The following is a 117924-nucleotide window of genomic DNA, read 5'->3' as shown; positions in this document are numbered from 1 at the left end:
ATCTGCTCTGCCTTGGGCGCGTTCTCCCGGGGGTGTGCGGCTTCGGCCTTCCGGTAGGCGGCCTGCATCTTCATCGTTCGCAAAGCCTGGAGGTCCACAGATGTCAGAATATACCAGAACCGCGTACAAGATCAACAGGACATTCGACTGCGTCTTGAATTGACGGGCAAGGTGCCATTGTGCAAGGGCGAAACCCTACCTCTTTTCTGTGGTGCAGGCACTCGTAGTAATCCTCCAAAGCGGGCATACACTTCTTCTTGCCGGTCTCACCATCGCCGGCGTTGACGACGTAGCAGCCTAGGACTTCCTGCCAAAAGTTGTAGCAGCGGGAAGGACCTGTAGGAGAACGCAAGTATTAGCCGGGGAGGTCCATCGAAGAAACGTATCGCGACCGAGCACCACGAAGCCATAGCCAATTGTGATAGCAATTCCCCCCTCAAGCACTAGACAAAGGACACATACCGCCATTGAGACCGAAACCCGAAGCCATTGTGTGTTTGGTGGTAGATTAGAGGAGGGGAAACGAGTGGGCACAGCGTGTAGGAGCGGAGGTCAGGATGCGATGAGGTTCTTCCGGTCGATTCGCCGCTTTCCGCCCAAGTTGGTCCGAGCGTCAGCGTTTGACGTCTTTAGTATTGCTCCCGACCACATCACCCTCTTTATTTTCCCTCATTCCCCGGCGAGAGTGCCGCTGATTGACACCATGGCGAATCCTGGTCGGCTATCCGGTGCTCATGCGATTCTTCTAGCCACCCACCTCTGTGTTACTGGGAATGTTTCCCGTTTACCACAGCTACAAGCCCAATTTCCAGGCTACCTTCCTTTTGAACGGGTACTTCGCATCATCTTGACCTTCCTGCCGGAAAGCACAGCGCCCCAGTCTTACACGTCAGTACTTCAAGAGCTCTTAGATGGCCCTCCATCGCAAACAGACGACGACGATATCGATGTTTCCCCAGTCGACAAGTTCTCTGAATCTGCTGCCAAGAAACGTGTACGGACGCTTCGTTTACTACCACTCAAGTACCACGACGACGAAGATAGTCAAGACCCAACCGACCTATTAACTCAATTCCTCATACATCGGGCATACCGTATAGATTTGGAGACTGCCCTCCAACCTCTTATACTTGAACTTCTTTTACCGTTCTACCAGCGCCTACCGACTGTGCGCACATGGTTAATCTCTAGCTTGCTACCGCTACTCCGACTCAACTACGAATACTATCCCAGTCAGGATGAGACATTCTCTCTGGATGTTCTAGAGTCGATGGACAGCCACACCGCGATCAATGTACTTCTTTCGATGACGGGCGCTCAGAAGAACAGCATGGATTTAGTGAACAACTTACGCGGTCTACTTGGCCCGTGGATGTACGGGAGCAACCGCTCGAAAAGACGTAGACTCAACAAGGCTGCGGAGGCCAATTCCATTTCTCTTCCTCAACTTAACACCCAACAGCAAAGTAATAATATCTCTGGATGGCAATACGTCAACGAATGGCTGCTGGCGCGAAGCCTGGTAGATTATGAGAGCACTGTGAATGCCTTCCTTAATTGGGATGGTCCAGAGGATGCGGACCTTGGGGGCTTTGAGGAAGGAAACCAAAAATATGATCACGATGTGTCGAAGGACCTGAATCTCCGATATGGTCAATCAGGACTTGCCGTTATATATACAACATCCGATACAAGCAAGTCTTGTTTGGAGGGCTCAATCAAGGTTCTTACGCGAGTTGCCAAGTTGTTGAGTCTTGAGGATCAGTTGTTCACCTCGCCTAACAGCTCAGTACTTCCTTCAGTGACGTTTGATGCATCTCAGATCTCTTCGTCATCGAGAGTGTCCCTTCTGCAGAACGCTTTGTTGGCGGCATCGAACCCACTAACATGCCCATCCGCTTCCTCTATATCGTTCCTCAGCACCATCCTCCTCTCCATCAAGACATTGGCCGAACTCGGACATTCTGTTACATGCAGAACAGCTGCCAACATCTGCCTTCATAGTAACCAGGATACGCAACTACATGAATTGCGAAACATTGTGTCTTCTATTGTAAGACAAACAAAATTAAGCCATGACTGGCGGGACGTTCGCGAGCAGATTCTCTGGCTGCAACATTGGGGCTCTGACAAAACGGAAGGGAATGAAAGTAATTCACCCTGTCATGGCCTTTTTTGGAGGATCTCACGAGATGTCGTGGAGGCAGAAATCTTGAAGGCATTGCTAGAGATCAAAGGTGAGCAAACACTATCCCAACTTTCATATTGTGGAGACTAATGAGTGTAGAATTCAACTTGGCTATTGATATCTATATAAATTCCAAAACTAGCCTTAGCTCAGCCCAAGTTGAAGAAGCCGTCAAAGAGGCCATCTTCACAACATATGACAACGCTAGCAATGGAAACAGAACTAGAGGAGGCATGAAGCAAGCATACGACATGTAAGTTGTGGTACAAATGAACATCAGATCGACCCAGGAGCTAACTATTATCCGTAGCTTGCAAGCCTTTCAACCACACTTCCCGGGATCTGTCTCCTTCAAAGAGATTCGTGCCCTCATATCAGCAACCCATGGTCTATCTTTCTACTCCCTCACTTTGCAACACGGTGTTCCTTTTCAACCCGTCAGTATCCGTGTGCATCCCGATCCCCTTTCCTTAATCGAGAAGGTACTTGATCAAAACTCAAAAGCCTACACGAGAGTGGATGATCTTCTCGCAATTGGAAGAAATTTGGTTGCGGCTGGTTTTTCTTCGCACCTTTCCGATAGCAACAACCTAGACCTTCCATCTACTTCCGAGGAGGATGCCGTTATCACAGCCGAGCGACGTATTATGTCGCTCGCAATTTCGTCGGCTCTCTCGTCCAACGATTTCGGCACCGCATATTCTTACATCCACACGCGTCTCACTCCTCCATCTCTCTTATCCACATCATCACCCCTTACAAACCCGGCCGTAAGGGATGACATCTCCTGGCGTGCTGTCTACAACGCCGGCCGGTACCGTGACCCTGCGCTGTCCTCATCTTCCAACCTCCAAGCCCAAATAACCCAACTTTCCCAACGAATGGAACTTCTTTCTCTTGCCTTGATCCTCGTCCCCTCTCCCGACCCACTCCCTGAGATCCTTGGCGCCTGGCGACGGTGCGACGAGGAGATGAACGGCCTTCGCACACGAGAAGCCGAAGAGGAAGAACTATGGGACACCAAAGGAGACAACCTCTCATCTGTCCCTGGCGGCTTTGGACCAACAGACAGCGAACAGGACGCATATGAAACAAAAAAACAACATGCCAGACGTGCTCGAGCCCATAACGACCGTCTTAACGCCGAAGAAGCCCCCATGGGCCTTTTCGAAGTTGCCCGAGGCGCCGCGCTAGCCCTCCACAAGAACGCCTTCCCACTCAGCGGCGGTACCGCTGCCACCGACCAACAACCGAAGCCTTCATCTCACGCTCGCGGACCCAGCGAGGACTCAGCAGAAGAGAGGGTGCGTAAGCGAGATGTGGTCAGTAATATGGTGACAGGCGGATTAGTCAGTGGTATCGGATGGGTGTTAGGTGCTCAACCGGTGAATCGCTAGACCGTACACACCCGGATTTTCATGATGAGTATGATGATGGTTTTTCTGGCGGATCTTTCAATAATGATTCCATTATGTGATATCCTGTACAAGCGGCTTTGCGCGGTGTTTCTAGCAATTTTGTCTTAATTAGCAAAATACATATCATCCATATAATACAAACACAAATCCATTAAGAAATGGCGCTTGAAAAGTGACGCGGTTGGCATGTGGTTTGGAGCCATATATATTTTATACTGGAACTGCTTACATTCTATATGTTCCCGCCAAAGTGACGAACCAAAACAACTTAGGAGTAGATCTTACGTCAGACTTAGTCTTGGAAATGCAGGTGATCATTGCCTCTCTTTTTTTTTTTTTTTTTTTTTTTTTTTTTTTTTTTTTTTTTTTTTTTCGGGAGTTATTATTGTATTATTCGTAATACGAGAGTTAGATATAAGCACTAAGCCCCATTCTGACTCGATTGTTCTGTGGAAATTATTGACCCTCTGTTCATAACAGACCTTGATTTTGGTGTATTCTTGGCTAGAATATCTGAGGCAAAGGAAGTCCCGGTATAGTATATATATATATATATATTAGGTGTCTACTTGGTGTGGCGTGTGGAAGCTTTACTGACATGACTCCTGAAAAGGAAATAAACAGTTAAAAAAAATGCTGATGATATTCTGCGCTACTTCCTGTATGCAGTGTGATCTGCCGATATACAGAGGATCTTTTCCATCTCACAGTTGCTATGCTCTTGGATGATAGAATCAAAACAAACCAATGACAAGCTTATACAATATGTATGTGCCGAAGAAGGGATGAGGCTCAGAGAAAATACGAGATGGTATGAAAATAAAGACGAAAACACCTAAATAACAAGTTCTCCCACTTGTGTCGCAAGCGAAGCAGCAATAAAACAAGGGATGAAACCGGGAAGCGTCAGCACCGCTGGCCGCTGACACTTTTTGTGCAAAGAAGACCTCGGCTGGCGACAAAAACCGAGATCGAGAGGGCGGATACAGCTGTCCGTGATGGATCAGCAACGATAAAGGAAAGACATGCATGATCAGATAAAAATCAATCCCAACTCCATGAGTCCAGTAACGATAGACGTTGCAATGCGGCAAATGAGCGTCGTCATAATCACAAATCGTATGCTTTTGACAACCTGGTCAACCAACGGCCAGCCACTGGTAAGCGTAAGAAGGGACCGTAAAGATGCGATATATTATGATGGAGAGTAGCAATTCGATGCATGGAGGGAGGGGTGTTGCAAAGGAATGAGTGGTGCTGCGGAGAGAAAGTCTAGTTGTCCCATCCCCACACCTGTCGCACGAAGTTCGCCATGTTGACTTTTTTGTTTTTCATGTCCAGCATCCACGGATGATCCAGCATCCGCCATGGAGTCGCTCTTCGTGGAGGCTCTTTCTCGAGACTAGGTAAAGTTAGGTCCGCCGCACAGCCAATGCTAACGCAAATGGGGTCACATACCAGCATTCTATAAAGTACTTGAAGCTATCAGACCAGCGAATACCATTACCCGGCTCATCCTTCAATTTAGGAATCGGTTGACGGACGATGTATGTAAGGAGGTCGATTAACCCAGCGCGGGGCTGCATTTCAGTTCCATCGGCCGGGAAAGGGAAGCGATGCTGGGCGACTTCAAGGAGCGTTACGCCTAGAGACCAGACGTCCGACGTAATCGTATAAGATTGACCAGTAATCCGTTCGGGTGCCATGTAGTAGGAAGTCCCAATGAACGTATTAGCATCGCCCTTGGTGCCGAACTCTCCACTAACGCCAAAATCACATAGCTTGACCTGTCCGTTGCGACACAAGAGAATATTAGACGGTTTGATGTCTGCATTCTGGTTAGTGCTTAAATTGATCATTGTGAGCAAACTGAACACACCTCGATGGATAATCTTTCTGCTGTGCAGATATGTTAAACCGTTCAATACCCCTTCTGCGACCTTACCCAGCACTTTCTCTCCTGTTCGACCCCCTAGCTTCTTCACTTCTTTGTAAATACTGTCTAGACTGCCCCCCTCGCAGAACTCCATCGCAATCGAAATCGTGCCGGTAGACTTGTCCATGAATGCACCGTAATATCGACAGATATGTTCCGAGGCACAGTCCTTGTTGAAGTTGAGTTCCCGAACAATCTGCTTCTTTACATCTGGGTTGGGGTCGGTTGTGATAATCTACAACAGCCGCACGATTAGTAACGAGGAGAAATAGAATATGAAGGTGGAACCCCTTCTGAAAGAGCAAGAAAAGGTATAATAAACCTACCTTCAACGCGAAGACGGTCTTTCCCTCCTTGAGCTTGCAACGAGTGACCGCACCTCCCGCTCCCTCACCCAAACTGCCTAACTCCACGATCTTCTTCTGTTCACTGGCCGCAAGCCAGCCTTCATCATCCAAATCGTCGACGTCTAGTGGCCTGCCCTTTTCTAAACTCAACTTGTCGAGATCTGGAATCAATCCGTTTACGCTGTTGTCCCGCTCCATCTGCACACCTCCTTCCCGATCGGAGTAAACCGAGCTAATAGCTGACGACGGATCCGGAGTGCTACCCTGTGGTTGACGAAGACCCATGGCGAACGACAAAGCCGAGTAATTTGACGATGAAGCCGATGCGGGGCCACTGGCCTTTCCATCCAAATAGTTGAAGCTACCTGACCGTGAGTGTCCGTTCGGTTCGTTCAACCCACTGGTAGCAAGAGGCGGGGGAGCTGGGCGACCGTTGACTTGTTGGATATTCTTACTGCTGCCCATTGGGGTCGCCAGTCGTAGTTGCGGGGGCGCCGGGCGGGTGGACGGGCGCTGGAGCTGTGGCACTTCGGGGGCTAAAGCGGGGGCTGGAACGGGCGCAGGAGCCGGTATACCATTACCGGTAACGGGACGAGCGTTGGGAGACGGGGGGATCCCCAAGGTGAGCTTTGGAGGTCGGGGACCATTGCTGTTGTTGCGATTACCCGGCACGGGCGGTTTGAGGAGGGGAACCGCGGGTGTTGACATGGCGAGATTGTCTTGCCTCTCCCCAGGCAAGAACAACTCGTTGGGGTCAGCCAAGGTAGCCAGATCGGCGGTATTTGATTTAGACACCTTGAAAAAAGAATGAAGGGTCACGGGATAGAGAGAGAGAAAGCAAGAGGAATATTGGTAGAATGAGAAGTGGACGCTCGGAAGAACGACGGCCGTGGGGCTGAACACGCGGCAAGGCGACTGTGATAAGAGGGGTTGGTTTCTTTTGATCGAGCGACAGAAGAGCGAGTGCGCGAGAGAAAAGAGGAGGGGAAATGTAAGCTTAAGCTCTTAAATAATGAGCATTGAGAAAAAGCAAACAAGCGAATGTTTGATAAGAGGGCGAGACAATAAAGGTCTCGAATCCCAGATGAAGAGAAGGTCGTTATGTAAGTAGTAGTACTTAGTTAAACGGGAGTACCGCAGTAGGAGTAAAGGGAGGAAAACAAGGGAAGAAAGGAAGAAAGAAAAGAAAAGACGAAGGGATGGAGGATGGATTGAAGATGATGACAGTCGGAAAGAGATTCAATTAATATGATTATGAGGAGAACAGCGAGTGAGAGAGAAAAAGCCGGATTGGATTGGATTCAAATGGGGCCCGTTTTTGTCAAGTCAAGTTGTCAGTCCGTCAGTCAATCACAAAGTGGCTAAAAAAGGCACGTCGGCGGTTGGACTCAAAGATTGTAACTCTTGACCTTTGGGACCTTCATTCAGCTAATAATATTCCACGGTTCATCCCTCTCTGGGATTAGTGCCAATCATAAGGCTCCGCCAGTGGACACTCGGACAGACGATGTTGACTTGACTCGGTGGAACCAGTCGGTTTCAAAAGGCGCCTAAAGACTGTTCTTTATTTGATACTTGGGTCTTGGTGCTCGTCCTGCGGCATTGCGTTCCCTCAGATGCTATTATTATATGCTATCAACCTCGTTAGTTCAGGGACCGACTCCATTTTGAGCATAGAAGCAATTTTTAGGTCCCAGAGTTCTGTCCGTTGGTTTCGTATCAGAGATCCGTCTGTCGGTTCCCCTTCGTAAGTGTGATCTGGTTCCTGAACCCTCAGGCATCTTTAGGCATCCGTGAAAAGGTTCACAGAGAGAAAAAAAAAAAAAAGGGAAAAATAGAATTTTTTTTTTTTTGGCTTCGTACATACCACGGAACCACATTCAATATCTGATCCGAATTATTCAATCGATTAGAAAATATCAAAATAAAAAACCAATTTAAAAATCTCCTAAATTAACCAACAAAATCGATGCTATTCTTGCAGGAAGGAATCTGTAGGTTTCTATTTCCGGTCGGCAACTAACTAAATTAAGAACCAATTGTTCATTTTAGTTTCAGTTTCAAACAACTGCGATGGTCAATGTTTTACATCATCCCCCACTTTTCTGATGAAATGCTTGTTAACTTGAAAGCGTAACCGAGCTTGATCAGGAATTATTATGATTATCCATCATTATCATTATTATTAGCTCTCAGAACAAGTGACACATTATTCGGTACCCAGGAACCGTCCACCATAGCTTTATGCCTATAGTGATATTAGATATTAGTAGTCATGACCTGGTAACAGGACAAATAGCATGACTAACAACAGTCTTACTACGGAGTACGCCGCAGTACTTTTGAATCGAAGACACCTTACAGGAGAAATCGAACGCGTCAGCCAACGTAGACGCATAGGCCTCTGTGAGCCAAGAGCACGTGCTTCATGTCGGCAGATGATCGATTTAATGCAGACTACTGCACATACATCAATATCAAAGCTTCAGCCCTGTGACGGCGAGCTTGTTCAAGACCAGCTCAACTCCAAAACTATCCACTCAATCTGACATCATATAGCTACCATTAGCTCATGCCCGAGCTCCCGTACGCCACAATGATCGAGGGAGACGGGAAAAGCACAGGAGCACTGGTCAACATGGTAACGGGATTGATTCGTCGTGCATCTCGAGCCCGACCCACAACCATACTTAAAATAGCCCTCCCCCATAAGTGCACCGCCATACACGATGGAGAAGCATCTTAATAATAGAAGTGACGTTGAATTGGAAGTCACTCATAGTATCCGTGCAGGCTCCGAGGGAAAACCAGGGCTCGGTGACGATTTAGAGGGGCTTATCGTAATCGTATTCTGGCCATGCCATCGGTCATAACATCCCCATTATCGTGGATTCTCATATGTTGCGTCGCTTGAGCAATTCACGCACTAACTCGATGCTTCTAGGCGGAATTTACTACGAGTATCGTCGTCTCTAATCTCTTACCCGAATCACTATACGTCTGTTGGAGTCAATTATCATCACACATCGTTAGATAGAAGACATCATGATTACGACAGGCACACACATGAAAAATGCGTACAGACTGGAGAGCAAAAGAACCCCTCTTGGTAGACGCGTGGCGATGGACGATCTTCAACAAGCAAACCCCACTGGATCAACCAGTTTCCTGCGATGATGAAAACAATGAGCGGGAAACGGTGACTCGGGCACCGACTTAGCACCGCTGTCTGTTCGTGCGTTTCTCTGTGCGCATTGTCTCGGGCACTGACTATGGGCGTTCCAATATGGTACATAATATTTGTTCAGATCTGCTCGTCATGTTCCACGTACCTTTCAGGTCGAAGGACGAGACTACTAGACATGAGACCCTCAACTTGAAAACCGGGGTAACGCCTTGGAAGCCATGGTTGTCCGAACTGTGTACGTCCGTCCACCGGGGTAGAAGGCGCATATCGAGAGTGCGGACTGCCGTGAATCATCGAGCCTTTCCCCTGTTGATCGGTGGAGCCCTGAACCCAATTAACAGCATTATATTATGCGAACGGCCGAACGCACCAATATGTTTTCTCCAAACCCATCCATAGAGTCTAATGCTGCGTAGTCTTTGAGGGTTGGGACTCTACTCGGCCACCTGGTCGCAACGGGATCATGCCAGATAATATCCAGATTTCGTTGAGGGATTAACCATCAATCAATCATTTACCCGGTCCTATCTATCCCCGATCCTAAATCCAAGCAGGTCCCCCTGAAGTGTGGACACTCTCTGCGGAAAGATGAACACCCCTTTCTTTATCAATTATCCGGTAGACAAGAGTCCTAAAAAAAGAAGCTCACGAACTCTCTGGGTGACTTGTCCCCACAGAATATTCCGGAGAAGGTTCAGGGTGCGATAGATTTTTCAATAGTTTGATAACTCTACCAGACTTCATTCCTCATGGACAATGATGTCTCAGCGTCTTCAGGCCTGGAAGACTTTACATAGCTCATGTCTAGGTTTTGATGGCGCAACCACTCCGAATCTAGGTACCGAGGGCAGACCGAATGGTTTCTCGCGTGAGCACACAGGATCCTGGCTAACCACGATCAATGGAGTCGGCACTTTACAAAAACGTTTCTATTATTCGCTATGACTGACACTATACCACGCAAATATCGACTAGCCAGGCTAGACCCGACCAGGGTTGTAAACGAATACTACAATTGTACTCCGGAGTACAACGCTCTTCTTCCTTCCTTGGCAGTCTTAGCGTTTAATAAGCAATTAATGACACTGACCAGGGTCTAGTCGAGCCCTAGTCTTGTCGAGTCAAGCAAAATCAGCCAAGCTTCCTTCACGTAATTAGCAGGGCTGATTAGATACATCGGCTGCGTTTCTAGACCGACGACAGGGACAGGGATGAGTTGAAGAGCTTCTACTCGGAGAAACACGATCGTGTGGCGCGAACAATGGATGTCAGGCCCCTGTTCGGAGATTTTACAAGTGTGTTATTCATGAAAATGAGGATTACCTACGGAACCGGCCGTCAGCACTTTGTACTCCGTATGTACACGCAGTCACACGTCCGACTAGTACTATCATAAGGAAACCGAATGACGCAGAGCACCATTGGGTCCAAAGATACTAAAAAATTGATTTGAACCACATTTCCGAGTCTTGTGACTTTGATGAATAATGGATACAGATCCCTTCCGTACTCTCTGGTTTTACAAAAGGAAGGAGAAAATTCTGTTGGACTCAAAAATCGATCAATTCTGTAGCAACTCTCCTCGCATTGAGAAAAATAATGGAGATAGTAATGGTAGCAGAGAGACAGGGGTTAGTGGGGCTGAATTGGGGATTCAAGCCATTGGCCCATGGGTGGAGCCCAAGAGCCACAGCGGGCTGTTGGCGACTTCAATGAGTGGAGCATGGCGTCAGGAACGGATCTGTGTTTATGACCCTGATTGGCTTGACCCGAAAACCTGAAACATCTATCGGGAGTTGCTCAACGTCCTTGTGGCTTGGCCGATGAAAAACACTTTCCCCTGAAATTGCCCCAGGATACATCGATGTATCACTCAATGATTGTTTGGGCGCAGGGCTAATTTCCGGACGGGGATTTTTTTTTTTTTGTTTCATGCCACTCGTAGTGGATGTTACAATGACAATTGTGAGTTACAGCAACATCAATTTTGGAATAGTATTCTATTATGCTCTGCTGCCTAGTACAATGCGTCTGGGATAAAAATACTCGGGGTTTATAGTGAAGAAAATAGTCTATGATGATCCTTTGCCATTCGTGATTATAACTGAATCAAGAAAGTGACCGACAGATCATCAGCGCGCGCTCAAGCAGTGTACGGAGTAAGCATTGACTGGGACCAGCTGTGGCAGCGAAGCTAACCAGGAAACTAGTAAATTAGTTCGCCGGTAGTCGTTCTTCGCGACGGTCACATCCGCCAACCATGACGCTTCAAGCCGCCATCCCACGAGCCCCATGAGGATGGCGGCCCCATTCAGTTGATGAAGCGCCCACCTATTGGGTTTAGTCGAGGTTGTCTTGTTTCTCCTGGAGAAACACACCGCATTACAGTTCACCAATTGATAGACTCAGAGTCTAGCAAAGCCAGTATCTGCAGCCCTCTCCACCCGCCTGCAGTCCCCTCTCTCCTTTTCGTCCCTGGGACGATCTCCAGGTTAATCTCCCGGTTCATACAAAGCCTCCAGACTCCCCCGTCCTTTCGTTCGTTTGTTTCAATCCGTTCCTTCTCTTAAGTCCAAACTTCCTGCTTGAAGCATACCAACTTTTTGACTTCGGTCAGCCATTCTTTTACCAAACCAACTACCCACGCTCTCTTTTAGCCAACCGCTAAACAACACCAAATAAATCAACCTTGACGGTTATATTATCTCGTGAAAAAAACACATCCTACAGTCAAAATGCGTTTCTCTGCCACCACCATTGCTCTCTTCGCCGGCCTTGCTGCCGCCATCCCCAACGGCGAGGTCCACACCGTCTACCAGACCGAGGATGTGACCATCACCTCTTGCGCTCCCACCGTCACCGACTGCCCCGGCCGTCAGACCTCCACTCCTGAGGGTGTTGAGCCTGTCACCACTGGCCCCGCTGTCACTGAGACTCCCATTGCTCAGACCTCCTCTGCTGAGGTTCCTCCTGTTGCCGAGACCTCCTCTGCTGAGGTCCCCCCCGCTGTCCCTACCAGCAGCTCTCCTGTTATCCCTGGAGTTCCCAGCAGCGGTGTTCCCCCTGTTCCCTCCAGCAGCAGCCCCGTCATCCCTCAGCCTCCTAAGCAGCCTAGCCAGGGCACCACTGTCATCGCTGTGACCACCTGCATCCCCACCGTCACCTACTCGACCATCACCGGCCCCGTTGGCACCCCCACCGGTGTCTCCCCTGGCAAGAGCTCTTCCGTCGCTGTGATCGGTACCCCTGCCCCTAGCGGCAGCGCTACGTAAGTTTCTCCAACCTCCAAACATGAGGAAAGCCAAATAAAGACTAACAACGATCCCAGCCCCTCTTCCTCCGGCCCCACCTCTCTCTTCACCGGTGCTGCCAACACCGTCGGCCAGTCCTTCGGCCTTGCCGGTGCCGCCGCCGCCGCCGCTTTCTTCCTGGCCTAAATTCCCTTCTTGTCAATAGTGTAGCCCCGATTCACTCGTGAGTCCGGCTCCGCTGCAGGCGGGGGAATCTAGTAATGGACGTTCTGTGTGAATGATACCAGAGTTGGACGGGGTTTGTCTTTAGCTTTTGTGTGGTTTTGGGGAGAGTTAATACCATTTGACTTCTTATGCTTCATATTTGACTACATACTCTTTATACCTCTTTTTTTTCCTTGATTATACTTCTTGGTTTGGCTTCTGGATTGCTTCGAAGTTGTGAAGCAGTTTGGTCGCTGTTTACGATTTAATGTAAACCATGACGCTTTCACCTTTATCAATCTAAGTATCCCAATTACCTAGTAGCCAAATCTAGTAGCCCAGCGCAACCACTATAGTACAAAACATACAATATACCTAGTTCACAGGAGAAGGATACTCAACACCCTCCATCCTACTCCATACACATAATTGTGATCCCACACAAACCACAAAAAGAATAGTAAAAGAATACATACCCCAAACCCGACCCATGATCCATCTCGAAAACCAACTCTTCCCCAGATTCAGCCCCCCAATCAGCCTCCCACCCGCCGCGTCTGATCGCATGAAAAGAGACCCGCTCGTCGTAGATCGGAATTTACCAAGGATGAGATTCGGATCTGGGAGGCGAGTTTCAGTTTGATGATTATGTGGGAACTTGACTTGGATGTCATAGATTGTGGTTTTTGGGGTGGAATCGGGAAGGTACAGTACTTGGGGAGGTATTTGGGGAGGTATTTGGGGATGTTTATGGGTGGTGTGAATGGTGTGATGGTCTGTGGGAGGTTCACACGGGATGGAATGGATTAGTATTACCTATTTGAGGAATTGTATTTAGGTACCTAAGTTTCGTGGGATTGAGGTGTTTTTACGAAGCATTTACTAGTATATTGTGGGCGAAATAGTGTTTGTCAGTACTCGATAACTCACGATAGATCAATTCCGATATTTTCTGAAACAATGAGAGTCAAAAAGAAAAAGAAAGAAAGTAAAAAAAAAATGTATATTTAGACATCATTGTTTAATGTTACATACCCATGTCCATATGCATGGAGTCTAATATTCATCAAACGCACCAATGCAAGGCAACATCATTGCGCGATGAAAGGGCCAAGTGAGGAAGTCGAATCGACGCGTACTCCGGTTCCCACTCGTCCGAGGTCAACTACTAGTGACAATACCAGACCAGGATTAGTGATCCATACATGGATAACTAACATAACATACCTTGTTCCAGGTGCTTATTGTACAGACTTATGCCGTGTAACCGCCAGCCTTACGGGCCAAGGCGGGAGGGAAAACAAAGGAAGGGAAAAAGAAAACTACGTGCCCGTCGAATAAAGGTATCGAGTCTGTTTGGATATACCTCAACACAATTTGTACTGCCGGCAACGTACTGTGTATTTTCTAGAAGGCATAGGAAGGTAATCCAGAATGATCTTCGTGGCCTCGCTAAGGACTTCCTGTTACAAGTACACTGCCCGATTTAGAGAACTTTAGTGCCCCGATTAGTGGACGATATGGGAATGCGCTATCTTGTCGGTATAAAAGCGCAGATATGCAATCTATCGAGTTCGGTTAAGATCTAATCGATGCAGACAACTAATCATAATAATCATACTCCGTGGCAGACACGAAATAAATTAATAAAGAGGGGACGAGAGAGGGACGGAAGAACTAGTGAAATTATTCTAAGTAATATCTGCGGTAATCCATTAGCGAACCATGGATGACGAGGCGATGACAAAGGGCGGCCAGTGGCAGTGTTGATGTTTTTGTTCTCCCCAAGGCTTTGCTCTTCCCTCTCCTGCTGACCGAGTGAACGAAGCTAATTCCCACCCAATTTTCTCCAGGTTATGGGATGTTCCCACTTGGACCCTTTCCCCCCTCTTGGAGGTGATTTTCTTTGCTCGGCGCGGCAAAAAGGGACGTGGTGGCGATAACTGAACCCTACCGGATCCAATTCCCACGATTTTCCAGGGACTGACTTTGATCCATTTATTTTGGAATCATTCTTACTGGCCAGTGCCTTTTGTTTACTTGCCGAAGTATACCGAATTATCGCCTGTGCTTGCGTCGGCCGCCCCAACAGTTCATGAAACTCGACCCCAAATTCCTATCCGTCGTACTAATCAGTTTGGGTATTTTGTAGAATCCTGCAGGGCATATTCAATGTGCAGGGGACGCCTTCTGCGGTGTCAACTTTACTTTTCCCACTCTGACATGTTTGATCGACTAGAATAGAAGTTCCGAGATGGAGAGTCCGGCATCTAGGGTGCCTTTAGTCTTAGGGCCCCCATGATCTATCACCAGATCCCCGAAGAGAGGGCTGAATCCACTTATGGATCCTTGATGCATGGGGCGGCGCAGAAGTGTTGGTTTTGTTGTGCTGTTCTCTCTGTTGGACGCGGCACACAAAGGACTCGAAGCTGCACCGAGCACCGCCTCAACGCATTGTCCGACGTTTGACCATGTGTGATCATATAAGTTGAATCGGGCAACCTATCTCGCGGGGGTTTGCTTGATTGAACTTAAATGCTCTCTAGGCATCTTTTGTTGCCAAATACGCATTTTGTGTGGCGATCCACTTGGCCCTTTCGTTAATCATCGTATTCATCGCTTTTTTTGGAATCTTGCCTCCACGACTTCGTACCCGGCCGTGCCACTTGTTCCTAGGCATGGGCCCTGGTATGATCTAGTATAATAATATAGTTACGAAAGCGGCCGGCCCTTACTCCTCAATCATTTCGCTTCTTTTTGCCTGTGACCGTTCCCCAGATCGACATCGGCTTGTACTCACCATCGCCGTCCAGATGAACCCAATAGACCTGTCGTCCTTGGAAGGCCCGCCTGTTATTCATCGGCCCCATTCCACGAATCCTTACTCGGGTGTCCCCAGCATACAGTTAGACTATTCAGCGTTACCACTGGAAGCATTCGATGGCCTGCCAACCCATCCTCCACGGCCAGCATCCGCTGACCCGGTGCCGTCGTCCCGACAGAAGTCGCCTAGTATAGCATCTGGCGTGAACTGGCATCGCCGTGAACGAGGCATGCAACATCCAGGAAATTTGACCCCCGGAAATGGCGTTCGCCATGTTCCCTCTGAACGAAGAGTCGATTACTCCGCTGCGCGACGCCCCATCTCTCATCCAGGTCACTCCTCTCCTCTGGGCTTATTCAACCCGCGTCCTAGAGGAGAAAGACCTTTTCGTGCGCAAAGCGCCTCGCCATCCCACCAACTTATCTGGCTTGAGGAACAAAATATCTGGGTGCGAGCAGATATCACCGTCTCAACGAATTTCCCTGCGCAAGTGCCAACACTGACTCACTCTCGCTCGATGGACACCTACTTTACGAATAATGGCGAGCGGGATGCAGACATACCCACCTCTCCTCCACCTCCATATGAACAGCATGTATTTGATCAGCCAATATTGTCGCCGCGGGTGAATCAGGGGCAGCCTTTGTCGCAAACGGGCGCGCATGATTCTGTGTGGACGGCTGTTGCGGGGAGGAGGGCACACCGAGTCCCTTTTGGCAACTGAGAAGCATTATATACAGTCTAACAAGTGTTTCAAAGTCTAGCCACCGGTGTCCTCATCGCATTATGGCTTATATCAACGAGCGTCAGTCAGTTGCAATTCCCAAACCCTGCGAAGCATGGCTTTGGTAGTCGGAAAGACAGGATTTGCGTTGGTATCAGGTATATTGATCACGCATTCGCGCTAGTCAATGATACTAGTGATTCGACCTGATTTGGCTCGAAAAGGAGCTTCGCTAGCGACAAATATCTTCGTCCCTACCTTCTTGAACCACATGAAGATAGCTCCTGTCACACTTAAGAGGCAGAGTGAATCGTATAAGCGGACGGCGACCGCCCGACCACGACTGTGACGAAAATGGCCCGTTGTGCCAAGATGAAGTTTACGGACCATTGTATATACCACACTTGTACTATAATCGACCGCACTTCCCCATTTGTACCTGTTCGGGGGCTTTACTGGCGAACAAGTGAGTCGACGGTGGACCAGATGGCACGCGACTACCACGTGGCGATCATTGCGTTCCGGCCCGCCAGTTCTCTGTCCAACAGGTAGAAGATTGGGAACCAAAGAGGCGGATCTGCAACATGACCAACGGACGAGACAGGGAAAAGGCGGCGAGTCGCTTGGAAATTTGCCTGCAACGTCAGAAGGCGCCGGAGAAGTGGACCTCATGTTAAAGCGAGACGAGTAACAAGAGAGGCAACACTAGAAGTCCGAGGGGGTGGGCCGCATTGGCTGGCACGGCTGATCGGGGAAGAAGTCGGCGGTACTTGTGTAAAAAAAAAAAAAAAAAAAAAAAAAAACCGTACTGAGGATAGGGAAGATAGTTTGCTATGGAAACGACAAAGCGTCATGCATAGGATTTGGTGTTATAATTGGTTTCTGGCGTACGGATTGGCGGAGTGGATCTGATCCTAGTTGTTGGCGGCTCGGGGGGGTAGTCATTCTTCCCTCGCTCTGGTTTCGTTTTTGTTGGATTAGGTAGCCATGAGATGGTCATTTATCTTTTGTAGTGCCTGCCGGAGAGAAGATCGTAAAGAATTGACTGGCCTGGAGTGAAGAGGAGTGGCCGTTACTGGCGACGCAGTAGTGAGACGTTTCTCTTCGACAGACGAAAGATCGATGGGATTCGACGACAAGCTGCACGCTAGGCGGAGTTCGTCACCTTCAAATCACCAGCCTCCATGATTTTTTTTCCCAAGTGGAGGGAGACAAATCCCCAAATAAATAAGTCTACACTAAGGAAAAGATATTATTACCTATATAGTTTGAATTGATCACTCAAGCGATCGCCAGCCTCGCTTTTCGCACCTTTTCCTTCTTCTTCTTCTTCTCTTCAACTCCTCGACTATTGTCAAGTTGAACCCTCGACGATTTCACTCCACGCCGACTATCCGACGAGACAACAACAACTATATTATGACTGCGCCATTGTCATCATGACCGATCTCTTTGTCTAGACCTGGGTTGATTTCTTTGTAAAAAAAAAAAAGATCTGTTGTGATTCAGCGAGTATTGATCTTTCTCTTGTGAATCTTTTTGCGACCGAAATCTATTTGAATCGTTGTCGTTTGATATACTTTTATTTAATTATTTTTTCCCATCTGTTTCTTCCGCCCGGAAATAGAGGGAAAAAAGAAAAAGAGAAAAAAAGAATTGATATCAAACTCTGAACTTCCACCGCCTTCGTTGCAATTCGATCGGCCACGACCAATCAGAGCGATGGTTCTTCCGCAACTTTTCTCTCGTCACAAATCCAAGAGATCCAAATCCAAGCAAATTCAGCATCCGGATCTCTCGACTTTGACTCCAAATCCGACGCCGGTCCCTTCTGCTTCTTCTCCTCCTCCTCCGCCACCTCCTAGATTTCCTCCGTCGTCGCCTTCAACCTCTTCTTCTCCCCGTCATTCTCAGAGTACCCGGAAAAATCCTCCACCCCCTCCACCTCCACCGTACCAACCCACTGCTGCGGCGACTGCTCCTCCTCCTCAGCCGAATCTTCCACGCAAATCCTCGACTCGTCCGGCCCACAGTCGGTCGTCGTCCATTCCTTCTCACTCCAAATCCTGTCACCGTCCGACACATTCCTCTGCTACCTCTAAGGGCAGTTTCTCTTCCTCCGCCTCTCGTCCTACCTTCTCCCGTGCTTCGACCGTTCACCGGTTCAAGAAGCACGACCCCGATCTTCATCCGTTAAATCTTCCTCCTGACGAACTACGTCGTCTATCAGCCATGGCCGCTGCTGCTGACCGGAGCTCGATGGACGTCGACAGCAATGACCCTCGTCTGTCGTCGTCCGCTAATGGTGTGAACGGAACACATGCCGAAAAGAGCCCTACCCCTCCTCCTCATAGATCAAATGGAACGACCGCTGAGGCGGATTCATTCAAGTTGGCGGGAAATAAATTCTTCAAGGATCGCAATTATGCTCGGGCTATTGAAGAGTTCAGCAAAGGTAGGCGCTCTGCTGCGACAGTCTCATGCGTGCTTCTGCTGACAAACTTTTAGCCGTTGAGATTAACCCTAATTCTTCCGTGTACCTGTCCAACCGGGCGGCGGCACACATGGCCGCCCATCAATATATCAATGCTCTTGAAGACTGCGAACGAGCTCTTGAGCTCGATCCGTCCAACGCTAAGATTCAGTACCGTCTGGCCCGTATCCTCACTAGTCTGGGCCGCCCGCAAGAGGCCCTTAATGTCCTCTCTCGCACGGACCCTCCCGCCTCGGCGACCGACCGTGCACCTGCTGAGAAGATGATTCGTTTCGTGACCCAAGCGGAAGAGACCCTGGCTCAGGAACGGGGGGTGTCGATGGCTCTGTTCTGTCTAGACCAGGCGAGAGCGCTCCTGGGAAATGGCGTTAAGGAGCCCCGCAAGTGGACCTTGATTACCGCGGAAGCACAGCTGAAGATGGCAAACGAGAATTCGTATGCAAAGGCACAGGATATTGCGATGAACATGCTTCGACAGAACAATCAAGATCCTGACGCTCTTATGATCCGTGCCCGTGCATTCTACGGCCTCGGAGAGACGGAACAGGCGCTGAAGACCCTTAAAATCTGTATCAGTTTGGATCCTGATATGAAGTCGGCTATTAAACTACTTCGTACCGTTCAGAAGTTGATGCGCACGAAGGAAGAGGGCAACAATGCTTTCAAGGCCAAGGATTACCGTAAGGCTATCGACCTCTGGTCGCAAGCTTTGGAGGTAGACCCGTCCAACAAGGACATGAACGCAAAGATCTTACAGAATCGTGCTCAGGCACACATTAACCTGAAGGAATACGATAACGCAGTCAAAGACTGCACCGAGGCTCTGCGGTTGGATCCGTCGTATGTCAAGGCACAGAAGATTCGTGCTAAGGCCCACGGTGCTGCTGGTAACTGGGAAGAAGCAGTGCGCGATTACAAGGCCGTGGCGGAGTCCAACCCCACCGAAAAGGGTATCCAGGAAGAGATTCGCAAGGCTGAATTTGAGCTCAAGAAGGCCCAGCGGAAGGACTACTACAAGATCTTGGGTGTGTCTAAGGATGCTTCCGAGCATGAGATCAAGAAGGCCTACCGCAAGCTGGCCATCCAGTACCACCCGGATAAGAACCGTGATGATCCTCAAGGTGATGAGAAGTTCAAGGAGATCGGAGAGGCTTATGAGACCCTGATCGATCCTCAGTATGTGCCCCTCTGTCTTTGGTCCTTTCCAATACTGGCTGTCTAACAAAGGTTTTAGGAAACGTGCTTCTTATGACAATGGTGATGACCTCATTGACCCATCCGACATGTTCGGTGGCCATGGTGGCTTCAGCGGCTTCGGCGGCATGGGAGGCATGGGAGGCATGGGTGGAATGGGCGGTATGGGTGGTATGGGTGGCATGGGCGGCACCCATATCAACATCGACCCCAAAATCCTCTTTAACATGATGAACGGCGGCGGTGGCGGTGGATTCGCCCAGGCCGGCGGAAACCCCTTCGGCGGCGGCCAGTCCCGCGGCGGATTCCCTGGCGGATTCCCCTTCTAATCCACGGACGGCACGTATTCAACGCGACAGGGATAACAGAACATATAAATCTTGAAAGGAAACCAGAAGGACGGAACCGAAAAAAGAAATCTTTAATGACTGACAAGTCTTGTCTGTGGCTGCATTTATCTGGGGAAAGGTCTCGTTCTTCACCCTTTTCTCTTTTCCTACCTTTCGCCGATCAATCCATCCTACGCTGTCTCATCTATACGCGGTCTTTGATATTCCCCCGGTGCATTGCATGATTTCAGACTGTTAAGCACGATGCGATAGACTTGATGCTTTGCCTTGTTTATTTACCATTTATCTTCTTTTCCAGTTTCACCCCCTTTTTTTTATTCATTCCCAACCTAGCATAGATGGGACGCTTGTTTTATTTGTGACTTTTCTCTTCCTCCATTTTCCTTTATTTTTTCGTTTCTCCTTCTGCTTTTCCAAAGACCACCCCCCTGCGATCTGTAAGCAGGGATGTGTTGAATATGGAAGACAAACAGTGAACATCCTAGTGGCTACATTCTGGCGTTATATACTCTTGGGTCTTATGCTTGCTCCCTATTGATACTATTTACTCATTTGCGTGTGATCTGCGATGCTGCCATGTTTATGTTGAGATTTATTTGCGAAATACCAGTGGCTTGGCCATTATCGGGTAGCTGATGAGATCAATGGATATGTTGATGATTTATTATATATGGTTCGCTTCGTAGAATGTGTTTATTTTTGATATCTATGGGTGTGGTTAGATGTTTATTGTTCTACTGTTCCAGGAACATAGCCAGTAATCACGTCAGAAGATGGATGCAATAGAAGACGAAATGAAAGGTCTATTTCCAGAATAATCCTATTCAAATCAGGGAAGAGATGTTCCAAAAGCCGCTAACAACAGCCATGTATCATCCTCCACGAACCTGTGATATCAAATCATTTAAGTTCTGTACTGAAAGATCCAGAAACAACAGCACCATCAATCCAATTTCGCACCTCATCTCGTGTCTCCCAGTAACATCGGGTCAAGCTTCAACCATCCGCCTTTAGTGTTCCAAAAATCCCAGAAACATGAAGTCCCAGATCATGCGAAGTTCGCATCGAAAAGTCTTAAGACAAAAACACCATCATCCCGACCGCGAACACCATTTCGTACTCCAGAGGCATCAAGTCAATGTTCATCTCGAAAAGACATCTATCATAGCTTGTATTCCATGTATGATTGCTCCCTTTGGTCTTGATGTCCGCTCTGCTCCTAGCACTGGCATCTTAGACAGAGAATCATAACCGAACATCATGCCTGCATATTCTCCTCCTTAATGTTCGCCACTCCCTCGTGCTTTAAGATCTCTGCAGATAATTCTTGATGATTACTTAGTCCAAGGTGCTGGTCCAAGTGTACCTCTGTTTCTGCAGTTTGAATGATATTGGTGATTTTGTTCTTGAGCTCAATTTGTTGCTGAGAGAGCTTGCGGACCCGAGGATCGATTATGGCGATGCGGTAGTCGCGCGACACCTGGTCCACTGTCGTGTCGATCAGGGCTTCAATATCTGCTCCTGTCGACTCCAGAAGGCTTGTCAGTCCCTTTGTTACTCGTCTAGCACTTGTCTGTAGCATGTTGACACTGTTCCTCGCGCCCTCCTGAGTCATCAGATTTCTCACGGGCGAGGGTGCCAGGACCTGTGGAATAAGGTCAGAAGAAAGTATTCGATGTATTGTTGGACTTAAGAAAAGTGAAAGGGAACTTTTCTTTCCATTTATTACTCCTTTATGAGAGAGGAACTGCAACGACTCACCTTTCTGCTCTGCACACTCTTCATAAGTCGGCATCAACTTTGTTCTGATGGTTTCTGCAAACATTCGATTGATTTCTTTTTGTTTCGAGATCATCGATTGCTCGAGACTCCCGAGCTGTTCTCCCATAGACTTACAACAGATGCTTAGTGCTTTGTCTAGCATATCTTTGCTTTCCTTGGTGACACTTCTTCTTTCTACTAGAGCGATTGCCCTTCTGTGATATTGCTCCAAGATTTCTGCTAAATCTCCCTTCAACTGAAAGAAATGTCCTGGTACCTTTTCATTGAACATGGTTGTCCAGCCTTGTATGACTCTTTTCAATAAAGGGTTGACTCTGCTATTGTGTTAGAGGTATTCGTGCCCGCGACTGCATGGTGGTGCATCACTTACAGTTGCTGGTTCCAGTCCAATTCGCGAAACATTCCCCGGCGACGGCAAGTAGCTCTGTAAGTTTGGATATGCAACCCTCCTTCGCTGCGGGGTGCATTCCAGCCGGAGATGATGCCAGGGATTTTCTCACTGGCATGTTTCACTGCTGGGTCTACAATATTAATGCCTGTCAGGTGCATTACTGAAAAAGAATGTACCGAATCTTCTTATGATGGTTTTTTCGAATTCATGCCGAAGGGAATCGATATGCTTCTCAACTTCGGCCACCATTGTCTAAGGCAGTTAGTCAATGTTGCTGATGCACCTCAATAAATGTGTATACCTCTTTCAATTCTACCATAGTGGAGTTGAACTCGGCTTCTAATTCTTGGATCTCCTCGGCGGACATGATATGCGCCTGGCCAGTTTCCAGTGACCAAAGAGATATCGATTGGAACAATTGCTTGAGCTGGGTCAAAAATCGCATCGCAGAAGCCTCTCTTGCCCTTTCTGTTAAGCTAATGCAATGACGCTGTAACTGAGGAATTTCAGTCTGCTCTAGCTGTGTGAACCCGGCTACAGCGCTTTCCTTCCGGAGCCTACCACGAAGTTTCTGGTAAGCTCTAGCGGATGCAGTGAACACAGGGAGTTCATCTTCTATTTTCTTGTAGTTTCGGGCCAGCTTAGACCTGTCACTGGGGGCCAATGTATCCTGATCCTCCTCGTCCAGATCACGAATGCCATTTGCATAATCTCTTTTAATCTCATGTTTTGAATACTCATTCCTGGCCTCGATGCACTCACTAAGAGTATCCGCCCTCATATTATCAGATTCTGCCTGTACTCGCTTCAATGCTGCTTTGTTGATTTGGATCTGCTGGTAGATTTCTCGTCGTTGGGTATCCAATACCTTCCGCTCAGATTTGAGAGACCGAAACTTCCTTAGTAGCTCATCAATTTCAGAATCTGCCGAGGGCTGCGTATCTGTGGCGGAGACATGCAGAATGGGCGTGCTTGGGACTTCTGCGTTAGGATTGGCGGTGACGTCCATTTCAAGATCACTATGTCTTTTTCTTTTTATGGGGGTTAGTTGAGACAGGTTCAAAGAACTTTCTTCGTTGAACAAACAAGACTCAAGTTCCTCGATCTCATCATCAAGTAAGCTCAACTCCTCCATAACACGCCCCTTCCCTTCTTGGAGCAGTTTCAGTTCAGCACCAAGTTGCGCACGTTTTCGATCTCGTTGCTCGCGCTCTTGCATTGACGGTAGTCTGAGTTTCAAAGAGTCCTGAACCTCACTGACGGTAATATGATCTGTCTTGGTGCAGACGAAGGTAATGTTGTTGAAGCTGCAGTCCATTTGCATTTGCATTATGAAACTCTGCCCTAGGAGATCGCGTGCAACTTTGTCGTCAACGGCGCGATTGATTGGAGTGATAATCCAATGGGCAGAGCAACGCTTCGAGTACTCCTTTGCTACTTCCACACGTGCAGCATTTGTATCGTGAAGGCCAGGCAAATCGACCAAGACAGCGCCTGTAATCAGCGCCGGGGCCTTAAGAAAAATTCGGACCACGCGAATTAGCGGCCAGTACTTCATATCCCGGCCTTTCTCCGGGCCCTTCTCAGACCTGCCCCTTCTCCCCCTGCTGTCTATGTAGGACTTGACCATCCGTGAAAAAACCTTGGGGTCGTTTTGTTCGAAGACATGGACACTCCCAAGCAGATCTGAGACATTTGAATGCTCCATAAGCGCTTCAACTGAAGTGTTCAGGATGTCTTTCACTTCCAGTAGTGGATATACGGCTTTGATTTTATCAAGAGCTACCGCAGCATCGGAGTTTTTCTGCAGGTCCCCTCGGATCACGTCCTCGTGACTGTCGAGAAGATCTTCAAACAGAATACGCAATTCTTGCTCCCAATCTCTGAGTTCAATGAATTCAATTTGCGCCTTATACCGTGATTCCCCATCATTGTATAACAATTCCGTTGCTACCGCTGTGGAAGCGCGCATGCAATTTGTCGCGACGATGTTCTCTTCATCGACAATGGCGTTGATAAGCGAAGACTTACCGGCGCCGGTGCTTCCGTTTAATCCAATAATCACCTTTTCAGTCTGCGAAATCGAAAGCGTTCTTTCGATTTGTGGTTTCCAGTCGATGTCGGCGTTCCGGACATCTGACCCTTCAAAAGCCTGTTGTAGCTTATTCAAGGCAAGCAATCCTTCTTTGAGAGCAGTTTCCAACGTAGAGATCTTGGGATCCTCATATTTCCTTGGATCATACTCCATGGGGATACTTGTATCAGCCATATCCATATCCTCATCTTGAGAGCATACAGTCCGGTCATCGTCGCTATTTTCATCATCCTGGATATCTAGAGACTGGTATGATTCAGACAAGACACGTGTCCCTAGTTGACCGATACTCTGCTCAAATTGACTTACTTGGAGTTGTTAGAAGCCACTCGATACACAAACACAGGGAGTACTTACGAGGAACAAACCATGTCTCCTCAGCAACAGACTGAGTCATCTCCGCATAACATTTTTCATACAATGTCTTCAAGATGTCTCTATACTGAGCCTGTGCTCCAGTCGGCGTCGCTGATGAAGCGAGGGCTCGAACGCGCTCTACGTATGGCTGACGAAGTGTTGGTGCTATAGACGACCAGATTTCTTTGAAATTAGGGCAGGGAGGGACTAGCAAGGCTGGCGTGAAGATGACTCTCTTATTGTATCATTTCAGACAGAAAAACTTACGTTGATCTTGGTTTCCCCAGATGCGAATATGTCGTGCTGTCTGCTCTGCTATGTAATGCTGTTCAGCAAATTGGATAACTTGATCATCCATCTTATCAATGAGGGTGGCGTTTGGACGAAAATTATGAGGAGAAAGAAGGAAGAAGTGACTATGAAGGTACGATGGATAAAACAAGAAGCGAGATATGAAACATGGTTTGAGATAAACATTAAGGAAAGCAAATGCAGGATGTTGTCTACATGCAAGTGACTGCGAGTGAATTGAGGAGGGTGTAACAAAAGCTAACACTGAGAGTGAATCCCCATAGCTGTTGCCTCAGGCGAGAGATTGTGATGCTGGTGTCATTTTCAGCGTTATCGAGTAAACTGGTGAATGAAACCGGGTGAATATAATTGATGTCACAGGTCTCGCATTGGGGACATGGGACAAGGCCACTGGTAGCTTGTTGCAGGCAAGTGAATTGCAGAACAGAAGAGTCTATAATCTTTAAGAAGTCTTGATTTTAGGTCTAGTTGTAAATAGCATCGGTGTTAGTAGTAGCAAAAGAAAGGAAGGCTAGGTCACGCGATATCAGTACTAATTTTGGCATGCAAGTCCAATGCCGGCGACAATGTTAAGCACACCTAAAGACTTCATCATGTTATACACATATCTTCAAAAGAATAGATACTGCAATTTCGTATTACGCAATATTACCGAGGAGGAAGAACCGATAATGTCTACTCCCATCCATTCTGCAATCTCTGCCGATACTCAGCAATCATCTCCGCGGTAATATTACTTCCTCCACAAACAACCACAACCACACGACTGTCCGGAGTAAGATCTGGAACAGCTTCCCTTAACCTCGGCCCTGCTGCTATGTCAACACTGATCCCGCATGCCAGCTCCACTTGCAACCGAAGGTCATCAGCCAAGTGAATGACTCCCTTCGCAGCCTCAGCGTCAGACCCAACAACACTGACAACGTCAACACCGGCCGGTGGTGACTGAGCATCCTTCAAAGTCTGAGGAGACACACAAAGCGCACCCAAAGAAGTCGCCAGGGAGGTGATCGCCGGTAGAGACTGTAGGCTTCCGCTCCGCAGCGAGAGGGCGAGAGAATCCGCTCCATTCGTCTCAGCAGCCAACACACGGACGTTCTTCAACGTCGTACCAGTTATTAAGTCTGGTGTCGGATGAGATCGCATGTAATCACCAAGTCCTTCCACAATCCCATTAAAGAGACCTCCGCCACCAACGCTACATATAATCGCATCAGCGGGGAAAGCGTAGCCCGCAGGAGTGTCTCTAGGTGGTAATTGGGCAGCAATCTCCGAAACCATTGTCCCAGCGCCTTTCCAGATATCTGGATGATCGAATGGGGGCACATAGATGTTCCGTTTCATGGCTGTATCAGCGCCCTTCTCGTTTGTGTTATTTTCGATGAAGTTTTGCCGAAGATAAGTGTCGGCTTCAAACCAGCTTGATCCATGCTGTATCACATCTGTAGCTCCGGCAGCACGTAGTTTGCTAATCATGAGAGGTTTGGTGCTATGTGGTACGACGACTGTACAGGAGCAGCCCAGGTCTCGGGCTGCGATGACGGCGGCGAGCCCTGCATTTCCCCCGGAAGAACTGTAAAAATGAAGTTCCTTGTCTTTGTTTGCAGGGTCCAGGAGAGTGCTGCGAATGAGATTTCCGATACCTCTGCAATGAATATAAGTTACATTCGTGCTTCTTGATAGTTCTTGAGTAAGTTTTGGACGATCTACCTCGACTTGAAGGACCCTGAGGGTTGAAGCAGTTCCAGCTTCAGAAAGACTCTACTGCGTAGAATTTAGTAATAGTACGTAAGCCGGTAATAAAATATACTCACCATCCTGCTGCCTTTGAAAGCGTCGCAGACTCTATCAACGGAGTCTCGATCCATGGCTTCCGCTGCGTGGGGTGAGTATCGCACATAGTCTTTTTTTCTATTAGAATGACAAGAACAGACGTAAAGAATGAATTATAGACGAAGGAATTATATATAAAAACAAGGGGTAATTATTGACAAGAACTCGAGGAGGTGCTAGAGTAGACAACATTGTCCTTTTGAGGTCACTGTGGGTACTACCTAAATCCGCGCCCTTCTAATGACATTCAATTGAACTTCAACAATTGGTCGAAGAATGATGGCCCTTCTCCACTATTTATTTATTGTAGTATGCAAAATTGCCTTCAGTTCTTGGCACCTTTTTTCGGTTTTGCGCGTGTATACGTCATGTGTATTAATCTATATAGATATAGATTTTAAAGGCTTGTAACTAAACCAATTTTTACTTTTTTAGACTTTGACTAAAGCACTGTAAGCAGAACCTTCAGAAATATAGAAAAGTCTGCTTTTTATTTAATCTTATAAAATATTTAATTATTCTTAGTTTTTAATAATGTAAGCACACCGAGTCCAACCGAGCACTCATCGAACTTCCTATTACGGAAATCAGCTGAGATACTGAGCTCCACGAGAAACCTATCCACAATTAATAGCTCTTGAAGCTCTCCTTAAATCTAGAATATCTGTCTTCGATGTAATGTTTCTCCCCAAATCTTTTTCAAATCATCAAGTGTTCCTCGACTCGAAGATGCAGCCCAAACAGACCTTAAGCGCCACAGCCATTTCTGGCCAAACATTTGACTACATCGTGTGTGGTGGAGGTACCTCTGGATGCGTCATTGCAGCGGGTCTTGCGTCGATTCCAGATGTATCTGTACTGCTGATAGAAGCGGGCAGAGATTCAGGCCTTGCACCCGATGTTCTAGTGCCAGGCAAATATGTCAAGCAGCTACAAGACAAAGATGGTTTATGAGAACTGGAGACTATCCCGCAGCCCCAACTAAACGCCAGAAAACTGGTCTTCCTTAGAGGGAAGCAGATTGGAGGGAGTTCGTGAGTACCTTCCGATTGATGAGCTATTGCGATAGAAGAATTAACGATTTGAATTCAGGGCTGTCAATTATATGGCGCTTGCTCGAGGCCCGGCGGCTGATTATGATGAATGGGCCAAGATGGTTGGCGATGACGGGTGGAAGTGGGAAAACATATTCCCCCTGATGAAGCAGGTCCGTATTTCCACTTGAAAAAGCTTGCCGGGGAAATGTGTTGATCGGTGATGACAGCTTAAGGATTTCGATCCGAAATTACCTGCCTATTTGGAAAGATTTGCTGCTCCACGAGCTGAAGATCATGGAGTTTTTGGGTGAGCTTAAAATTCCCATGTCCATACCTTTGAGGTATTCTAATATAATCACCATAGGCCGCTTAAGATCGGGTTTGGCGACGAAGTGGTTCCTAGAATCGAACCCTTCATTCAAGCATGTTTTGAAACAGGCATTCCATTGTGCCCAGATATCAATTCGGGAAACCCAGTGGGCGTTGGCTAGCCCAATTTAACGTTCGGAATGGGGAGAGATCTTATGCGGCGAATGCTTTCCTAGGAGAGTCAGCTCGGGCATCGCGAAAGAATTTGATAATCGTGACAAATACGGAGTGCGACCGAGTTCACTTTAGAGACGGAGTTGTCACTGGGGTAGAGTTGTATGACAGACTGACTGGAGCACTGTGTGAGTGCCAAAATGACCCTCACAACTCATAAATGACGTGGGAAAGGCTGATTGATGTGAGAAGTCCATGTCTACTGCCGTGAGCAGACTGTCCTGTGTGCTGGCACGTTTGGATCTCCTAGAATTCTCTTGTTGTCTGGTCTTGGTCCTAAGGATACCCTGGAGAGACTCAACATTCCAGTACAAGTTGACTTACTAGGTCTGTTACCGACCTCTGTCCCAAGGTCCTTATCCACACTTATTGACTTACGTCCCAATTCTAAGCCAAAAAGGAATTGCTCTGAGTTTTCCAATATAGGCTTGTGCAGCCATCGTTGAACATTCCGAATGCGATCTCGGTTCGAATATTGAGAGCCAATATGTCAACGAAGGGCAACCCAGCACCATCAGAGATTCCTTCATTGTTTCTAATATATAAGCGACATGAAACAACAAAGAACGCCTCGAGACCAACACGAGGACATGCCGTCTGACTTACCTTGTATCTCATGGTAGTATCTTGGCCACTTTTGCTCAATCTCACTCTGCCAGTCCTTGGCTATTTCACGAACAGCGTTCCATTCCAGCTTGCAAGTATGAACAAACATCTTCTGATAGAACGAGATACTGCGACGGATCGGTTCTTGCGCTTCCACTCCATGTGCCTTCCCAATCTGTTACCAGTTGCTATGAATTCAAATCATAGGGTGAGCAAGGCTAGAAAGGAAACACAAAAAGGTTCACCTCATAAGGCTTTCCATGGCATTGAATTTTCTTCATGTTGAGATTGCTGTAACTCTGCCGGGACCGATGTTGCAAGGACGAAGATACCAATCAAGATCTCGGATCATCTGTTAGTGAGGAGTATATATCGGGGTAGTAATTTGACATTGAACTTTTCTTTGACTTTGATTTGTTATCTATAGATGGACTTGTGTGATATAACATCTAAGAGCTCTTTGGAATATACGGGTTCTTCCTAAATTTGGGTGTAAGTTAGACACTCAATCTTTGTCCCTTTTAGGAAGGCCGTTGAGCTCCCGACAGATATTGGTTCACCACTAGGCTCTGGATACTCTGGGCTGATAGAGTGCCCTTGCGCCTACTTCAAAGGTTCTGGATTTAATCATTTTAGTCAACTGTGTCTTCACTATCCGTCCACCAAGGCAGTTCCATATCCGGTGGGTGTTCACTCAACGACTTGAGGAATAGTCCAGCAGTAAATGGTTCAGCTTCGTACACCGTATAGTTGTATCTACAGAACTGCCAGAACAAAAGCACCAGGTCGGAACTCAGGAAGTAGGACGGTTTTCTACAATAAGCCAAGGCAGTAACCATACAATAATATTCTACCTTATGGTATGTCCACCAACTAACATGAATGGCTCTGAAACAGCCTTTTTGAAACTTCTAAAATCTATTACAGGTCCAGCATTGTACATAACAGCTGTCATCTTCATAACTATATTGCCGACACATTTGACCCGCTCGTCTTTCGGGCATCCCAACGAGTGAGCAAAACCATAATCGCAACAACCGCCAACTGCGCCACGGTAGTTGCCAGATTCGAGATAAAACCTCCCCTGAAGTTCGGGGCTTCCGCTGCCGGGTATTGCAGTAATTGCGTCCAAGCGGACATGGCTTGACCGATAGCGTTCATGCTAGCCGTCACGATTGCACGCTCTTCGGCATCGTTGGCCATCGTTACGGTTGCCCAGCTCATTGTGAGAGGGCTCATTGCTAGATAATTGGCTTCGTTAGGGCAATGTCACAGTGATGGATGGATGAAGATAGAAGGATGAACATATATATGCAAGGGAGTTTGTCACTTACCACCCTCAGCTCCGGTAAGAATAAACCCCGCTAATCGTCCAGCCTCACCTACATTCCAAACTACAAGCAACACAAGGCCCAACAGGACTGGAATTGTAGTGATGATAGAAGGGAGCCAGAAATTTCTCTTCCTGTCCGCCGTGGTCCCCGCGATCAAGGCAGCTACAATAGAAACAGCTGTGGCGATTGTCGGGAGTGTATTAATTCTCGTGATAGAGTAGATGCCCGGCTTTGCTTTGAGGTACAAACTGAACGGTGTGGACGAAGCCAGAAAGTTCTGGTCAACGAGGATCCACTGCGCAACGAAGACGTACCAATGCCAACGGCCGAGAACGCGCTTGAATATGTCGCGGGAGACTTTCAATTGGCTTGGAGCTGTGAGGCCAACGAGGCGGGAATTGGCAAGTTCGTGCTCTTTATGAGTTAGAAACCGGGGTTTTGTGCGATGCGGAACGTCCAGGAATGCTATATATCCTCTGTCTCCAGTCAGTAATGTCCCTGTATCGGAGGTGGTGAGTCCGGGCATACAGGATACATATGGGTATTGTGATGATGGTGCAAACGATGAAAAGCCACCTGTAAAGCTTATTAGCTGATAGTCATCCTCGTACAAGTATTTCAGAGATGGATACCTCCACCCGGCCAATCCATGCGTATTATTCAGATTTGTATATGCCGCCGCCTGAAGATAACCAGCGAACATGGTCCCCAAAGGCGATGCGATGAAGAACAGAGATATTCGACGACCGATTTCTTCTGGCTTGTACCATGACCCAATGACATATATCACGCCGGTAAAGGAGCACGATTCGCAGATGCCGATGAGAACCCGCATCGCGTAGATAGTGCCTGGGTTCTGCGCCCAGGCACACCCAAACGTGAATAGGCCCCAACCGGCTTCCAACGTAGGTAAAATGATATTGATTCGACTTCGGGTCAGATAGTAGCATGCAGGGATCATAGATGTGCAATATGCTGCCCAGAATGCTGCTGTGATATAATTGAGCTCGTTACCGACGAGTCCAATGTCTTCTTTCATTCCTCTGTGTATTGCTGTTAGTATCTGCCGTTTTGTATGAGAGCAATCCAGTGGAGTGAACCTACGATACATAAGCATTCGTAATAGCCTGCTGGTCAAGGTATTTTGTGAAGAATGAAAGACAGCCGAATGTCAGAATCAGAACGTCCAATTTCAAGACCAATCGCTTTTCCAAATGATTCATGTCTTTCGGATACCACCGTGCCCATGTCAGAAAACGGATCCATAGTCCATCATGACCTCCAAGAACAGCATTCTCATCCTCGGACCATTCTTGGGTTGTATCATGGGCGAGTGTCTTTGATCCGCCCATCTTGTGGTACTTTCTTACCCTCCAGGTACAAACCAGATCAGGTAAGTTAGGGCTTCGCATAAGCAAAGCCGAGTACCAGGATGTATTTAGAAACTATATATGAATAAAATAAGAGTCTAGACTCATGGGTAGCAACAACCCCTCGCCAATTGCGGGGGCTGAATGGGGGAACGATAGAGTGATCCCAAGGCCTTATGGTATCATTGCGATAGATACTGAGAGATTCAGGTTTATCAGAAAGGATTTCCGAATTTGGGAATAAATGTCGGATGGAACTGACATTTTGGATTTCAGACATTGTTTTCATAGCGCGTTTCTGTTCTGCAAAGCTACATATACGAACCAATGATTGTTAGGGCTCATGTCATGGTCGGCAGCATTGACGCCATCCAGACCATTTATGCAACTAGTGGCATCTGTCAATTGTGTCATTGCATGTTGATATTGCTACCATATTTCGAATGATAAACGCAGTCAATCAAAGATATAAAGCGATTGGCTGTTGAGAGCACATTCAGTAATTCTGCCTGACATCCATCCGTCTTTGCCGTACACAAGAAGTAAACCCATTCTAATAAGACGTATAAATCCCCCCCTGGAACCTCTAGTGCTCCATACAGGAAACCACTGCAGGTACATCAACTTCCTATCTAAGCATGGCTCACCTCGAATCGCGCAAGCACATATCCCCCGACTCAGGTTTCCCCATCACTCTCCACCCCAACTTCAACCCCAAAATCAATCAGCATGTCCCTCCCGACCCCATTCGCGAACACTTAAACCCCCCCAAAGACCGGGCACTCTTTGCCGACCCTGAAAAGAAAGCTCTATTTTCTGTGGCCAAACCCGTAGACTTGACTGAGTCAATCGGTACCCTTCTCGAAGATGTGCAACTGTCTCAGCTGAACGAACAGCAACTGGATGAGTTGGCTCTTTTGGTGACTGAGAGGGGTGTGGTATTTTTTAGGGATCAGGACCTGACGACGGAAAAGCAAGTCGAGCTATTTCAGCATTATGGTTAGTAATCACCGCAAGGATATAACCAGTGAAGGCCTCGATGCTGATTTGTGGTTTATATAGGAGTTCTCGATAAGCATCCTGCTCAGAAGGTGAGTGCCAAGATAGTTTCTAGATCGCAACACTCCAATTAGGGCTAACGACTATACAGGATCAGAAAGTTAGATATTCCTCGATATATAGCCGTTCTTTCTCTACTACTGACATTAAATAGTTCGTGAATATTCACGGCAGCCGTGAGGATCATCGCGAGATTGCCAACTACACCCCATGGGTAAGACCACCACTCCATATATATATGGACAAGTCATTCACATCATAACTGCGACTCCTTAAAGCCAAGTGGGGAGTTCCACGCAGATACCTCATTCGAAATTAACCGTATGTCTTGCACATTCAATGAATATAATATCGGGTATTTACTGACTTCAACAAGCGCCATCATATTCCCTCCTGAGAATGGAAGAGCATCCAGCCGTCGGAGGCGATACAGCCTGGGTATATATACTACGCCCCTTCAACCTAAGCCAGACAACCTCATCTAACCCAGGAAACCAACAGGTCTCCCAATACGGCCTATACGACGCTCTCAGCGACGCATACAAGAAATTCCTCGATGGCCTCCACGCAGTACACACCTCCAGACTCCAATGTCAGCACCCCATACCCTTACGCAGTGCGAAAAAACCCCTAACAAAAACACCAAACAGATGACACAATCCTAGACCTCTGGGGCGTCGGTCCAAACAGACCACCCATCGACACCCACCATCCCGCCGTTCGAACGCACCCAGTCACCGGACTGAAAGCCCTGAACGTGAACAACGGGTTCGTAACCGGGTTTGCAGAACTCAAGAAACTGGAATCGGGTTAGTGTTCCTGTGCCTCTCAAGGAATAGTGGCGGCTGCTTCTATGGTCAACTAGTATTGACGTAATATGCTGTCTAGACAAGCTTCTGGATTTCCTATCGCATCATATCCATGCAGCTGATGATCACTACGTGCGTTGGAAGTGGGCTGTTGGTAGTGTTGCAATGTGGGACAATAGGTATGCATTCCTATGTCGTCTGTTTTTTCCATCTGATCTCCTGCTTTCAAGCCACTTTAAGCCTATATTTCCTCCAGTTTCTGATGCTTGTGCTACTGGCTATAGATGTACTGTTCATCGAGTGATCCCCGGGAGGTATAAAGAGAACAGGCGAGGAATTCGGACAACCGTCTTCGGTGAGAAGCGTGAGTATATGATTGAGACATCCATTATTCCAGATATATAGATGAGCTGATAATTCGAGGTCTGTCAGCTTACTTTGATCCGACCAGTGAGAGTCGAGATGAGCGCAAGTTGCGCGAAGAGAAGAACGCCAATGATGACGCTTGACAGCAGGGCAACGGATGAATCTACCAAGGGTTTAAGATTATTTGATAACATGTCTAGTATGACTAAATCTACTCAGTGCTACTGGATGACTTCAGTTGTAAGCAACATTTCTTATTCTGTATCATAGGTATCATTCCTACCCATCTAGTAGTATATCACGGCATCCTTGATGCCTCTTGCCTGTACTGCTAATAAACATTCACTGTCCGAAGAAGTAAACAGACGAAAGAAATACAGTCGGACTCCCTGTCACCCACGAAGCGAATATCAAATCATGCCATCTTGAATGTAATTGATGGACAAAATCGAAAAAGATCCAATCCATCGCAAAGGACGAGAATAAAACAAGGCGAAATCCAACGGGACCAGATCAAATAGTGAACAAGCAAACGCATTTAAACATGAACATTAAGCTGTGAATCTTTTGCCTTCCAGGGATACGAAAGACAAACCTGTTCCGAACGATTATTGCTCCCCTAACGCCGCCCAATTGATAAAGCCGGGTATATCCAGCACCATGATGCAAAAATGTACGGAGAATAATAGATCGGTGAGGACGTTGTGGCGACCGGATCTACCAAAGCATACTAGTAGATCCAAAGCCTAGTCCTCATTTTTGAGCCTGAAACCTATGCACGTAGAGATGTGGAATAAGGGGGAAAGGGACGGCAAGGATACTAAAAAGAAAAAGAAAAAAAAGGGAAGAAAAAAAGGGCAAAGCGCAATTTGCTTTTGGTCTGCCAAATTTGCATCGGTTACCTGGCCCCAATGCCATACATACCGACCCCGTAACTTCCACCTCTTTCGGGCAGAGGAGTTGATATCTTCGACACATGATCCTTCAATCCAGCGTTAGTCAAGGCAAAACATTGTAGAATCAAACGCTATACCTTCTTCCGTTTCTTCTTGCTAATCCCTTCGCTATTGGAATAGAATGCGCCATCATCGTCGTCATCTGCGTAGCCTTCGCCGTAGCCAACAAAGCTATTATCATCGTAATGCCTCTTGCGTCCCCGACTGGGCCGAGACCGCTCCGGCTCAGCTGCGTTGGGTGTCCCATTTGCTTGACTGGGCACTCGTACGCCATTGGAAGGTGTCGCAGCCTTTTTGCTACCATCCCCACTTCCGGCATGTTTCGACTGTTTTTCGTGACCAAGGATGTCTTCCCAGTAATCATTGTTCGTAACTGTGCCCGGCTCCATTTTCATGGCTCTCATCTGAAGGTTATGCAACGCTGAATCCATATCAGCAACCTTGATCTCTTTCCCGAACACCTTCTGGTTTTGCCACTCTTCTTCCGGCCACATCGTCATTTGCCTCAATCCACCAGCCATACCGGGTTCATGCTTCACAGGTTTGTTTCTCCCAGCTAAGCCAAGGCCTTTCAGTTTGCCTTCGTAGGACTTTCGTAGTCTGTTGATCTTCTCCCCAGTTACCGGATCCATCCTTGCAACCGATTTCGCAACCGGACCAAGCCCGTACAAGGAAACAAGATCATACGACGGGTCCGGACCAGTCGCAATATGGGCTGTAGATTTCATAGCACAGTGTTAACATATCTCAATCCAAGAAATGATGGACCAGAGTGCATTATGAAAACGGCAACAGCCGCACCAAGGATTGGTATTGGGGAGCTCTTACAGCTTTTGCAAAGATGGAAGGCCGATGTAAACTCCTTTTGCAGAGATTCTAGACTTGATTCATAGTTAGATAAATCCGCCGTTCCCTTGTCGATATCCATGGCATCGCCATGGTTCAACATATTCTGATCGCCCGTGATCCCGAAATCGCGGACTCCGGTTTGCGCACTTGGTCCTTCCGACTGCCGATCATGATCTGTCCGTCTGTGTTCTGTCTGTTGAATGGGCGCATTCATATCTGCTGTGGATGTCGCCCCCATTTCCGGCCCAAATGATTTTTCTGTCTGTTCGCTATCATCGACGGGCGTTGCCCCCGTGAAGTGACCGTTCACACTGCTAGCCGGTGTCGGAAACGAATTTGTTGTACCTACTGTTGGTTGCTGTGAGGCTTGAGTAGACATCGGCACGGAAGAAGGTGGCGAGGAGAGGTTTGCAGGTTGTGACGTTGCCTGGCCAGGTGACGTTTGCGAGGATGTGAAATTGGAGGCATAGTTCTGAGCGCTTACCGACATCAACGGAGGAGATGTCGGGGTCTGTGGAGTGTGTTCGGTTGAGGTATAAGAAGGGTGGTTCGATTTTAGAGACCCAGCGGCGGGAGAGGATGGCGAAGGAGGCCCTAACCGGAATGACGCCGAGGAGGCGCGATCGGACATGGGGTCCCGGGTGAAGGTTCGGAGAAAGGAGATTGATCAGAGCCTGAACAGCCCTAAGTCCTGCGGCCTCAAGAGGAGGTCTATATCACAGACTCTCAACTCAAGGGCAGACCAAAGCAGATCTAGGCTATGAGGGGGGGCTGAAATCACTCCGGTCGAGGGTCGCTCAGGCGGGCGAGCAGGACGTTCCACAGCCGTCTAATATGCACACATTCCAATGATCTGATTCTGAGCGCTACCAGAATGTTGTCGAGCAAGCGTTTCGATGAGCAATATAAAAGAGTGGAAGGCGAAACTCGGCGATGGTGGAGTGAGCGATGGCCCTTTGGTCCGCACTGGAAGAGAAACGGACGGCTTTGAGATGTTGGATGACGGCAAGAGACCGGAAGTGCACGTGACCAAGCCCTTTTTCAAGGCTTGTAACTTACAATACCTGTCAATACGATTTCGACCTTTCAATATTTTCTGGATTCAATTGGATTTTACTATTAACCGCTAAGGAAGTTAGCAGCGAATTGCATCCAATAAGGATTTTCTTGTTAGTACAATGTTCCAGGATTACTTTTGATGCCATTCACCTTCTCAACTTTAGTTTTAATTCCCTTTAACACTTAATATCTTATTCTGAAGGATAAGAAACAAAGGAAAAGAATATCAAGAAAAGAAAAAAAAAAAACCGAGAGACTATGAGTATTTCCGGTTCTAAAAAACGAAGGCCGTCACAGCCTCTTGAAACCCCAGCCACTGCTTTAGTACCGTTGGTGATCCACCTTTCACCAATTCGCCTCCTCTATCCGTACTCCATAGTGTTATTACGATGAATTATTTTGGCCTGAGCATGCCATGATAGCTTCAACCCATGTTGAGGAAATATTGAACAGACTTGAGGTCTAGGAAGCAACATCGAAAAGTGGTTCTGTAGACCGTAGTTCCTCCCTATCCGTACAGTATATCACCCGTGAGACTAAATCAAAGCCAAAACTAGCACCAAACACCAACCAACCGTATCTCGTAATCCCTTTTTTGAATAATCGCCCATGGGTATATCTAGATTCATGTATCAAAACAAAGGTCGCTGCACGAGAAGAACCACGACGAGTCTCGACGACTCTCGCAGTAGTAAACATATTGTAACTTAGTTGCCAATGCTTCCCCAACTTATTAGGACTGGTAAAACGTTGCAGATTCCCGCACAAGTTGGGCAGAAACATCAGGAATGTTCTCTTCCAACTTCGTCATCAGCTCAATCTGGTCTTGTTGGCTGAGCGTCCGCTCGCGCCACGATGGGATAGGGTATGCCCCATTGAAATATTGCGAGTACTGATTACCAATAGAGTCCATCCAGTTCATCGGATCAACAGTCGCTTCCACATACGCAAGGTGGCTTGCCGTCGTAGAGGCAAGGGTAAAATCAGGATCCCAGCCTTGCAAACCAGGCACAATGGAAGGAAACTGGTTATAGGGCGTGGTTGGATCAAACCGTCCGTCAGAGCAAGCGACAATCGTAGGATCGAACGATGAGGTGGTATATGGGGTCGGGGTTACACTTGAGGAAGTCAGCTCTTGCGGCTGCACTTGAGGATCCCACAGCGGATACGGAGCCACTTTTATTGGTTCCGAAGGAGGCGACGTGGTTGAGAATGGGAACGTCGGATCTGCAGAATGCCCTCTTGACAACGTGCCCGAAGACAAACTGTCAGGGACTGAGGCATTCATACCCCGGATATTCCGGGAAGGGATTGACATTGTGGTGCTTGCAGGACTTGACATGGATGGTGGTGTTGCAACTTCCTGCGACGATGCTGGTGTTGTATGATTGGACGGAGATTGAACGACAAATGATTCGTCAGTGTTGTATGCTTTGAGACATGCCGCGACTAAGCTCTTATATAGGAGTAACGCCGATGCAACGCCGGGCCATCTCTCTGCAGCAACCACGATGGCCTCTAACGCTACGTCAAGGTGGCGCTTAACTTCATCTACGGGATGCTCCCTTCGAATCTCAGGGTATGACAGAGACCAAAGGATAGTGTTCAGCGCCATAAAAAGGGATTGAGTGAAGATCCAGGTTAGATCGACCGATTGGTTCGCAGTTTGCTCTCGTTGCATTGCCACATTGAAGACGGAAGCCTCGTAGCATTTCTGCGCAGCGCTAACAGAAGGCTCCGGTACCTGAGGGGAGGGGCGAAACATGAAAACAATCATAGTATTCCGCCTGCCATGAAACCTGTAATATGGTAAACAGACAATCGAGAAATTACTCAGGCTAGTATTCTTACCACTTCTCACTCAAGCCACTTCCTCCGTGTTTTTTTGGACAAGAGGCTACCCAATAATCAAGTTTATTGAGCATTTGCTGAAACCATGGGTCTTGATCGTCAACAGGAGCATCGCGCTTATTGAGATAGAGAGTTCGTCTTATCTCCAGCTGTAGTAGTCGCATCTTGAAGAAGTGTATCGCGATACACTTAGGTAGTATTGGTTTCCCTCCCGGAAGGATTCCGTCTGGTGTAATGAACTTGTCATCTATCAGTTCAAAGAACTTGACACGGATATGGTCGTGGTTGACAGAATAGCAACTGGGCCGTCCAAGACTATGAGATAGCCCAAATTCCATGGAGGTGACGATCCAAAAGAGCCTCCTCCGCATTTCTATTTCCAAGGGATTGAACAGTTCGCCGCTGGGCGACTTAGTGATTGTGGCTTCATCAGTGAGACCCAGATCTTGGCATAATTTGACGGCTATCCCAACGACCCAGTACGCGGCGGTTCTTGTCGGGGTTAGCAAAGAATATTGGCCGATCAAAACTAGACACTGCAAAGCTCTGAGGTCCATCCGCCTCAGAGAGGCTTCTAGAAAGGGTAACGCAGCAAGGTAATAGCCGTCGGCTAATCCTGCATAATCAGTACTCATCTTTTGCATACTGATAGCAATCACCATTCGTAGTTGGAAATTCTTGCACGGATCGTTAGAACCGTTGAAAACATCTTCGACATCCTGGCGAAATGTAGGCTCGTGCAGTGTTGGGAGCATCGCTTGTGCTAGCGAGATGTCAGCACGCAACAAGCAGTTTAGATGGGAAGATAAGTAGGGAAGGCCAACAATAAATTTGACGGGCAATGGGATACCTTTGACCACAAATACATCAATAAGTCTGTAGGTGACATGCTTCGCTGGGAGGCTCGGCTGCGGGTTTGAGCTAATGATGGGATAAACTTTTGATGTTGGCTTCGAGCTTTCCTGCTCGAACGCTTGCTTTATTTCGTGTGCCGTTAATTCGGGTACAACATCCTTGATGCTCTTTGAGTCTGTATTTTGTTTGGCCATCTCCATAACTAAGCGAGTAATCGCAATGCCACTCGACGGTCCTAAAAATCTTGGATCGTCATTTTCCTTAAACCGAATGCGACCAGCCCCGCGAACCATTAATTCTGCATCGGCTGCATGCTGGAATTCCTTCTCGGCCTCTTCCAGCTCCCTTTCCAACATACGGGCTTTCTCACGTAGCGAAACGATGTATGTCCTTGGTATGGTACACTTTCGGGCGGAATCGAAGTACACACATTTTGCATTGCTGCGTTCACAGGGGGAGCATCGCGGTATCCCGGGATCACATCTAGATTTGCGCTGCGTTGGTCTCAGTCTGACTGTCCCTACCTTAGAGATAAGAAGGAGAGAAACCGATTAAAACATACTTGTCTGCATCTAGTACAGGCAGTCAATGTGTGTGCAATGCGCCCATCAGGTATTTCATCCGATTGACTAGACGTCTTTGATGAGGGACTCCTCCAGGGATTTGTGAACTGCGGCTTTGTATAGGATGGGTTAAGCTGTGTCGCCATGGTTGGTAACGGTCCGAACAGTCCCCAACTCGGCTGATCAGAGGTTGCTTGCTATTGAGTAGTGACGATCGAAGCCAACATTCCATGCGATCACATGAGATCAAGTCTGTGCACGCAACAAGGCAATTCAGACCAATCCCGAAGTGCGAAGGTTTGTGAAACAATGGCAAAAGGTCGGGGATAACAAGGCTTTCGACATATTCAGGATCCGTTCCGAAGTGGCCTAGCTGCGAGGGGGCATCCGCGACAAGTATCACTAGAAGAGCATGGGAGATTCGGAGGGACCGAAGGTTCAGAAGTCGTTCCTATGGCTAGCTCTCGTTCTGATCTGTCGAGTCCATTCAGTTTTAAATCCAAAAATGCCAGTTAATAGGAGGCTAGGAGGTAGTGGACTGAGAGGCGAAACCTCGGTCCAGTCCCGCTCGGATCGACAAACGCGCTAAATGATCGAAGGACGGACTACGGAACGCGAGAATGACCAGTAAGGAATAAGACAAAAAAGAAAAAGAAAAAGAGAGAGAGGGAGAAAAGAAAAAAAGAAAGAAAAGAAAAAGAAAAACGGAGGGACACTGGTCACGAGGAATGCTTACAGTATCATCTTTGTCTTACTGGCAGCGAACACATTCAGCCAAATCCATAAAACATGAAGCTGGTAAACTGATACTCGTCGGAGGGTCTTTTATCTTCTATGAGCCTTGAGATGGCAAACTCGGTATCCGTTACAATCTCATGATTGCTGGTAATGGTTACACATTTGATTGTAGTATCATTATTACAACGGTCATAGATTTACGATATTACCAATTCCTAGACTTCTTGATATGTAAGGTAATCAAAAGAAATGCGTGATTTTATATAAACAGAGTGTGCAAAAGACGTTGAGTCTGAAATCTTGTAGAGTGTAGTACCTGCATATTTTTCCCTTGCAATTTGGTATGCTTGGTAGGGGGAGGCATGTTGAATGAAGCTGAGAAGTGGATTTTTGATGCTTGGTCCCGGTGGGGGGGCACACAAGAGTAAAGGTGGGGTGAAAATTGGAGGGGGGGGAGGATCTGAGAACTTCCTGCCAATGATAGTGGAATTGCCTGATCGCCTCTTGACTGTACCCTCTTACTGTTATCTTACCGTCCAAGGTCCAAGTGCCCTTCAGAAGTCTGTACAGTAATACTTGCTTTACTCCGTATTGTATTAGGAGTTGGCATCAATTACGTGACTGCTCCTTACGTTATTTTCAGTTAGCCACAATACCCGCCTTACGGATGCGCCTGAGGCTCCCCCCAATTGACCCCCCTTCTCTCAGAGCATGCACCATTAACCTTAAGAAGCATTTGACTTGACAATCTAAAACCTAGAGCTAGCCCCGACTTGCTAGTTTGATTGATCTTGTCAGTGGCTCCCCTCCCCATCAGATAGGCTGTGTCTAGCCTACATTCTCTATACCCCCCTTGTTTCGGACGTTTTGACTGATATCTTCATATGGCAGATTCGGTTGTGCTTATCTATTTATAAAAGATAACTTATGATATACCCTCCCGTGTATGGATTTTTCTCTGTTTGCGACGTCCTTAGCTTTTGATATATGTAGGTAAAACCATCTTCCACCTGTACCCACGCCAGGTCCAAAGCGCGCACATATTGAGATCATCTTGCTCGTGTGTTAGACATGGCTAACACATTTAGATAATATGTACCAATATGACGTCTAGTGCTTCTTTTCTGGATAAGCCACTGCTCAAAGTCAGTCGGCCAGTGGCCGCATGTTCAAGATGTCGGACAGCCAAAGTTAAATGTGATGGGAAGCTGCCTGCTTGCTCCGCATGTGAACGTGTAGGGAAGGCAAGTACTTGTTCGGGTGCGAGTGATGAATTCGCTAGAGGGAAAGAGAGGAGTTATGTTGCTTCTTTGGAAGGTTACTGCGAAAGACTCGAAAGGCAAATCGCAGACCTCCGTCGCCATAAAGAGTCATTATCCATTGATGGAACCGGCTTCGTCCGGGAGAGCTCAATAACATCGATGTCGTCTGCAGGCACTGTCGGTCAGGCTCACCGAAAAGAAATATCTGATATTGACGACCTAGTTGGAGACTTTGGCTTTCTGTCTGTGGCCCGGGTCCCCGGTAAATGTATTCGCTGACAGCATGACTAGATCTGTGAACGCCACCTCCAGAGACTTCCATGGAATCCAATCCGATACTTCATTTGCAAATCTACTCCTATCACTCTCTCTCGTCGAGCCTATCCCGAGATCGTCTTCACAGTCACTGCCGGCACGTCATGAGATTACACCGCTTCTGCAACACTACTTTGATAATTTGTTCACTCAAATGCCTTTCTTCAGCGAGACAAATTTCTGGACCTCCGTGGATACTGTTTACCAGGCTGGAGGTCGCTTTGCCAAGCCTAGTGACCATTGGTTTCTTCGTTTGGTGCTAGCAATAGCTTCTGCATCTGTATCTCACCAAAGCGGGGATAGTAGCCATCAGAGAGCTTTATCTTTGATTTCGGGAGCTTTGCCGTTTGCCGAGGATGTTCTCCGCCCTGGATCTATAGTGGGCATTCAGGCCATCCTACTGCTTGCCCAGTATTCCCTCTTTGACCCTAAACATTTTCGTGTGTGGTACCTCGTAGGAATGGCCGCCAGGGCTTTGGTGGATTTAGGCCTACACCAGGATCCCCCTTCGGAGGTTCAGTCGGCCGATGAACAGTTGGATATGCGCCGGCGTGTGTTCCACTGCGTGTACTGCATGGACAGGTTCGTTCTCCAATACCCTCGATGACCTTCAAATAGTTGACTTTTCGGTGAAGGAGTGTGAGCACTGCTTTAGAAAGAACTTTCTCATTCTCGGATGATTCCATAAATGTCGCCCTGCCATCTGCATCTGGGTCTGCGATGACAGGAAAGAGTCATATCTTCTTACACAGCTCGAAGCCTGCGTGGAAAATAGTCGAAATTAGAGAGATCCTATCCTCGGCTTATCAGACAAGGTATTTCAATACAGATGGCTTGTCCTTGGAGTCGGCGTGGGTACTGTGCTCAAGAGCTCGGGATTGGTTCGATAATACACCTAAGAATGTACCGAACTATTTTCCGGTTCTCTACAGATCGGAGCTGCTGTATACCACGATTATGATTCTTTCACCCTCGCAGGATTACTCCAAATTATGTGATTACGGAAAGGTTTTACTTTTCGATCGCTGCATACAGTACGCCGCGGAACTTCACCACATTCTGGGAACACGAAACTGGTTACCTTTAATGACCTCCCTTGATATCCGACGAATATATCAGGTTAGCCGGCGACTTGTGGATATCCTACAGCAAAATTACGAACTCGCCCTAAGCCCTTCCGTGCCCGTGCTTCCCTCCGTATTCCATGACATTACAAAACCGCCTATGTTGGAGGCCTGTAATACTGTCAACTGCCATGGTCGTGCTATTGAGTGCCTAGATCACATCCAGAAGCTGCTGCAATTTGGTGCGATGAAGTGGGAACTCAACGACCTTCTCGAAAGTTTTCAACAGGACTCAGTATCTGTTTGGAAACAACTGATGGATACTTCTGTTGCTTATCTCCCGGGACCTGGTGCCTACATGGCTGGCCCATGTACGATTGTACCTGGCGCGGGGTCTGTGTATTCTGACCTTACTCTAGGACATTATAATCGTAATGCCCGGTGAAGGACCAACCAAAGTTTCCCCTTCCCCTATTTTTGCTCTTTGTCAGTTTACTCATTTGGCTTCCTAGTTTTGGTGGCAAGGCTTCGCAATCATGATTTCCTACCTTCGATTTATCGTGTTGAACTCTTTGCTTAACCTGAAAGCCCTGCGTCCCTGACAATCTGGCTTGTTGAGTCCAGTTTACAAACCCTGATTGACATGTTGATCCTTATCCTCCTCTTTCATCCTTGTCCATTTTTTTCAAGAGACTTAGTCACTGTACGGTGCGAATGATCGCGGTGTAGCAGGTTAAACTCAGCAGATCCTCGTGAGTAAACTTCACCATGCGTGTCAGGGGCTCCTGCAGGGAATTAAAGAATCAGGGGTTCTACTGTTGCGGTATGTGGCAACATCAAGGATCTGCGAAGCGTATAGTCTTCTCCGGGCTCCCATGAATCCCTCACCTCCTGCACTCCATCCCGCCATTTTTTGCTTTATCTATACCTCTTGCATGTATGCGGGTGTGTGTGCTCTCATATTCCCAATCAATCAACCAATACCTACTCTTCTGTACAGGGCTTAGGTGCATGGTCTTCAATAATCCCACCACGGGACCAAACCGATGTACTCCACACAAAGATCATGGATGCTTTACATAGTAGTAAAGGCTTGACATACTATCGGTTTGGCTCCCTGCGTATATTTTTGGTGCTCACCTTCCTATTATGGCTTGCTTTCTTAAAGTTAGCCTTTGATCTTCTTCAGATAGGGCTGCTCAAGTGGCTATCTAAATTATGGAGATTCAATCTCTACTTGGTATTTGGTACCTGTGTCTTATCTCCCCCACAGTTGGGGCTTAAATGTTGAACATACAGGGCGCTAAGCCTGGGATCAGAGCCTTAGGCCCACATCCGAACCATAAGCTCTATAGCAGCTCTAGGTCTACTTTGTGTATATAGATTAGTAACCTCTGAGGATCCATGCTCATCCCTAAGGGAGTGTACCTAAATGAGTAAGGAAGAGAAGGAACAAAAGAAAGACTAATTAGGTAATAATAATAATAATGCCTCAACCAAGGGTTATCAGGCAACTCAGTAGAAATTTGTTGTTGAAAATGAATTGGAATCGAGCTCCTGGTGGTGACGTCATTGTGATGCGTTGCCGCGGTTCCAAGTGGAGAGCGTCCAAGGGACTGCATTCGAATCACGACTACGACTCTTAAGTATATACCACTTAGTATTTAGTACTAACGAGTATTTACTTACTCTTCCAGGATGCCCTCTTTGGAACATCTGGTGCATGTGCAATTGCGATCAAAGAGCCACAAGTACGAGTCAGTAGCCCGCTCGTGGTCGGAGAATCATCGCGCAGCATGGAAAACAAGATATGATCCCCTATCGATGGAAGTGTCTGGCCACGTCGGGTTCCCTCTCCAGGTCCAGCCCTGCGGCCATCGGTTCTTGGCACCCATGAGGATGATTAAAGGTTGAATTCGAGTTTTAGCTCGAGACCCAACGTCGATGATAGGGCCCCGGTTGACTCCATCGTTACCGCATCGTACATACTTATGAACCTCATGGCGCTGATCGCTACTCGACCGGTAGTGTTAAGGTTCGATGATCGTCTCGTTCTTTTCTTGATATTGCAAGGGGGTTCAAAACCATTGCAGTTCTTCGTCATCACCGGATGACCTCATCCATCGGTTTTCCTTACTATGTTAAGCACTCAAAGGGGGAAGAGCCGAGATGGCCTCAGGGACCAGGCATCGAAAGCTTTTCCAAGGACTGGAAGGATTTTAGGGGGCTTTTCTAAGGTAGCAAATCCGTACCTGTAAAAATCGAACAGAATCAAAATAAAATTCGATAAGTCCAGAAGCCACGACACCGTGACGTCAATTGTTACAATTCTGCCTGAAGGTCTTTCTTTCTTGCTTGTGAAATCTTCCCCCCTTGTGACCTGCTTCCATGATTGATATTTAATCCATTTCCCACCCGGTTCCTTTTGGATTTTCTCGTAATCCAATTCTTGTTGTAATTTATCCCCAATTGCGTTGCATTCCAGTCAGAACACCTCACGAAACCCTAACCTAATCCGTTTGCGTCTTTCATTCCAGTGATACCCCCCCAGGCAACGCGACACCCCCATTCTCCCTTGTAATCTATCCTTCTCGACTCAAACCCCCCGTGCTTGACCGTTACGTTTTTCTGTGACACGTTTCAGGCCTCCCTGCAGTCCTTTCATATTTAATCATTAGTCTTTCTTACGTTATTAATACGCCTCTCCACCTCGTGAATACCGGGAGACAAGAACGCCTACATCATGTCTTCCCGGCTAGTCAATCGCCCGATGGATACGAAGCAGAGGGACAAGGTGGGTAGACGGCGCATCCTATCCGGGGATGAAAGTTCCATGCTGACTTTAATCACCCATCGACAGGATATCAATCAGAAGCTGCAGCTATATGGAATATATCAAGGTAAAGCAGCTCCGATCCAGCAGATATAGTCACATTCTGGCCCGGTCACTGACACTGTCTCACAGCGTTCAAAAATGGCAAGCTTCCATCGGTGAGTCTTAGACACGACGACATAGCACGACCCCATCGGCATCGCCCCGACGGCTAACGGATGATCGTACTGCAGAACAAGCAATGCGACGTTGCTCTAAACAGCGCGCTCAAGTCCAAGGCTCTCTCAACACCACCGAAAGAGTTGTCTGAAGAAGGACAAGCTCTTATTGGAGACGTTCGCGACGTCATTGAGCAGGCGAAGCGCCTCATTCTTAGCAAGAATGACGGCCAATTGATTCAAGAGTTCATCTGGGAGGCCCAGAGCATCACTGGTGAACATGTTGGAGAGAAGCCAGATGTCCCTTTGAGTAGGGAATCGGCTCAGCAGGATGGTAGGGAGGCTCTAGAGGGCTTGAAGACCCTTGGAAACCTCCTGATTACCAATGGAGAGTTTAGGAAGCTCCGTATGTATTCTCTGAACCTGTCAGACTGCTGTGGTATTAACAACTTCAAGTGAACGATGCCTGGATCCTTGTCCGCGATATTGCTGGCGATGCGTCGCAGAAAGCTGCCAACCAGGTCCGGCCGTCAGAGGAACAACTAGCACAGGTTGACCAGCCTGCCGAGGATAACACCTGGCATGAGAAGCCTGACTATGCAAAGCATAAAGAGCAGTTCACTTCTCGTTTCAGGAAGAACAAGGCCACTGTAAGTTTCGGTCTTTGCTCAGATTAATGCGAGCCGTATTGACAATTGAAAGGCCGAGCAGCAAGCGAACGAAGTCACCGACACCGCAGCTCAGGCTGCAACTGGTGACCAGCGGCAGGACTCTGCTGTGGAAATTGATGGCCGTACTGGCGCTGCCGCAGGTGCTGAAAAGACCAAGGAAAAGCTTTCCGAGAACATCCCTGAGGAGCAGAAGTCTCGTGCTCGTGATCTCGCTGGCAAGACAAAGGGCTACCTGTCGAAGAAGATGCCCAAGGAACGCCGCGAGCAAGCTATCTGGCGCATGAAGAAGATGATCATTGAGATCCAGGGTCGTGCCGACTGTGAGTTGCCTCGACTAATAAACGAGCATCAAGCTCGGTGACGAAATGACAAGCTAATGAGCCTCATTTAGATCAACGCGCGATCGAGACCTTGTTATCTCTCGCGGAGAAGTATGGCAGTACTACTAGGGATGTAACCCAACAGGGTGCTGGAACTGTTAAGGGTACTCGGGGCACTGATAAGATCAGCAGAATGGAGAAGAACCTACGGGTATGTTTCTATAAAGCGCAATCACTCCGTCAGCTGCTGATTTTCTGTCACAGGTTTTGATCGAGCGTTTCGCGAACAGCACGTCTTTAGACGATCTCTTTGACTCGCTGGAGAATATCTATCGAGATGCAGACAGAGATCCTGAGCTCAAGGGATGGTTCAAAAACATGGACACATTCATTCGGTATGTCTTTGCACGGAGATTATCTAATAAGGCTTCGCTAATAGAAACAGGAAATCTCTCCAGGAACAAGGCTACGTCATGCAGGAAGACTGGGACCGTCATTATGATCAGCTCTCCGACCATGGCCGTTATTTGTTGCGCGAACGCTACAGGGACCATACAGACCGCATTCTTGACGAAGTCAAGTTTATTGGTGATCAGTTCGCCCAGGACCCCCAAAACAAAGCCTTTGGAGAAGCGGTTGAGAAACTGTTCCTTGACCTCGGCCGGGACTCAAGCGGTAACGTTTCTTTCAAGCCGCACCTTCTTACGGACCTTCGGGATGTTATTTTGCCTGGCATTTTTGAAAATGTCCGCTATGTCCCTATCCCTCGTATTGAGGTGTCAGACCCCATGGCTGATGTGGTAAGTTTACCCCCGTCGAAGGAAGCCCTGTTCGGCTTATAACCTCTTTTAGGTCGTGGAAAACCTTGTCGTCGAGAGTGATAACTTGGTGCCGAATGTTGTCGAGTTCGGCAGTGACAACTACCTCCGCTGGGGACGCAAGAAGATCAGCAGCAAGAGAGACAATAAGATCATGCTTTCTGTTTCTGGAATCCAGGCTGACTTGCGAGGTAAGTCTGACTCAACTTGTACAAATACAGCCCGTGCTAACTGTATTTTGCAGATGTCAGTTACTACATCAACAAGAAACAAGGATTCCCTTCCATAACGGATCAAGGAGTTATGGATATCTTCTTGGGCGGCGATGGCTTCGGCTTCAAAATCGCAGCTTCTAATGCCCAAAGGGAAGACCGTCAGAACTTCGTCAAGTTGGACAAAGTGTCCGTGAAGATCGACTCCTTCAACATCAAATTGAAGAAGTCCAAGCACAAGGCTCTGTTCACAATCTTCAAGCCATTGCTTTTCCGCACTGTTCGCCCCGTTCTGCAGAGGGTCCTCGAGCAGCAGATCCGCGATGCATTCTCTAGGGGAGATGCCTTTGCCTATGAGATCCACAGCGAGGTCAAGCGCGCAAAGGAAGCCGCCATCGAGGATCCCGCAAACGCGCCTAACATCTACTCCCGCTACCTGGATGCCGCGCGCGCCAAGATGGAAGAAAACAAGCAAAAGGCACAGGCTGTCGCCCAGCGCGCATCTAACACTAAGGTCCAGACGGCAACGACGCTTCACGATTCCCTCTTCCCCGAGATCAAGCTTCCTGGTGGCATCTCCAGCAAGGCCACTGAGTATAAGGAGCTCGCGGAGAGGGGAGAACGCTGGGAATCACCCATCTTCAGTATCGGCGATGCACCTGAGTCCTCCAACATCCCAACCCCGGCTGATATCACCCGCAAGCCACACACCACCGCCCAAGGCCGTATATCCGATGGCAACGTGACCAACGGTAGCGCAGCAGCTAGCGGCGCACGCACTTCCAACGGTTCCACCACCATCGGGGCAACGAACGGCTCCGCTGCCGTTACAGGAACAAGTGGAGTTACTAACGGTGCCACCAATGGTGTCCACAAGGCAAACGGCTACGGTGCTCACGGCTTCTCCGACCAGGTCGACAAAGCCTTCACTTCAAATGGCGGCTACAAGACCACCCAGGATGGTGTCACCGCTACCATCCCGGGAGCTCAACATGCTTTCAACCCCCAGACTGCTTAAGAGGTCAGCCTCACACACGATTGATCTATGACTTAAGATGTATCTTATGCTGTCTATATGTTTTTGATATCCCAGTCTCAGTTTGTATTTTTGGTTTTGGTCCTGTTACCCCCTTATGTTGAATTGTGGATTCTGGGTTTGATACCGGTAACTTGTAATCATGGGTTGAGTCTGCCATGTCATGTACTTTCTCTTATGCGTTTAATGCTCTATGGTTGTGACTTGTCAGAAGTTACTTAGTTAATTGAATGTCTAATCTGCTCTTACTATATCTTATGCTTTCTATATTCTGTAGAGATGTACACTACTAACACATCAGATATTTTAACTACACCGTATATAATGATAAGCCCTAGAAGAGCAGTACTCAACAGATAAGAAGGTCACAAAAAATTTCAATAAAACTAGTTTTCCAAAAGACATAACTACTTAAATTTCATGAGTACGTCGCACATCTATTTTAAGCCTCTATTAAACCAACTCTTCCTAGTCCTGTTCACATTTGCTCAAAGTACTTTTCCCAACCGAGTTCGCGCATCTTAGTGCCCTTGAAGTCGAGATTCTCGGTCTTAGCCTGCTCAGCATACGCCTCCACCTTGCGCTGAATGGCTGGATCAAAGGAGCCCAGGATTCTGGCGGCCAGGAGAGCGGCGTTAATGCTGTTGTTGATTCCGACGGTGGCGACAGGGACACCTATAAATATGTATTAGTGGTTTTTTTCGTAGAGAAATATTGGTTGGAGATGTTCATGGTTGGACATACCTCTGGGCATCTGCACGATGCTGTACAGACTGTCGACACCATCCAAGGAGCTGCCCTTGACCGGGACACCGATCACAGGAAGAGCGGTGTGAGCGGCGGCCATACCGGGGAGATGGGCGGCGCCGCCAGCAGCGGCGATGATAACCTTGATACCGCGGGCAGCGGCACTGGCGGAGTATTCGGCCATGTACTCCGGGGTGCGGTGAGCGGAGGTGATGTCGACTGCGGGTTCGATGCCGAAGTACTCTTTAAGGAGCTTGAGTCCTGGAACGAGGGTCTTGAGATCGCTGTCCGAGCCCATGATGACGGCCACGGAGGGTGCAGGCTTCGAGGGGCCCGACTTCTGGGGCTGGGTCTTGATGTCGCTGCGCTGGGAGCGGATCTCGTCGACCACGTCGATCAGGGGCTGGATGTGTGTCTCGGCTTCGTGCATGGTCGGCGCGGTGACAGTGATATGGCCCATCTTGCGGCCTGGTTTGGCGGCGCCCTTGCTGTAGAGATGGATGCTGGCGTTGGGGATGGAGAGAGCATGCTCTGCGGCCTTGAGGTGTGTGTCGGGGGCGGCACCGCCGATGATGTTGAGCATGATGGAGGGTTGACGGAGCTCGAGGCTCTTAGGAGGGATGGGGAGATCGAGGATGGCGCGGATATGGGTATCGAATTGAGACAGGGGGCAACCTTCAATGGTGTAGTGACCGGAGTTGTGAATGCGGCTAGCAATTTCGCACAGGATCAGACTGTCGTCTTCGAGGAGGAACATTTCGACACCAAAAACACCCTTTCCGTCGAAGGCTGCGACGGCCTTACGTGCTAACTCCTGGGCTTTCTGGTTGATGGCGTCGGACACGTTGCGCGCGGGGGCATAGACGAGTTTGCATATCGAGTCTTCTTGGACGGTCTCGACGGTAGGGTATGACAGGACATCATCCTTGGTCTTTACGACCATGACGGCCAATTCCTATTGTATACTTAGCAATTCCCTCCTAGGCAATGTAGGTTGAGTACTAACCATCTTGAAGTAAGCCCACTTCTCTGCATACAATGGGCGGTCCTTAAGCGCTTCAAGGGCCTCGGGGATATCCTCCTTAGAGTTAACACGATAGTTTCCTAAGCACAACCGTACATATTAGCCGTGGAACAGTGTATATGAACCTTGTCAAAGGATGACTCACCACGTCCGTCGTAAGCCATAGTCTTCGACTTCAACATCATAGGATATCCAAGCTGTTCGCCGACCTTGGCCAATTCTTCGGGAGTGTTCTCGGCCAGCTCGCGATGCTCCGCCATGGGAATACCATATTTCCGCAGGTGCTCCTTCTGGTTGAACTTGTTCTGGATCGTCCGAATCGCTTGCCAGCTGGGTTCAATCTTGACCTGAGAGGCAATCTCCTCCAGGGCGTAGGTATCGACATGTTCAATCTCTGCCGTCACAACGTCGCAGGTCTTGGCCAGTTCCCGAACGGCCTCGCGCTCCTTAAAAGAACCGGTAACGTGGCCATCGTGGCTACTGATCTGCTTGGCCGGGGAGTTCTCCGCATCGAGCACGTTGCATTGAATGTTCAATCGGTTGGCGGACTCGACCAGCATGCGGCCCAATTGGCCTCCGCCGAGGATTCCCACCTTAGGAGAGTTCCACATCCTGGGTTAGGGTATAAAGATAATTCAGTTTGGGGACAGAATGCAAGTGTGAGCCGCGGAAAGACGCAAATCCACACAATCTGGAGAAAGTGAATCAGTAGCCCCTCTTCTCCGCCTCTAAAAAATTGGCCCGATAACCGTCACGTGAGTCAATTGATAAGCGTCTGCACGGGCCAATAAGGCACGGTCGTTACCCGCCTCCCCGCCTGCGCGCCTAAGAAAGCTCCGGCATTATCGTTTCGCATCGTATCGCGTCCGATATCAACTTCACCTCCTTAATCCTGGATTTTCGCATTCGGGAGGATGTCTCTAGGTATGTCATACCGGTGTAGTTGCAATTCAGCTTCCCGAACACTGAGGTCTGAATGCGGTGCACATATCTTCATTCCATCCCGCTTCGTTCACCGCCACGTCTTCCAGATGCATCTGTCGGAGCTATGTAAATGAGCTAACTGATATTGCCCTGATAGATGAAGAAACCCTGGAAACGGTCGCCAATGGCGGCTCAATGGATTTGTATGCTAGGCATTGCTATCCCACCCGTGACTAAGCACTGACGTCCTATTTCAGTGAGAAATGGCCTAGCATGGTAGAACCGTTGCTCGAACGATTAGAATATGTGCGCGACTACCCTCCATGTTGCTCTCGACCTCTCATTTCTAACTAGAACATCGGATAGATTGTTTACAATGTCTTCCCCATGCCTCAAGTGCCTCCCGAATCCACCGCAGCTATTTCTCAACAACAACCAATCTCCAATCTATCCGCCTCCTTTCCGCAAGAGCCCAATTCGATACCCACAAGCAGCAATAAAGAGAATGCCACCCCAGCAGACTCCCAGACATCCACACAGCTCACAGAGCCCTCGGGCGAGCGCATTCCCAACTCCCAGCCTCAGTCATCCGCCGGTCCAAATCTGCCTACTCCCCTCCAGTTGCTGCTAGACTCCACCAGATCGACATTGAGATCGCTGTTCAGCACCAAGCCACCACATACGATCCAAAGGCTCGCAGAGCTTATAATCCGCCCTAACAAGCACTACAAGACACTTCCCGCCTACTTGCGAGCGGTTGACCGCGTTGTGTCGGTCACTAGCAGTGCGGATATCTTCCCGCTTAAGACGCACGCAAGCGGAGACCAGTCGAATGGTATTCTGAATGGCGCAGAGAGTGGACCGATGTTTTCGGATCATGCCCTTGGCAGCGACGAGTCCTTGGGCGGTGCTCTTCTCACTCCTATTCCTTGGTTGAGTAATGTTGCTTCTCCGGATGCTGAAGGTGAAGGTGGAGCTTCTCTTTCCGAAGGTACATTCTTCCATATCGGCTCTTAACCTGTAGGCTGAATATCCACTGACATATCGATAGATCACGACGCTATGTCTGAAGCAGCACCACAGCAGCATTCCCTCCAGCAAGAAACAGACGGCGCCGCAGAGCCCGTACTTACCCACTCAACAACATCAGTTATAGAAAACGAGGCGATGGAAGATACTGGACCCCAACAGACAAATCCCTCGGAAGACATTCCCCATGCTCGGGGTCCCCGGATACTAGGAGTAGAAGACATGGGCTTGCAAGACGGCAAGGGAGTCGAGATGACACTCGAGAACGAAGAAGGAGCCAACAACAACTCCGCTGAGCAAAACGGCCAGCAGGGCAATGATGCTGGCCAGACTGCGACCAAAGAAAATGCAGACGGAGACGGAGATATCACGCTAGACGACGCCAAAAACGCAAATGAAGAGCCCGGTGCCTCGGCGAAGGGGGATGAGCAACCTAAACCCTAGTTTGAAAATGGAATCGGTATGATCTAGTTGAACAATTCCTGCACATAAGCAAGCTATCCCATTTTTGTTTCTTTGACTGAGCTTGCGTTGTTGTCATGATTGACGATCTGAAAATATGGTTCGAGCGTGATGCAGGTCTTTTGTCTCCTTTTCAGCCTTGTTAATGATATGATGTGCGCCATGTACGCTGCTATATTAAGATTGGTGATATTGTGTAGCTGGTAGATAGAAATTTCGATAAAGACCTGAAATTAAGACCCGGCCTTCTTGCTATGGTGTGCTGTAATAATTACCGGTGTAAGCTCTCTACACTAAAGAGATCAGAAGCTAGGTACCTCACTACGGTCATCGATCAGAGCAACCCAATGTAAATAAGTAGTATCATTGACCAAGACGCTATAAACATAACCAAGAGGTATCGTATCAATCCAAACAATGAACATTCAGTATAATCAACAAACTGAATCAAACAAATCAGACAATTCTCAGACAGGTCATCATATAACCCGAAAAAAAGGCATGCTTCTAATCATGCTGGATGTAGTGTATAAACTCCATAAACAAAAAGTAACAAAACCATAGATGTAATTACGATTAGACGGCAGGTTCAACGGTCTGCAACGGGACGTAGCCTTCGTCCGAATCCAAACGACCCGATGGTTTACCAGTAACAAAGAACCAAAACCTTGTGCCTTGGATCCATCGTAACGGTCCAACACGACCACTGGATCCACTGACGGAGAGGGCTGCTTCCCACCAACTCTTGCGGGAGCCGCGGAAGCTGAGATTGCCCATTTCGACCTGCTTCTCGAGCTTCTCGGCATCCATCCAGCGTGGTCGGCGCCAGAATTTAAGGAGAAGGCTGCTCACCACGACCGAGATGCTTGATGCTGCCATTGCTGCGCCGGCCGCCATGGGGGGTAGCATGTATCCACCGAAGGGGAGGAATAGGCCCATGGCGAAAGGCAGACCAATGACGTTGTACATGCAGGCCCATACGAGGTTCATTCGGATGCGGTTGAAGACAGCTCGAGAAAGTGACAGACTTGCGGGTACGGATAGGAGATCGTCGGGTCGCATCAGGACAATGTCGGCTGCCTCCATAGCGACGTCTGTACCAGAAGCAAGCGCGATACCGATAGATGCGGTGGCCAAGGCTGGAGAATCGTTGATTCCATCGCCGACCATGGCAACCCGTTCGCCTGATGCTTCCAGTGATGAGATTATAGATTGCTTGTCGGAGGGAGAGACAGAGGCGTGGACAGATTCGGGCGAGATGCCAACAGCGTTCGCGATGGATATAGCGGTAGCGTGCGTATCACCTGTGATGAGCGATGTGGAGATACCCATACGGTGCAAAGCTGCAACCGCTGCTACCGCGGTTACCTTGACAGTGTCTCGGAGCAAGAGCGTTCCCGTGTACTGGTCATCGATTGCCACATGAATCCTTGTAATACCAGCAGGAACCTTTGACGTCGCCATATCAGAATCCGCAGCCTGGGCGGATTCCGGTACTGAAATGTCTCTGGACCTCAAAAACGTGGCATTTCCAATTAAGACGCGGTACCGAGCGCGCTCGGCACTGGATGCAGGCTCGACCAAAGCAGATATGCCTTTTCCAACACACGCGTCAAAATCGCCCAAGCTACCCGGCAGCCCACCTTCGTCAGGATGGCCGGACTCTGTCTTAGCCGCGGAGAATATTGCCTTGCCAATAGGATGCTCGCTGTTCATCTCTGCGAGGCCAACGATCAGCCACCAGAGTTTTCGGCGCCATTCATTCGAAGTCCAGTGACGTTCAATCTTAGCCTCAGCCACGCTCATTTTCCCAGTAGTCAAAGTTCCTGTTTTGTCGAAAACCACATGAGTAATCTTTGTGGCAGCTTCAAGAATAGCACCGCCTTTGACGAGAATTCCTTGCTGAGCACCAACTCCGGTGCCAACCATAACTGCTGTCGGGGTGCTAAGACCCAGAGCACAGGGACAGGCGAAGACAATGACCGATATGCACAACTTCAGACAGACCATGAGCTTACCACCATTATCGTCCGCGAGGAAAATCTTGGGCGGGTGCGGTAACAAGTGGCTCATTACCATCCAACCAAAGAACGTGATCAATCCAAGGCTAATAATTGCTGGGACGAAGTATCCTGCAACGGTATCAGCCATGCGTTGAATAGGTGCCCGGCTTGTTTGGGCGTCCTGGACAAGCTTGACGATTTGACTCAATTGTGTATCTTTGCCTGCTCGTGTGACCTTGAAGTCAACAGAACTCGTGCCGTTCACTGTCCCAGCGATCACAGCGCTACCCTTGGCCTTGTGGATTGGCAGAGCTTCACCAGTAATCATGCTTTCATCAACATAGCTTTCACCTCGAATAACGATGCCGTCTGCAGAAACTTTATCTCCAGGGCGAAGAACGACAATGTCACCAACCTCAATCAGTTCAGTTGGGATAATTTGGTGTCCTGGCCCAGGCCTTTCATTATCAGATGTTGACTTCTGCTCGCCGTTACCGGTTCTGGAGGCTTCCCATTCTTCTGCCATCTTCTCCGCCGCGATTGGGTCATCGTAGATGGTCGTCATCGACGGGGCCAGCGACATTAGCCGGGAGAGCGCGGCGGAAGTTTGTCCTTTAGCTCTGTTCTCCAACCAGCGACCAAGTGTTATGAACGTTATCAGCATCGTGCTCGTATCAAATACTGTGCTGGGCCGCTTATGAGGCGCAATAATCAAGGCCATCACCATTGTAAAGACACTGTAGAAAAACGCGGCGGATGTGCCCAACACGACGAGCACATCCATGGTCGGCGAGCGATGTTTTAGAGATTTATAGCTGGAGGTATAGAATCGTTTCCCGACACCAAACTGCACTGGGATAGTGAGAAGAAGGCAAGCAACATCTCCAAGGTAGAGGCCAGGAATTAACTGTACTTTGCCAAAGTCGAGAGGGCGAAGGTACATAGGCAGTAGCATATTAATGACAAACACAGGGACAGCAAATGAGACAGAAAACAAGAAGGAGCGCTTCCACTCCTGGACCTCCTTTGTCTTGGCCAGGGATTCCAGTTGCGCATTGGTGTCATCCGTGTCCGCAAGCAGGGCGTTGTATCCGGCAGCTTCAATCGCCACCACAACCGAGCGAACCCCGATGACCGAACTGTCATATAATACCGTTATCCGCGAGGTAGGGATGTCTACCGATGCTGAGGATATACCTGGCTTCTGAAGAAGAGATTCCTCTAGAGCACCCGCCGAGAGTGCGTCTCGTAAGCCATGAAGGTTCAGTATGACTCGGCCTACGGCACTCGAGACAGGAGCTTGCGGTTCAGAAGACAGAATGGTCGCTTCAAAACCAGCATCGTCAATCATATTTACGATGCTCTTAGACGGTAAAGCCACGGGATCATGAGTGATGATAGCGCGCTCGGCGAGCAAGCTTATATTGAATTGGACCAAGCCATCCACACCACTGAAAATGTTTTCGATACTTGACGTGCATGCGCCGCATGTCATACCGTCTATAGAAACAGTAGTGACCATCAGTCGCGACGTAGTTTCAGTGGTCTCCTGCGAAGCTCCGCTCTGAGGCGCAGCGGTGTCCAGCACCCTAGCGCCAAAGCCACGGTCTTCAATGATTTCTGCAAGCTGATCGGGTGTAACAGTAGATGCATCGTGTTCTACAACCGCCCGCTCCGAGAGCAATGAAACATTGACCGATTTCACGCCAGCTACCTCCTTCAAACCCCCCTCGACCGCTGATGTGCAGGCACCACATGTCATCCCTTCAATCGCTAATGTGGTAGTTGAGACCATTGATCCCTTCTCTTTAACTGTAGTTGTATCACCCGATGGGCCCGCTGGGCTATCTGTAGAGATAATCGTCGCATCAAAGCCGCTATCCTCGATTATTTCGGCGACTTTGTCCGGCGATAGTACGTTTGGATCATGGTGTACCACAGCCCTGCCCATCATCAAGCTCACCGACACTTCGCCAACACCATCCACACCTTTAAAAGCGCCCTCTACGGCGGACGTGCACGCGCCGCACGTCATTCCCTCCACATTTACTGTGGTGGTTGCCATATGCGCTGGCGATCGGGCGGCGGAAGAGCCATCAACCTCGGCGCCTAACATCGTGCCTTGTCGGGGATCAGAAACCAGGCAAAGCAAGCCAGGCGTAAACGTGTCAGTGCATAGGAGCGGCTATCTGGCCCTTTTAGTTGAAATAAGAACGGAGCGATGTTAGCGCCAAAGAACAAAAGACGTCAACTAGTGGATTCGATGGAAGGAAAATCAAGGCGGATGCGGTCGGAAGTACGAGCGGATCGATCAATTTAATCTTCGCCGAGCTGGATTTAATCTTCGCCGAACTCCAATGGGGGACGAAGTCAGTGAGCTGAGGCCCTGAGGGGTTTCCGCCTGTTTTTCAATGATTTGCATATGCACGCAAAAGAAAGAGGAAATTGCTCTATTATAAATCGATGCCAAGTACCAGCTATTGTCTAAGGAGTGGGGGTGGGAAATGCAAAGTACGGAGTATATCGCATTTGAGGTCAAATGTAGCCACCGGTACTCGTATTTTACCACCAGTAGATTAGATCGGATCCGAGATAGATTGCCTTTCAGGTCCCCTTTCCATTCACGTCTCCCTGTGCTTTTCCAAGGGGTTCTTCCTGGAAATGACGGACAAGGACTATAAAGCTCATTCTTTTCATGTTTGCAGTGAAAAAACTACTCGTACCCTACATTCCAGCCTGGGAGGGGGTTGGGATTAAGTCAAGGATTGATGTGCATTCCACAGTTTGGCTGTCCAGTGGATCATGGACTAGTAGCCTTACCGTACCGTACGGCCAGAAAGCACGGATGATGGAAGAAAGACCACGTACTTTTCCTCGTCAGCAGCTTCCATGGATTCGATTCCAGAAATAGACCACAATAGGTAACCCAGAAATGAGTCCAGGTCCAACAAAAAGGAACAGTTGGTTAAGAAACGAAAGAAAGAAACTTCAAGATGTCAAAATAATCATCGTTATTAGTTGAAACAATGAATCTGCACGTCAGAGGAAAGGGTCCAGACCATGAAACAGTCAAGAGCCTCTAATGTTTCATTTTAAGCGCTATTACCTGATATCCTCTATGCTGTTCCTTTGCAAGTATATTAAGGGTGACAATTGCTCCTGAGATTCTGACAAAGAATGTTCTCAAAGATTGTTGTGTGATTCATGGTTTCGACTCTATGTGATGCAGGTTCCTTGATGATAGTTCTGTAGTCTCCTTGCATCCATTTGTCGGACTATGCGCCCTTCCTGGCATATTGGGCATTAGGTTTCCAAGGACAGCGTACTCCGTATGATAGCTGCCAATAATCGGACAAAAAGTTCTTGACTGATGAAGAACTACTTTGAGGTAATTAATCGAACTGTTTAAAACAGTTATATTAGCATCCAAAAAATGTGGCAGAGAAAATAAAGGAAGGAAAAAGCCTGAACATTGGACATGGTAAGAGTAAATTTCCCGATATAGCCTAGTTATCACATGTGGGGATAAATGTCATTGTTTGCATTCCAAACAAACACCCCATTCGGGACATCACTTGGATATCATCACCATTGCTTTCAGCAAACATCTCCCATTCACACCGACAGACTGCATAGTTTCTAAGCGGCAATAGAAGTGATTTGCATGGAGTAGGGAAGGCTCTCTGATAAGGAATAACAACAGACAATACCGGGATATAACATATACCTTGTTATCAACGCTCGCCAAACAACCACTTCAGTCCAAATGGATCAGACACACTCCCGGGCCATGGAGGCCCTCCAACCCTTCGTCCTCCTGGCCAACTCAAATAGCGCTACATCACCGAAATTCGTCGCAAACCTGATCACAAATGCCACTTCGAGTCCGAACACTTATGTATTCGCAGAGCTGCTAGAGACGCCTACAGTTCAAGCCCTCCGGTCAGAGGACACCCCCGCGGAGTATCAAGGATACCTTACATTACTGGAGGTCTTTGCCTGGGGTACATGGCAGGATTATCAAAGTATGCCCCACCGAAATTGATCTTAGTCTCATGGAGTTTATGAATATCATCAATGATTTAATTAACGCATCTCGAAAACAGCAACGCCGAACCTCCCTCCACTTAACAATGAACAAACCCTAAAGCTCCGCCTTCTATCTCTTCTCAGCCTATCTGCAACCATCAAGCCACTCACATATCAGACCCTCATGGATGCACTCTCAATCGCAGCTCCTTCCGAGCTCGAATCTCTAGTCACAACCGCCATCTACTCCTCTCTTATCACCGCCCGTCTCTCCCCGGTGACGAACCCCCCGACCATCAATGTGACCTCCGTCGCACCCTTACGGGACGTGAAGCCTCAATCACTGACAACGATGATCTCAATCCTCACACAGTGGGAGACCCGCTGCGGCGACGTCATCAGCGACATCGAAGCCGAGATAGCTAGGATCAAGACCGACTCGGCAAAGCGGCGCGCGAAGGAACAGGCTCGGGCGGTGTTATTTGAGAAAACGTTGTCAAACTGGGGCTCAGATGGGGGTGAGTCAAACCCCCGGTTTCCAGGATCCAAAAAGCAAAGTTGGCACGGAGGTGCAAAGGGTGGTTCCTCAGGGTTCGTTGGCAATAAGCGCGAGTTCAGCGGGGATGACTTCGATGATGGATACTGGGACAACGGTGCTGATGGAGCCTATGATTCACAATTTTCTACCTCGAAGATGGATATTGACCAGGGCGCAGGATCGTCCGCTACGGGATCGGCGGGTGCTGGAGCTAGACATGCGAAGCGTGTTTTAGGGAGGAAATCCTAATGTGATGTGATAAACTCAAGGGATTACCATATCTCTTTCTCAGATGACGAATTATCGCTAGATCTTCTTGACAACTAGGTGTTGAAGCAAGCACCACGTACGGCCTTTTTAGATCCTCCTCTCTCTCTCTCTCTCCCGTCCAACTTGTACGCGGTCGCCCATTAGAATGTATTACTCCCATTATTTATGTCACATTGTAAAGCCTAACTCTCATGCACTTAACACTAAACCAAAAGGCTCGCTGAAGGTCGTTTAACGGACAATCTTAGCAAAAAAGGGGTATTCTCAGAATTTAAACGGACAAAGAAAAAAGAAATTTGGAAAAATGGTGTGGAACAAGGGAAGACGATATTGGCAGAGCAAAGGTAGACGGTCCACTGACCGGAAATTAAGGCAACTGGGATCCGTGAAACTAGGATACCCTGTCAGCTGATCATATAGGTTCAGGATCATGAGTCCGTTGCTATGACGGGGAATAATATATGCGTTAGTTTCGCGTGTTTTGACCACCCTGTTCAGTGCAGCACGTCGCAGTTGCCAGAAGAGCTGGGTGGCCGGAGCCAAGGCGACATCTGATCTTGTATGCCAGACCTTGTAGCCATATGGTTAGAGCTGCCGGCTGTGGGCAGCCGGGATTACACGCCCACACTAAACCTTCCAATAGAGGCACCAAAGTGAACCCTAAAGACTCGGTCCAGAATCTGGCATGTGTGACGCCAGTGAGCTCAGAGCATAGTACCAGGAACAAAGATGAACAGGACACTGAGCGCGGTGGCGACGAATGCAGCGATTAAAATAGTTGCCGTGGCGCGTTTGTTCAACAGCTTTCGCACGTAAGGTTCGCGGATCGGCGACCAGTTCATAAAGGTATATTCACTGTATCCGAGAAATGCCATGACAGGGTCGATCTTATATTGATATGAGACAATAAAATAGGATGCGACAATAAACGGTAGTATCAACTGCATGATTGTTAGTGTCGAAGCGCAGCAAAAACCGGGCAAACCACTACAACATACCCAACAACGGATGTGCCTTGGCTTGTCGCGGAGGACAACGTAGAAGGCACCCCAAAACCCGCCACCAAAGCTTATCAGCGCAAAGGCGAGACGGGCAATTGTACTCAGCGGGACAAGGTTACCCAGGGCCTTCGCCTGCAAAAACCCTGGGAATGCATCGCGCTCCATGGCCTGGAAAACATAGTCTTTGGCGGGATCAAAGACTTCTGGGTCATCTCGGCCGTCATCCTCAACCAAATTGATGATCGTAGATACCATATCCTCCGGCAGTACGATTTCTCTTTCTGCGCCAGGAAGCAGGTATGTATACAGAATCTTCTCTGCACTTGCACGAATGTCGGCCCGTGCCACAGTATGGCCAGGCGAAGTAGAATCGTTCCGCGTTCCAGAGCTTGGGCGAGGTGGCTGTTCATTAGATGGTGTGCGGGCGGCATTCTGTGAGCCAAGGCTGTCTTGGGGCGAGTGCCCTGGGTTATGACCATCAGCGCGCAGGAATGCCGATAATCTTTGATCGGCGTCCTGATCATCCAAGTCATGGTTGCCGTGTCGCAAACCAGAGGGTCCGGCTTCCACCAGCGGTATATCGCCAAAAGTCTCGAGGTTCCCTAAGGCATCAGAGGAGCCTTTGCTATCTGCTTTCTCCAAGTCGGGAGTAGCTACTAGAACAGATCGGCGCAACTCTCGGACATAATGACGACACAAAGACATATGTTGCGAAACATCGAGCCTAAAATCAGTATGGTTAGAAGCTTCTCGGGCGATTGGTACGCCAAGGCGCGCATGTATCATACCAAAAGTCCAAATAATCGACCGAGCGCTGCTGGTCCCGCATGTAAATGTAAAACGAAAAAAGATCGACAGGAGCTAGTGTACGACGGCTGAGGACTTCAAAGAGAGTCGGGAGCCGATTCCGCTGCTCCAAGTCCGTAAGCGAAGGCGACGCCATCTTTTAGAATGATAATTATGTCGAATAGTGAGATCGGTCTAAGAAAAGGGGAAAGAACGTCTAGGTCGGGTTGCGGGAGGGATTAGCCGTAAATAAACCGCAGGGTCCAATTATGATTTCGATGACAGCAACAGAGATTCTGGCGAATGAGTAAAGTAACGAATGACGAGGGAAATGATTTGGGTGTGAGAATTGGGTGGAATTTGTCGTGAATAATCTAGAATTTTGGAGCCTGTCCGTCACAGAAACCCCTGGGAGAGGGGGAGTTAGATGAGAGTAAACAAACAGCCACCGGATCGCAGCTGAAACCCAAAAGTCAGGCTCAATCCATTCAGAAGCCCAGCAAGGATCGCAAGCTGCAGAGTCCAGAGTGAGGACGTAGAAATAGAAATAGAAACACACCAGCCTTCAAGTAAAGCCTCCAAGAGACTTGGGATGGTTGGTTTCTTTCTGCACGGCTGGCAGCCCGCTAAGCCCAAACTAACGGCCCGCCTTAACGTTGATCCGAAATTAAATTGGCTTGGACCCACGGCCCGATGATCACCTCCACGTTCTCGACAGCTTTCGGCAAGGGATGCCATCATCCATGGATACTCATCCAATTCAAGGATCGCCGACCCAGATATGTCACATTTCTTTGCCAAAAAAAAAATAAGCCTTGAAAGGATCGGCAATAAAAATGTGACTATATCGAATGTCGCCTAGACTGTTCAAGGAAGGAAGGAAACTGTTATAAATATATATATAAAAAAAAAAGAAAGGACAAGGAAGTATACAATGCCAAGGAATAGCACTGTTGCACGAATCCCCTCGAGTTTATCACCTAGAAATACATATTAAAAATAAAAACCGAAATGCTCCATGCATCAATTGGGTATTTGCTCATGACACCGTCTTCAGAAAAAATTCAAACGCCAGCAGCCGAAACTCCTACCTCTCCAAGCTCATGCAATCATTCAATCGATCAGTGGCCATCCGCCAGGTGCTATAAGACAAAGGTTAGCAACGCGGGTATCACCAAACCAGGGCTGCACTCATGTACTTACCGACCACTCGGGAATATTTCGAATTTGCTGCCACATAAACTTCTCCAATTTATTCGCACTTTTTGCATAAGGCGTGTTCTCGTTGTTGTATCTTCGACAATTGTCGAAGATCAACATAGCATCTTTGATGAAATCTTGTGGTGTTGGATACATGTCCTTCTCATGTTTTTCCTCCATGGTCGACAGATCCATTGGCTCCTTGATCACTTCGTAATAATCAGGAACCTCGTCACGATTGACCGGCTGCGTAAAAGGCCAGGCTGCACTATGGTTTTGCATATCGTTCAGCAGATGTAGTAGTTGATTGTAATTCGGTCCATGGCGTGGTTGACGCGCTAACTCATCCATGTCGGGTGACCATCCAGATTGCTTGATTGCCGGGATACTTAACGGATCGATTTTACACGCTCCATTTTTCCATTCCTTTGGCGGGGCGTGTATGATATGTGACCGGCTGAAGGCACGGATCTTGGCGTGTACTGCTTCTTTCTGCTTTAGAAGCATACGGCCAATTTCAAGATACCGTATTTTTGGAAGCATCGTACATTGCATAATGGTGCCCCCTTCATAATCCTTAATATAACCCATCCAGATAGACTTATCCAGTGTAATTTCCTTGGTGAACCCTTGCTTCTTGAAATACCCAATAGCATAGTTATCCGCATATGTCAGGAAATGCATGATAGGCGACGTTGCCTTCACATAATCCTGTATAGCGCTTAGCATTCCCTGTGCACCGCAATGTGTCGAGACCAGTTACCTTCAGGTGAGACATCAAATGCGCACCATAACCCTTCACCTGTTGATCAGAGGATATGGCACAAAAGACAATCTCCGCAAATCTGCGACTGTTAAAAGGCCTGTATGTAATTCCTCTACGCATCATTAGCAAGAGCGTGTGCCAGGCCTCCGAAAAAGATCACGCGCACATACCCTACTACTTCCAGTGGATGTTTGACAATGGCGATAGATAAATGCGATCTATCATAGACCAATCGAGCAATGTAATCTTTGGGCATCTTCGGGAGCTGCTTCTGAAAGATGCACTTCAGTCCAGTGAGGACAACAAAGCTGTCGCGCGAACCATCATTATTAACGACCCGGAATTCGATCTCCCCTCGACGTTCTTCTAGTACGGCTGGCTATCAAAGGTCCATGATAAGCATTGTTCACATAAGCGATCAAACAAGGCGGCCTACCTTCTCCGGGAAAGGAACAATCCTCAATGGTGGCTTTCCCAATGGTCCACCTTCAGACTTTAAGTTACCGTTAGCACACTCCGCCGATAGCATTCCTGTATCGAAGAAACAGACCTTTGGTTCCCTCTCTGGGGAATCGGTGCGCGCTTTCTTACTCTGTAGCTGTGAATCTGGGGAAAGGGCTTCCTCCGAAGCTTTCCGTTTGTTGTCTGGACCTTCGTTCAGTAAATAAACACATCAAGGATCTCGGGCAATCGCATTTCAGCACTGTCCACTCACTTTCTGACGCCATTCTTGTTAAGTGTACAAGTAAGTAAAGAGGTTATAACGCTTGCTTGTCAGCTCTTAGTCCAAGCGGCGCGATCTCCACGTTTGGCCGATATGGGGGGTCGGTATCGGGAACACAATGATCCGGCACCATTATGCCAGATAACTATCTACTTGTTCTAGGGAACTTCAGTAAACTTTCAATAGTCTCCAATTCATTCGTTTCATGCTATATTTGCTCTAGTCGCTATCTACTGGGCTTCATAAAAATCAATCTATCCCCATGTCGTTGAACGAAGTTTGGGAGGCAGCCTCCGCGAGCCCTTACGCTCCACTGATTTCCAAAGATAGCCAGTTCTCCGTCGGCTTCACCCTCTTGCTTTCTGGTAAGACAGGTTCGCGCTACAGGCCATTAACCGATAGCACTAACGAGTATTCCAGCACTCATATTGACTGGTCTTTTCGGACTGAGTTTGTGTCCCTATCCAATTTACTTTCATCCTTTTTCTAACGTCCAAACAGACCGTTCTTTCTTGAGTATCGCTTCATTTGGCGTCCCGGCGTCGTTGGCATTCGGGTAAGAAAAGCGCGTTGCGCAAACGGACCGACAATGGCTAATACCTCTATCCAGCTTCGGGGCCGTATACATGATCTGCGCTGTTGGGGTCTACGTCTAGGAAGACTTCCAGATCTTTTCAATGTACCATATACCCAGTTAAGAGAGAAGCAGAAGGATTATACCATTAGAAACGTCGAAGCTCTTCCTCCCTGCAGACTCTCTTTTAATCTAATTTGTCCGAGTTCTTTCCTTTCGATCATTTCCGCTATCTCGTACACCCAGCCATGGCCGACGTGGAACCCATCTTTTCTGCTGTTTCCAGCAATGCTCACCATCTCTATACTCTGCTACAGTGCATTGGTTTTGTACCAAAAGCTACCGTGCTTATTACCCCAGATGGGATTCGCTTTTCTGTGGAGGAAGGCCGAGTAATACAAGGACTTGCGTTTCTCGACAAAGCCCTCTTTACTACATACACCTTCAATCCACCAGCCGCGCCGAACAGCACTTCTGGAGATCTGGGGGACGGTGATGATTCTTCAGATGCTACTTACAACCCGTGCTTTGTTGTGTCGCTTTCTGCACTCCTTGAGACGCTGAAGATTTTTGGTGTAAATGATCCATCCTCCACTGGGGCCAACAAGGCAGTTAGTGTCCAACCGTCGAACCCCTCGTCATCGAACGCCTTTACCACACCCGCATTGCTTTTTGATCGTTCATGCACCTTGCAATATTTCCAGAACGGTTCCCCTTTGAGCATCACTTTATCAGAGACAGGAATCAAGACCACTTGTGAACTAACGACCTACGAACCCGATGGTGGCGAAGTCGATATCCCTCTTCAACGTGATGCCATCATAATGAAGGTCATTATGCGCTCTGCCTGGCTACATAATGCCATTGTGGAGCTGGGTGCCACTAATCCAAACGTATTAAAGATATCCGCCTCGGCAGATCGGGAACCTTTCTTCGCCTTGTCCGGTTCTGGTGGTCCGTTCAGCGAATCGTCTGTAGAGTTCTCAATAGAGGAACAAGGCCCGAACAACGGGGCGTCGTCCCAGTCTCGCAAAGTGTTGACAGATGACGGCACATCCAGGTCTCGGGCTAAGAGGACCAAGCTTGCGCCTACTGTCACCGAGACCTTCCTTGTCAGCCCACCATCGTCAATGGGTTCTCGCATCAAGCAAAATTACCGATTTTCCCTTATGCAGAAGGCATCTCGTGCTATGTCTGTGGCTAACAAAGTGAGCATTCGAGGCGACCGGCAAGGAGTTTTAAGTCTTCAGTTCATGATTGAATTCGACGCACACGGCTCCAGCGGCGCGAGCAATACCACAAGACCATCTGGGGGATCGCTAGGGCCCACAGTGACCTTTGTAGATTTCCGCTTTGTGCCGTTACTGGATGATGAGGAGGCAGCTGATGAGGACAGCACGGGTGATCTCGAATAACGTCTTTCTGCGCAACAACAGCTCTATCCTAGAGTACAAGTTGGCAATTTAATAGCTTGGGTTCAGTCAATACAATATACTCGCTCGCAGCGATGGCTCTACGCAATTGATATCTCATACTAATACTTATATCTCCGACAGACTATCACTAGGCATCATGATCGTGTTGAGTTTAATACCATTCTATAGGACAAACGCCCAATTATCCTACTTGCCCTTGTTGGCTCAGTCTTTTGTAATCACGATACAACTTCCTGGTGCCATAAATCCTTCGTAATAACTGTCGCCTATGATTTGACTACGCCTTTTGAGGAAAACTCTTTACTACTTCACATAAGCATTTTTAATGAACGTAATTTTCTATCATCTGTAGTAAAAAGTACCACAATGAGTCTAACGCTTACAGTATGCTCGCCTTTAGATGGCTTTAAGATATATTATTAACATTAAGAGAAGAATCTCGCAATTCTAATTTCTTTTATACCTTTCCACTGCTGCCCATTATGTCCATCCACCGCTCCATTGACTGTATAAGAACCTCAATTCCCTCATCAATCACCTGTGTTATAGGCTTGTTGATATTAGCTCTGATATAGTCATACCACGGGTCCAAAACGAGCTTGTTGACATTGAACTTGGAGACACCTGCTTCGATACACGCTTTCGACAGCTCTGGGGAAAAGTCGTTGGTTCCATGTAACACCAATCGGGCGCGCCCATTAAGTGCTTTGAAAATTCCGCGAAGCCTAACACATTCATGAGATTCAGCGACGCTCGGTGTACTTTTCATTGCAATTCTTACCGGTCCATGTCTGGTTGCGGCCCTTTGGGACCATAATCACCGTGAAGGTTGCCAACACTCGGAGCCAGATAGTCAACCCCCGCACGTATGAAGTCTTCAACATCTTCAGGGCTAGTTAAGATTCCTGTACAAAGTATTAGATTAGAAATTCTGAGTTCAACATTTGGATTTCATACCTTCCAAATCACCTGTGTCCATAATCCCATCTTCACCACCTTCGATTCGCCCCGTCTCGGCCTCCGTCGATATTCCCCTAGCGTGACAATATTCACGCAAAGATGCGGTTCTTTCTAAGTTTTCCTCCTTCTCATAATGACTCATATCTACCATTATCGAGTCAAAGGGGAGGGTATCAGCGATCTCTTTGATCTGATCATAATCCTGTGCGTGGTCGAGATGAAGTGAGATAGGAACAGAGGCTGCTCTCGCTGCGGCTGCGGCTGCATGAACAAGTGATGGTGTTTGGGTCAGCGCCGAAGGGAATAATTGAATGATTAACGGCGACTTGCGGTTTTCGGCTGCTCGGACGAATGCAGTGATATGTTCGACGTTATAGCTAAGGACATTTGTTAAGTTGTATACTTCCGAAATAGCAATCACTATGACCTACGCAATTGCTGCAAGAACGCCATATCGGCCTTTTTCCGCTGCATCCAAGATTTGCAGGGTCTTGTTTGTCGCACGCCGAGTCATTGTAAAGCGGGGTTAAAGATAATTACTGAGCTGTTTTGGTGTCCAAGAAACACTATCGTCGTGGGGATTTCGCATGTTCTTTAATTGAGCTCGAGCTCATAACGAGATGTGCTCGTGACGAGGCAGGTGGTCCTAATGACTAATGCGGTATCTGCAAGCGCTGGACAAGGAGAACAAGGCCCACAAAGGTCAGTTCGCTGCCACGTGGCTCAGGCAGCCTCGGCACGTGCTCCAACCCCGACCCGACTTTCCAGCAATGCAAAGTCCAACATCCTTGCATTGGTTGATATCGGCTGTCACATAATTGTTTATTTTTGGGCTTTCTCCACCATGCCGAACAATGGCCCGCAGAGTGGCATTCGGAAACAACGCAAATCTCGCGGGCGAGGCTTGCGAACTAACACGGGGTGGTCAGTCTCACTGGAATTTTTGCGCCTGTCATTTTGCGAGTAGTACTGATCGTCCTTAGCTTAATTTGCAAGCGTCGCCACGTCAAATGCGACGAGGTAAGTTGATCAGTCCACATAAAAACACTTGGGTAGTGGAAATTATCGCTTATCGTCAAAGATCCGCCCACAATGTGGACCATGCGCAAAAGGTCAACGGCCCTGCGTCTATGGGAACGGCATTGATACTTCATCTCACGCGTCTATGAGCACAACCCAGAGCCAAGATATCCCAACGGTGATAAGCTCCCAGGCACAGATTCACGAACCTCTGCAAGTGCTAGTGGATGCATGTCACCAAGAACACGCAATACAGCCAACCAATTTTAATCAAACATTAGCCCCTAATAGATCCGCTCGCCGTCCGATTTCGAGCAGATCAGTGTCATCTCCGCTTGTCGAATATGTACCTTCACCTGGTACGGAGTCATCAGCGACCTCATCGAGGGTGGCGCCCCTGAGCTGGTTTGAGCTTCTGGCTCAGGATGCTGCAAATGCAGACAGAGAGTTTTTGCTATCCCCTCAGCAGAGATTCCCATTGCCGACGGCAGACGAAGCTTCAATAAGCTCAACGCAAAGTCCGGCCTTTGAGCCACGAACTTTGAGAGAACGGGAAAGCTTTCAGGCGGCAGCATTTCACCATGACCCTGAAATGGGAAAGAAAGTTCCATTGGCAGCTGTTGATGAGCAGTCACAGGCTCTTCCGGACGTGCCATCTTCGTGGAGCACATCGGCTCCCATTCAACTATCGGAACAGGAGTTTCGGTTATTTACTCACTTTGTGCAGACGTTCAGCGGCTGGTTGGACTTTTTTGATTCATCCCAGCAGTTCTGTTCTGTCGTTCCCCATCTGGCTCTGAGAAACACCGGTCTGATGAAGGCGTTATTGGCGTTATCGGCGAGACATCTGACGCTTCTCAGGGAAACCCCTGGCGATCGTCGCGATTCTGACTCGTCATATTCAATTGATCGGAATGTCGCTGTTCGCTATTACTATGAAACACTACATTACCTGAACAAGGCTATGCGTTATCAATCATATGCTGGAAGCCAAGAGCTAATTGCCACAGCCCTTTTAATTAGTACCTATGAGATGATTGATGGCTCCAACCGGGACTGGGAGCGACATCTTAAAGGAGTGTTCTGGATACAGCGATATCAAAACAATCATGGTGAATGCGGAGGCCTCCGTCAAGCCGTGTGGTGGGCCTGGCTTAGACAGGATGTCTGGGTAGCAATGCGCGAGCGGCGCCGAGTCTTCAGTTTCTGGAGGCCACAAAAGCATGTTTCAGTCCTCACGATACCCGAACTAACGACCCGTGCAATCTACCTACTTGCACAGTGCGTCAACTACGCTTCACGGGAAGAGTCAGAATCGACTGACCTGGAGCAACGCTTGGAACGAGGGAACGAGTTACTCTATATGTTACAAGAATGGCAAGACTGTCTTCCGCGGGAATTCAGCCCACTCCCAGTACCTTCGAGCTCCGATGTCTTCCCCCCAATCTGGGTCAATCCCCCTCCTTGTGCGGCTGCTTTGCAATTTCATAGCCTAGCCAGGATCATAGTCATTCTACACCGTCCTTCCATTGGCGGACTTCAAGACTATCGAGCTGCGCAGAAACTTCTTACGTCCTCTCTTTGCACTATTTGTGGAATTGCTCGCACGAATGACGAAAATGATGACATGGCTTTTTTTGTCTCACTCCAGTGTCTATATGGAGGTAACTTGCCCCCCGCCAAGTGTTTTGCTATGTGTTTACCTCTAACTTCGTTTCAGCAGGGCTCGGTGTTCATACTCCCCATGAACGAGCTGCATTGCTTGATCTCCTAGACAAGTGTCAACGACGAATACGCTGGCCTGCGGATTCCTTAACAAAAGAACTTGAAGCTGAATATCAGAAAGATGAGCTCTCTGCCTTTGCTAGATGAGTTTGTATGACGTACGTAATATTGATCCAACTTTTGAATAGGGTGGCCAGATATGGACCATTAGTATCAGCGAAAAGCAAGGGTATTCTACAACGGCCAACAGAACCATCAAAGAATCTCTCCATTTGCGTCATATCTGAACTCCAGTTGACGGCCAGGAAGCGCCACCTTCTTTTATACCCTCAGGCACATTCCCTTCCAGCTAATGCGAGACGTCCGCGGCACAGTACGTTTCTGGATCACATGTGGTGTATTACCTACTATGGTATGCATTCGTCAAGGACTCATCATATATATATACATTTGTTCGTTATTCATATCAAGGGTCCTCTACCATTGTCGCCGCTAGTGATTAGGACGCGCCAGCTGGTCAACCTCATGCTCGTATCTTAAGATACAATCATGCGCAAACTCTGCAATCGCTGTCCTAATTATACTGCCTCGCATCTGATTTGGCTTTGCGACGAATCCAAACATGCAGAATCAGGAAGACAATCACCCCAACTGCCAACATGGCCGAAATCACAGCAAAGCCCATAATATATTTCGGGCTGTCCGAGTCTGGAAACAGATACTAATATAACGTTAGCAATAGCTTAGTCTGTGGATTGATAAGCAAATACATACGGAACCATAGATCTGGGCTAGGTTCCCTAGCGCGTTCACCAGCGCTAGGCTGACACCTCTAACCTGCGGCTGCATATCTGCGAAGGCCGAGGAGGCATAGGCAAGTGTACCTCCATTGGTTGCCCACAAACCGGCTGCCATGAGGACAAGAAGAGCATATCGAGCACTATAGTTATATACCGCACAAACAGCGATCGAGCATACAAGGGAGAATGTCAGCCAGGCAGCAATGACAACACCACGCCACAAAGGAATCTTGTCACTGAAATATGCTGTGATGCCAGTACAGACAAATGCTACTGCATAGATGGGGATTGTAAGGAAGTTGATTCTCATGGTGGAGGCATCGCCGAAAAGACCCTTGACCAGAGTCGGGTAGAAGTAAGAAAGCGTGCTGGCACCAACAATGACCTTAAGATCTGTCAGTATTGCGCAGGGCGAGAGAAAGGGTGAATCCAATTACCATGTATCCAATAACGAACATCCATGTCCGCCAGTCCTTCATTGATGCCAGGATAGCCTGCCATGGACTCAATCGCTCGCCACCATCCGTCATGGCCGTGACATTGTCTGATTCCAATCTTGCAATGGCGACGTATCGCTCTCTTTCGGATAGACGCTTAGTTGTGGCGGGAAAATCAGGAAGTATAAAAAAACTTATTAATGCGAATCCTACAGTAGCAGCTCCCTCAACAATAAACAGCCATCGCCATCCCCTAATGCCGTGTGCGCCTTCTAGGCCACCGACAATACCGGCAGCTATCAATCCACCAAACGCACCGGACAATACGGCGGCGGAAATATAGACACCAAATCGCTTCGATTGTTCGGTTTTCTTGTACCAGGAAGAGATAACAAGAAGTATGCCTGGTGCAAAACCAGACTCAACGCAACCTGTTGCGGTCAGTATATGGTCTTTTTATCAAAGCGCTTGATTGAATGGTCACAACATTCATACCTATCAACGTCCGTAATACAACGAGGTGCTTAAAGTCTTTCACGACACCCATGACACATGTCAGCGTCCCCCAAATCACCATAATTCCGGGAAGGAACAAAGAGGGCCGTGTTCGACTGAGTATGAGGCTATGGAGATGACAGTAGGTTAGCATAAGGATTATCTGAGACAATGGATGGCTGCTTACTTGCTAGGAACCTCAAGGACAACGTATCCGATGAAAAAGACAACTAGACAAATCGAATACTGGTCTGATGTCAGGTTAAGGTCTTCCTGCATCCCTGAGATCTTTGCATTTCCGATGCTATGTGCAAATGGGTATTAGTGTAATATCTTTGCTCCCGAGGTCTGAAAAGGATACAACGCCGACATACTTTGTTCGATCCATGTACGACAGGAGATACATGATCCACATTGTAGGAAGGAGCATCAGGTCAACCTTTCGCACGAGGGCAGCCTCTTCCTCGGGTGAGTATGGTGGCACAGTCTCCTCGCCAACATCCTCGATTTCCTTTGAGGAAAGGTCTTCCTTACCCTCCACTTCCAGATGGCCTGCCATTGAGAAGGTTGTATCGCACGGACAACCTTGAGAGTGAGGAAATCAGAGAAATGATGAACAGAAGGCAACACAACCAACAAACTGTTCTAGCTTTCTATGCCCTTGAAACTGGACGAGACAGTCGTGGCAACCCATCAACGGATATTTATACTTCCCTCAAGTATTAGACGTCGCATACCCAGGCCAACCAGCTGTAGCAAAGTGCCGCAGTCAGGCCATCGACGAGCCCATGGGAACGCGACATCTTCCCGCACGATAGTCTGTGCCCTCGGCAACAATCTAACCCGGGATGCCTCTAACAGACTAAAGCGCTGCCTGAATCCACCTCCGCAAAACCGGTACGGCTTCCCCGCAAACTCTGTTCATGATTGGGACCTGAAAAGGGTTTGGTGGTTCTATCCGAAGGGTTGTGCCTCGCGACGAGGCAGATCGGACCCACCTCGGAAATGCCCCAGGATATGCTCATATCCGCCCTTGTTGTTGATCTGGGGTCGGCCAAAGCACCTGCATCCACGGCCATTTTGTCTCATGACGTCAAGACAGTAGCTTTAAGCAATTAAATGCTATTACTTAATGCTCCGTGAGCCGAGATGCCTGCCTCGAGCCGAAATCAAGGGCTATGACGCAGTTTTGCATCCCACCCTCGGGGCATGGCCGATAAGAGTTGACGTCGCTCAGAATAATCGGCAGTTACCTTCCCCTCCATTTCTCCATTTAAATATTGAAGGACCTGGACATCTCTACCAGTTCCCTCATCCATATATTTGTTTTTCTTCCAGATTCACCATCACCATTGCCATCATGCCTCCTGCCGCGACCGAGAATGTTCCAGCTCCGGCTCCAGCTGCAGCTGCAGCTCCTAAGCCTGAAGCACAGCCATATCTCAGCACGATGCCTTCTTCGGACTTCAGCTGGCAGATTACCCTCGCGAACAAAGTAATCGCAATTACGGGCGCCAACCGCGGAATCGGTTTGGGAATCGCGGAGGTCTGTCTCGCGAACTCGGCCAAGTTCGTATACTCTTTCGACCTGATGGAGCCTGGAGAGGACTTTGCGGAGCTCCAGAAGAGATACAGCAACTTCCGCTATATTCAAACTGATGTGACGAGCGAAGAAAGTATTGAGAATGCTATCAACAAAGTGATTGAGGAAACGGGTCGGATCGATGGCTTGGTGGCCAACGCTGGAATGACCAAGCATCAGCCTGCACTCAAGTTTGACCGTGAACAATTGGATAAACTCTTCAATCTCAATGTGAGTGTTCCCCTGCCACTAGTGCACGATGATAGGCTAACAGGTATCAGGTTTTTGGTGCATACTTCTGCGCTCAAATTGTCGCACGCAAATTCATTGAGCTTGGCATCAAGGGGTCTATCGTCATGACTTCCAGTATGACTTCTTATCGACCAAATAGGGTGCGTATAGCTCGGTCCAGTCGCTTCAACGAAGGGCATCGCTAACCATTTCTTTCAGGCTGCCCCTTCTGCCCCTTACGGTGCGACCAAGGCCGCAGTCCGGAATATGTGTCACACACTGGCCATGGAGTGGAGCCAACATGGCATCCGCGTCAACAGCATTTCTCCCGGCTTCGTTCGTACCGCAATGACATACTACGTTGAGAAGTCTCCGGACTGGGATCTCAAGATGCAATACTACGGTGGTATGCCTCGTCTGGCCGACCCACGGGAGCTTGGTGGAGCGTACGTGTACCTCCTCAGCGACGCGAGCTCCTACACAACTGGTATTGATATCCCAATCGCTGGAATTGTGGGTGCGTGGTAATGGTGCTATGGATGATCGTTAAGACGTGGGCTATGCATTATATATATCCGGTGAACCAGTATGGTTGGCGTTGTTTTTGCTTTATAGATTGTTCAGTTTTCCAATGATAACCACTCGAGGCTTCCATATGTTTCCCATGCTGTAGACGGTATCACTGAATCTTCATGACCTACTCTTGACTGTCAGCGTTCAACACACTAGCAAGCTGTTCGACTATGTCACCATTTCTTTATCTTTTAGTTACTTCATTTCTTGGAGCCCTTTGTGGATTCACAAGGGCCTTTGTAGGTGTTTCTTTTTTGAAACGGTCCCGTTTTCCTATCGGTCGTTTCTACATGAATACTCAAAAAATACTCAAAAAATACTCAAACCAGAAGAAGTCAATCACTTGTATTTCTTGCTCGTTCAAATTATCTACTTTGGTTTTTGAAGAGGTTGTAACGGGTCTCGGCCGAGGTAAACGTGGTTTAACGTGACAATCTACTCCGTGTTTTCCCCCGGTCCAGTTAGTCCGTGGTTACAGAACTGGGGAAGCACAATTAGGGCGGTATGTCACCTGTCAGAGGCTGAATTATAATGCTGACGACAAACGGTGGACGCAAAAGCGAACACAAAGCGGCGCATTGTCAACCCCAAAACGGACAAGGGAGTATCCAGATGGGGGTGGGCATTACGTGGATATACTACGTAAGATAATCATCGAGTAGAACAATAAGCTTTAACATCGTAATATAGCGGAGAACGTCAATGTGCCGCAATCGATCATTTTGTCGACCCTGTCATCTGCCACTGGCAAGAAGTTTGTTTGGGAGGCTTGGGGACATATATATAGTAGTGTGAAAGGGGGCCTTATCCGGGTGCATGAAAACAGTAACATATCGGATATCTATACTAAAGCATAATTATCGACAGAGCTTCGCCCGAGTTAAGCTCTCATTGCAGATAGATGGTTGTTGGAATTAAGATCAAAGCTGTTCATTACGAGGTGGCTGTCCAGCTCACTGCCCTCCACTCCCCACGGCAGGGCCTCCGTCCATAGGAGCAGCAGTCAGCCCACATAGCCTAAGTCTCGTGAGGGGGGGGGCGAGAGCACTGTTTAAACGCCCACGGCGGTTTAGTTTAAGAGCTCAGGGGTGGATTTGTCCAATGAGCCTTGCGCTGGTCTCCGTGGATCAACTACCAGTAATTCTAATTTGCTGGTGTCACATATCGGTCAGTGCTAGTGTTCTTTCGGTATGATGTTGCCTGGCTTGGGGCCAGCCACACACGAATGTCCTGGGAGATTTAGTATGGGAAACTGGACTGGATGTTGTGGCGTCTTACTTCTACCACTGTAACATAGGTTGAGGTATGATGTCGTCCATTGTGTGGTATTGTTCGTCGGGTTCTTAATCTTACTTCTCCAGAATCATCCATGTTCTTTGACAGATGTAGCAAAAAGAGATAATCCAACGGTCAACCAGAATAGGGCATTGTCCTGACCGTAACCGGAAATGCGACGGAAAGTCTGGAAACGTATCCAGCCGGAATCCACTCGGTATGACGCTAGTATCTTCAATGTTGGGGTGAGGAGAAAGGTGGGGCTCGATAAATTATGCGATTGGTCGGAAGTACATATTCCTATCATGGCCGCTGTTTCCACGTGGTTCTGCGGTAGCGTGATTCCATAATACATACCACATGTTACCGATGTATCGCGTGGAGGTGTTAACCCTGTTCTGTAATGTATAAAGAGGCAGTATCCAGATTACACCCAGATTCTGGTTCTCTGCCTGGCTGGTTAAGATTGCAATTTAAATCATCGCTACTACTAAGCCTAGCCAAATTGGAAATCTACATTCTGGGATCTGATTTCCGTTCCTGGGTTATTAGTTGAGGCGCCCAGGAACAAAGCGCTTCCATCACTGGCCCGCCCCCCACTGTGGTGAGGCAGCTTCATATCGGATCCATCACACAATTCACCTGTTTTCTCACTAGAGCCAAAGGCTGTCTCGGCGATGAACCATGTTCAATTCCACCGTTGAGGCCTTCAAGTCGCACCACAAAAGATCACCCATGGTGGCTGACAGAAGCATGACATCTCGACCCTTCGGCTGATTCGGTCCCTCAGCCTCCCCGTTGCACAAGGCAGAGAGAGAACCGCAAAAGTGTTAAGGGAAAGAGAGCCAAGCCATCGCCAAAGGGCTGGTGACGAATAAGATTCCTGGTAATCAACGCTCCGATTCCTGTCGATGCAACCCTGGCGACGGTAATAATGCGAGTCATTATTATTAGTAGCACAGTATTTGCTTGCTCTGAGCGGAGGCTTGCGTTCCAAGGGGTGGCCAGCTGTTCTTTCCACGCGGTTTTCTTGTTCATTGAGTTTGGAGTTTTGCGTTTGAAAATGCCGCATGGCATCCATACATGACATGGGCTTTTCAACGACGGTGAACTTACTTTTCAGACCAAAAAAGGGCGGATTCTGCCCGATCGCATGTCCTATTTCGGAAGGGAACACTGGACCCATGACTTATTCAAAGTCCCTGTGGTTCTAGAAAACTCTCTTGCTGATAGGTTTGTGGAGGAGGGTCGGGGGGTGGTAGACATCCTACATACGGGATACATTAGTTACGGGACCATAGTAACAAGGAAGTTGTTCCTTCCTTTTTGCAGACAGGGTCCAAAGAGCAGAATTTTCTTTATATGATTCTAGAGGAATCGAGAACCGTGAAATCATACATAGATGACAGGTTCCTCCCGACAGATATCTGGTACATACTGTACATACAGCCGACCGGGTACGGACAAAGCCCCATACAACCAGTAATACCGACGCCGATACATACACAAGCCTCCTCCAGAACAGGAACTTTCAGGTACCGAACCCAATATGAAAGCAGTTACAGCCATAATGGGGAGGTGCAGTTACGATGGACAATGGCTGTGAATTCCGATCAGAAATAGTAGCAACTCTTTTACTTTATCAATAAGAATCCAGAAAGATTGAGTTTTATTATATCCCTCAAGATTTCCCCCCTCATTTTTCCCCAACCGCCAATCCACACGTCCGCCCGTCGAAGTCGCCCCAAATGGCTTGGGGCCCGCGCACCATCCGTCATAAGCTGAACAGTAATCAATCGTTCGCTCTCTAACTCCGTCACTACCGATCTGAGTTACCATTCTCAATATCCGACCCATTCATTCTCTCTCCTCTTTCCACAACTCCCCCCCTTCGTGTCTTTCTCTCTCTTCCTCTCTTTCTTCCTTCTTGTCTTCCCCTTTACATGGTCTTTTAGTTCTTACTTGCTAGACCTCTAGAACCTAGATTCATTGATCGGTTTCTTTGTTTGCTCGCTTGTTAAGGTTCCAGCTTAGCCTGAATTTCCCCTGCGTACTTTACGGGGTGCCCCCACAGCTCTCGATTCCGCCGCCCGTTCACATTCCGCCCCATTCCTCGTTCACACCCTCCAGCGCTTCTTTCACTTCCATCGACTCCGCGGACCTTCTAAACCTTATGCCTCACGCTGTTCCTTGTCACCTTACGTAGTGGTTACCATCCGATCTACCAAATCCAATCCAATTGTCCTTTTCTCCTCCTGGCCGCTCATCTCTCCGCTTGTCGCATCGTCCGTTCGTTTGCGCGTTGTCTGACCAACGCCTGTTCGGCCCCTCCAGCGGCCCTGCTGTCGGCTTCTGCTTCAAAAACCGTCAGATGAAGCTTGAAATCGCGAGTCAAGATCTGTTGTGACAATTATGGGGTCGTTTCTAAGGAGTCTACGCAGAGATGTGGTGAGTGGTTCTGTCCTCGTTTTGCCTTCCGGTCTTTTGTCTCGTTTCGCCATCGTGATAGGGTCTCTTTTCCAGGGTGTGGCGAAGGACATACCAAGATAAGCAAGAAAGGAAAGAGAGAAACAGGAAAAAAAAAATCCAAGAAGAGGAAGGAGGGGGAGCGGCTCTACCAAACCATATTCCTATTTACCCTGCGAAACTAAATGCTAATTCTCGATTTGTCCAGGGACCTCCCACACCCTCAGTTGGGGCGACTCCCGCAAAGAAAGAACCACCAGTGCCCCCGGTGACCCCTTTAGAAAAGATGCTCCAGGATATGGGTGCGATCCGCGAGGATGGTAGTGACAAGTTTTTTGGGATGGAGAATGTGAGTCTGGCTGTGTCGTGATTTTTGGAATGCTATGTATCATGGTGCTAATGTTGTCTTCTATTTTTAGTACGGTAATACCTGGTAAGTCGATGTGTACTTGGTCTCGGGCAGCTTGCACTTGCAGAGGTGCGAAACGGAGCACATTACTGACGCTCATCTCGCCAGTTATTGTAATTCGATCCTACAGTGTCTATATTATTCCGTTCCTTTTCGAGAGGCTGTCGTTAATTACCCGACCCGAACTCCTATAGAGAGTCTGGAAGCGGCGCTGGCAAATACTCTTCGCTATCAAAACTTCGCCGCCAACTTGGAAGCCGAGGCGCTGGCCGAGAAACAGAAAGCTGCCAATGCCCAGCGTCCTGGCGCGCCTCCGAATCAACCGCAAAAACCAGAGGACAAAGACTCGCCTGAATATAAGAAGAAGATGGCATTACAGACGCTGCCCCTCTTGGAGACTAAGAACAACGCGACCAGCTATGGAATGTCAGAGTCCCTCTTCACGTCGTTGAAAGACTTATTCGAGTCTGTTGTCGCAAGCCAGTCACGGATAGGTATAATCCGACCACAGCACTTTTTGGATGTTCTCCGACGCGAACACGAAATGTTTCGGACTGCCATGCATCAAGATGCCCATGAATTCCTAAACCTACTTCTCAACGAAGTTGTTGCGAACGTGGAGGCAGAGGCATCTAAACAACCTGAACCAGAGAGAAGTCTTCCTCCAGCTGAAAGCGCAGACTCGACTGAGCTATCGGGAAGTTCAGGCTCTAAAACACCCAACACTACTCGCTGGGTACATGAATTATTTGAAGGGACTTTGACCTCGGAAACACAGTGTTTAACTTGCGAGAAGGTTTCGCAACGTGACGAAGTTTTCTTGGACTTGTCGGTAGATCTTGAACAGCACTCGTCGGTTACGTCGTGTTTGAGGAAGTTCTCAGCGGAGGAGATGCTTTGCGAAAGAAACAAGTTCCACTGTGATAACTGCGGTGGTCTTCAAGAGGCGGAAAAGAGGATGAAAATCAAGCGCCTGCCTCGGATTCTGGCCCTGCACCTCAAACGATTCAAATATACCGAAGACCTGCAACGACTTCAAAAGCTGTTCCATAGGGTTGTATATCCCTATCACCTTCGCCTTTTCAATACGACAGACGATGCGGAGGACCCGGATCGTTTATACGAGCTGTATGCAGTGGTGGTGCATATCGGTGGCGGGCCATATCATGGACACTATGTCGCCATTATTAAAACACAAGATCGCGGATGGTTGCTGTTTGACGATGAGATGGTAGAGCCTGTGGACAAGAACTATGTCCGTAATTTCTTTGGTGACAGGCCAGGCCTCGCCTGCGCCTACGTCCTATTCTATCAGGAGACCACACTTGAGGCTGTTATGAAAGAACAAGAGCAAGAAAACATGGACCTAAACACGAGCGTCGCCGATATCAACGACTCAACCTTAAAACAGAATGGCTATCCTCTATCTCCAGGGTTGGCCCATGTTCACAGCGCATCTCAGATACCATCACCCAGTGAACCAGCCCGATTCAGCAATCTCCAACGGGCCCCTACTGCACCTCCTTTATTCCCTCACCCGGAACATGCAGACTCTGAAAGTTCCCCCGCAGATCCTTCGACTACTGCATCTGCCACCCCTCCTGTTCCACCAATACCGGACATTCATTCTCTCCCTCTCAGCCCCAAGAAGAGCGACTCTCATTTCAAAAAGGAACGGGCCAAAGAGGAAAAGGAGCGAAAAGCAAACGAGAAAGAAAAAGAGAAACAGCGCCGGAGGGATCAGGAAGCGAGAATCAGAGAACAGCGACGAGAGGATGCTGAAATCCGAGCTGCGCTCGAGGCGAGCAAGGCGTCCAAGGCCGAGGAAGATCGTCGACATTCCCCCGATGACACCAAGAAGTCAAGCCATGGCTTGAGCCGTCTGAAGCGCGGTAGCAAGAGCTTCAGCCATCGGCTCGGCAAAGATAAAGAGAATCGAGTTTCTTCATCCAGTCACTCAGCAACACCTATTGCGGAACACCCACCATCAAGAAACGGGGCCTCCGAATCACAGCAACAACTACCTAACGGCCAATCTCCAGGTTCTCATGGCTTACATACTAGACATACAGGACTGGATGAAGAGCGGGATACACTCAAAGATCCCAAACACGACAGAAGCGGACATCATGGAAAATGGAGGAGTTTCAGTCTCAAGAAGAAGTCATTTAGCATTCTTTCATGAGCCTTTCTTCTCGTCCCGGTATTTCGGCGACAAGTATCGGCGATGTTTTTCTGCACATAGAACGCTCGTTTTCCGTACATATTTCGATGTATCATCACCTTTATCTTCATACCGGTTGAATGGATCTTTCGGCGGCATATTTCACAGTCCCGCGCATCTTCTGGCAAGGATCCCATAGGAACCGGTTATGTTTTACTTCTTCGTGCGTTTTTGCTTCTTATCGCATACGATGCATTCCATTTGCTTGTTATTTTAGCCACCACTCTATATCTTCGATTCATCAACTTTGTGATACCCGTGCCTGGGTCACATAGCTGGGCAAATGAGGCGTTTGGCGTGTTCATTTCTGTTTCACATTGCTTTTCAAATGAGCTGGCAATTTATGGCAAGGGGTTCAGGTCTGTTCAGGTTTTGGGAACGGTGCGCAAATTCTGAAAAAGAAAAGAACAGCAGAGCATTTTACTGTACTGTAGGTAGGATGGGCGACATGTCCATCCTTTCGCCATGTATATCGTGTTCTATTACTCTAGGGGATGTCCACACAAATAGACAAGGTTGTATGAAACCAGCACGATGCGTGAATCTAAATGCAACGGCGGAATATTCTCCTTCAAAGAGCCGATCGAACCATCTAACCACTTGAATCCAGGTATACATATGTAGTATATCATTTGAAGCTTTTTCAAGGAATCCATATTTTCACGCTAAACCACAGAACAAGAAAGAGAAACTCTATAGAAACAACCATTTACTCATATAGTCACATTGCAACGCGACAACGCCACTCCCAGGCCACAAATGTCCCATCCAGACAATCAGGAACAGAAACAGCTCCATTCTCGACTGCAGTTCGCCGCAATTTGCTCCATCACCCAGCTACCAAAGGCCGATGTATGCTTTTTTACATGAGATTCTCAGATCGACACTCGTGCGCTCGTGCATCGTTTCTCTCAGGAAGCAAAACGTTCACTGGTTATTTGGATGGGTTCGAGATACCGGGTGTTGTGGCAAGCATTGCATTCCATCTAGCTAGCTCACAGGGTGTCCGGTCGATCGCTCGGCAATAGGATCAATCAAAAAACTCCGCAGGTTTCAAAACAAAGTAACCGGTCGCTCAACCGAGAATAATCGAATATACAATGATTATAGTATTAATGACGATAAGGGGTACTGGCGCAGAGACAAGTCATTAGCACTCAATCCAAAACATGTATACAGACATGCTCCCGGGCTCATAATCTCAAACAGAGACCACCCAGGCAACCAGCACAGGTAGATAGAAAGGTAAGACATCAACAACATACTTCGCATAACAGTCCGCACACTAGCAATCAGATCTACCGTTTTAGCCTTGACGCTGGTACTATCGTATGAGGTGCCGAAGGCAGGGTCAGCTTGGCTGCGACCCCATCCGACTGTGTAGAGGTTATTAGATTAGCTGGGTGTTCGCTTTTGCTTGTGAGGGGGGATAGGTCATCGACTCGACGTACTTCTGGCGAGAAAGCGGTCTTCGCTTAGGATTGCGATTGCATTTGTTATTAGGACGGCGACGTAGACAAGGCGTCCGAGGCCGAAGAGGAACATTTTGGATTGCGGTGTTGGGTGTGTTAAATTGCGGAGTGGGTTTGGAGAAGGTGAGGTGTCTTGGTCCGTCGATAACGATAAATGCCCACTCCGCGGACACGGGACTCGAGCCAAGACTCTTCCTCTTTCTAACAGTATACTTTTTTCTCCTTGATATTTTATAACACTAGAAATCGAGACCTTTCAATTGCGTGCTCCATGGATACTTCTAGTACTTCTACCCCTGCGGAATGTACTCTACAGCCTTCAGGAGTCATTACCTTCACCACTAGGGGGCGCGTCCTCGATAGACTTCCCTCTATCCTCTCCCGCGCCGGAGTTGTTAGATGGTCTCGATCAGGATGATCTAGATATTGATCAAGACGAGGAGATGGATGAAGGAACAGCCGAAGAAACAGCAGATTATCCAAAATTCCGTACCCGGGAGAAGCTACATTATATGGCTGACGCTTTGGAGCATATTGGATAGAGTGCAGAGGGATTTTTACGTGCATAGACAAACTCAGCAGTCCAGCTTTGACAGTCAAAATATTGTACAAGAGAGAAACGTCAGGCGTATTTCCGAAAAACAATAGACAGGCTGGCACTTACAAAATGATCTCTACGATCCAGCTATTCTTACAGAGGAACTGACTATGCTGGAGGAAAGCAATATTTTAATCAATTCGATCTCCAGGGTACAATTGAGGATATTGATTCCAACCAAGCTACCAAGATAATCAAGACAACAGCACCTAGTTGGTACCGATCAATCTGGAAATGTCTGGTTAATAAACGCTCGTCTCGTCCAAGTTATCAAACCACTCGTCATACCGGTAATATAAACGCCAAGCACCACAAGGTTCTTTTCTTTATAACTTGCCTTGTCTGTCATTCAAGAGCTCCAAAGAAATCTCCTTATTTGGCGTCGATACTCACAGTCTATCTCCAGGGCTCGGGGGTAAAGCGACATGTTGTTTGAAAACTTTCGGAACTGGGTATAGGTCAATCTTATGTTCATGGAAATGCGCTCCTCAAGAGGATATTTAAAAGTCAGGCGGCATAGTATTCTCTCTACCGCATATTCTTTGAACTATATATAACCGTGGCTGGTGTACACACATTACTCTTGACTATGTAGAAACAATGATTAGTCATCATCCTCAGTAGTGCTTGAGCTCGCTTTGTATGATATAGTAGCAGTAACTCGACCAAATAAGGCCTTTTTGATACTTAGAAAAAAAAAAAATTATGTGAGTATTTTAATATATATAATTATTGAATCTACTTTGTGATTGACTTGCCACCACACTGGACGTAACTCCGGAAAAGTTGTCCCCGGTTTTCTGCCACCTGCTTGATTGGATTGGTCTACGTGTGCTTCAAACCACAACTCCAACTGCGGCACAATGGGGAAAGCTGATGCTGGTATGATTGGTTTTTTGAGCTTCAACGATATAGTTGCTAATATCTACTGCTCTGCTCAGCCTTCATACTCCTTCTTGGCGCTATTCCAGCGCTCATACTCCTCCACCTTTATCAAGCTCCCTACACCAAGGTAGAGGAGTCTTTCCATGTCCAAGCCGTTCATGACATTCTCTCATATGGCATCCCAACTCAAAATGTTGCCGAGACTCTACGCGCCAAATATGATCATTTCACCTTCCCCGGTGCTGTGCCCCGGACATTTGTCGGAGCTGCCGTCCTGTCTGCATTCTCGCAGCCATTCATCTGGTTGAATGACACGATTGATCGGCAACTACTCGGTATAAAAGCCTTCGTATAGCCGCTTTGTAGCGCTCTAACTAACGATGTAAACTCAGCACGAGCCATTCTGGGCCTGTTCAATGCTCTGTCTTTGCTCTCCTTTGCATCCGGACTGCGACGAGCGTTCGGAAAGACTACAGCGATCTGGTACCTGCTCTACCAGGCAAGCCAATTCCATGTTCTTTACTATGCATCGCGGACACTGTCCAACATGTTCGCATTCGGGCTATCTACCCTAGCGCTGCGATGCCTTCTCCAGGACCATTCCCAATCAGCAACCTCCAAGACGTATAGAAACCGGTGTCGGTTATCCCTATGTCTGCTGACCATAGCCGGTATTATCTTCCGTTCGGAACTGGCTATCTTCCTTGCTACAAACACCATCTTTCTTTTTCTCACAGGACGTATCGGCATCCAACGTGAGATAATTCCAGCCGGGCTACTAGGTCTACTCCTCGGCTTAGGGACTACCGTACTTGTGGATTCATTCTTCTGGCAGAAGTACCCGCTCTGGCCAGAGCTAGAAGCATTCATATTCAACGTCATCCACGGTCAATCATCCGCCTGGGGCACACATCCATGGCACTTCTACTTCACGAACGCCATCCCTCGCCTCCTCCTAAACCCCCTAGTCTATCTAGTCGGGCTTCCATTCGCCTTATTCCAGCCATCAACCCGATCCGCAGCAGCATACCTGCTCATCCCCTCACTTACCTTCATAGCCATCTACAGCCTCCAACCCCACAAAGAATGGCGATTCATCATCTACACCATCCCCCCACTAACCGCCGCCTCCGCCCTAGGGGCATCCTACATCTGGACACACCGGACCAAATCCCTCCTCTACCGTCTTCTCTCCCTGGCCATGATCCTGTCCACCCTCGCCTCACTACTCTGCTCAACTTTCATCCTCCTCCCCGCTTCCTCCGCAAACTACCCAGGTGCACACGCCCTCAATTCCCTCCATAACCACGCCCACAGCACTAAACCCACCATCTCCGTCCATCTGGGAAACCTCGCGTGTCAAACAGGCGTCACCCGGTTCCTCGAAATGCCTAGTCCACTAGAAAATTCAACCCCAACTTGGACATACGACAAAACCGAGAACGAAACCCTCAAGTCCACATCTTCTTTCTGGAGCCAATTCGACTACCTCCTCATCGAACCGGGGGAAGAAGAAGTGAAGGTCCGATCTCTCTCGGGACCTGATCGTTGGGAAGACGTGGATGTCGTTGAGGGATTCGCGGGTCTGAGGATCGTTCGGCCTGGTGAAGAGGCTGTGGGTCCAGTTGAGGAGCGGGTTCTGACGAAGTTTGTTGGGGAAGATGGGGCTCGGCTTTGGAGAACTGGTCGGGAGTTTGCTCGTCGGGCTGTTACTCGGGGTTGGTGGGTTGAGGTGAGGATGGATCCAAAGATTAAGATTTTGGGACGCGTTTCTGTTTAGGTTTTTTTTTGTGTTCCTTTTACTGTACTTATATCGATTGGGGTGGATTTGTTTCAGTATATATTCCATCTCGTATCTTATTGTTTAGAGATCTCGGAGCTCGCGCGGGTATCTGCGCAGAAAGCGTTTATCATAGGTTATGTATGGGCCGAGTTCTTTGAGAACCGTTCATTACTGATGCATTACGTCTAGAACGAGGCAACAGTGTACAGCAAGCATCCGCCAGCTTTATATGCATATATGAACATTAGAAGAATCTTAAAGCAAAACTTGGGTATTTCCATCATTCCAACAAAGTCCCAGTCAATCATGCCTCCTTACTTTCCAATCGATCCAATCTAGCCTCCAAATCACGCACCCAGGGCTCAACAAGCGCGATATTGCTCTTCAAAGCCGCCTCTCCCTGGTTCATCTTTTCTTCAACAACATGCAGCCCCTCGCGCCATTGGTCGATCTCCCGCGCCATGTCGGCTTGGCGTCGTTCCAGCTCGTCAAGGGATTCAGAGGCTTGAGCGGCGCCTGCGTGGATGGCGCGGAGGGAGCGAAGTCGTTCCAGGACGCTGGGGAGAATGGGGTGGAGGGATTGAATGGTTGGTAAGGTGGCGTAGAGAGCTTGGACCTTCGTGGCTTGCTCATCACGTTGGGTCGCTGCGGGGTCGACTTCTGTGGCGGATGAGGAGGACACGGACATGTCGGAGGGTTCGAGAGCTGCGGTAGCGATGCGAGCATTTTGCGCAGCCTTAGCGGCATCGACGGCGCGCTTGCGTGCGGATGCGAGAGCTTCGGTGTCGGCGGTTAGCTTTCTCACGCGGGTCGACAGATTCTCGAGATGAGGTGTCGACACGGTTGTTGAAGGTGGAGCGGAACCTATTGTTGGGACCGCCGAGACAGGAGCCGGGCCGACAAGAATGTTCATTAGAGTAGTCAGACGGGACGTGAGGTGGTCTAGAGCCGGTAGGACGGGCTGGAGTGGTACATCCGAGCTCCCATCGGCGATGAAGGGGTTCGAGGAGCTGGAGATGCCCATCGCAGCCTCAACGAGCGCCAGCCGGCCGTCAAAGGCCGCAGCGTGCGCCAGAACACCAGAAGATGGAGCACTTGGGGGAGTCGTCTTCTTCTCCACCTTCTCAGTCGGTCCATCCGGCTTGTCAGGGTCATCAGGGGAAGTTTCAGAGATCTTTTTGGATAGTATCGCGGCTGCCGAGTGCGGCCCGGATGCGCTCCGGGAGGAGGCATAGAGATTATCCAACGCCCGACTTAATTCGAGCATTCCGTCGTCCAGTCCTTCCTTGTGCTCTGCCTGGGGTTCATTGGACTCTGATCCAGTTTGGCGGGAAGCCATCTCATCCTTCAATTCCTCCACTTCTCTGCGAAGACGAGCAAGTCTTCTGTCCAAACCCTCATCTTCGCTGTCGCTGAAGTCCCCTACTTCTTCCAAGCCATTCTCATCTCTTCGGCGTCTGCGACTCTTGCTCCTATATGCTTTCCGTTTCGTAGCGATACTGTCGGAGAAATTGACCTCGCGCGCATCAACGGTAGCCCCGAGGAAGTGAGCGCGCGCCTCATCCGCATTGATGCCTTGGCGGTCAATATCGGGGTTGGAGCCAGCATCATCGTCTGCGTTGGAATTGGTGCGGACTGTTGCAGTCTAATTGCGATAAATAAAATTACATAGTTAGAAGACAACTCCATATGTCAGTAGTTCAGATGTGGTGGCTAACCGGTACAGTGGACGCTTCATCGGTCAGATCGGGGGTCTCGTAGATATCGGGCGCGAGGTCCTACGCTCAAAACCATGGGTTAGTAGCACGATAGATATTGCAAGTATGGCGGTACCCGCATGAGAAAGAAATAATTTACCAGATCCGGAAGCCCCGCATATTTCTTATTGAAAGCCATGATCCGCCGATGCACTGACGGGGTGCAGAGTGTTTAGTTGGAGCATCTCGGAAGGAACTCCTTGTGAACTAAGTGTAAACTATGGGAACAGGGCGAATGGCGGTGGGTCTCCGCGTTGGCACGTGAAAGGGGCAGTTGCCCTTTTGGGCCTGAGGCATTGCACCATTTGATTAACAAGAAACACAGTCTTCCATATAAATGCACAAATACGTAATGGCTAGGGTGACATCTCCAGGTTCACATGATAGTGTAATCGTGTCGCATTCCAATGAAAGATGCAGATATACCAACGATTCTATAGGATGTTCCGTGCTGAAACAGGCATCTTTGTTTCAACGTTGGTTTGGCATTTGGCGCCAAGCAGTTTCCTTGACCATCATAGGACAACCAGTAAGGGGGGTGAACGCCATGGCGTCGAGATATGATATTAAAGTAGTAGTAGAAGCAGAAGAAAAAGGTGAACACATGCACGTGGTAACAGCCTCGGAGGTTGACATTCTGGGCAGGTCATGCCTAATCCGGTAGTTTGTGGAGGACGTGACTGGAACTCCCCGGAAAGGCACATGAATGTGACTTGCTCTTTCCCTGACATCAATTCATTTAAATACCATCCCCTCATAACCTCTCACTACCCCAGTGGTTCCCTCAGATTATTATTACTCGCATCCTCCTCCTCAGCACTAACTGTGGCTAACCTCCATCCATTTTTTATTTCTTGACTTGTATACTCATATCTCTTATCTAACCTACCCCGCATCACCATGGCTGCCCCCGCAGACATCACCATCAAGGACCTCAGTGGAGAGTGGACGATGGTATGTAGAAACCATGCTAATATTATTCTAAACACTCCCAATTCAAGGAAGATTTCCCTGTGACAGGCTCTGACTCTTGTGCGTTCTTAGGACAAATCCCTCTCCAACCCCACTGAGCCCATTCTGGCCCTGGTAAGTTAGTCACAAACAAAGGCATATCTAGCCTTGACGAAAACAAACTGCTGACATCGTCGCGAATAGCAAGGAATGGGCTGGATGAAGCGTAAGGCTCTCAACATTGCAACCGTCACCCTCAGCGTCCACCAATACGCGGACGAAAAGGACCCCAAGGTCCTGCACGTCAACATCGACCAAACAGTCACCGGAGGTATCCCCGGCACAACCGAACACCGTATTACCGACTGGGAAGGACGGGAGCACGATGACCACGTCTTCGGGAAGGTCAGAGGTCAATCCCGCTTGATCCGGGGCTCGAAGGGCGACGATGGAAAATTCCGCCCTAACGTGGAAATCGCTACCAAGACCGATGACGAGGATGTGAAGAAGTTCCTGAAGGGCGAGATTCTGGCTGATGGAAAGGATACTGAGGGCTTCGTTGCTGACAACGTCGGTGAAGAGTATGGTGAGGGCGAGAGTCTCTTCCTCCAGAGCTTTGTGCAGAACCTGGACAGCACCGGCGGCTGGACTGCTGAACAAGTGCGTATCCCCTGCTATGTAAACCTTCGCATTGGCGCGAGATCACTGCAGATACTAACCTTGACTCTTTAGATCTGGGGCTTCGAAGTGATCGATGGAAAGCGCTACTACACTCGCCGTGTCGTCGTTGCCAAGGACGGCAAATATGAAAAGGCCCGTTTTGTGTACACCTTCATCAAGCGCCGGGAATAGTAGGTGTCATTTGCATTAGCGTTGAATGAATTTTCTTATTATTAGCCTTCACTTGTCTAAAATAGATCGGACTTGACTCGGAGACTTGGGTTCAATCCAGACCCACATGAACAGCAGCCACAGCTATACCTGTCAAAGGGAATAGACAGTCATAACAACACATACTTAACTGGTTCACTACTGTAGTATATAAGTCACAGTGGGTACAAAGTAATGGCATTGACATTTTGCCTAGTATCCCGCAAGGCAGGCACTGGTGGGAGTACTCGCCTGTAGTTGCAGACCAAGTACCCGCATTCCTTAGGGTATATTTATAGTATCTTCATCGCCGAAATGAGAATAGAAGGACAATGACAATTTCCTTAAAAAAAAGAACACATATCAAAAGAAACCCTGAAACTCGATAGACTTCATTATTTTAATACTTCACGGTCAATTTAGTGATGAGTGGGCATCACAACATGCGCCTTGGTGCTGACAGCATCCTCACTCCGCCACAAGCTCGTCACGGTCTTCTGCTGAGTGTAGAATTGCAAGCCAGGCTTGCCGTAGAATGTGTTAGCTCCACCACCGGCAATACTCTTCTTGTTTCCAGTGAAGGAAAACATGGGGAGAGGGACCGGGATGGGGACATTGATGCCAACTTGTCCGGCCTCAATGTCCTTCTGGAAACGTGACGCAGTAGAACCGGAACAGGTGAAGATGGCAGCTCCGTTGCCGTATTCATTCTTGTTGATGAGGTCGATGGCATCCTCAAGAGTAGGGACGCTAAGGCAGACCAGAACAGGACCGAAGATCTCTTCCTTGTAACAGGTCATCTCAGGGGTGACGTTCGTGATGATAGTGGGACCGACCTTTGAAAAGCACGGCATGTCAGCAATGGCATCATCAGTCATGAGATGGAGGAGAAATGGTTCTCTTACAAAGTTGCCGTTGGGGTACTTCTCAGGCTTGTAGCCCCTTCCGTCCAAAAGGATCTTTGCGCCCTCCTTCTCGGCACTAGCAATCAAATCTTCAATGCGCTTCTTGCTCTCCGGGCTGATAACAGGGCCAAGATCGGCACCCTCTTCAAATCCGCCATTGACATTCAATGCCTTGGCACGCTCAGCGATCTCAGGGAGCCATTCCTCGGTCTCACCAACCATAACCACAGTGCTCAAAGCCATGCAGCGCTGGCCAGCAGCGCCAAAAGCTGCTCCCACGATAGCATTCAAGGTGTGGTTCTTGTTGCAGTCGGGAAGGACAGCAGCATGGTTCTTGGCTCCCAGATTGGCCTGGACACGCTTGCCATTGGCGGAACCGCGAGTGTAGATGTACTCACCAGCACGGTTGCTACCGACAAAGCTGATTGCCTTAATGGCAGGCTCATCAATGATGAAGTCGACGGTCTTGGCGGAACCATGGACGATGTTGACGACACCAGCGGGGAAGCCAGCTTCCTTAGCCAGCTCCGCCAAGATCATGGCAGCGCCAGGGTCGCGCTCCGATGGCTTGAGGATCAGACAGTTACCCGTGATGGTAGCAATGGGAATACACCAAAGAGGAATCATTGCGGGGAAGTCTGCGGGGAGCGGTTAGCCTCGGAGAAGAGCGGTGGATCCTCCATGATGCAAGGGGGTGCTTACTGAAGGGGCAAATAGCCGCGACAACACCCAGGGGCTCCCTGTAGCTTCTAGTCTCCATATCCTTAGCAACTTCCAGCACTTCTCCTGTAAGCTGCGTAGTGATGCCACAGGCGGTCTCGGCAACCTGCAAGCCACGGAGAACATCACCCCTGGCATCGGCAAAAGTCTTGCCCTGTTCGAGAGTGATAGACGCAGCGAGACGGTCCCAGTTGGCGCGGATCAGACTGACGAACTTGAACATGATCTGCTGCCTAGCAATCACGCTCATTGCCCGCCATGCTGGGAATGCCTTCTCAGCGGACTCGACTGCGGCCCGCAACTCCTCATCTGTACTTTGGGGGACTCTAGTGACGAGATTGTTGGTGGCGGGGTCATGGAGGTCAATCCAAGTTGTAGCCTTAGAGGCAACAAATTCATTGTCCAGAAAGTTGGCCGTATCAATTGGGTTAGCAATCGGCTTGTGGTCCGTCGGGTACTCGGTAGCGGTTGTAGCCGCGGAAGTGGTTGCGGGGGTCATTTGGCGGGCGGTGGCGTGCAGTCTGCGCGCAGCAACGTTGGAAGCAGGAGAGGAAGAAGTTACAGAAGAAGCTCGACGAGCAAGAGCTGAAGAAGAAGACATCGAGGCAGTCATTAGAGAACGTGATGTTGCTGACCTGGCAGACGATGCGTTGGCAAGACTCGTGCGGGGAGACGCAGCGCGGAGTGTGGGGAGAGAACGGGCAAGGGACCGGCGGGCGGCCATAGTGACAGAGATATCAAAAGAGGTTATATAGGTAGAGAATAAAGAAAAGGAGGAACTATTAATGGGTAAGATGAAGCGTGAAAGAATAGACTACTGAGGGGGGGAAGAGGTCATAAATAGTAATCAGCTAGCAAGGAGGAGAGGAATGATACTACTAGTAGTATATTCCTCCCCATCCGACTGCCCCATACAGGTGCCGCTGCTTTTGTGGGGGTTGCACGTGAGAGCTCCTGGGCACGTCGGGTCACTCTCTGAACACGCACTGAGCACAACTTCGGATTACTCGCCGAGGGCCATATGACAGTCCACATGACAGCTGTTTGGTCTCTAAATTGCATACATGCGAAAGCTCTCGAGATCTATAGGATTTGTCAAGACGACCCTGGGTAGCATAGTTCAATCAGAGTCCTAATGCTCCTCACTGAGAATTTCAAACATTTTCTTCTTCAGTAGCCAATTCTTCAAATCAAATCTACCCTCCCCAAGAAGCCCTGCATCAACGACTTTTGTTATGGCTGTCAGTGGTGTATAAGCTTATTTGTTCATGAATGGTTAGGACACGCATTTCCTAGCACTGAACACGGCCGGGCCTGCTCGAAAAGCAAAAAGCGGCGGTATATTGGACCGAATCTGGAACAGGAAACTCAGAAATGCAGTTCGGTACTAAGTTCCCCGTATTGGAGAATCGATTCAACGGATTTCCTGATACGATCGCCGAGGGCAACCGATAACGCTGTTCGGCGCTTCGGACCAATCATGACCTCCAACCAGGAGCTACTTGCCGAATTCAATGCAACCAGACAAAGGAAGTTAATCGTACTAGTAGGGATTTCCCCGCGGAGTATGAACGCCATACTGTTTGCTCGCCCGAGACCCATTCGACAACGTCGTCTGTTTTCCAGATTCAGAATTCAAGACCCAATCCTATCGATTCATTTGGACATCGCCACAAGATGAAGGGAAGAAGCGGACTGAGGGAAGAAAACATAGAATGATCTCTTATCCTGCATGAATGACCAATACATCTCTTCGGCATATAATGATGATACATGGTGTTGATCATTGCGTTCTGCGATTGCCGTATATTTGTATACCAATCATATCATTCCGTAGCGCTTCTAGTTGTGCAAAAGTCAGTCCGTCGGCATTGCTATGTGCAGTATCGCTCGAGTATCTGTTCAGCTTACCTTGAATCCGCTGCACAAATTTTCGCCCAGCTCACAAACCCAATCGTTAGCCAGCCGTTGTCTGGAGATGAAGAGCTTGATTTGTTTTGGGCTTGAAGATCATGGAGTCATTATCTATTATCCTTTTTACCCCTTTTCGTTTGTGATTCGTACTCTCTTCTTCTTTCCCATGGTCAATGGTGTGTTTAGTGTTCTATGTGTTCTTATGTTAGCATAGGACAGCTAGGGACGTTGTTGGACACAGCATCTCTTTGTAACATGGGTAAAAGGCTGGCGGTTGCTATTTCGAGAACAAAGAATCAAGGGCTGGTCCTCAGCTTCATATTATTATCTTTCTACGAAACCTTTTAGCTTAATTGTTCATAAGCACTTGTATACGATGAGGCGAAAAGGCTAAGAGTTCATATTTTCAGAAGACAATAATACGGCAAATATTCTGGGGGTTAGCCGTAACGGTTTTCAAGCTAAAGAGCAAGGCTACTTTACAAGCTTCAGCAGAAACAGTTCCCTATCTGCATGCTTCTCATATCTCATCAGAAGTGGTATGATTGCCTCAACGTTTATCACAGGAGACTGTTGGCTGAACGTGCAATACACGTCGGGTATGATATCAAAATTGAAAATGTCTGGGTTTAACTTTAATTGCTTCTTCCTACACTCATCCTCACTCTCCCTCGGGTATCATGGCACAATTTTACTGGGCAGAAGAACGGGTGGTACGCTTGCTGGCGCCGCCCTTGCCCGTGTCCGCAGAGCTGCTCACAGCCTCGCTGACCTTCTCCTTGGCAGCGCCTGCGGTCTCCTTGCCCTTCTTGACAGGGGCAGGGGCGGGGCTGCTGGCCTTGATGGCGCCCACGATGATGAGAACCATCGAGAGAACAAGGGCTCCCAAAGTACCGGCGACCTCAGGAGCTTGCTTAACGGCGTTCACGGGGTCCTGCTTGGCAAGTCCAACAAAGTGGTCGACCTTCTCACGGACGAAAGTGATGGGGTCTTCCTGGAAGCTAACACTGGTGGCAGGGGCAGTCTCCTCCTTCTTGGGCTTGGAGGCCTCCTCCTCGGCAACCTCAACGGGGTGCTTGACATCGAAAGTCTCCTTGCGGAGCTGCTCAGCATCCTCGGGGGAGTGGCCAATGTAGATGTTGTCGAACAGGATGTCGTTCTGCATAGTCCAGATTTCAAAGCCAATCTAGGGAATGTTAATTATACGAGACACAAATCATCCTAAAAGGGAGGTACTTACAGCGCCCATAGGCTCAAAGTTGGAGGGGGTCTTATCTTCAAAGTAAGCCGGGTTGGCGATCTTGCGGGGAGCCCAGGGGCCCTTGTAGGCGGGGTTGTCGATCATAGGAGCAGTCCACTTGCCCTTGTAGGCAGGGTTCTTCTTCATCGGAGCGCTCCAGGGGCCACAGCCAGAGACGTCATTACACTTAGGGTTGGGAACAGTGGGGGGAATCCAATCGCCATCCTCCTCATCGTCCCAGTCCTCAGGCTTCTCGGCCTCGGGGTCGGGGATGCTGGTGGGCTCCTCCTCAAGCCAATCCTCGGGCTTGGTGGCTTCCTCGTCAACAATCTCGTAGGGGGCTTCCTCATCCCAGTCCTCGGGCTTGGTGGCCTCAGGGTCAGGAATCTTGACATCGTCAACCCAATCGTCGGGCTTCTTATCCTTGGGGTCATCGATCTCCTTCTCGGGGTTGACAGGAGGGTTGAAGTCCTCAAGCAAGGTGCCGTTCTTGACAGCCTCGCCATCAATGAGGATCTGGAAAGACTGGTCGGGACGGACAATCAAGGTGTACAAGGAAGTGACCTTGTTGGTGCGAGCAGCAGGAGGAGCCTTGAGGTGCTTCTCCTCGTACTCGCCAGTCTTGGGGTTCTTGTGGCGGAAGATGAAATGGACCTGATAATATATGAGTCGTAGCTCGGAGAGAGGTGACGTATAAGTATTTCCTAGAACATACCTTGTTGGTAGCACCGCACTTGTCGGGGCCGAACATGATAACATAAGGGGTGGCGTTAGAGAACTCCTCGGCGTGGAGCTTCTTGTTCTCCTGGAGGAGCTTGAGGTAGGCGCCACCGCAAACGAGGGAGTCTACCAAGATGTATATTAGACACTGAACGTTTAACAGCTGTGTGGAGACAAAGCTTACTCTGCGGCTTGACCTCATACTGAACAACCAGGGTCTTGCCCTTGTTATCAATCTTCTTAGGGAATTTCGCCGAGATAGCATGGTGGGCGGCAGGGTTCTTTACAACGAGACCCTTGTCTCCGTCGATACCCTTGAAGACAGTGGGTTCCTCAACGGACCATTCACCGACGTAGGCCCAGTCCTCTTCCGTTTGGGAGTCATCCTTCTTCGCATGGGATGGCGTCCACCGAGATTCCCAATCATCGGTGAATTGCTCGAGGAAAGGAGCTTTGAGGGTGGTAGGCTAGGCGTTGTCAGCAAGCCGCGCAGAGACGGGGCGCACAAACACCGGGGGGAATAACTTACGGTGAAAGTTGGCTTCTCTACGACAGAGGTAGCGTCGGGGTTCTTCTCCGCCTCCTCAGCATGAGCATAGCCCATGAGAGTGGCCGAAGAAACCAGAGCGGAGGCAACAGCTGCGTTGAAACGCATGATGAATGATAACGGGCTCTCAAACTAAGAAGCCCGACTCGGTAGTAGCTTTAGGAAAGAAAGAAACAAATAAGCAAACGATCAAGCAATTGGTCCTCCGTAGAGGTTCGAGGGGGAAAAGAGTGTCAAGGTGAGAGCGTACCACAAGCTAACCGCACGACAGAAGGAAGAAGAGAGAGGAGAGGAGAAAGAGAAGACGAGTGTTGGGGAGGTTGATTATATGAAGCTGGGAAGGTAGCTTAAGTTCAATCTGGCCTCTTCCGCTGCCGCTTGCCCCTTGGGGTAAAGTTCCACCGACCCAAACAGGATTAGTGGCAGATTCTCCAATGTTCTGTCCAGTGTCCATTGATTCTAAAGAACCGTTTTATTGCTTTTTTTGTTTTCTCTCTTTGGTTGTCACGGTCTTAGCGTCCCTGTATGTTATTTGTAGTACTCCATACCATTCATTCATATTAGTACACTTCTCCCAAACATGCTAGTCACCCAATTCAAATAAGACAATTCAATCCAGTCAATGTAAATTTCAAATGAATATAAATAAATTCTTTTCTATTTTTCCTCTTGTTCCTTTCTTAATCTTCGAAGTAATTGCATACTATCCTTGCAAATACCGATTGCGCGATCTACTTCCCGCTACTAGTTAATTATCCATATCCAGAAAAAAAAAAAATGGAGTTCTTCACGTTGCCCCTCTCCCCGCCGACGTTCTTTTCCCCTCCTCACTCACTTTGCAAAACTTCAGACCACACTGGTTTAGGTGTCAACGGCAATTATCTTACCACTCTTACCTGAGGAAAGGGCCCTTTGTTCATTTCTCCTTCTTTGTCTGTCTCTCGCGTCTCCAATCTATCCATCCCGTCCTCTGAACCCCACTTGACCAGTAGGCACGTCATGGCTAAGCAAGTCGAGAACAATAACAATGACCATTTGGTCCAATCTACCGACCCAGAGCACCCCTCCAACTTGATTCCTGAACTCTGTCGCAAATTCTATAACTGGGGATGGGTCACTGGTACTGGTGGTGGTGTAAGTGGTCGATCGTATCGCCCATTGAAATAGTCAATAAAAACTAATCCAGTGTAGACTTCCATCCGACGCGATGACCACATCTTCATTGCGCCTTCTGGTGTGCAGAAGGAATTAATGAAGCCGGAGAACATCTTCGTTCTCCAGTTCCCCACCCCCAAATATCCCCCCTCCGAGCGCAAATATATCCGCAAGCCACTCGACTTGAAGCCATCGGCTTGCACTCCTTTGTTCCTGGCGGCTTTTGAGCGTGGTGCTGGCTGCTGTATCCATACTCACTCCCAATGGGCCGTCTTGGTGACGCTTCTAGTGGAGCGAGAGAAGGGCCCCGGAGGCTACTTTGAGATCAGCAACATTGAACAGATCAAGGGTATCCCTCGCGGCAAGGGTAAGGGCATGCTAGGCTTCTTCGATACTCTGAGAATCCCAATCATTGAGAACACCGCCTTCGAGGAGGATCTCACCGGAAGCTTGGAGAAGGCCATGGAGGAGAACCCCGACACCTGCGCCGTTCTTGTGAGAAGACACGGAATGTGAGTGATAATCAGTCCCTCTTTTGGCGGTTGTGCGAATCTAACATGTAGTGTAGTTACGTCTGGGGAGATAATGTTGCCAAGGCCAAGACCCAGTGTGAAAGCTTGGATTATCTGTTCCAGCTTGCTGTGGAGATGCACAAGCTGGGTATCCCATGGGTTAAGGAATAGATGAGTTATACATGCAAGAGGCTTGATATCCATTGTTGAGGACCTTGGGGGAGTCGTGTCCGAGTCGACTAGGTTGAGAGGCTATATCCTGAGGATACAAAATTATGACGATGATATGATAAGTTGGGTACAGAAACTATATGCATTGAAAGAGCGTTATGAGATTTAAGCCTATACTGGGATATATAATGGAGCCTGGGTTATGCTGCAGCTTATCTCTGTCGAGGAAGTAGGGGGAATATATGAGACAAGGTACATTAGTAGTATGTATGAGAAAACCACAGTTAACTATATTCCAACTAGTAGTAGCTCCCGTTAACTACTAACATAGCTGATTACCTAACACGACTGCATCCCCTTTTGAGGCATTGAATCGTATATCCATACCAACTATGAATTCTAAATTGATGTGTATACCGTATGGAGCTAAAAAGGTGGATTCAGGCATTGACAGAGCGGGGGAGAAGGCAGCCCTAATCCGGCGGGTGACGAAGTTGGCCTTTTCTCAGTCTTGACGGCGCGGATCATCTGTCCAACAAATTAAACTTACTAGTCGCTTCTCCGACTCCATCAACATCAACTGCCTTCCTCTCACGACACCACCTCGAGTTCCCTAGTTTCCGCCCACCGACGATTTCTTGTCGATTTCCAATTAATATTCACGCTCTTCGGTCTTCCCCACCGATTGCAATCCATCCGATCATTCCCTCATGGATCTGGACGCAGGTGACTCCCCGTGGGGCGGTAAGCAGGCAATCACGAACAATACAAGCGCATCATATTCAACATATCTAACCCGAAGTACAGACGTTCCCTCGCAGTCTACCGGCAATCACGGTACGTCAAGACCAGAAACCGAAGATGCTAGTGCGTTCCTTCCAGAACTCAGATCCCTGTAGCAGCCCACCTCCTAACCGCATCATCCCGCAGCCCGGGAGCAATCGTCACAACAAACCACTTCGACCGGTCCTCGTTCTCCCGTACGGCGCGGTCCGCGAGGTATCCGCAAGATAAGTGCACATGCGACAAAATTGGAAGCAGTGGACGATACCCTGGATCCACTAGGCCCGCTCGGGGACAAAGCCGACGAAACTAGTCCTGCAGCGGTCGAGCAAGCACCTGTACCGCCCCAGAAGGAAGCATTTGCTGGGCGCAATGTTCGGCCCACATCATCTGCGTCTCAGACGTCTAGTGGTGCTGGTATGGTCGATTCTGTGAACCTTGAAGAAGACGGTGCGGGCTTTCGGAACCCTCCCCCTGTACAACCACCAAGCGACGCGGACAGCTCGAAAAGACAATCAGAGCCTAGTATTAGTATTGAGAAGGCAGCGAAACCGACTTTTGAGATCACCGTCGGTGACCCACACAAGGTGGGAGATCTAACGAGTAGTCATATTGTTTATCAGGTCCGAACTAAGGTAGACCGTCTGTGCTTACGAGCTTGGACTGCTTTGATATGCTGACGCTGGATTCAGACAACTTCTAAAGCCTATCGCCAGCCTGAGTTTGCCGTCAGCCGCCGATACCGTGACTTTCTTTGGCTTTACAATTCAATGCATAACAACAACCCTGGCGTTGTCGTCCCTCCTCCGCCAGAGAAGCAGGCAGTTGGCCGTTTCGATACTAATTTCGTTGAATCCAGAAGGGCCGCACTGGAGCGCATGCTCAACAAAATTGCCGCGCACCCTATCCTTCAGCATGATGGAGACCTGAAAATTTTCCTCGAAAGCGAAACTTTTAATTTAGACATCAAAAACAAGGAGAATAGGGAGCCGGATCTGGGTCAGAGCAAGGGTATGTTTAGCTCCTTTGGTATCAACGTGGGTGGAGGGTCCAAATTTGTTGAGCATGATGATGTAAGTCCGTCTTGATTAGGTGTTGTGGAGTCGCCAGGTTAACAATCACCTTAGTGGTTCCATGACCGAAAGATTTACCTGGACGCCTTGGAGAATCAGTTGAAGGCCCTGATGAAATCCATTGACACCGTAGTTGCACAACGGAAGGGTCTAGCAGAAGCTGCGGGAGACTTTTCGGCATCCCTCCATGCGCTTGCAGCTGTTGAACTATCCCCCGCCCTCTCATCCCCTCTCGTCGGGCTCTCAGACCTACAATTGCGCATAAAGGAACTCTATGAGCGCCAGGCCCAGCAGGATGTCCTCACTCTCGGCATCACCATCGACGAATATCTCCGTCTGATTGGAAGTGTCAAGACAGCCTTCTCTCAGCGGCAGAAGGCGTTCCACAGCTGGCATGCAGCCGAGTCGGAAATGCAGAAACGCAAGCATACGCAAGAGAAGCTTCTCCGGCAAGGAAAGACACAGCAGGACCGCCTAAATCAAGTCAATGCTGATGTGGCCGATGCGGAACGCAAGGTCCATCAGGCGAGGCTGTTGTTCGAAGATATGGGAAGGCTGATGCGGAATGAGTTGCAGCGTTTTGAAAAGGAAAAGGTAGAGGATTTTAAGTCCGGTGTGGAAACTTTCTTGGAAAGCGCTGTTGAAGCCCAGAAGGAGGTATGTAAACGCAATCTTAATAAACAGGCTTCTTTGGTTACTGATAATTTTGTTTCACAGCTCATCGAACTCTGGGAAACCTTCCTATTGCAACTGGACGCGGGCGAAGAAGGTAACCCCTTCTATGCCCCTGCAGCGGATGCTCCCGCAGAGTCGGCGACAGAGGGAACTACTACTGAAGCTGCCTCAAGCGCGGCGGCCGAGGAAGAAGCATAAGTGCTCACAGATCACCTCTATGACCTTTTATTGCCCTGTACAAAAGGCAGGCCGCCGTCCCCTTTATTACTCATTTGCCATGTTCATCGGTCAACCGACGGATGCCAGTCATTCTTACAATGTGGTGTGGTGCACGACTTGTTTCCTGAATTTATGGCAGTCTCCTTCAATTTTGCAGTCGAATTTACTGCGTTAGCAATGTATCGATACCAGTAACTCGGAATTAATTCGAAATGACTTCTCTCCCTTGATGACCTCGCCTCACTTCTTGAACAATCCTAGGCCGATCAATGATTGGTGATTCACACCTACACAAACCTCACAAGTTACTGAAACTATCAAAAAAGGTAGAGGCTACCTGGAGGCACGAACTCTCAATGCTGGAATCTCAACCAAATGGTATGATGTACTGTACATGAAAGCTTCAAAAGATGTAGACCATAAACGATGAGTAAATTATACAGAAACACTCCATAGTCCCGACGTATCTCAGTTCTTCTTCTTCCCTGATGGCTGCTCTTCCTCCTGACCAAACGAACTGATCAAGTCCAGCAGGTTATCTTCTTCCTCTTCAGCAGCGGCCCTTGCCGCAGCCTCAGCCTCTTTATCCGGCTGCTCAGCCTTCTTGCTTGCTTCGGCCTCAGTAGGGGTATTCGCGTCCCAGCTCCGTCCGAATTTGGCTCTGAATGCTGCTAGTCGACCGGCCTCGTCCTCCTCGACATTCATCAACTTGCTCGATGATGGGTTCCACAGGAGGGAATTGCGCGTGTCACGGGTGGAGCGGTAGACAGGGGCGGGAGACGTTGTACGGTGAGTGAAGGCGCTGCCGTCCGACAGAGTGATGAGCTGAGTGAAGGTGTAGGGACGCTTAGGGCGTCGAAGGAGAGTCGCATGGCGGCATTGCGAACAGATGAAAGTGGTGGAGGTCTGGACTCGGGCAGCGGTGACCGCGCTGCGGCGAAGCGGGATGCTGAGTGTCATTTGGAAGTAGAGGAAAAGATGAATTGAATCGAAACGGACCGTGAGGATAGGGGTCAGGTCGAGCTCCAATCAATCTGGACTGGCTGTTCGGCGGGATTCAGTTTATCGGAGGTCCTCAAGAAATTTGGCGGATCGGACGCCGTTACGTAAGCATCAACGGGATGCCTTTTTCTTTTCCGGGGAATTCTGAGCATTTGTCTCCCTCCAGTTGTCTTGTCGCGCATTTCGCAAGAATGCTCGTCAATTGAAACGGCTTTGGAATAATATTCTCTGGAGGTTCATGATGACTCTGGAGGGACTTCATGGTTTCGCTGTCGGTCTATCTCCTGTTTTGTTACCTGTCGTGCCTTGAGCCCTTGAGCTTATCCGCTCTTCACCCGGCGGAATGAAGCTTCCATACTCACGGCCTGCGGTTTCTGTCAACCGGATTGTGGGCCAAATCAAAGGTTGGGCTTGAATACTCTCTTCCTTCGATGGCTGTTTGCTAATCGCTCTTTACGACCTAGGATTCCCATGTGGCTCTACTAAATATCTCCCTCTCCGAGCACAGCAATGGCACTCTAGCCGAACAATCAGCAGCGCTGAAGCGACGTCTCCAAGTCCACGGCCTCAATCCAGCAGAGAAAATGACACTCCCGATACCGGACATACGACACTCTCCCTATCAGACCAAGTCCGCCTGCTGATGAGACGAGTGCCCTACCCCGTTGCCATCATCACAGCCACAGACCCCCATGAACCTCTCGACAAAGCCTTCCGCGGAATGACCGTTTCGTCATTCAATACCGTAACGCTAAACCCGGAGCCGGCTATATCTTTCAACGTGCGACGGCCATCCGAGACACTAAGCGCGCTTCAGTCATCCAAACGATTCCTCGTCCATCTTCTAGCCCCCGGTCAGACGACAGCGACCCTTGCTCGGGATTTCTCCAAAGGCAACCATAACCTGTCCATCGCAAGCGGGAAGGGCGACTTCGAATTCGTACCGCATACCTCTACATCCCGTGAGGGGGCTCCCACCAGGCCGCTCCCTCTGCTCCGGAGGAAGAAGGCCGCGGATGCACCGGAGGGGGATTCCCTCTCGGATATTCCTTTCGTATTCGAATGCCAACTTCATCCGAAGGAGATCGAAGTTAACGACCACACTATTGTGGTTGGGACCGTTTTAAAGGTCCTCTCGGAGCATTTGACAAGTCCAGAGGCGATTGTTAACGCGCACTCCGTCACCGATCTATGTCTAACATATGCCAATACCCGATTTTGGGAAATGGGTCACGAGATCTAGACTCGCGGCTGGAGTTAACTCTGTCTGACTTTCAGAACGATACGCTCCCTGCGTGAACGAGGGCAGATGTTCTGGTTTCGAGATGGGCTCAGACTCTATGCTCCGTACGTTTGGGGGCTTATATGAGAACCTTCAGGAATGACGCTTATTTGACCAACTGTATATATAATATTTTCCCCTCATATCAATTCTGTATATTATCATGATACAAGTGAGACCATCACCAATCTCGTTGGTTTTGTTATACCTAAAAGCTACCACTGGCATATAATACGATCAGACACCCCGAACCGATATTCTATTTACCAACAGTAATTTATACACACCTACTCAGTACAAGAAGGTGTCGGCAAATTTTTTTAGTCAACATAATCCTAATGACGTCATATCTATAATAGCTCAAATATAACGCAAAACCAATATAACATGCATCCGACCTATACTTTAGAACCATTCCGACGTGTGTGCAGGCCCCCCTATTTCACTCGATCCATACCGCTATTTCGGTAGTTGAACTAGCCTTTGGGCCCTCCGATATCTTCGGCAAATCAACCGATTCCGCCGGCACCCACCAGGAACGATCTGCGTTTAACATTTTCACTAGAACTTGGTAGCGTACCATACATAGAGCGCGCCATTCGGAAAGAGCTGGTACGAAAAAACAGTGCTGCGGATGCCGCCACCTTTATGCATGGCTGTTGTACGTTGAAATTGAAATAAATATATGGTATATGGCAGGATGGATCGCACGAAGAAAGGAAATTCCGATGACCTTCGGTGCGCGGGTACCCAAAAGAGTGGATGATCTATGGGGACTTCGATTCAGCTGAGATGTAGATCTGATCGCTTGGGCAGCCTAGCCGGTGGCTGCAGCTGAAAAGGCTGCGGGCTGAAATCACAAGCGCTGAGCTTTGCGTCAGATACATCTAGTACACTATATTAGCTCCTTACTCCTTTTTTTTTCCCCCATGAGACGGACATCTACCTTTCCTGTGCCTTTGCAGTGGCAGACATATTCGGACAGTCTACTTGCAGTTCCATTTCCCGCAATGATAGTAAGAAATGAAAAGCCGAGTTATCATGTGCGTTTTCTTTTCCCCATGGGGTTATAGTGTTTTGCTCACTGCAGAAAGGACGCGGTGGAGAAGTTGAATTCCACACAGTCTGGTTATAAGGCCTTGCTGGAAGGGAAAGGACTGGGACGGAGGACAGGTGTTCCACTCCTAGAGCAGATGCAGCAGTGGGTAAGGCGCGTGGGATACGAGGTAAGTACATACTTCAATCGGTTCCAGTTAGCAAAAGACTTAGACCGCCGCCGCACCAGACCAGTGATTTCGACCGCTTGAACATCGTCCATGTCGCCGGCACCAAAGGCAAAGGTAGCACATGTGCCTTTGTGAATTCAATCCTCCAGTGTTACAATAGATCGATCGGGTTGCCGCGTAAAGTTGGCCTTTATACCTCGCCTCATCTCGTAACGGTTCGTGAGCGAATCCAGATTAATTCGGAGCCAATCTCGGAGGAGAAGTTTACGAAGTACTTCTTTGAAGTCTGGGATGCTTTAGAATCCTCGGCCCTCCGAGAGGGCCTTGATCCAGCGCTCAAACCAAGCTATTTCCGGTTTCTGACCCTGATGTCATTCCATGTCTTTATGAGGGAAGGGGTAGATGCTGCGGTTTATGAGGTTGGTGTTGGAGGTGAAAATGATTCAACGAACGTCATCGTACAGCCTGCTGTTACCGGGATCACTACCCTCGGTCTTGATCATGTAAAACGTCTCGGTGATACCGTTGACAAGATAGCGTGGCATAAAGCTGGGATATTCAAGAACCAGTGCCCTGCTTTCACGGTCGAGCAGGTCCCAGACGCCATGGAAGTTCTCGAACAAAGAGCGAGCGAGAAAGGAGCTGAGCTTGCCACGGTTCATATTGCTCCAGAGCTGCTAGCTGTAGACATCAAGCCAGCTGAAGATTTCCAGAAGAAGAACGCTTCTTTGGCCATCGCGCTCGCTTACACTGCCCTAGAAAAACTCGGAGTCTCTTTCAATAAGGAACAGGGAAATCTTCCCAAACCATTCGTTGAAGGCCTCGAAACAGTTACATGGAAAGGGAGGTGCGAGACAATCAAAAGTGGTCAACTGCATTGGCATCTCGATGGAGCCCACACAGAAGACAGCCTGAAAGTAGCCTGTTCCTGGTTTGGGCGAGTTTCAAAAGAGAAGTCAGTCGCCTCTGTCTCACTTGGAGAGCATATTCTAATCATGATTATCTTCCAGGGAACTTCCTCGCGTGCTCATTTTCAACCAGCAGTCAGCAAGGGACGCTATTTCGCTTCTCAAATGCGTTCACCGTACTGTATATGATGACTTCAGAACAAAATTTCAATACGCCTTGTTCTGCACAAATGTCACTCACAAAGGCCATTTATATAAAGTTGGTTAGTAGCTAATGGTTCGCCCTGTGATGATAGCTCGAGACTGACACAAGATTCGATTGAAAGATCTCGATGACAAGAACACTGATCCAGAGGTGCTTCGAAACCTCACATTACAAAAAGAGCTGGCAGCTACCTGGCATGACCTGGATCCAAGTACAGAAGTAGTAGCACTTTATTCAATTGAAGAAGCCATTGAATATGTGAGGAACATTAGCGGCCACATTGGTGAGACGCGGGCTCTGGTCACTGGAAGCTTCCGTCTCGTTGGTGGCGCTCTGTCGATTCTGGAAGGGGAGGATGTTGCGCATGGAAGAGCCACAGCTAACTAGTAAGATGGTGAGGTGCATATACTGAGAGGTTTAAAGGGGGAAAGAGTATCACTAGAGGGGGGTCACGCCATCTAGAGTTTTGGTCTGCTGATCAAAACCTTGTGGTGCCAAAGGGCAGTTTACTAGTATTGAGGCAACTGAACGTCCGCGGGTTTGCACGAAACAAGTGAGTGCAGAATCGGTTTGCGATAGCCTAGCTCGACTTCAGCGATTCTTGTATATAGAATAATATAACAGTTTCTGGACCTAACTTAATAAAGTCCCCGTGATAAGCAATCATAATTACATACTGCCTGCTTAGGGCAGAATATTCGGTCACAATTGCGCTGAACTACTGTAATAATCTACGTAACACAACGTACGCACGGAATACAAGAGCGGAAATCTACACTGGATACACGATTTTATTGATCACAGGCGAAGTAAAACCAGGGTGAAGCCACAGGGCTAGATACATATAGTATGGCCTAGGAAAACCAAGACGACTTCAGCGCCATGTCGGACGATCAACACAAGCAGAAAGGAGACCACATGTAACTTGGAGTAACGAGCAGCATATTGACTACACTGGAGGTGTTTAACAGCCTAATTGCCTTTTCCAGTTGCAGAGCTGGGACTACCACTGCCGCTACCACTTCCACCACTTCCGCTTCCACTTGCACGGCTGCCTGCCCTCGGGAACGGACTACAGATTGGTCTCAGACCCAAGTTGGGAGCATTGCTCTCGGAACCGGAACTCCTTCTCTTATCGACAACCTTCTCAGACAGATCAAACTGGAAGGGGGGGCGACGGCCCGAATCGAAGAAATCAGAACCATATAGACTGCTGTGGCCCGATCGATTGGAGAAAGACCGGTCACGGTGAATAAAGTCCGATTCGAAGGGGGAAGCGGTGTTGATGAGCGGCGAGGCCGGAAAGTGCTGCAAGTACGACGGCGCCTGCGTTGGACTAGTCGGGCGGGATGACGTGGGACCAATGGGAGACGAAGCATGCTGCAGAGGGCTGGACTTCAAAGGCGGGAAGCTAAGTCCAAGCAATGATCGGTTGCTGGACGCGCTCGTCGTCAAAGCGCCTAGGGACAGGGTGGGTGCCTCGCTGAGGGTGTTGGTACCAGGTAGATTGCCCTCGGGAGTGAGCGGGGCCGAGTCCAAGAGGATCTGTTGTTGCTGCTGCTGCTGGAGAGCTTGCTCGATAGCCACACACTGTTGCCAAAGTTGGTTGGTCCGCAACTGATACTCCTGGACCGACTGGCTAATGCTGGCAAACTGTTCATTGAAATTCGCTTCGACTTTGGCCTGGTCTTGCTCTCTAGCAAACTGTTCGGCGGCGCGACGCTCTCTCTCGTTGAGTCCCTGTGCGTTAGCAGAGATGATACGCTCATACTGCTCATTAACCCTAGTACGGCGACCTTGAAGACGTTCCCGTCTCTGAATCGTAGAGGTCAAATCGGACTCCAGCTGTGACACCTCACGAGCAGCAGCCGATCGAGCAGTAGCAACATCTTCCTTGGCTGAATTAAAGAGCTCAAGTTCATGTTCGTACTTTGCTTTCTCTGCCGACCATTCTTCAAGTTCCTCCTCTGGAATGTTCTCCAAATTATCTAACTGGACCTCCAAAACAGCGGTAGCTTCTTCCGTTTGCTTTATGTTCCGTTCCAATTGCAAAGAGCGCTGTTTCTGCCGATTTTCATCTGTGCCACTGTGGAGACGATGGTTATAATTGTCCAACTCTTTCCTAATCTTTGAAACGACAAGTTTATGATCGTTCTTGGCCTTTCTCAACCGTGTGCGCTTCTCATTGAGTTTCAGTTCCGCGTTGACGATGGAATTTTTCAGCGTGGTTGTTGGGGACGATGGTCGATAGGATGGCTGCGGCGGAGTAGATACCGAGGAAACTACTGAGACAAGTGTTAGATTACTTAAGTGTTTCCCTGGCCAATGGAGGCTATCTCACCTTGTTCTGCGTCATTTGCGATCGGTGTCTTCACACTCATGACGCAGATCTCTTCTTCCGTGTCACTTCGCAAAAAAGAGCAAGTGTAGGCACAATTGGGTGCGAGGCCAGATATCTCACCACGCCAATGTACTACACTTGAACCTTTGGCTACATCCTGAACTTTGCAAATCGTGACTGTCGCCCAGAGTGCGCCGTTGACGCAAACATAAAAAGGCTCCATGTCTTCGCCCAACCGCCCAGATTCGCAAGAACCGGAAACCCCAGCATCCTCTGAGACGAGATCGCCGGCCGCAAACTTAATAGAGGAGCTATCAACATCGGTAATCCAAACAAGGCCATCATCTAAAGAAACACCCTGAAGATCCTCCTCGGTCATAGTGAGGCCTCGAGCAGTTTTTGATAGGGCCCTGGAATGTTCGTACTCCCGCATAACCGTCACCTTCGTGCTTGCAAGCGCAGCCCAAAACGGTTGGCGATTCCGAACCTGGTTTGCCTGTCTCCTGCGTTTCTTCGCCGAAATCAATCGATCTCTACCATCCTTGTGCGTTGCTGGCGTAATAAGTTGTCCGTCGGCGCCGATATAAGAAGATACACTGGTCCCCGACTCGAACGCAGAATCGATTTGAGTCTGCGAGCCAGCAGATGCCTCGGTATCAACACGTTTTCCAGTTCGAGGAGGAGCCGGTGCCCTATTTTTAGCCATTGAACGCCTAGCCATTGCGGTTCCTGCTTGCGCTAAGATGTGAACCGCAAGTAAACTCCGGATCCAGCTCGGAGAAGATTGCGGTTCAGTGCGCCGAAACTCGGAAGGCAGAAGATGAGAGTATTGCGACAGCAAATCGGGACTGATAACTTTCGCGGACAGAAGGTGACCTAAAACGAAATCCTGTATACCTTTACTTCGAATAAGATGCAAAACAAGAACAATACCAACACAGAGGGTATTAACCCCCCCATTTTTCCCCGACCCTCCTCCGCCTAGGGTTATGGCGACCTGAACATGGGCTAAGTCGAGGGCAAAATTTTGCGCCCACGTCCACATGAAAAGACCCCAGAATAGTAGGAAGAATCCATCCATTGCAATCATCGTACCGAGAGATGGTGTTCCGGCCGGACCCTGAAAGATATCGAAATTGGACGTCAAAGAGCCGGCAGACGCACCGCCTGGGGGCATGAACGTCAGGGAGGCGAACAAGAACTGCACCAGCGTAAGGACCATAGGCGGCAACTGAAGAAGAAAAATCAGAATGGCGATAGTGTCGTACATCGGACAGGATTTGAGGATAGTCGATGCCAGTTGGAGTGGGTTGATTGAGGTATTCGAGCCTGACCTCTTGGAACTCTCTGTACGACGCGACGCCTGGCCGGTAAGGCCACCATTCTGCGGAACCGCCCCATTCGCCTGCCCGTAAGACATGTCCGGGTTGCCCTTAACGTATCCATTCAGATAACCACGTCCGTTGCCATCCGCCTTCGAGCACTCCGTCGTACCGTTGGCCTTGGTTGCCGTCGCTACCGTGGAATTAATTGCCGTATCGCTATTGGAGCGAGACGAGGGCCAGTCGACTTGAGAGGAGGGTCCAGAAATTGGTGCGGAGCTACCGTTGGCATTCCCATTCAGTTGTCCATTCGATTTTTGCTTGTTCACTTTCTTGCCGGAGCCGGCGGCGCCATTCTCCTGCCGATTGCTATGACTCTTCCTAGCCGTAGCCGATGAACGTGGCATGGACAAGGGAGCCTAACACCCAGGTCCGAGTCAGCTTGGCAGATGGTAGCCAAGGACTTGGACCAGGCGGGGAGTAGAGACGAGACAGTATCAGATACACGGGTAAAGAAGGGGAGGAGAGAGAGGGAGGGGAGGCGACGCAGGAAGTGTGCAGGAAAAGGAATGACGGGAGGGGTCTAAAAGCGGTAGAAGAGGAATGGTTGCGGTAAGAAAGGAAAGGAAAGGGAAAGAAAAAAGAGAAGTTGGGATTGAATATGGAGAAGAGAGGGTAAGAAGGCGTGGCGGGGGAGTAAAAAGAGAAGGAAAAATGAATGAGGTTTGGTAGACTTTTGGGTCTGGATAGACGAGGCGGGAAAAAGACGAAACGAAAGGTTGGAACTGATCGTCAGGAAAGAGAATAAGGCAGTAAGGCGACCATAACACCTGTCGCTGCCTCAGGAATCTTCCTTCCCGTCTTCAAAACACACCTAATAGCCCCAGTATGTAAGGTATGTATCCACTACTTGTATGTATCGAAATCCGAGAGGGTCTTACTGTACAATACAGCGCCAACTATCGAATCTGGTTGGTTGCCTTGGTTTATTTTTGGTCTACCCTATATTTCAGATGTTTATGGAACCTCTTAACCAACCATGGAAATCAAACAGCCATGCGGATATCTTTTATTGATTGCTGTTCATGTACCTATCTATAAAGGAAGCAACGTTCGCGAGGAACGTGGTATCGTCGTCGCCTATGCAGTAATCCCTGTTGGACAGCTGTATTTCTAAATTGAATAAGAAGTACTATCTCCATCATCGGTCTCAAGAAATCCTGGTAATAATACCCATGTGGGCTTCTTTTTTTTTTTTTTTTTTTTTTTTGTCAGTGAACGCTCGCTTCATATCCTGTGCATACAGTGATGTGACTAGAATACATACACGGGACAGGATACTGCAACTGCCAGCGGCCATGAAGATCAACCCCGGTCTGCTGCATCAACTTAGGCTGATTCATAGCAACAAAGCTCGGTCCGCAAGTTAACTCAAAGCCGTGGATGAAAACTTTCTAAATCACCACATTGATTTCTCTCATCCAAGCACCGAACCGCATCCGAGGTTCCCAGGCTCCGATGGCACGACGCTCGATTGCTAAGAAGTACCTATTCTTCAATAACAATGGGAACGATCCGAGGGACTTCCTGATCTCAAAACTCATTCTAAACTGTAATTGTGGGTGGCCTCGTAAGCCGGATGCTACGTGTACAGGCTACGGTCATATTGACGCCAATGATATAGCTCGAAAGAGCCCCTTGATCCTTCTGATTGCTTTGTTTAACCCCTCATCTCTCGTACATATTCATAATTCATCACATCTTTATCCACCCAGACTAGGGTGAGGGCATAATTAGCTAGGATAATCTGACGATCTCCTCTTTAATGTGCGGCCTCCTGCGGGGTTGAATATCGTATCATCTGTTGATGGCGGTGGACAGCCTAACGCTAGATAATAAAAGCCTCCAACGGCGTCAGGAAATCACACTTGCGGCTTTGCCGATCAACCAGCCGTCAAGATCTTCAAATACCTAATAGCTATCTTTTCTTTTCTTTTTCTTTTTCTTTTTTTTTTTTCCTTCCAGCGCTCTACGGTAGTGATTTTTTTGTGGGTAGCAATAGCAGTGTACTTCACATGCGGAATGCTCGGCTAACTTACGGTCTCGGTAGGCAAGACGGATGGATCACTCTTGGCCGATGGTATGTGCTAGGGTTGAATCCTAGGGTATAAAGACATACTCGAAGTAATAATAGGAGATATAAAGTACTCTTGGGTATCTTTCGATCTACCCAAACACATTCCAAAATATGCTGTTTCGCAGATATGCAGTAATCTGAACAAAAACGGGAATTCGACATGTGTGATCCTGTGTCACAAGGTTTTGAACATAGTTCCCCAGGTCAAGTACAGAATAAACTTTATTAAATGGCTAGTCGATCATTCCTGATATCTCCATTGGTATTTAACGGCTCTCTCATTCAGTACCACATCTCATCAGGCCAAGAGAGGCTCCCGTCATCGGAGTGAACACAGCGGGGATGGCTGGTGAGATCGTCATCCAGTATACTTAAATCTCTCGAACAATGCCAGTCAATCTCGTTTTGGGTTGCAGAATACTTCATGCCCTAATTGAATACCTATGCTTCCGGTTCTAGCCTAAAAGGTAAAGTAGGATCCTTCGGTAACATCATACACCACCATACAATCGATACCATCGGCAACCCGTTCGGATTTGGCAAAGCTCCACCATCTATAGCGTCATAGCTCTTGGGGACTCCTGTAAGGGTGATCAAGTCTTAAGGATATGATAATGCGCTGTTCATGTCGCAATTTTCCCCCCCGAGTCGTGTGTGGCCTTTCCCCAATTTTTTTTCCTTTGCCTCGTAGGGAGAGTCATGCATGCAGTATGTCAGGTGAAGCATCTTAGGGCAGTCTTGGTATCTATATTATTCGTTGGATTAGGGTGGAATTTTGAGGATGATCGACGTTCTATACCGGAAGGGGATGCTCGTTCTCGTTTCCACCAATAGTCGGTGCGATGGGGCAATCACGCCCCGCAAAGACTAGTACGACCGTCAGATGATACTTACTCATACCGCTCTGATTTTTACAGTACTCATTGACCCGCATTTTGTTGTGTTATTGCGGTGTTGGATATCTGGAAATGAAGAGATGTGATATCTTCCTAGGGAGTCATCTAGTTGAGTTCCTCTTGACAGGTAAATCTACCATCAGCCCAAGGTTAAGTATTTAGACTTGCCGCTCGAGAAAGCATCGGCAAAGACAAGCTACATACCAGGGCTACGTAGGTTCAGCGACTATTTCTGCAACCTCAGGAATACACCCTAGCCCCAGCATTCTTTACGCCCTTATCCGTTGGATTTCATCTCTCTATCATCCACTATTGTATACAGTCATGCAGTCATCCTCCATTCGGGACGCAACCCATAGTATCATGTCCACAACCACTAGTATCTGACAGTCTGTAAAGAGGGTAGTCTCTAACATACAAAAGGGAGCACCTTAGCTACTATCTATTTGATATCTTCGCATTAGCGAAGCAACATGCTTATTGTTAGGCTTATAGGGGCCAGTTTTCCATTTCTGGCCCCAAGCAAACACAAGTATCTGACTAAACGGTCTGTCTTACGGGCTGCAAGTAGATTTATTTGTAGGGGTAATATTAAGCGTCCATGTTTTAGTGGTTTACTTAGCCCTATAATCAAGGAGGAACCTGGGTAGTGACGACATGACGTGAGAAAGAATGACCTGCAAGACGAGGGATATGCTAAATATCACCGATCGTGGGGTTTGTAACAACCCCATATCCTTACTGGAGGGAGGTATACGCATCCTGCCTAGTTGACTATGTATTGCTCAAGTTGTGGAATTTATGCATCAAGCAATAGACTAAGCAATCAATATGAAAGCAATTTAGCAACGTAGCAATGGGGGCCATTGTGGCTACCACACACATATATATAAACCGTAGTGTAAGCTGAGTACCCCGAACTAGTCTCTGACAGCATGATTAGCAAGATAGAGGCACACGTAATACAATGTAAAAGGATAATTCCAAGACATACGGAGTAATAAAATGAAACTGCCACCAGCCACATCAATACAATAATCCAGAGCACCAGAAAACACTACCGCATTCCATACTCGTTTAGAAAACGCCAAGGCCGACAATTGTTTTGACCGGCGGCAGAACTTATTGTTTTGTCTTTTCATCTAGCAACTAGCTTTAGGCCGTCGATCATTTCACAATTTGAGGACCAGGGAACCCTGGCTCAGAATCACGTTTCCAGCATGCACCCCTCTCCAACGCATCCACACTGCAAAAAGTTTGACCCATTGTTCCCAATCGAGTACCACTAATATCATACGATACCAAAATTTGCTTTCAGGCATCATAGCCGGCAATTGACACATGTGTTTCTATATGCTATTAGATAAAATTTCTTCCAATGGGGCCAATCAATGGGCGTCCCTGGGAGGAAAAGGGTCTTTACTCGGCTTGGGCCCGAGCCAAGGGCCGGGGCTGGGCCGAACGCTAGTATTCTAGTATTTTCGATGTTAGAGTTGGGAGCACGTAAAGGGGACTACTAAGTGCATGGTAGATGATTTTGGGGGTGCTGTTTGTACAGAAAAATTTTTTTCCCAGTTCTACGCTAGATTGGTCATACTCCGTATAGGGAGGCTACAGGAGCCCTGAGGTAGAATACCGAGGCCTACTGACTGGGCTACTTGGTGAGCAAGCTTTTTCTTGGCTCGGAAAGAACACCGCCACCTGAAGAAGATAGATTACGGATCTTGTATCGTGGTAATCGTTTCCGATGGATACATGTGGCCTCTCTGTACGTACCATACAATACATAGTGACAATACCTAACATACGCAGGGTCCATGTGTTGCGTACATATATCCTGCTGAAGCATACGCAAGGTACTGTATGGACGCTCAATTAAACATGTGTCCATCTCCACATCAAATCAGGGAGAAATTCATTTCTTCGCGGACCCTGTATCTTCGACGGCGTCCTCGCGATCCCAACTCTCCATTTCCAACGTTCGCACCCTTGCTTCAATATCGAGGATCCGCTGCTGCCAGAATGTCTTTGCTTTCTCTTGAAGCTCCCAGGTGGATTTGAATTGATCCAGCATGAATGGTGGCATCTCGGCCTTCTTCCCTCGCTTATAATCGTATATTACCAGGTCTTCGTGGACGCGGGCAGCTGGCCGTTGCTTTGCTTCTGATATAATTACGGCCTGCAGATGAAATGCGTCTTTGTGTGAATGTGAAGAAGATGGGTCATGTGCTACTTTATGGTAGACAGTGACCTCGTCGGGGTATTTCATGGGCTACAGGGGAGACCCCATCTGTTAGCAAACATGATGTCGTACTTGGGGTTGAGGAGGGTCGCACGAATTTGTAATCGATCTTGATGCTCCTCAAAATGATTCCAATTCCGGTATTTCCGACAATATTCATCCATTCTTTCTTATGAGCCGGATCTATATGCGTGGCAAAGTTGCGAGTCATGTATACCCGTCCAGTTTCGGCGTATCGGACGTAAGTGACATTATTAACATGGCCTATGCAGAATAATTAGACCTAGGAACTGCGACAAAGACGACATTATCGAGGTTCAGCGAGTAGAGCACTTATACATACCCTTGATGAGCAGTCAGCTAAATGTGCCGAATAGGCATAGTTTCGGATATGGGCTCTATCAACTTACCATGGTATCCTGTGGTCCATGCAAAAGTCTTGCATTAGTACCAGTACATTATGCCGAATATAAGGTATATTCACCCTACCATCTCTCCCCAAGCAACGCTCTGCCGGAACAGGCCCCTCCTTGTCGCATCTGTTAAGTAACCTTCGCTTCCAGCGATCAACTCACGCCAATCTCTCGCAATTTGTTGGAGTACCTCTCCGGCTTCTTGGACTTGTGCCGGCTTCAGGCCAAACATCATGCATCTGCCCAATCTCCTCTTTGTCATGGTAAGCCATCGGGGATCGATCCTGTGGGGTTGGGGCGCGGTGGTTTTTGATGAATCGGCATTTCGTGCTGCGGGGCCTGATGTCGATAGGGCGCGAGTAGAAAGGAACGAGTATTCTGAAGTAAGTGCAGTAAAACACTGCCTCCTGAATGCGTAAATTGGGGTCATTATGGAACAATTGAGCATCGATATGTAGTGGTTGGAGATGCTTTGAGATGCTCCGGCTGTAACTCCGGCTATAGGAGGAGTGGAGTAAGGCTGGGTGGGTCCTCGGCCCCAATAGTATAAGGCAGTGCGGAAGGTATCTCTTGGTTCACGTTTTCGTTTCTCCAACGCCAAATCTAAATTCATGTTGACCTTTGTACGGAGTATATTGCATTGATTTTACATGATAAAACTACGTCACTTCTCAGCTTTGTATTGACACAACCCAATCTGATGCGAAATATATGCTAAATTACTCAGATGGAGCGATGGCCAGACTCTCACCGTCCTCAGAGGAATAAGTAGACCAAAAGAAAAGTAGTGTGGAAATTCCTGGATTTACTGTTATTATTTTCGTTACTTTATCTTGATCTTCATTCATCAAAGCGAGCGACAATAGTTGGAGATGTTTGCAAGACAGTAAAGCAGGACGTCGACCAGCGACCTCCATTCGAAGATGTGATGGGTAGCTGCTCTGGTTTGAACGTGGGCGAACCTCTCAGGCTTAGACCTGGTTTAAAAATGACGACGACGAGACAAACTCCTCCTCACTACGGTCGAGTTCTTGCTCATACCCATCATCACACTCTCCCAGTAGTCGCTGGTACCGTGGGTAGGGTCACTATCCTGAGCATCCTCCGCATCGCACAAGGAACCTTCGTCACCCGCTCCATTGGGACCCGAGACCTGGAAATACTCGCGGTCATTGGAGGAGGCGTCCTTCACCATGTTATCCGCAGCCTCTGGAAGCCATCCGTTGATGAAGTCTCCGTGGCTGCAGTATGAGGAGCCGCAGGCGAGTTCCAAGGGAGGGCTACCGGACCAGCCGTCTGGCAGGATATTCCGCAAGTCGTAGCGGATAGAGAACCGGAGACGAGGGATACGCTTCATACCAATTGGGCAACGATTCTTGCCGTAGCCATCCACCCAATCTGGGTTGGCCGAGTAGGCATACTCTAGAGTGTCTGGGTTGGCACAGTCGGGGAAGAGGAGAAGAGTCTGCAGATGGTACTTGCACGTCTCCGTTGGGAAGGCTGCGTCGTCCTTCTCCTCTCCTGCCTGGCTGTCACAGAACCATTGAATGCCAGCGTTGCCATCCACGCCGTCCTGGGACGTAGCAGTGGCATTGCCCGCCAGAAGTTTCATGTTTTGGGGGATTGCAATCTCGGCACTGTTGACGTCGACATAGTACGCGCTGAATCTGAAGATAGGTACTGCGGTATAATTTGAACCATCGACATGATAGAGGGTTGGAACCCCTATTGCATTCATAAGCTCCAGCATTCACATGCGATACCGAATATACTTACAGTATGTCGAATAATCGTTGGGGTTCTTGGCCGTGGAGCAGCCCTTCTGCAACTCCTCAGATGTTTTAGTGTTCGCAGTGATAGCATCGGAGCCAAAGAAACTATGCATATGGCTGGTGTATTTTCCCGGGACCACCAGGGGATCGATGTTTTTGAACATGAACAACCCAACGTTCGTCACCGTGTAAGCTTGTGCAAATCCCGCCGCCAGGGCAGACAGAACGATAGAGCGCATATTGAAAGAGCGACAAGATGAAAAGAAAGACTGGATGTTAAAGAAAGAATGAATGATGGCGGTTGCACATCATTCCACACTGGTAGACTTCGGGATATTCCATTTTTATAGTATGCAACCTACTTCCCCGTTGCCCAATCGGGTAACTCCTCTTGGAGCTGTTGGGGTCATCATGGGCTGTTGATGGATAACGATTAGGATGGCGCTGCAATTGTCCCCAGTGATAGTCAGGATCCAGCGATATCATGAGGGACAACGGTTAGGGTTTTTCATACATAAACGGCAATGATCACCTTATTGTCATGACGTGTTCTCGGTATTCGTCGTGATAGCTGTTGAGATGGATCTAAGCGAGAGAAGTCAGTGTTTCACATTTGCCGCCGAACGACCAGGTCTGGTTCAAGGGTTCCGCAGTTCTAGGGGCAAATGAATCCTGACTCGGTCGAGATCAATAGCCAAGGTGCTGGTCCTTCGGGATATATTAATTCATCCACTCAAGCGTCAAATATCGGCGGCAAAGGCCTCATTGAGACATTGTTCCCTTCTCTCTTGAATCCCTGTCGCGTGTACCCCTTCCCCTTTCTTTCCTTTGTTTTATAATACTGTTCTGAATTGTGAACGGTATCTTTCCTTTCGCTTCCAGAATCCTTTTCTCCAAAGATAGAGCGGACTTCGCCAACAGCTGTGTGGAGACCCGCAACCAGTCTAGTCTACTTCAGTATATACTCCCGTTCACCGTAGACGAGGTTTTGGAATTCTCGATTTTACTACCAGTTTAAAGGATTGGCTTGCCGTATATGCGGATAACAACTTGAGATATTCAGGAGTCAATGGAAGAGAGTTTTATGTAGGTGAAATTTAGGTTATAGCACAAAAGGTGTGGAATTATTAACCAGTAGGTGTTTCATGGGGGGTTGCAGGTGCAAAGCGAGGCTTTTGAATTTTGAGAACAAGCAGTCTGGTCGTAATGGGCTTTTACGCTCATATTTAATTATACTGTCGTTGTGAAACATAAAAAAAAAGAAGGGGAAAAAAGAAGAAGAATGAAAAAAAAAAAAAATCGGTAGTAGAAGTGGATATTTCTTCCCCCTGTGGAAAAATATAGTATCATCATATTTTCCTACTACTCCGTACCTACTATGCCATTCGAGACCCCCAGCTTGGCCCTGTGAGCCTGACTGGTCCATGCGACGGAAATTTAATTCAGGGACTGCGGCTCAGGAACTCAACCCCCACACTTCCCCAGCATGCTTCAAGCTTTCATTGAGCAAAGTTTAGGGTTATGTCGACCTGGTAGATAACTTCGTCAGTGGTAATGACCCAAGTAAGCAAAGATGGGCTACTACGGAGTAGTACTGGATGAGTCTGCCCGCAGTAAATAATGTTTGGCATTGTTTGCTGCTTTGGTTATCCGTGCTACGACGTCATCGGGTAGTCTCGGCCAAGCAAAGTAAAGCAAACATCAAGTCCCAGCCCGCATCCTTCAACACATCTTCCTCCTGCACAACACCTCTTCATTGCATCTTAAACTTCAATTCCTTCGGACTCAAGTGGGTGACAATGACGAATCCTGAACTTCGCCGGCAAGTAATCAATATCTATAAAGGTTTGTATAGTATTTTCATTTGAGCCTCCCGATTTAATCTACCATGCATGCTGAGTTGTGCTAATCTTGTGAGCGATAGAGTTACTCTTTCTCGGGCGTAAC

General features: G+C 48.4%; 39 protein-coding genes across 39 annotated transcripts; 18 read left to right on the top strand and 21 right to left on the bottom strand.

Annotated features, from left to right (window-relative positions):
* Nucleotides 1-703: 703 nt before the first annotated feature.
* AO090009000348 (secretory pathway Sec39 family protein) lies at nt 704-3585 on the top strand (the record flags this gene model as incomplete). Its single annotated transcript, XM_023234880.1, has 3 exons — nt 704-2237; nt 2288-2441; nt 2499-3585. 3 exons carry the CDS (start codon nt 704-706, stop codon nt 3583-3585), a joined length of 2775 nt encoding a protein of 924 aa, XP_023088623.1.
* Nucleotides 3586-4878: 1293 nt separating this feature from the next.
* Nucleotides 4879-6597, bottom strand: AO090009000347 (dual-specificity mitogen-activated protein kinase kinase; the record flags this gene model as incomplete). Its single annotated transcript, XM_001816771.3, has 4 exons — nt 4879-5008; nt 5065-5434; nt 5486-5777; nt 5869-6597. 4 exons carry the CDS (start codon nt 6595-6597, stop codon nt 4879-4881), a joined length of 1521 nt encoding a protein of 506 aa, XP_001816823.1.
* Nucleotides 6598-11811: 5214 nt separating this feature from the next.
* AO090009000346 (GPI anchored serine-rich protein) lies at nt 11812-12513 on the top strand (the record flags this gene model as incomplete). The annotated part of the gene is made up of 2 exons (XM_001816770.3): nt 11812-12344; nt 12405-12513. The coding sequence occupies 2 exons, from the start codon at nt 11812-11814 to the stop codon at nt 12511-12513; spliced, it is 642 nt and encodes a 213-aa protein (XP_001816822.1).
* A 5288-nt stretch (nt 12514-17801) lies between these two features.
* AO090009000345 (DnaJ and TPR domain protein) lies at nt 17802-20096 on the top strand (the record flags this gene model as incomplete). The annotated part of the gene is made up of 3 exons (XM_001816769.3): nt 17802-18534; nt 18588-19749; nt 19808-20096. 3 exons carry the CDS (start codon nt 17802-17804, stop codon nt 20094-20096), a joined length of 2184 nt encoding a protein of 727 aa, XP_001816821.1.
* Nucleotides 20097-21375: 1279 nt separating this feature from the next.
* On the bottom strand, nt 21376-22170 carry AO090009000344 (uncharacterized protein; the record flags this gene model as incomplete). The annotated part of the gene is made up of 1 exon (XM_023234859.1): nt 21376-22170. The coding sequence occupies one exon, from the start codon at nt 22168-22170 to the stop codon at nt 21376-21378; it is 795 nt and encodes a 264-aa protein (XP_023088622.1).
* Nucleotides 22171-22428: 258 nt separating this feature from the next.
* AO090009000343 (uncharacterized protein) lies at nt 22429-24565 on the bottom strand (the record flags this gene model as incomplete). Its single annotated transcript, XM_001816767.3, has 2 exons — nt 22429-22542; nt 22592-24565. 2 exons carry the CDS (start codon nt 24563-24565, stop codon nt 22429-22431), a joined length of 2088 nt encoding a protein of 695 aa, XP_001816819.3.
* Nucleotides 24566-25729: 1164 nt separating this feature from the next.
* AO090009000342 (putative L-serine dehydratase) lies at nt 25730-26954 on the bottom strand (the record flags this gene model as incomplete). Its single annotated transcript, XM_023234848.1, has 2 exons — nt 25730-26780; nt 26869-26954. 2 exons carry the CDS (start codon nt 26952-26954, stop codon nt 25730-25732), a joined length of 1137 nt encoding a protein of 378 aa, XP_023088621.1.
* A 1900-nt stretch (nt 26955-28854) lies between these two features.
* On the bottom strand, nt 28855-29354 carry AO090009000340 (uncharacterized protein; the record flags this gene model as incomplete). Its single annotated transcript, XM_023234839.1, has 3 exons — nt 28855-28991; nt 29074-29248; nt 29319-29354. The coding sequence occupies 3 exons, from the start codon at nt 29352-29354 to the stop codon at nt 28855-28857; spliced, it is 348 nt and encodes a 115-aa protein (XP_023088620.1).
* Nucleotides 29355-30036: 682 nt separating this feature from the next.
* AO090009000339 (uncharacterized protein) lies at nt 30037-31759 on the bottom strand (the record flags this gene model as incomplete). The annotated part of the gene is made up of 4 exons (XM_023234833.1): nt 30037-30314; nt 30460-30584; nt 30722-31450; nt 31512-31759. The coding sequence occupies 4 exons, from the start codon at nt 31757-31759 to the stop codon at nt 30037-30039; spliced, it is 1380 nt and encodes a 459-aa protein (XP_023088619.1).
* A 656-nt stretch (nt 31760-32415) lies between these two features.
* AO090009000338 (uncharacterized protein) lies at nt 32416-32941 on the top strand (the record flags this gene model as incomplete). Its single annotated transcript, XM_023234825.1, has 2 exons — nt 32416-32776; nt 32892-32941. The coding sequence occupies 2 exons, from the start codon at nt 32416-32418 to the stop codon at nt 32939-32941; spliced, it is 411 nt and encodes a 136-aa protein (XP_023088618.1).
* Nucleotides 32942-33916: 975 nt separating this feature from the next.
* On the bottom strand, nt 33917-36447 carry AO090009000337 (uncharacterized protein; the record flags this gene model as incomplete). Its single annotated transcript, XM_023234818.1, has 7 exons — nt 33917-33995; nt 34083-34174; nt 34607-34630; nt 34833-34891; nt 34936-34993; nt 35045-35682; nt 35796-36447. 7 exons carry the CDS (start codon nt 36445-36447, stop codon nt 33917-33919), a joined length of 1602 nt encoding a protein of 533 aa, XP_023088617.1.
* Nucleotides 36448-37608: 1161 nt separating this feature from the next.
* On the bottom strand, nt 37609-40290 carry AO090009000336 (putative C6 transcription factor; the record flags this gene model as incomplete). The annotated part of the gene is made up of 4 exons (XM_023234813.1): nt 37609-38674; nt 38727-39342; nt 39373-40075; nt 40144-40290. 4 exons carry the CDS (start codon nt 40288-40290, stop codon nt 37609-37611), a joined length of 2532 nt encoding a protein of 843 aa, XP_023088616.1.
* Nucleotides 40291-42613: 2323 nt separating this feature from the next.
* On the top strand, nt 42614-43349 carry AO090009000335 (fungal specific transcription factor domain-containing protein; the record flags this gene model as incomplete). The annotated part of the gene is made up of 2 exons (XM_023234807.1): nt 42614-43041; nt 43289-43349. 2 exons carry the CDS (start codon nt 42614-42616, stop codon nt 43347-43349), a joined length of 489 nt encoding a protein of 162 aa, XP_023088615.1.
* A 2917-nt stretch (nt 43350-46266) lies between these two features.
* AO090009000334 (uncharacterized protein) lies at nt 46267-49553 on the top strand (the record flags this gene model as incomplete). Its single annotated transcript, XM_001816759.3, has 11 exons — nt 46267-46317; nt 46384-46423; nt 46489-46514; nt 46590-46920; nt 46971-47164; nt 47217-47505; nt 47577-47716; nt 47770-47900; nt 47951-48305; nt 48358-48514; nt 48568-49553. 11 exons carry the CDS (start codon nt 46267-46269, stop codon nt 49551-49553), a joined length of 2700 nt encoding a protein of 899 aa, XP_001816811.1.
* A 496-nt stretch (nt 49554-50049) lies between these two features.
* On the bottom strand, nt 50050-51953 carry AO090009000333 (phosphoribosylaminoimidazole carboxylase ADE2; the record flags this gene model as incomplete). Its single annotated transcript, XM_001816758.3, has 4 exons — nt 50050-50246; nt 50316-51273; nt 51325-51422; nt 51488-51953. The coding sequence occupies 4 exons, from the start codon at nt 51951-51953 to the stop codon at nt 50050-50052; spliced, it is 1719 nt and encodes a 572-aa protein (XP_001816810.1).
* A 303-nt stretch (nt 51954-52256) lies between these two features.
* AO090009000332 (uncharacterized protein) lies at nt 52257-53739 on the top strand (the record flags this gene model as incomplete). The annotated part of the gene is made up of 5 exons (XM_023234794.1): nt 52257-52266; nt 52424-52469; nt 52524-52572; nt 52633-53257; nt 53318-53739. 5 exons carry the CDS (start codon nt 52257-52259, stop codon nt 53737-53739), a joined length of 1152 nt encoding a protein of 383 aa, XP_023088614.1.
* A 594-nt stretch (nt 53740-54333) lies between these two features.
* On the bottom strand, nt 54334-57876 carry ctpA (Cu(2+)-transporting P-type ATPase CCC2; the record flags this gene model as incomplete). Its single annotated transcript, XM_001816756.1, has 1 exon — nt 54334-57876. The coding sequence occupies one exon, from the start codon at nt 57874-57876 to the stop codon at nt 54334-54336; it is 3543 nt and encodes a 1180-aa protein (XP_001816808.1).
* A 1650-nt stretch (nt 57877-59526) lies between these two features.
* On the top strand, nt 59527-60576 carry AO090009000329 (uncharacterized protein; the record flags this gene model as incomplete). Its single annotated transcript, XM_001816755.3, has 2 exons — nt 59527-59785; nt 59867-60576. The coding sequence occupies 2 exons, from the start codon at nt 59527-59529 to the stop codon at nt 60574-60576; spliced, it is 969 nt and encodes a 322-aa protein (XP_001816807.1).
* A 725-nt stretch (nt 60577-61301) lies between these two features.
* On the bottom strand, nt 61302-62541 carry rgsB (putative RGS domain protein (Rax1); the record flags this gene model as incomplete). Its single annotated transcript, XM_023234779.1, has 2 exons — nt 61302-62322; nt 62387-62541. 2 exons carry the CDS (start codon nt 62539-62541, stop codon nt 61302-61304), a joined length of 1176 nt encoding a protein of 391 aa, XP_023088613.1.
* A 964-nt stretch (nt 62542-63505) lies between these two features.
* gcnE (histone acetyltransferase GCN5) lies at nt 63506-64879 on the bottom strand (the record flags this gene model as incomplete). The annotated part of the gene is made up of 5 exons (XM_023234772.1): nt 63506-63526; nt 63588-64316; nt 64348-64462; nt 64521-64729; nt 64787-64879. The coding sequence occupies 5 exons, from the start codon at nt 64877-64879 to the stop codon at nt 63506-63508; spliced, it is 1167 nt and encodes a 388-aa protein (XP_023088612.1).
* A 1017-nt stretch (nt 64880-65896) lies between these two features.
* AO090009000325 (putative DNA repair protein Rad1) lies at nt 65897-67063 on the top strand (the record flags this gene model as incomplete). The annotated part of the gene is made up of 1 exon (XM_001816752.1): nt 65897-67063. One exon carries the CDS (start codon nt 65897-65899, stop codon nt 67061-67063), a length of 1167 nt encoding a protein of 388 aa, XP_001816804.1.
* Nucleotides 67064-67384: 321 nt separating this feature from the next.
* On the bottom strand, nt 67385-68558 carry AO090009000324 (class II fructose-bisphosphate aldolase; the record flags this gene model as incomplete). The annotated part of the gene is made up of 6 exons (XM_023234761.1): nt 67385-67387; nt 67468-67488; nt 67548-67809; nt 67866-67989; nt 68042-68421; nt 68476-68558. 6 exons carry the CDS (start codon nt 68556-68558, stop codon nt 67385-67387), a joined length of 873 nt encoding a protein of 290 aa, XP_023088611.1.
* A 135-nt stretch (nt 68559-68693) lies between these two features.
* AO090009000323 (Zn(II)2Cys6 transcription factor domain-containing protein) lies at nt 68694-69475 on the top strand (the record flags this gene model as incomplete). Its single annotated transcript, XM_023234754.1, has 3 exons — nt 68694-68968; nt 69028-69064; nt 69356-69475. 3 exons carry the CDS (start codon nt 68694-68696, stop codon nt 69473-69475), a joined length of 432 nt encoding a protein of 143 aa, XP_023088610.1.
* Nucleotides 69476-71521: 2046 nt separating this feature from the next.
* Nucleotides 71522-72603, bottom strand: AO090009000322 (uncharacterized protein; the record flags this gene model as incomplete). Its single annotated transcript, XM_023234749.1, has 3 exons — nt 71522-71974; nt 72027-72457; nt 72522-72603. 3 exons carry the CDS (start codon nt 72601-72603, stop codon nt 71522-71524), a joined length of 966 nt encoding a protein of 321 aa, XP_023088609.1.
* A 1278-nt stretch (nt 72604-73881) lies between these two features.
* On the top strand, nt 73882-74862 carry AO090009000321 (uncharacterized protein; the record flags this gene model as incomplete). Its single annotated transcript, XM_001816748.3, has 3 exons — nt 73882-74334; nt 74385-74495; nt 74554-74862. 3 exons carry the CDS (start codon nt 73882-73884, stop codon nt 74860-74862), a joined length of 873 nt encoding a protein of 290 aa, XP_001816800.1.
* A 4072-nt stretch (nt 74863-78934) lies between these two features.
* creB (ubiquitin C-terminal hydrolase CreB) lies at nt 78935-81242 on the top strand (the record flags this gene model as incomplete). Its single annotated transcript, XM_023234741.1, has 4 exons — nt 78935-79014; nt 79068-79081; nt 79166-79170; nt 79218-81242. 4 exons carry the CDS (start codon nt 78935-78937, stop codon nt 81240-81242), a joined length of 2124 nt encoding a protein of 707 aa, XP_023088608.1.
* Nucleotides 81243-84214: 2972 nt separating this feature from the next.
* AO090009000318 (dolichyl-P-Man:Man(7)GlcNAc(2)-PP-dolichol alpha-1,6-mannosyltransferase) lies at nt 84215-86016 on the top strand (the record flags this gene model as incomplete). The annotated part of the gene is given in 3 exon segments (XM_023234735.1): nt 84215-84233; nt 84323-84585; nt 84592-86016. Coding segments are annotated over 3 exon segments (1707 nt in total).
* A 307-nt stretch (nt 86017-86323) lies between these two features.
* Nucleotides 86324-87358, bottom strand: AO090009000317 (uncharacterized protein; the record flags this gene model as incomplete). The annotated part of the gene is made up of 1 exon (XM_023234730.1): nt 86324-87358. The coding sequence occupies one exon, from the start codon at nt 87356-87358 to the stop codon at nt 86324-86326; it is 1035 nt and encodes a 344-aa protein (XP_023088606.1).
* Nucleotides 87359-87441: 83 nt separating this feature from the next.
* Nucleotides 87442-87915, bottom strand: AO090009000316 (uncharacterized protein; the record flags this gene model as incomplete). The annotated part of the gene is made up of 3 exons (XM_023234725.1): nt 87442-87654; nt 87738-87797; nt 87877-87915. The coding sequence occupies 3 exons, from the start codon at nt 87913-87915 to the stop codon at nt 87442-87444; spliced, it is 312 nt and encodes a 103-aa protein (XP_023088605.1).
* Nucleotides 87916-88937: 1022 nt separating this feature from the next.
* Nucleotides 88938-89579, top strand: AO090009000315 (uncharacterized protein; the record flags this gene model as incomplete). Its single annotated transcript, XM_001816743.3, has 2 exons — nt 88938-89387; nt 89460-89579. The coding sequence occupies 2 exons, from the start codon at nt 88938-88940 to the stop codon at nt 89577-89579; spliced, it is 570 nt and encodes a 189-aa protein (XP_001816795.3).
* Nucleotides 89580-90016: 437 nt separating this feature from the next.
* On the bottom strand, nt 90017-91835 carry AO090009000314 (CoA-acylating methylmalonate-semialdehyde dehydrogenase; the record flags this gene model as incomplete). Its single annotated transcript, XM_001816742.3, has 3 exons — nt 90017-90433; nt 90503-91140; nt 91205-91835. 3 exons carry the CDS (start codon nt 91833-91835, stop codon nt 90017-90019), a joined length of 1686 nt encoding a protein of 561 aa, XP_001816794.3.
* Nucleotides 91836-93827: 1992 nt separating this feature from the next.
* Nucleotides 93828-95751, bottom strand: clxA (calnexin; the record flags this gene model as incomplete). The annotated part of the gene is made up of 5 exons (XM_001816741.3): nt 93828-94322; nt 94377-95030; nt 95092-95222; nt 95281-95563; nt 95626-95751. The coding sequence occupies 5 exons, from the start codon at nt 95749-95751 to the stop codon at nt 93828-93830; spliced, it is 1689 nt and encodes a 562-aa protein (XP_001816793.1).
* An 891-nt stretch (nt 95752-96642) lies between these two features.
* mde1 (methylthioribulose 1-phosphate dehydratase MDE1) lies at nt 96643-97481 on the top strand (the record flags this gene model as incomplete). The annotated part of the gene is made up of 3 exons (XM_001816740.3): nt 96643-96777; nt 96835-97310; nt 97367-97481. 3 exons carry the CDS (start codon nt 96643-96645, stop codon nt 97479-97481), a joined length of 726 nt encoding a protein of 241 aa, XP_001816792.1.
* Nucleotides 97482-98191: 710 nt separating this feature from the next.
* Nucleotides 98192-100210, top strand: AO090009000311 (sorting nexin 1; the record flags this gene model as incomplete). The annotated part of the gene is made up of 5 exons (XM_023234700.1): nt 98192-98318; nt 98412-98899; nt 98957-99337; nt 99392-99994; nt 100055-100210. 5 exons carry the CDS (start codon nt 98192-98194, stop codon nt 100208-100210), a joined length of 1755 nt encoding a protein of 584 aa, XP_023088604.1.
* Nucleotides 100211-100564: 354 nt separating this feature from the next.
* Nucleotides 100565-101191, bottom strand: AO090009000310 (mitochondrial 54S ribosomal protein bL31m; the record flags this gene model as incomplete). The annotated part of the gene is made up of 2 exons (XM_023234696.1): nt 100565-100632; nt 100750-101191. 2 exons carry the CDS (start codon nt 101189-101191, stop codon nt 100565-100567), a joined length of 510 nt encoding a protein of 169 aa, XP_023088603.1.
* Nucleotides 101192-101576: 385 nt separating this feature from the next.
* Nucleotides 101577-102476, top strand: AO090009000309 (flavin reductase family protein; the record flags this gene model as incomplete). Its single annotated transcript, XM_001816737.3, has 2 exons — nt 101577-101637; nt 101698-102476. The coding sequence occupies 2 exons, from the start codon at nt 101577-101579 to the stop codon at nt 102474-102476; spliced, it is 840 nt and encodes a 279-aa protein (XP_001816789.1).
* Nucleotides 102477-103444: 968 nt separating this feature from the next.
* Nucleotides 103445-105241, top strand: AO090009000308 (uncharacterized protein; the record flags this gene model as incomplete). Its single annotated transcript, XM_023234690.1, has 5 exons — nt 103445-103558; nt 103610-103741; nt 103801-104696; nt 104752-104912; nt 104976-105241. The coding sequence occupies 5 exons, from the start codon at nt 103445-103447 to the stop codon at nt 105239-105241; spliced, it is 1569 nt and encodes a 522-aa protein (XP_023088602.1).
* Nucleotides 105242-105826: 585 nt separating this feature from the next.
* Nucleotides 105827-107916, bottom strand: AO090009000307 (putative ubiquitination network signaling protein; the record flags this gene model as incomplete). Its single annotated transcript, XM_023234685.1, has 2 exons — nt 105827-107139; nt 107196-107916. The coding sequence occupies 2 exons, from the start codon at nt 107914-107916 to the stop codon at nt 105827-105829; spliced, it is 2034 nt and encodes a 677-aa protein (XP_023088601.1).
* A 7008-nt stretch (nt 107917-114924) lies between these two features.
* Nucleotides 114925-116216, bottom strand: AO090009000305 (DUF1996 domain-containing protein; the record flags this gene model as incomplete). Its single annotated transcript, XM_023234680.1, has 3 exons — nt 114925-115013; nt 115247-115930; nt 115982-116216. The coding sequence occupies 3 exons, from the start codon at nt 116214-116216 to the stop codon at nt 114925-114927; spliced, it is 1008 nt and encodes a 335-aa protein (XP_023088600.1).
* Between the last annotated feature and the right edge of the window lie 1708 nt (nt 116217-117924).

Source organism: Aspergillus oryzae, chromosome 1 (assembly GCF_000184455.2).
Source record: "Aspergillus oryzae RIB40 DNA, chromosome 1".
NCBI lineage: Eukaryota > Fungi > Ascomycota > Eurotiomycetes > Eurotiales > Aspergillaceae > Aspergillus > Aspergillus oryzae.
The sequence above is the reverse complement of the archived record's forward strand: the minus strand, read 5'-3'. Positions and strand labels throughout refer to the sequence as shown.